The sequence below is a fragment of the Petromyzon marinus genome, chromosome 69 (assembly GCF_048934315.1).
Source record: "Petromyzon marinus isolate PM22_M1 ecotype Great Lakes invasive population chromosome 69, UKy_Petmar_22M1.pri1.0, whole genome shotgun sequence".
NCBI lineage: Eukaryota > Metazoa > Chordata > Hyperoartia > Petromyzontiformes > Petromyzontidae > Petromyzon > Petromyzon marinus.
The window spans coordinates 5,527,545-5,671,723 of record NC_133735.1 but is presented as its reverse complement, the minus strand read 5'-3'; the positions used below and the strand labels follow the sequence as shown (position 1 = coordinate 5,671,723).

The 144,179-nt window shown below is 50.1% G+C and overlaps 1 protein-coding gene across 1 annotated transcript; it reads right to left on the bottom strand.

Annotated features, from left to right (window-relative positions):
- Positions 1-70,761: 70,761 nt before the first annotated feature.
- Positions 70,762-138,229, bottom strand: LOC142906728 (uncharacterized). Its single transcript, XM_076055116.1, has 8 exons — positions 138,009-138,229; positions 136,179-136,934; positions 134,979-135,238; positions 130,483-130,762; positions 78,316-78,393; positions 76,516-77,017; positions 74,615-74,844; positions 70,762-70,785 (listed from the first exon to the last, which is right to left on the bottom strand). Exons 1-8 carry the CDS (start codon positions 138,222-138,224, stop codon positions 70,762-70,764), a joined length of 2,346 nt encoding a protein of 781 aa, XP_075911231.1. The 5' UTR covers positions 138,225-138,229.
- Positions 138,230-144,179: the final 5,950 nt, after the last annotated feature.

The window sequence follows — 144,179 nt, the reverse complement described above, 5'->3', positions numbered from 1 at the left end:
CGGATGGCCAGCACTACGCCCGGCCGCCTTTGTCTCCCTAGTGGCGATGTTTACTACACACCGCACCAGGTACTCATTTTGAGGCTGAGTCGACCTAGGTGAGGCCCGGGACCGGTTAAGATAATCGTCACTGGTGTTGTCCACAGGCACACACACACACACAGATACACACACAGACACACACAGATACATACACACACACACATACAGACACACACAGACACACACACAACAACAACCGCCATTCGCCACTAAGTGGCGGTGACGTCACCACGACGCTTGTGCCAGGCTATGTGCACCCTGAGGCCACGTGAAGTGTCGAACGCCCGCTGGCAAGAGGTCACGGGGCAGACCCAGGTGCCACGGGTCGACTGACTGAGATGACTGGCTGATGTACCACCTGTGCCCCCTACTGTGCCAACCTGCTGTGCTTTAGCCACACGGCGCTCCGCTCGTTGTTGTGAGCGTCGCTCCTCCGCCCTCCGTTGTTGTTGGAGGGCGACTACCTCCAACTGCCCAGTAGCATCCTTCACGAGCCTCCTCCACAGAGGCCGATCTTGACACCGCTGGTACCAGTCATCGGCAAGTCCACTCAGCTCCACGTCTTCCTGTACCACATCACTCCATCTCTTCTCTAGCCCGTGCCGCGCCCGCTTAGCCCCCTCAATCTGGCCAAACAAAAGCTGTTACGGCATGCGGTGGCTGGGCATGCGGGCTACATGACCCAGCCATCGCAACCTTGCCTGCTGGAGGAGCTCACCGATGGGACCCTGCCCAGATCTTTCAAGGATTTGTGAGCTCCTCACACAATCCAGTCTGGTTAAACCCAGGATGCATCGTAGGCAGGCCAGCCTAAATGTTTCCAACCGGCGAAGATGTTCCATTAGGGGGGTCCACGTTTCGCAAGCGTAGAGAAGGGAGGGAATGACCGTGGCCGAGAAGACCTGAAGCTTAGTGCGGAGCGACAGACCAGGTAGCTTCCACACAGCGTCACGCAACCGATGAAAAGATATTGCCGCTCGACTGATTCGGAGTGAGACCTCTGCTGTTAAACTGGAGTCGGTCATAAGCACACTGCCCAGGTTTGGGAAACTCTCCACTCTCTCCACAACTGACCCATCACCGATTGGGAGTTGTGAGGGTGGAGTGTCCGATGGTACAAAATACCCAGGCAGGTGCTTAGTTTTGGTGGGGTTGATGGTAAGGCCCCATCTCTTAGTAGCACGCTCCAGTCTCAACAGCAGCGTCTCCAACTCCTCCTCTGAATGAGTAGCTATTACCAAATCATCGGCATACATAACGTGGTTGAGCTATAGGGAGCCATCCCTTGACCGCACCCGGGCATCGATCAGCCTCCCATTATATCTGTACCATATGGAGATTCCCCCAGTACAGCTATTGAAGGCTTCACGAACTACGTGGTCAAAATAGATGTTAAATAATGTGGGAGCCAGAGGATATCCCTGTCGCACCCCAAGGTGTACAGGGAATGGCTCTGACTCCTGGCCACGTAGTTTTACCCGGGCCCGCTCACCATCATGAAGGTCCATAATGATCGTGAGCAGAGGGTAAGGTACTCCAAAAGCACGAAGAACAACCCAGAGCCCAGGCCTACTGATGGTATCATAGGCCTTGACCAGGTCAATAAAGCAGAGATGTAGGTCTTGTTGAAATTCCCTACACCTCTGCTGTAGCAGACGGACAGAAAATATGGCATCCGTGCAGGACCGCCCTTTCCTGAAACCGCATTGGGGCTCCGCAAGCCTCTCCTCTGCGTGCCTGGCAAGGCGATGTTGAATAATCCTTGCCAGGACCTTTCCCGCCACATTGAGGAGTGAGATGCCCCTTTAGTTGTTACAGTCTTTGCGGTCCCCCTTCTTAAAGAGGGGGACCACCAGGGACATCCTTCCAATCCTGCGGAACCCGTCCAGTGGTCCAGACTGTTGTTTTGATGTCATATAGGGCAGTCTGTGCACAAACGCCACCCTCCCTCAGCATTTCACTTGGGAGATCATCTCTGCCCGCTGCCTTTCCTGGTCTCGCCTTCAGTACTTCCTCAACAGATGGCACCTCAGCCAGCCACTCACAAGGGGTGACTTCTTCCAATATTTGAGGCACCGCAGCATCAGCAGGGTCATCCCCACTTTGTGCCACGATGTTTTCCTGGCTGAGGGATTTTCCCTCCCACAGGACCTCACAGAAATGCTAAGCAAATCTGCAAACCTGTTCCTGGGGGTCGGAGATTGGATCACAGTTCTTTCCCCTAATGATTGTAATAGGTGTGATGCTGCAGGTTAAATTTTTTGATGGAGTTAAATAGAGATTTGTGATCACGGGCCACTGAGGCAGACTCCATCTCCTCAGCAACCCGCGACCACCACACATCCTTGCAGCGCCTCACGGCTCTCCGAACCTCCGTGCGAAGGCTGCTGTAAGCCTCCTCTTTCTCTGACATGGGATTGTGTAGTCGATGACAGTGGGCCTGTCGCTTTTTCTCAACCATCCTGAACACCTCCTCTGTCAGCCAGGGTCTCTGGGGAGGTCTGGACCACGTGCCCAAAGCAGCCATTGCAGCTGCATGAGTCACAGTCCTAAACCTCGCCCATTTACCCTCGACATCAGGAGGAGTGGGGGACGATGCCAACCCCAGCCGCAAGCGATGATGAAATTCTCGCTTGCAACTTTCTTCAGACAACTGAGACCAGGCCACTTTAGTTTGGAATGGGGTCCTGGGTGTACACCCACCGCCGGAGTGGAAGAATGGCAGGCGCATCTTACAGATGACTAGTTAATGGTCAGAGGGCAGATCAGCTCCACGGTACGTCCTGGTGTCAAGGACATGGGCTCGCATCCGCTGGTCCCTCACTTTGTCATCCAGCAGATGTTCTTGCTTGGACCCGGCATGCATCCATGATGTTGTGTGGATGCGCCGATGCCGGAACAGCGTGTTGGTAATTACAAGCCCATGGGCTGCACAAAACTCTTGCAGCCTCCTACCGTTGTTATTGAGCTGATCTGGCCCATGCCCTCCAATCACTCCAGACCAGGTGCCAGCATCATGACCAACTCGGGCATTGAAGTCACCCAACAAGATGACTCTATCCCGAGGGGCCACTTTAGCCAGCACCTGTGACAGGAGGTCGTAGAAGGCATCTGACTCATCGGCTTTGCCTGCATCCCTCCACGGATGTTCGTCTTCTGTGGAGGCATAAGTAACCACGACCACCACTCCTCGCCTCCGGTTGATGGGAAGGCGAGCCCAAAGTAGCCTGGGGCTTACAGCTTCCCACAACTCACCGCCACGCTCCCACGCCCCCTTCATTATTTTGTTCAAAAGAAGAGCCACACCCTGTTGTTTGGCAGTCTGCTGCCCCGCGTAGAGGACTGTCCACCCCTTATGGTGGCAGGAGCCAGAACCGGTCCACCGGACCTCCTGAATGCCACAGAGATCCAGGCGATACCAGTCCAGCTCCCGACAGAGGAGTGCCAGCCTCTCCTCCGCAGTGAGCCTTCGAACATTCCACGTGGCCATCCGTAATGGCTTTTCGTTATTTCTCGAGGAGCCCCGAGGGTAGAGATTCAATCTCCTGGCTCTGCCATTTGGGGTTTGGCTAGGAGACATCATAGACGCCTGGCCCCCCGGGGCCTCCGGCACAAGCTTATTAGTTATATACTTTATTCGCGGTTTAGTGGTAATTATTTGAAGGTGGAGGGGTTACCAGCCCCTCGCACCCGTCCAGAGCCCCCCGTTTAGCCCTTGTGGTGGTCACAGACGCCGTGAGGGGAGGAGCCAATCGAAATTGGCCCTCCCCCCACAGCACTGTCCACGACAGAGTTGCCCGTCCGGCACCAGGAGGAGGTAGGGGGTTGTTTTGCCAGACCAGTGTCACACAGTGACACTGACACACACAGTGACACACACACACACACACAGTGCCACACACACAGTGACAACAACAACAACCGCCATTCGCCACTAAGTGGCGGTGACGTCACCACGACGCTTGTGCAAGGCTATGTGCACCCGGAGGCCACGTGAAGTGTCGAACGCCCGCTGGCAGGAGGTCACGGGGCAGACCCAGGTGCCACGGGTCGATTGACTGAGATGACTGGCTGATGCACCACCTGTGCCCCCTACTGTGCCAACCTGCTGTGCTTTAGCCACCCGGCGCTCCGCTCGTTGTTCTGAGCGTCGCTCCTCCGCCCTCCGTTGTTGTTGGAGGGCGACTACCTCCAACTGCCCAGTAGCATCCTTCACGAGCCTCCTCCACAGAGGCCGATCTTGACACTGCTGGTACCAGTCATCGGCAAGTCCACTCAGCTCCACGTCCTCCTGTACCACATCACTCCATCTCTTCTCTAGCCCGTGCCGCGCCCGCTTAGCCCCCTCAATCCGGCCGATCAAAAGCTGTTTCGGCATGCGGTGGCTGGGCATGCGGGCTACCTGACCCAGCCATCGCAGCCTTCCCTGCCGGAGGAGCTCACCAATGGGACCTTGCCCAGATCTTTCAAGGATTTTTGAGATCCTCACACAATCCAGTCTGGTTAAACCCAAGATGGATCGTAGGCAGGCCAGCCTAAATGTTTCTAACCGGCGAAGATGTTCCATTAGGGGGCTCCACGTTTCGCAAGCGTAGAGAAGGGAGGGAATGACCGTGGCCGAGAAGACCTGAAGCTTAGTGCGGAACGACAGACCAGGTAGCTTCCACACAGCGTTACGCAACCGATGAAAATATATTGCCGCTCGACTGATTCGGAGTGAGACCTCTGCTGTTAAACTGGAGCCAGTCACAAGCACACTGCCCAGGTATGGGAAACTCTCCACTCTCTCCACAACTGCCCCATCACCGATTGGGAGTTGTGGGGGTGGAGTGTCCGATGGTACAAAATGCCCAGGCAGGTGCTTAGCTTTGGTGGGGCTGATGGTAAGGCCCCACCTCTTAGTGGCACGCTCCAGTCTCAGCAGCAGCGTCTCCAACTCCTCCTCTGAATGAGCAGCAATTACCAAATCATCGCGCACAACACGAAAGAAGAGTCACGTGGTGGTGGTTGTGGTGGTTGTGGTGGTGGTGGTTGTGGTGGTGGTGGTGGGAGTGGTGAGTGGTGGTGGTGGCGGTCGTGAGTGGTGGTGGTGAGTTGTGGTGGTGGTGATGGTGGTGGTTGTGGTGGTTGTGGTGGTTGTGGTGATGATGGTGGTTGTGGTGGTGGTTGTGGTGGTGGTTGTGGTGGTGGTTGTTGTGGTGGTGGTTGTTGTGGTGGTGGTTGTGGTTGTGGTTGTGGTGATGGTGGTGGTTCTGGTTGTGGTTGTGGTGGTGGTGGTTCTGGTGGTGGTTGTGGTGGTGGTGGTTGTGGTGGTGGTCGTGGTGGTGGGGGTGGTGAGTGGTGTTGGTGGGGGTGGTGAGTGGTGGTGGTGATGGTGGTGGTTGTGGTGGTGGTTGTGGTGGTTGTGGTGATGATGGTGGTTGTGGTGGTTGTGGTGGTGGTTGTGGTGGTGGTTGTGGTGGTTGTTGTGGTGGTGGTTGTTGTGGTGGTGGTTCTGGTTGTGGTTGTGGTGGTGGTGGTTGTGGTGGTGGTGGTTATGGTGGTGGTTGTGGTGGTTGTGGTCGTGGTGGTTGTAGTTGTGGTGGTAGTGGTGATTGTGGTGGTGGTGGTGGTGGCGGTTGTGGTGGTTGTTGTGGTAGTGTTGGTTGTGGTTGTGGTGGTGCTTGTGGTGATTGTGGTGGTGGTGGTTCTGGTGGTGGTTGTGGTGGTTGTGGTGGTGGTTGTGGTGGTGGTGGTTGTGGTGGTGGTGTTGGTTGTGGCTGTGGTGGTGCTTGTGGTGGTTTTGGTGGTGGTTGTGGTGGTGGTTGTGGTTGTGGTGGTGGTTGTGGTGGTTGTTGTGGTGGTGGTGATGGTGGTAGTTGTGGTGGTGGTTGTGGTGGTTGTGATGGTGGTGGTTGTGGTGGTTGTTGTGTTGGTGGTGGTTGTGGTGGTGGTTGTGGTGGTGGTGGTTCTGGTGGTTGTGGTGGTTGTGGTGGTGGTGGTGGTTGTGGTGGTAATGGTGGTAGTGGTGGTTGTGTGGTGGTGTGGTGGTGGTGTTGGTGGTTGTGGTGGTGGTGGTGGTAATGGTGGTAGTGGTGGTTGTTGTGGTGGTTGTGGTGGTGGTGATGGTGGTGGTTGTGGTGGTGGTGGTGGTAGTGATGGTTGTGGTGGTGGTGGTGGCGATTTCAGAACGTGAACACGAGGAAGGTGCCGTCCACGCTGGTACAGAGAGGGGCTCTTTATTTGTGTCGCTGGTGACTTTGTGGATTTCACGTCGAAATCACCTCCAGTGCTGTTGCTGCTGGCGGCAATAAAAGTTGTTTAGAAAGTCAAAAGTCTCTCTCTCCATCTCTCTCCCCATCTCTCTCTCCATCTCTCTCTCTCCTCATCTCTCTCTCCATCTCTCTCCCCATCTCTCTCTCCATCTCTCTCCATCTCTCTCTCTCTCCATCTCTCCCTCCATCTTTCTCCCCATCTCTCCCCATCTCTCTCCCCATCTCTCTCCATCTCTCTCTCTCTCCATCTCTCTCACCATCTCTCTCACATCTCTCTCCCCATCTCTCTCTCTCCCCATCTCTCTCCCCATTTCTCTCCCCATCTCTCCCCAGCTCTCTCCCCATCTCTCTCCCCATCTCTCTCCCCATCTCCCCATCTCTCTCCCCATCTCCCCATCTCTCTCCCCATCTCTCCATCTCTCTCCCCATCTCTCTCTCCATTTCTCTCCCCATCTCTCTCCCCATCTCCCCCATCTCTCTCCATCTCTCTCCCCATCTCTCTCCATCTCTCTCTCCATCTCTCTATCTCTCTCCATCTCTCTCCATCTCTCTCCCCATCTCTCTTTCTCCATCTCCCCATCTCTCTCCCCATCTCTCCCCATCTCTCTCCCCATCTCTCTCTCCATCTCTCTCCCCCATCTCTCTCCCCATCTCTCTCCCCATCTCTCCCCATCTCTCTCCCCATCTCTCTCCCATCTCTCTCCATCTCTCTCCATCTCTCCCCATCTCTCTCTCCATCTCTCTCTCCATCTCTCCCCATCTCTCTCTCTCCATCTCTCTCCCCATCTCTCCCCATCTCTCTCCCCATCTCTCACCCCATCTCTCCCATCGCTCTCCATCTCTCTCTCCATCTCTCTTCCATCTCTCCCCATCTCTCTCCATCTCTCTCCCCATCTCTCCCCATCTCTCTCCCCATCTCTCCCCATCTCTCCCCATCTCTCTCCCCATCTCTCTCCCCATCTCTCCCCATCTCTCTCCCCATCTCTCTCCCCATCTCTCCCCATCTCTCTCCATCTCTCTCCCCATCTCTCCCTCCCCATCTCTCTCCCCATCTCTCCCCCATCTCTCTCCCCATCTCTCTCCCTCTCTCCCCATCTCTCCCCATCTCTCCCATCTCTCTCCCCATCTCTCTCCCCATCTCTCTCCCCATCTCTCTCCCCATCTCTCTCCCCATCTCTCTCCCCATCTCTCTCCCCATCTCTCTCCATCTCTCCAGCTCTCTCCATCTCTCCCCATCTCTCTCCCCATCTCTCCCCATCTCTCCCCATCTCTCTCCCCATCTCTCTCCCCATCTCTCCCCATCTCTCTCCCCATCTCTCTCCCCATCTCTCTCCCCATCTCTCTCCATCTCTCCCCATCTCTCTCCATCTCTCTCCCCATCTCTCTCCCCATCTCTCTCCATCTCTCTCTCCATCTCTCCCCATCTCTCCCCATCTCTCTCCATCTCTCCCCATCTCTCTCCATCTCTCTCCCCATCTCTCTCCCCATCTCTCTCCCCATCTCTCTCCATCTCTCTCCCCATCTCTCTCCATCTCTCTCCATCTCCCTCCATCTCTCCCCATCTCTCTCCATCTCTCTCCCCATCTCTCTCCCCATCTCTCTCTCCATCTCTCTCCATCTCTCTCCCCATCTCTCTCCATCTCTCTCCCCATCTCTCCCCATCTCTCCCCATCTCTCTCCATCTCTCCCCATCTCTCTCCCAATCTCTCTCCCCATCTCTCTCCCCATCTCTCTCCATCTCTCTCCCCATCTCTCTCTCCATCTCTCTCCATCTCTCTCCATCTCTCTCTCCATCTCTCTCCCCATCTCTCTCCCCATCTCTCTCCCCATCTCTCCCCATCTCTCTCCATCTCTCCCCATCTCTCTCCATCTCTCCACATCTCTCTCCATCTCTCTCCCCATCTCTCTCCCCATCTCTCTCCCCATCTCTCTCCCCATCTCTCTCCCCATCTCTCTCCATCTCTCTCTCCATCTCTCCATCTCTCTCCATCTCTCTCTCCATCTCTCTCTCCATCTCTCTCTCCATCTCTCTCTCCATCTCTCTCTCCATCTCTCTCTCCATCTCTCTCCCCATCTCTCTCCCCATCTCTCTCCCCATCTCTCTCCATCTCTCTCTCCATCTCTCCATCTCTCTCCCCATCTCTCTCCCCATCTCTCTCCATCTCTCTCTCCATCTCTCTCCCCATCTCTCTCCATCTCTCTCTCCATCTCTCCATCTCTCTCCATCTCTCTCCATCTCTCTCTCCATCTCTCTCTCCATCTCTCTCTCCATCTCTCTGCCCATCTCTCCCCATCTCTCTCCCCATCTCTCTCTCCATCTCTCTCCCCATCTCTCCCCATCTCTCTCCCCATGTCTCTCCCCATCTCTCTCCATCTCTCTCTCCATCTCTCCATCTCTCTCCATCTCTCTCCATCTCTCTCTCCATCTCTCTCTCCATCTCTCTCTCCATCTCTCTCTCCATCTCTCTGCCCATCTCTCCCCATCTCTCTCCCCATCTCTCTCTCCATCTCTCTCCCCATCTCTCTCCATCTCTCTCTCCATCTCTCTCCCCATCTCTCTCTCCATCTCTCTCTCCATCTCTCCATCTCTCTCCCCATCTCTCTCCATCTCTCTCCCCATCTCTCTCTCCAGGGGAGCGGTGGCGCAACGGTTAGCGCGTCGCTGCTACGCCAATTTCGCGCTCACGAACCACTGCCGTAGAGTCCCGGCGATTCACCGAAGCGGTGCCCCCCCTAGGTAGACTCAGCCTCTGATGGGGAACCCGGTGTGTAAACATCGCCACTGGGGAGACAAAGGCGGCCGGGTTTGGGGTGCATTGCCCGGGTGCTGGCCAGCTACGTCACGCCTTCATAGGCAGCGCTAGGACGAAGAGCCCCTTGCCCCTCTGGCATCGTGTGGGCTACCTGGGGGAGCTTTGTCTGTGTGTGTGTGTGTGTAAGTGGGTGCACGGATGGGTGGGTGTGAGTGAGTGTCTGAGTGTCTGAGTAGGTTAGCGAGTGAGTGTATGAGTGAGTGAGTGTCTGAGTGGGTGAGTGTGTAAGTAGGTGAGTGTGTGTGTGATTGAGCGTGTGAGTGAGTGGGTGAATGAGTGAGTGAGTGTATGAGTGGGTGAGTAAGTAGGTGAGTGAGTCTGAGTGGGTGAGTGAGTGAGTAGGTGAATGAGTGAGTGTCTGAGTGGGTGAGTGGGATAGCGAGTGAGTGTATGAGTGGGTAAGTGAATAGGTGAGTGAGTGAGTCTCAGTGGGTGAGTGTGTGAGTGGGTGAGTGGGTTAGTGAGTGAGTGTATGAGTAGGTGAGTGAGTAGGTGAATGGGTGAGTGTGAGTGAGTCTGAGTGGGTGAGTGTGTGAGTTGGCGAGTGGGTGAGTGGGTGAGTTTATGAGTAGGTGAGTGAGTGAGTGAATGAGTGAGTGAGTGTCTGAGTGGGTGAGTGGGTAAGCGAGTGAGTGTATGAGTGGGTGAGTGAATAGGTGAGTAAGTGAGTCTGAGTGGGTGAGTGTGTGAGTGGGTGAGTTTATGAGTAGGTGAGTGACTGAGTAGGTGAATGAGTGAGTAGGTGAATGAGTGAGTGTGAGTGAGTCTGAGTGGGTGAGTGTGTGAGTAGGCGAGTGGGTGAGTCGGTGAGTTTATGAGTAGGTGAGTGAGTAGGTGAATGAGTGAGTGTGAGTGAGTCTGAGTGGGTGAGTGACTGAGTAGGTGAATGAGTGAGTGAGTGCCTGAGTGGGTGAGTGGGTTTGCAAGTGAGTGTATGAGTAGGTGAGTGAGTGAGTAGGTGAATGAGTGAGTGTGAGTGAGTCTGAGTGGGTGAGTGTGTGAGTAGGCGAGTGGGTGATTTTATGAGTAGGTGAGTGAGTGAGTGTCTGAGTGGGTGAGTGGGTTAGCGAGTGAGTGTATGAGTGGGTGAGTGAGTGAGTGTATGAGTGGGTGAGTGTGTGTGTGATTGAGCGTGTGAGTGAGTGGGTGAATGAGTGAGTGTATGAGTGGGTGAGTGAGTAGGTGAGTGAGTGAGTCTGAGTGGGTGAGTGTGTAAGTAGGTGAGTAGGTGAGTGTATGCGTGGGTGAGTGTGTGTGTGATTGAGCGTGTGAGTGAGTGGGTGAATGAGTGAGTGTATGAGTGGGTGAGTGAGTAGGTGAGTGAGTCTGAGTGGGCGGGTGAGTGTGTGAGTGGGTGAGTGTGTGTGTGATTGAGCGTGTGAGTGAGTGGGTGAGTGGGTGAGTGGGTTAGTTAGTGTTGTGTATGAGTGGGTGAGTGAGTGGGTGAGTGTGTGTGTGTGAGTGAGTGGGTGAGTGAGTGCGTGGGTGAATGAGTGAGTTAGTGTATGAGTGGGTTAGTGAGTGAGTAGGTGAATAGGTGAGTGGGTGAGTGTGTTATTGAGTGAGTAGGTGAGCGGGTGAGTGGGTGAGTAAGTATCTCATTGGGTGAGTGTATGAATGGGTGAGTGAGTAGATGAGTGAGTGGGTGAGTGGGTGAGTGAGTGAGTAGGTGAGTAGGTGAGTGTGTTGGTGAGTGTGTTGGTGAGTGAGTGTATGAGTGGGTGAGTGAGTGGGTGAGTGTGTGAGTGAGTAGGTGAGTGGGTGAGTGGGTGAGTGTGTTAGTGAGTGAGTAAGTGAGTGGGTGAGTAAGTGTCTCATTGGGTGAGTGTATGAATGGGTGAGTGAGTAGATGAGTGATTGGGTGAGTGGGTGAGTATGCGAGTAGGTGAGTAGGTGAGTGTGTTGGTGAGTGAGTAGGTGAGTGAGTGTATGAGTAGGTGAGTGAGTGGGTGAGTGGGTGAGTGAGTAGGTGAGTGAGTAGGTGAGTGAGTGTATGAGTGGGTGAGTGAGTGGGTGAGTAGGTGACTGAGTAGGTGAGTGAGTGAGTGAGTGGGTGAGTGCGTGGGTGAGTGAGTGGGTGAGTGGGTGAGTGAGTAGGTGAGTGAGTGAGTGGGTGAGTGATTGGGTGAGTGAGTGGGTGAGTAGGTGAGTGAGTAGGTGAGTGAATGTATGAGTGTGTGTGGTACAAAACGAAAACCCTGCGATCTACCCACTCACCCCACACTCTTCCCACCCACCACATAGTAAACCCAGCTTATTTCACTGTGGGCTCATAGTAAACACAGTTAGATCTTAAACCAGGCTCATCTTAAACCCAGCTAAATTCTAAACCAGAATCATTTTAAACCCAGCTACATCTTAAAACCGGGCTCATTTGAAAACTAAATTCATCTTAAAACAGAGTCATCTTAAACCCATATGTATTTCAAATCAGGCTCATCTTAAACTGGGCTCATATTACGACCAGCTACATATTGAACCAGAATTATTTCAAAAACCAGTTAGATTCTAAACCGCAATCATCTTAAACCCAGCTAGAATTTAAACCACAATCATCTTAAACCAGCTACATCTTAAACCAGCTACATCTTAAACCACAATCATCTTAAACAAGCTACATCTTAAACCAGCTACATCTTAAACCAGCTATATCTTAAGCGAAAATCATCTTAAACAAGCTACATCTTGAACCAAAATCATCTTAAACCAGCTACATCTTAAACCAGAATCATTTTAAAACCAACTACATCTTAAACCAGCTACATCTTAAACCAGACTCATCTTAAACCAGCTACATCTTAAACCAGCTACATCTTAAACCACCTACATCTTAAACCACAATCATCTTAAACCAGCTACATTTTAAACCAGCTACATCTAAACCACAATCATCTTAAACCAGCTACATCTTAAACCACAATCATCTTAAACCAGCTACATCTTAAACCAGCTACATCTTAAACCTGCTACATCTTAAACCAGCTACATCTTAAACCACAATCATCTTAAACCAGCTACATCTTAAACCACAATCATCTTAAACCAGCTACATCTTAAACCAGCTACATCTTAAACCACAATCATCTTAAACCACAATCATCTTAATCCAGCTACATCTTAAACCAGCTGCATCTTAAACCAGCTACATCTTAAACCAGCTACATCTTAAACCAGCTACATCTTAAACCAGCTACATCTTAAACCACAATCATCTTAAACCAGTTACATCTTAAACCAGACTCATCTTAAACCAGCTACATCTTAAACCAGCTACATCTTAAACCACAATCATCTTAAACAACAATCATCTTAAACCAGCTACATCTTAAACAACAATCATCTTAAACCAGACTCATCTTAAACCAGCTACATCTTAATCCAGCTACATCTTAAACCACAATCATCTTAAATCAGCTACATCTTAAACCAGCTACATCTTAAACCACAATCATCTTAAACCAGCTACATCTTAAACCAGCTACATCTTAAACCACAATCATCTTAAACCAGCTACATCTTAAACCAGACTCATCTTAAACCAGCTACATCTTAAACCACAATCATCTTAAACCAGCTACATGTTAAACCAGCTACATGTTAAACCAGCTACATCTTAAACCACAATCATCTTAAACCAGCTACATCTTAAACCAGACTCATCTTAAACCAGACTCATCTTAAACCAGCTACATCTTAAACCAGCTACATCTTAAACCAGCTACATCTTAAACCAGCTACATCTTAAACCACAATCATCTTAAACCAGCTACATCATAAACCACAATCATCTTAAACCAGCTACATCTTAAACCACAATCATCTTCAACCACAATCATCTTAAACCAGCTACATCTTAAACAACATTCATCTTAAACCACAATGATCTTAAACCAGCTACATCTTAAACCACAATCATCTTAAACCAGCTACATCTTAAACCAGCTACATCTTAAACCACACTCATCTTAAACCAGCTACATCTTAAACCAGCTACATCTTAAACCAGCTGCATCTTAAACCAGCTACATCTTAAACCACAATCATCTTAAACCACAATCATCTTAAACCAGCTACATCTTAAACCAGCTACATCTTGAACCAGCTACATCTTAAACCAGCTACATCTTAAACCAGCTACATCTTAAACCACAATCATCTTAAACCAGCTACATCTTAAACCACAATCATCTTAAACCAGCTACATCTTAAACCAGCTACATCTTAAACCAGCTATATCTTAAACCACAATCATCTTAAACCACAATCATCTTAAACCAGCTACATCTTAAACCACAATCATCTTAAACCAGCTCATCTTAAACCAGCTACATCTTAAACCAGCTACATCTTAAACCAGCTACATCTTAAACCACTATCATCTTAAACCAGCTCATCTTAAACCAGCTACATCTTAAACCAGCTACATCTTAAACCAGCTACATCTTAAACCAGCTACATCTTAAACCAAAATCATCTTAAACCAGCTACATCTTAAACCACAATCATCTTAAACCAGCTACATCTTAAACCAGACTCATCTTAAACCAGCTACATCTTAAACCACAATCATCTTAAACCAGCTACATCTTAAACCACAATCATCTTAAACCAGCTCATCTTAAACCAGCTACATCTTAAACCACAATCATCTTAAACCAGCTCATCTTAAACCAGTTACATCTTAAACAACAATCATCTTAAAACCACCATCATCTTCAGACCAGCAACATTTTAAAATCAGATGTGTGCCCGTGTCTCTGTGTCCACCGTGTCTCTCTGTTTCCCTGTCCTCGTGAGAATTACTTTGTGTATTGATCTCATCAGAACCCTCATCATCATACGCATCATCATCAGAATCATAGGCATCATTAGCATCATCAGCATAGCCATCATCAGCATCATCAACATCATCATACGCATCATCATCAGAATCATAGGCATCATCAGCATCATCATCATAGCCATCATCAGCATCATCAACATCATCATACGCATCATAATCAGAATCATAGCCATCATCAGCATCATCATCATAGCCATCATCAGCATCATCAACATCATCATACGCATCATAATCAGAATCATAGCCATCATCAGCATCATCATCATAGCCATTATCAGCATCATCAACATCATCATACGCATCATAATCAGAATCATAGCCATCATCAGCATCATCATCATTACCATCATCAGCATCATTATGGCCATCATCATCACCATCATCAACATCATCATTATCACCATCATCATCACCATCAACATCATCATCACCATCAACATCATCATAGCCATCATCAGCATCATCATCATGACCTTCATCAGCATCATAGTTAACATCAGCATCACCATCATCATCACCATCATCATCACCATCATCATCACCATCATCACCATTATCATCACCACATCAGCATCATAGTTAACATCAGCATCTCGCTTGACAGCTCCTGATTGTTTTCCTCCGCTAACTCCATCACCCATCAGCCAAATCCTGTGAAGACACAGACACACATACACACTTACACACGTGTACACACTAACACATGTGTACACACACACACACACGTGTACACACACAACAACAACAACCGCCATTCGCCACTAAGTGGCGGTGACGTCACCACGACGCTTGTGCCAGGCCATGTGCACCTTGAGGCCACGTGAAGTGTCGAACGCCCGCTGGCAGGAGGTCACAGGGCAGACCCAGCAGGTGCCACGGGTCGACTGACTGAGATGACTGGCTGATGCACCACCTGTGCCCCTACTGTGCCAACCTGCTGTGCTTTAGCCACCCGGCGCTCCACTCGTTGTTGTGAGCGTCGCTCCTCCGCCCTCCGTTGTTGTTGGAGGGCGACCGCCTCCAACTGCCCAGTAGTGTCCTTCACGAGCCTCCTCCACAGAGGCCGATCTTGACACCGCTGGTACCAGTCATCGGCAAGTCCACTCAGCTCCACGTCCTCCTGCACCACATCACTCCATCTCTTCTCTAGCCCGTGCCGCGCCCGTTTAGCTCCCTCGATCCGGCCGAACAAAAGCTGTTTCGGCATGCGGTGGCTGGGCATGTGGGCTACATGACCCAGCCAACGCAGCCTTGCCTGCCGGAGGAGCTCACCAATGGGACCTTGCCCAGATTTTTCAAGGATTTGTGAGCTCCTCACACAATCCAGCCTGGTTAAACCCAGGATGGATCGTACGCAGGCCAGCCTAAACGTTTCCATCCGGCGAAGATGCTCCATTAAGGGGGTCCATGTTTCGCAAGCGTAGAGAAGGAAGGGAATGACCGTGGCCGAGAAGACCTGAAGATTAGTGCCGAGTGACAGACCAGGTAGCTTCCACACAACGTTATGCAACTAATGAAAAGATATTGCCGCTCGGCTGATTCGGAGTGAGACCTCTGCTGTTAAACTGGAGCCGGTCATGAGCACACTGCCCAGGTTTGGAAAACTCTCCACTCTCTCCACAACTGCCCCAACATGAATTTGGAGTTGTGGAGTGGAGTGTCTGATGGTACAAAATACCCAGGCAGGTGCTTAGTTTTGGTGGGGCTGATGGTAAGGCCCCACCTCTTAGTGGCAAGCTCCAGGTTCAACAGCAGTGCCTCCAACTCCTCGTTCGAGTGAGCGGCAATTACCAGATCATCGGCATACATAACGTGGTTGAGCAATAGGGAGCCATCCCTTGACCGCACCCGGGCATCGATCAGCCTCCCATTATATCTGTACCATATGGAGATTCCCCCGGCACAGCTATTGAAGGCTTCACGAACTACGTGGTCGAAATAGATGTTAAATTATGTGAGAGACAGAGGACATCCCTATCGCACCCCAAGGTGAACAGGGAATGTCTCCGACTCCCGGCCACGTAGTTTTATCCGGGCCAGCTCACCATCATGAAGGTCCTTAATGATCGTGAGCAGAGGGTCAGGCACTCCGAAAGCACAAAGAACAACCCAGGGCCCAGGCCTACTGATGGTATCATAGGCCTTGACCAGGTCAATAAAGCAGAGATGTAGGTCTTGTTGGAATTCCCTACATCTCTGCTGTACCAGACAGACGGAAATATGGCATCTGTGCAGGACCGCCCTCTCCTGAAACCGTATTGAGGCTCCGCAAGCCTCTCCTCAGCGTGCCTGGCAAGGCGATGTTGAATAATCCTTGCCAGGACCTTTCCCTGCATAATGAGGAGTGAGATGCCCCTGTAGTTGTTACAGTCTGTGCGGTCCCCCTTCTTAAAGAGGGGGACCACCAGGGCATCCTTCCAATCCTGCGGAACCCGTCCAGTGGTCCAGACCGTTGTTATGATGTCATATAGGGCAGTCTGTGCACAAACGCCACCCTCCCTCAGCATTTCGCTTGGGAGATCATCTCTGCCCGGTGCCTTTCTGGTCTCAGACTCTGGATCGCCTTCAGTACTTCCTCAACAGATGGCACTTCAGCCAGCCACTCACAGGGGGTGACTTCGTCCAATATTTGAGGCACCGCAGCCTCAGCACGGTCATCCCCACTTTGCCCCACGTTCTTTTCCAGGCAGAGGGATTTCCCCTCTCCCCAGACCTCACATAAATCTGCAAACCTGTTCCTGGGGGTCGGATATCAGATCAACTTTCTTTCGCATAATGATGGTGATTGGTGTGCCACTGCCAGTTACTTTTTTTGACAAAGTTAGCGAGTTATTTGTGATTGTGGGCCACTGAGGCAGACTCCATCTCCTCAGCAACCCGCGACCACCACCCATCCTTGCAGCGCCTCACAGCTCTCCGACCCTCCGAGCGAAGGCTGCGGTAAGCCTCCTCATTCTCTGACGTGGGATGCTTCTAGACGATTAGAGTGGGCCTGTTGCATTTTCTTTGCCAGCTTGAACACCTCCTCTGTCAGCCAGGGTCTCTGGGGAGGTCTGGGCCACGTACCCCAAGCAGACATTGCAGCCGCATGAGTCACAGTCCTAAACCTCGCCCATTTACCCTCGACATCAGGAGCAGTCGGGAACGATGCCAATCCCAGCCGCAGGCGATGATGAAATTCTCGCTTGCAACTTTCATCAGATAACTGAGACCAGGCCACTATGGGTTTTAATGGGGTCCTGGGTGTACACCCATCACTGGAGTGGAAGAATGGCAGGCGCATCTTACAGGTGACAAGTCGATGGTCAGTGGGCAGATCAGCTCTACGGTAGGTCCTGGTGTCAGGGACATGGGCCCGCATCCGCTGGTCCGTCACTACGTAGTCCAGCAGATGTTCTTGCTTGGACCCGGTATGCATCCATGATGTTGTGTGGATGCGCCGATGCCAGAGAAGCGTGTTCGTAATTACAAGCCCATGGGCTGCACAAAAATCTAGCAGCCTCCTACCGTTGTTATTGAGCTGATCTGGCCCATGCCTTCCAATCACTCCAGACCAGGTGCCAGCATCATGACAAATTCGGGCATTGAAGTCACCCAACAAGATGACTCTATCCCGAGGTGCCACTTTAGCCAGCACCTGTGACAGGAGGTCATAGAAGGCAGTCTGACTCATCGGCCTTGCCAACATCCGTCCACTGATGTTCATCTTCGGTGGGGGCATAAGTAACCACGACCACCACTACTCGCCTCCGGTTGATGGGAAGGCGAGCCCAAAGTAGCCTGGGGCTTACAGCTTCCCACAACTCACTGCCACGCTCCCACGCCCCCTTCATTCTTTGTTTGGCAGTCTCCTGCCCCGAGTAGAGGACTGTCCACCCCTCATGGTGGCAGCAGCCAGAACCAGTCCACCGGACCCTCCTATATACCACAGAAGTTCTGGCAGTACCGGTCTAGCTGCCGACAGAGCAGTGGCAGCCTCTCCATTGAACACACTCACACCATAAACAGTCCACCGGACCCTCCGTCACACCACAGAGGTGCAGGCAGTACCGGTTTAGCTGCCGACAGAGGAGTGGCAGCCTCTCCGTCTGAACACACTCACACCGGAACTAGTCCACCAGACCCTCTGTCACACCAAAGAGGGGCAGGCGGTACCGGTCTAGCTGCCGACAGAGGAGTGCAGCCTCTCCATCTAAATACACTCACACCGGAACCAGTCCACCAGACCCTCCGTCACAACACAGAGGTGCTGGCGGTACCGGTCTAGCTGCCGACAGAGGAGTGGCAGCCTCTCCGTCTGAACACACTCACACCAGAACCAGTCCACCGGACCCTCCGTCACAACACAGAGGGGCAGGCGGTACCAGTCTAGCTGCCGACAGAGGAGTGGCAGCCTCTCCATCTGAACACACTCACACCGGAACCAGTCCACCAGACCCTCTGTCACACCACAGAGGGGCAGGCGGTACCGGTCTAGCTGCCGACAGAGGAGTGGCAGCCTCTCCGTCTGAACACACTCACACAAGAACCAGTCCACCGGACCCTCCGTTAGACCACAGAGGTTCCGGCGGTACCAGTCTAGCTGCCGACAGAGGAGTGGCAGCCTCTCCGTCTGAACACACTCACACCGGAACCAGTCCACCGGACCCTCCGTCACACCACAGAGGTGCAGGCAGTACCGGTCTAGCTGCCGACAGGGGAGTGGCAGCCTCTCCATCTGAACACACTCACACCAGAAACAGTCCACCAGACCCTCCGTTAGACCACAGAGGTGCAGGCGGTACCAGTCTAGCTGCCGACAGAGCAGTGGCAGCCTCTCCGTCTAAAACACACTCACACCAGAACCAGTCCACCGGACCCTCCGTCACAACACAGAGGTGCAGGCGGTACCGGTCTAGCTGCCGACAGAGGAGTGGCAGCCTCTCTGTCTGAACACATTCACACCAGAAACAGTCCACCAGACCATCCGTCACAACACAGAGGTGCAGGCGGTACCGGTCTAGCTGCCGACGGAGGAGTGGCAGCCTCTCTGTCTGAACACATTCACACCAGAAACAGTCCACCGGACCCTCCGTCACAACACAGAGGTGCAGGCGGTACCGGTCTAGCTGCCGACGGAGGAGTGGCAGCCTCTCTGTCTGAACACATTCACACCAGAAACAGTCCACCAGACCATCCGTCACAACACAGAGGTGCAGGCGGTACCGGTCTAGCTGCTGACAGAGGAGTGGCAGCCTCTCATATAAACACACTCACACCAGAAACAGTCCACCGGACCCTCCGTCACACCACAGAGGTGCAGGCGGTACCGGTCTAGCTGCCGACGGAGGAGTGGCAGCCTCTCCGTCTAAAACACACTCACACCAGAAACAGTCCACCAGACCCTCCGCGAACACCACAGAGGTCCCGGCGGTACCGGTCTAGCTGCCGACGGAGGAGTGGCAGCCTCTCCGTCTGAACACACTCACACCAGAACCAGTCCACCGGACCCTCCGTCACACCACAGAGGTGCAGGCGGTACCGGTCTAGCTGCCGACAGAGGAGTGGCAGCCTCTCCGTCTGAACACACTCACACCGGAACCAGTCCACCGGACCCTCCGTCACACCACAGAGGTCCCGGCGGTACCGGTCTAGCTGCCGACAGAGGAGTGGCAGCCTCTCCATCTGAACACACTCACACCAGAAACAGTCCACCGGACCCTCTGTCAAAACACAGAGGTCCCGGCGGTACCGGTCTAGCTGCCGACAGAGGAGTGGCAGCCTCTCCGTCTAAGCTCCGGAACCAGTCCACCGGACCCTCCGTCACACCACAGAGGTGCAGGCGGTACCGGTCTAGCTGCCGACGGAGGAGTGGCAGCCTCTCCGTCTAAGCTCCGGAACCAGTCCACGGGACCCTCCGTCACACCACAGAGGTCCAGCTCCCGACAGAGTTGTGGGATTCTCACCAGGTGAGGTGAACGCGTGGGTGGGGGGTGTTGAGGGTTGCTCACACCCACGAGTCTCCGCCCCCCGCTGGGCGGGTGCGGCCTAGGCGCAGGGAAGGGGCGGAGCCAGCCGGAGCTCCTCCCCTCTGGGCGGTCCCAGTCTGAGTGGGCACAGAGAGGGCAGGGCAGAAGGGAGCGAGATGTTGACTACCTCGCCTGGTACGCAGGAGGTCGTGGGTTCGATCCCGGACCCTGACCCACGCCTGCTGCTGTATGTGGAGTCTGCGTCTCTATCCGTAGAGATGTTGACTACCTCGCCTGGTACACAGGAGGGCATGGGTTCGATCCCAGACCCTGACCCACGCCTGCTGCTGTATATGTGGAGTCTGCGTCTCTCTCTCTCCGTAGAGATGTTGACTACTTCGCCTGGTACACAGGAGGTCGTGGGTTCGATCCCGGACCCTGACCCACGCCTGCTCCTTGGAGTCTGCGTCTCTCTCTCTCCATAGAGATGTTGACTACCTCGCGTGGTATGCAGGGGGTCGTGGGTTCGATCCCAGACCCTGACCCACGCCTGCTGCTGTATATGTGGAGTCTGAGTCTCTCTCTCTCCGTAGAGATGTTGACTACCTCGCCTGGTATGCAGGGGGTCGTGGGTTCGATCCCAGACCCTGACCTACACCTGCTGCTATATATTTGGAATCTGCGTCTCTCTCTCTCTGTAGAGATGTTGACTACCTCGCCTGGTACACAGGAGGTCGTGGGTTCGATCCCGGACCCTGACCCACGCCTGCTGCTTGGAGTCTGCGTCTCTCTCTCTCTCTCCGTAGAGATGTTGACTACCTCGCCTGGTACACAGGAGGTCGTGGGTTCAATCCGAGACCCTAACCCACGCCTGCTGATGTTTATTTGGAGTATGTGTCTCTCTCTCGGGAGAGATGTCAACGACCTCGCATGGTACACAGAAAGTCGTGAGTTCGATCCTGGACCCTGGCCGATGCCTGCTGCTGTATATTTTGAGTCTGCGTCTCTCTATGTAGAGATGTTGACTACCTCGCAAGGTACACAGGAGGTCGTGAGTTTGATCCCGGACCCTGACCTACGCCTGCTGCTGTATATTTGGAGTCTGCGTCTCTCTCTCTCTATGTAGAGATGTTGACTACCTCGCCTGGTACGCAGGAGGTCGTGGGTTCGATCCCAGACCCTGACCCACGCCTGCTGCTGTATATGTGGAGTCTGCGTCTCTCTCTCGGGAGAGATGTTGACTACCTCGCCTGGTATACAGGAGGTCGTGGGTTCGATCCCAGACCCTGACCTACGCCTGCTGATGTTTACATGGAGTCTGCGTCTCTCTCTCTCCCTAGAGATGTTGACTACCTCGCCTGGTACACAGGAGGTCGTGGGTTCGATCCCAGACCCTGACCTACGCCTGCTGCTGTATATTTGGAGTCTGCATCCTTCTCCAAGTGGTGAGATGTTGACTACCTCGCTTGGTATGCACGAGTGAGTGAGTGGGTGAGGAGCAGTGGGTGTAGCGGTTAGCGCTACGCTGCGCTATGAACCTGGCGACCCGGGTTCGATTCCCGCTCACGGCCAACACCAGTGACGATTATCTGAACCGGTCATGGGCCATCCCCTAGGTTGACTCAGCCTGAAACGATGAACTGGTGCAGTGTGTAAACATCGCCACTGGGGAGACAAAGGCGGTCGGGCGTCGTGCTGGCTACCCACCCCCTCGTGTGCCATGCCGGCCTTCATAGGTGCTCGCCAACAGCACTTGCCCCTACAGTCTGTTAAGGCTATATGGGGGATCTTTGTCTTTTTTTTGGCGTGAGTGAGTCTGTCTGTGTCTGTGTGTGTCTGTGTGTGTGTGTCTGTGTATGTGTGTCTGTGTGTGTGTCTGTGTGTCTGTCTGTGTGTCTGTCTGTGTGTGAGTGAGTCTGTGTGTGAGTGTGTGTGTATTTGTGTGTGTGTGTCTGTGTGTATGTATCTGTGCGTGTATGTGTGTCTGTGAGTGAGTCTGTGAGTGAGTGTGTCTGTGTGGGTGTGTGGTTGTATGTGTATGTGAGTGTGCATGTATGTCTGTCTGTCTGTGTCTGTGTGCCTGTGTGCTCGCTAACAGCACTTGCCCCAACAGTCTGTTACAGGCTACACGGGGGATCTTTGTCTTTGTGGTAGTGGTGGTTGGTTTTGTGGTGGCGATGGTTGTTGTTGTTGTTGTTGTGCGGGTGGTGGTGGTGGTGGTGGTTACCCTGCCAGCCGGCGCGAGGATTCTCCTCTCCCTCTCGGTGTTGTCCAGGGTGGAGTAAGCGTCGGGGCCCAACTCGTCCATGGGGATCGGCTCCCGGAGACTTCCGTCTCTCCCTGCAAGGACGAAGACTCAACAACACCGCCACCCATAGACTCAACAACACCGCCACCCATAGACTCAACAACACCGCCACCCATAGACTCAACAACACCGCCACCCATAGACTCAACAACACTGCCACCCAAAGACTCAACAACACCGCCACCCAAAGACTCAACAACACCGCCACCCATAGACTTCAACAACACTGCCACCCATAGACTCAACAACACCGCCACCCATAGACTCAACAACACCGCCACCCATAGACTCAACAACACCGCCACCCATAGACACAACAACACCACCACCCATAGACTCAACAAAACCGCCACCCATAGACTCAACAACACCGCCACCCATAGGCTTCAACAACACCGCCACCCATAGACTCAACAACACCGCCACCCATAGACTCAACAACACCGCCACCCATAGGCTTCAACAACACCACCACCCATAGACTCAACAACACCGCCACCCATAGACTCAACAACACCGCCACCCATAGACTCAACAACACCGCAACCCATAGACTGAACAACACCGCCACCCATAGACTCAACAACACCGCCACCCATAGACTCAACAACACCGCCACCCATAGACTCAACAAGACAACCACTCATAGACACAACAACACCACCACCCATAGACTCAACAACACTGCCACCCATAGACTGAACAACACCGCCACCCATAGACTCAACAACACCACCAACCATAGACACAACAACACCGCCACCCATAGACTGAACAACACCGCCACCCATAGACTCAACAACACCGCCACCCATAGACTGAACAACACCGCCACCCATAGACTCAACAACACCGCCACCCATAGACTCAACAACACCGCCACCCATAGACACAGCAACACCGCAACCCATAGACTGAACAACACCGCCACCCATAGACTCAACAACACCGCCACCCATAGACTCAACAACACCGCCACCCATAGACTCAACAACACCGCCACCCATAGACTCAACAACACCGCCACCCATAGACACAACAACACCGCCACCCATAGACTCAACAACACTGCCACCCATAGACACAACAACACCGCCACCCATAGACTCGATAACACCGCCACCCATAGACTCAACAACACCGCCACGCATAGACTCAACAACACCGCCACCCATAGACTCAGAAACACCGCCACCCATAGACACAACAACACCGCCACCGATAGACTCAACAACACCGCCACCCATAGAATCAACAACACCGCCACCCATAGACTGAACAACACCGCCACCCATAGACTCAACAACACCGCCACCCATAGACTTCAACAACACTGCCACCCATAGACTCAAGAACACCGCCACCCATAGACTCAACAACACCGCCACCCATAGACTCAACAACACCGCCACCCATAGACTCAACAACACCGCCACCCATAGACTCGACAACACCGCCACCCATAGACTCAACAAGACAACCACTCATAGACTCAACAACACCGCCACCCATAGACTCAACAACACCGCCACCCATAGACTCAACAACACCGCCACCCATAGACTCAACAACACCGCCACCCATAGACTCAACAACACCGCCACCCATAGACTCAACAACACCGCCACCCATAGACTCAACAACACCGCCACGCATAGACTCAACAACACCGCCACCCAAAGACTCGACAACACCGCCACCGATAGACTCAACAACACCGCCACCCATAGACTCAACAACACCGCCACCCATAGACTCGACAACACCGCCACCCATAGACTCAACAACACCGCCACCCATAGACTCAACAACACTGCCACCCATAGACTCAACAACACCGCCACCCATAGACTCAACAACACCGCCACCCATAGACACAACAAAACCGCCACCCATAGACTCAACAACACCGCCACCCATAGACTCAACAACACCGCCACCCATAGACACAACAACACCACCAACCATAGACTCAACAACACCGCCACCCAACGACTCAACAACACCGCCACCCATAGACTCAACAACACCGCCACTCATAAACACAACAACACCGCCACCCATAGACTTCAACAACACCACCACCCATAGACTCAACAACACCGCCACCCATAGACTCAACAACACCGCCACTCATAGACTTCAACAACACCGCCACCCATAGACGCAACAACACCGCCACACATAGACTTCAACAACACTGCCACCCATAGACTCAACAACACCGCCACCCATAGACTCAACAACACCGCCATCCATAGACTCAACAACACCGCCACCCATAGACTCAACAACACCGCCACCCATAGACTCAACAACACCGCCACCCATAGACTCAACAACACCGCCACATATAGACTGAACAACACTGCCACCCATAGACTCAACAACACCGCCACCCATAGACTCAACAACACTGCCACCCATAGACTCAACAACACCGCCACATATAGACTGAACAACACTGCCACCCATAGACTCAACAACACCGCCACCCATAGACTCAACAACACTGCCACCCATAGACTCAACAACACTGCCACCCATAGACTCAACAACACCGCCACCCATAGACTCAACAACACCGCCACCCATAGACTCAACAACACCGCCACCCATAGACTCAACAATACCGCCACCCATAGACACAACAACACCACCACACATAGACTGAACAACACTGCCACCCATAGGCTCAGCAACACCACCACCCATAGACTCAACAACACCGCCACCCATAGACTCAACAACACCGCCACATATAGACTGAACAACACTGCCACCCATAGACTCAACAACACCGCCACCCATAGACTCAACAACACTGCCACCCATAGACTCAACAACACTGCCACCCATAGACTCAACAACACCGCCACCCATAGACTCAACAACACCGCCACCCATAGACTCAACAACACCGCCACCTATAGACTCAACAATACCGCCACCCATAGACACAACAACACCGCCACACATAGACTGAACAACACTGCCACCCATAGACTCAGCAACACCACCACCCATAGACTCAACAACACCGCCACCCATAGACTCAGCAACACCACCACCCATAGACTCAACAACACCGCCACCCATAGACTCAACAACACCGCCACCCATAGACTCAACAACACTGCCACCCATAGACACAATAACACCACCACCAATAGACTCAACAACACTGCCACCCATAGACACAACAACACTGCCACCCATAGACTCAGAAACACCACCACCAATAGACTCAACAACACCACCACCCATAGACTCAGCAACACCACCACCCATAGACTCAACAACACCGCCACCCATAGACTGAACAACACCGCCACCCATAGACTCAACAACACCACCACCCATAGACTCAGCAACACCACCACCCATAGACTCAACAACACCGCCACCCATAGACACAACAACACCACAACCCATAGACTTCAACAACACCGCCACCCATAGACTCAACAACACCGCCACCCATAGACTCAACAACACCCCACCCATAGAATCAACAACACCACCACCCATAGACTCAACAACACTGCCACCCATAGACTCAACAACACCGCCACCCATAGACTCAACAACACGGCCAACCATAGACTCAACAACACAACCACTCATAGACTCAACAACACTGCCACCCATAGACTCAACAACACCGCCACCCATAGATTCAACAACACCACCACCCATAGAATCAACAACACTGCCATCCATATATTCAACAACACCGCCACCCATAGACACAACAACACCACCACCCATAGACTCAACAACACCACCACCCATAGAATCAACAACACCGCCACCCATAGACTCAACAACACCGCCACCCATAGACTCAACAACACCGCCACCCATAGACTCAACAACACCGCCACCCATAGACTCAACAACACCGCCACCCATAGACTCATCAACACCGCCACCCATAGATTCAACAAGACCGCCACTCATAGACTCAACAACACCGCCACCCATAGACTCAACAACACCACCACCCATAGACTCAACAGCACCACCACCCAGAGACTCAACAACACCGCCACCCATAGATTCAACAACACTGCCACCCATAGACTCAACAACACTGCCACCCATAGACTCAACAACACCGCCACCCATAGACTCAACAACACCGCCACCCATAGACTTAACAACACCGCCACCCATAGACTCAACAACACCGCCGCCCATACACTCAACAACACCGCCACCCATAGACTCAACAACACCGCCGCCAATAGACTCAACAACACCGCCACCCATAGACTCAACAACACCGCCGCCAATAGACTCAACAACACCGCCACCCATAGACTCAACAACACCGCCACCCATAGACTCAACAACACCGCCACACACAGACTCAGCAACACCGCCACCCATAGACTCAACAACATCGCCACCCAATCAACAACACCGCCACCCATAGACTCAACAACACCGCCACCCATAGACTCAACAACACCGCCACCCATAGACTCAACAACACCGCCACCCATAGACTCAACAACACCGCCACCCATAGACTCAACAACACCGCCACCAATAGACACAACAACACCGCCACCCATAGACTCAACAACACGCCACCCATAGACTCAACAACACCGCCACCCATAGACTCAACAACACCGCCACCCATAGACTCAACAACACCGCCACCCATAGACTCAACAACACCGCCACCCATAGACTCAACAACACCGCCACCAATAGACACAACAACACCGCCACCCATAGACTCAACAACACGCCACCCATAGACTCAACAACACCGCCACCCATAGAAACAACAACACCGCCACCCATAGACTCAACAACACCGCCACCCATAGACTCAACAACACCGCCACCCATAGACTCAACAACACCGCCACCCATAGACTTCAACAACACCACCACCCATAGAGTCAACAACACCGCCACCCAAAGAGTCAACAACACCGCCACCCATAGACACAACAACACCGCCACCCACTCAACAACACCGCCACCCTTAGACTCAACAACACCCCCATCCATAGACTCAACAATACCGCCACCCATTGACTCAACAACACCGCCACCCATTGACTCAACAACACCGCCACCCATAGACTCAACAACACCGCCACCCATAGACTCAACAACACCGCCACCCATAGACTCAACAACACTGCCACCCACTCAACAACACCGCCACCCATAGACACAACAACACCCCACCCACAGAGTGTATATATATGAGAGTGTGTGTATATAAGCGACGTGAGGTACCCTTGTGAGGTCCCAGGCTCGCTCCCCACGAGTCCTTGAGCAGTGGGGCGTCAGCAGGGAGGTGACCCCCACGGGGACCCCCACGGGGACCCCCACGGGGACCCCCCTTAGCCCCACGGGCACCCCCATCGTACCCCCTCACCAGGGTCGCCTGCACCCACACAAAGACACACACAAAGACACACACACAGACACACACACAGACACACAACAACAACCGCCATTCGCCACTAAGTGGCGGTGACGTCACCACGACGCTTGTGCCAGGCTATGTGCACCCTGAGGCCACGTGAAGTGTCGAACGCCCGCTGGCAGGAGGTCACGGGGCAGACCCAGGTGCCACGGGTCGACTGACTGAGATGACTGGCTGATGCACCACCTGTGCCCCCTACTGTGCCAACCTGCTGTGCTTTAGCCACCCGGCGCTCCGCTCGTTGTTATGAGCGTCGCTCCTCCGCCCTCCGTTGTTGTTGGAGGGCGACTGCCTCCAACTGCCCAGTAGCATCCTTCACGAGCCTCCTCCACAGAGGCCGATCTTGACACCGCTGGTACCGGTCATCGGCAAGTCCACTCAGCTCCACGTCCTCCTGTACCACATCACTCCATCTCCTCTCTAGCCCGTGCCGCGCCCATTTAGCCCCGGCGATCCGGCCGAACAAAAGCTGTTTCGGCATGTGGTGGCTGGGCATGCGGGCTACATGACCCAGCCATCGCAGCCTTGCCTGCCGGAGGATCTCACCGATGGGACATTGTCCACTTCTTTCGAGGATTTGTGAGCTCCTCACGCAATCCAGCCTGGTTAAACCCAGGATGGATCGTAGGCAGGCCAGCCTAAATGTTTCTAACCGGCGAAGATGTTCCATTAAGGGGTTCCACGTTTCGCAAGCGTAGAGAAGGGAGGGAATGACCGTGGCCGAGAAGACCTGAAGCTTAGACCAGTTAGCTTCCACACAGCGTTACGTAACCGATGAAAAGATATTGCCGCTCGACTGATTCGGAGTGAGACCTCTGCTGTTAAACTGGAGCCGGTCACACAGACACACACACAAACACACTCACAGACACACACACAGACACACACACAGACACACAGACACACACACAGACACACACACAGACAGACACACACACACAGACACACACACAGACACACACACACAGTCACACACACACAAAGACACACACACAGACACACTCACAGACACACACACAGACACACACAGAGGGTGGTGAGTGGAGGGTCGTGAGTGGTGAGTGGGGGGTGGTGAGTGGTGAGTGGTGACTGGAGGGTGGTGAGTGGTGAGTGGGGGGTGGTGAGTGATGAGTGGAGGGTGGTGAGTGGTGAGTGGGGGGTGGTGAGTGGAGGGTGGTGAGTGGGGGGTGATGAGTGGTGAGTGGAGGGTGGTGAGTGGAGGGTAGTGAGTGGTGAGTGGAGGGTGGTGAGTGGTGAGTGGAGGGTGGTGAGTGGTGAGTGGTGAGTGGAGGGTGGTGAGTGGTGAGTGGAGGGTGGGGGGTGGTGATTGGTGAGTGGGGGTGGTGAGTGGTGAGTGGAGGGTGGTGAGTGGTGAGTGGTGGGTGGTGAGTGGTGAGTGGAGGGTGGTGAGTGGTGAGTGGAGGGTGGGGGGTGGTGAGTGGTGAGTGGTGGGTGGTGAGTGGTGAGTGGAGGGTGGGGGGTGGTGAGTGGAGGGTGGTGAGTGGTGAGTGGAGGGTGGGGGGTGGTGATTGGTGAGTGGGAGTGGTGAGTGGTGAGTGGAGGGTGGTGAGTGGTGAGTGGTGGGTGGTGAGTGGTGAGTGGAGGGTGGTGAGTGGTGAGTGGAGGGTGGGGGGTAGTGAGTGGTGAGTGGTGAGTGGAGGGTGGTGAGTGGTGAGTGGGGGGTGGTGAGTGGAGGGTGGTGAGTGGTGAGTGGAGGGTGATGAGTGGTGAGTGGTGAGTGGAGGGTGGTGAGTGGTGAGTGGTGTATGGAGGGTGGTGAGTGGTGAGTGGGGGGTGGTGAGTGGAGGGTGGTGAGTGGTGAGTGGGGGGTGGTGACTGGAGAGTGGTGAGTGGAGGGTGGTGAGTGGTGAGTGGGGGGTGGTGAGTGGAGGGTGGTGAGTGGTGAGTGGGGGGTGGTGAGTGGAGGGTGGTGAGTGGTGAGTGGTGAGTGGAGGGTGGTGAGTGGTGAGTGGGGGGTGGTGAGTGGTGAGTGGTGAGTGGTGAGTGGAGGGTGGTGAGTGGTGAGTGGTGAGTGGGGGGTGGTGAGTGGTGAGTGGGGGGTGGTGAGTGGTGAGTGGGGGGTGAAGGGTGGTGAGTGGTGAGTGGGGGGTGGGGGGTGGTGAGTGGTGAGTGGTGAGTGGGGGGTGGTGAGTGGTGAGTGGTGAGTCGGGGGTGGAGGGTGGTGAGTGGAGGGTGGGGGGTGGTGAGTGGTGAGTGGAGGGTGGTGAGTGGTGAGTACCTGAAAGTCTCCCTTCCTCCAGCCGTCCCTGGTGAGCTTCTTCCTCACCACGGGGTGAGACCACAGGCGACGCAGAACGGCAGTAGCAGCACGAACCTCACGGGCAGAGAAACTCCCGTCCCTGTACACACACAGACACACACACACATACACACACAGAGACACACACAGTCACACAGAGACACACACAGACACACACAGACACACACACACAGACACACACACAGACACACACAGTCACACAGAGACACACACAGACACACACAGACACACACACACAGACACACACACAGACACACACAGAGACACACACAGTCACACAGAGACACACACAGACACACACACAGACACACACACAGACACAGTCACACACAGACACAGACACACACAGTGACACACACACAGACACACATACACACAGACACACACGCAGACACACGCAGACACACACACAGACACACACACACACAGACACACACACAGTCACACACAGACACAGTCACACACAATCACACACAGACACAGACACACACACACAGACACACACACACAGTCACACACAGGCACAGACACACACAGTGACACACACACAGACACACATACACACAGACACACACGCAGACACACACAGACACACACACAGACACACACAGAGACACACACAGACACACAGACACACACACAGACACACACACACAGACACACACACAGACACACACACACAGACACACACACACAGACACACACACACGCACACATTCACACACACACTCACACCCACACACAGACACACACACAGACACACACACACACAGACACACACACAGACACACACACAGACACACACACACAGTTACCCCACTCACTCACTTTCAGACAAACACTCACTCATACACACACACACTCACTCACACACTCACTAACTCACACATACACTCACTCATACACTCACTCACTCATACACTCACTCACTCATACACTCATACACTCACTCATACACTCACTCACTCATACACACACTCATACACTCACTCATACACTCACTCACTCAGGCACTCACTCACTGATACACTCACTCACTCATACACTCACTCATACACTCACTCACTCATACACTCACTCACTCATACACTCATGGCCACGTGGAATGTTCGAACGATCACTGCGGAGGAGAGGCTGCCACTCCTCTGTCGGGAGCTGGACCAATACCGCCTGGATCTCTGTGGTATTCAGGAGGTCCGGTGGACCGGCTCTGGCTCCTGCCACATTGAGGGGTGGACAGTCCTCTACTTGGGGCAGCAGACTGCCAAACAACAGGGAGTGGCTCTACTCCTGAACAAAAGAATGAAGGGGGGGCGTGGGAGCATGGCGGTGAGGTGTGGGAAGCTGTAAGCCCCAGGCTACTTTGGGCTCGCCTTCCAATCAACCGGGGGCGCGGAGTGGTGGTCGTGGTTACTGAAGACGAACATCCGTGGAGGAATGCAGGTAAAGCCGATGAGTCAGATGCCTTCTGTGACCTCCTGTCACAGGTGCTGGCTAAAGTGTCACCTCGGGATAGAGTCATCTTGCTGGGTGACTTCAATGCCCGAGTTGGTCATGATGCTGGCACCTGGTCTGGAGTGATTGGAGGGCATGGGCCAGATCAGCTCAATAACAACGGTAGGAGGCTGCTAGATTTTTGCGCAGCCCATGGGCTTGTAATTACCAACACGCTGTTCCGGCATCGGCGCATCCACACAACATCATGGATGCATGCCGGGTCCAAGCAAGAACATCTGCTGGACTACATAGTGACGGACCGGTGGATGCGAGCCGATGTCCTTGACACCAGGACCTACCGTGGAGCTGATCTGCCCTCTGACCATCGATTAGTAATCTGTAAGATGCGCCTGCCATTCTTCCACTCCTGTGGTGGGTGTACACCCAGGACCACATTCCAACCTAAAGTGGCCTGGTCTCAGCTGATGAAAGTTGTAAGCGAGAATTTCATCATCACTTGCGGCTGGGGTTGGCATCGTCCCCCACTCCTCCTGATGTCGAGGGTAAATGGGCGAGGTTTAAGACTGTGGCTCATGCAGCTGCAATGGCTGCTTTGGGTACGCAGTCCAGACCTCCCCAGAGACCCTGGCTGACAGAGGAGGTGTTCAGGATAGTTGAGAAAAAGCGACAGGCCCACTGTCATTGGCTACAGCATCCCACGTCAGAGAATGAGGAGGCTTACCGCAGCCTTCACTCGGAGGTTTGGAGAGCCGTGAGGCGCTGCAAGCATGGGTGCTGAGGAGATGGAGTCTGCCTCACTGGCCCGCGATCACAAATCCCTATTTAACTCCATCAAAAAAGTAACCTGCAGCGCCACACCATTTACCATCATTAGGGGAAAAAACGGTGATCCAATCTCCGACTCCAGGAACAGGTTCGCAGATTTGCTGAGCATTTCTGTGAGGTCCTGGGGGAGGGAAAATCCCTCAGCCAGAAAAACATCGTGGCACAAAGTGGGGATGACCCTGCTTAGGCTGCGGTGCCTCAAATATTGGAAGAAGTCACCCCCTGTGAGTGGCTGGCTGAGGTGCCATCTGTTGAGGAAGTACTGAAGGCGATCCAAAGTCTGAGACCAGGAAAGGCACCGGGCAGAGATGATCTCCCAAGCGAAATGCTGAGGGAGGGTGGCATTTGTGCACAGACTGCCCTATATGACATCATAACAACAGTCTGGACCACTGGACGGGTTCCGCAGGTTTGGAAGGATGCCCTGGTGGTCCCCCTCTTTAAGAAGGGGGACCGCACAGACTGTAACAACTACAGGGGCATCTCACTCCTCAGTGTGCCGGGAAAGGTCCTGGCAAGGATTATTCAACATCGCCTTGCCAGGCACGCTGAGGAGAGGCTTGCGGAGCCCCAATGCGGTTTCAGGAAAGGGTGGTCCTGCACAGATTCCATATTTTTTGTCCATCTGCTACAGCAGTCGTGTAGGGAATTCCAACAAGAACTACATCTCTGCTTAATTGACCCGGTCAAGGCCTATGATACCATCACTAGGCCTGGGCTCTGGGTTGTTCTTTGTGCTTTTGGAGTCCCTGACCCCCTGCTCACGATCATTATGGACCTTCATGATGGTGAGCGGGCCCGGGTAAAACTACGTGGCCGGGAGTCAGAGCCATTACCTGTACACCTTGGGGTGCGACAGGGATGTCCTCTGGCTCCCACATTATTTAACATCTATATTGACCACGTAGTTCGTGAAGCCTTCAATAGCTGTACCAGGGGAATCTCCATTTGGTACAGATAAAACTAAGCACCTGCCTGGGTATTTTGTAGCATCGGACACTTCATCTCCACAACTCCCAATCGGTGATGGGGCAGTTGTGGAGAAAGTGGAGAGTGTCCCATACCTGGGCAGTGTGCTTATGACTGACTTCAGTTTAACAGCAGAGGTCTCACTCCGAATCAGTCGAGTGGCAATATCTTTTCATTGGTTGCATAACGCTGTGTGGAAGCTACCTGGTCTGTCGCTCCGCACTAAGCTTCAGGTATTCTCGGCCACGGTCATTCCCTCCCTTCTCTACGCTTGCGAAAGTGGACCCCCCTAATGCAACATCTTCGCCGTTTAGAAACATTTAGGCTGGCCTGCCTACGATCCATCCTGGGTTTAACCAGACTGGATTGTGTGAGGAGCTCACAAATCCTTGAAAGATCTGGGCAAGGTCCCATCGGTGAGCTCCTCCGGCGGGGAAGGCTGTGATGGCTGGGTCATGTAGCCCGCATGCCCAGCCACCGCATGCCGAAACAGCTTTTGTTCGGCCGGATCTAGGGGGCTAAGCGGGCGCGGCACGGGCTAGAGAAGAGATGGAGTGATGTGGTACAGGAGGACGTGGAGCTGAGTGGACTTGCCGATGACTGGTACCAGCAGTGTCAAGATCGGCCTCTGTGGAGGAGGCTCGTGACGGACGCTACTGGGCAGTTGGAGGCAGTCGCCCTCCAACAACAACGGAGGGCGGAGGAGCGACGCTCAGTACAACGAGGGGAGCTCCGGGTGGCTAAAGCACAGCAGGTTGGCACAGTAGGGGGCACAGGTGGTGCATCAGCCAGTCATCTCAGTCAGTCGACCCGTGGCACCTGGGTCTGCCCCGTGACCTCCTGCCAGCGGGCGTTCGACACTTCACGTGGCTTCAGGGTGCACATGGCCTGGCACAAGCGTCGTGGTGACGTCACCGCCACTTAGTGGCGAATGGCGGTTGTTGTTGTTGTTGTTGTATGTGTGTCTGTGTGTGTCTGTGTGTGTGTTTGTGTGTGTGTCTGTGTGTGTCTGTGTGTGTATGTGTGTCTGTGTGTGTCTGTGTGTGTGTTTGTCTGTGTGTGTGTCACTGTGTGCCTGTGTGTGTCTGTGTGTGGCTCACGTGGTCCGCGCGATGCTGCCCAGCCTCTCCACGCCCCCCGCATCCATCAGGGCCTTGGCGTTGTGGCCACCACCGCCACCACCACCGCCACCACCACCACCACCGCTACCGCCACCACCACCACAATCACTGACGATCTCCAGCAGGGCATGGAGTATCGCCAACACCATCTCCTCTGAGTGCTCCACCATCACCACACGAACGCCACCACCACCGCCACCACCACCACCACCACCTCCAGTGTGTGGCAACTTGTCCAGAAGGTCACACATCGCGTACTTGCCTGCAACAGGGAGAGAGGGTGAGTGGGTGAGTGAGTGAGTGGGTGAGTGGGTGAGTGAGTGAGTGGGTGGGTGGGTGAGTGAGTGGGTGAGTGAGTGAGTGGGTGGGTGAGTGGGTGAGTGGGTGAGTGGGTGAGTGAGTGGGTGGGTGAGTGAGTGAGTGGGTGAGTGAGTGAGTGAGTGGGTGAGTGAGTGAGTGAGTGGGTGAGTGAGTGAGTGGGTGAGTGGGTGAGTGAGTGGGTGAGTGGGTGAGTGGGTGAGTGAGTGGGTGAGTGAGTGAGTGGGTGTGTGAGTGAGTGGGTGAGTGAGTGGGTGAGTGGGTGAGTGAGTGGGTGAGTGGGTGAGTGGGTGAGTGAGTGGGTGAGTGGGTGAGTGAGTGGGTGAGTGGGTGAGTGGGTGAGTGAGTGAGTGGGTGAGTGGGTGAGTGAGTGAGTGAGTGGGTGAGTGAGTGGGTGAGTGGGTAAGTGAGTGGGTGAGTGGGTGAGTGGGTGGGTGAGTGGGTGAGTGGGTGAGTGAGTGGGTGAGTGAGTGAGTGAGTGGGTGAGTGAGTGAGTGGGTGAGTGGGTGAGTGGGTGAGTGAGTGGGTGAGTGAGTGAGTGGGTGAGTGAGTGAGTGGGTGAGTGAGTGAGTGGGTGAGTGAGTGAGTGGGTGGGTGAGTGGGTGAGTGGGTGAGTGGGTGAGTGAGTGGGTGAGTGAGTGAGTGGGTAAGTGAGTGGGTGAGTGGGTGAGTGAGTGAGTGAGTGGGTGAGTGAGTGAGTGAGTGAGTGGGTGAGTGAGTGAGTGGGTGAGTGAGTGAGTGAGTGGGTGAGTGGGTGAGTGAGTGGGTGAGTGGGTGAGTGGGTGAGTGGGTGAGTGAGTGGGTGAGTGAGTGAGTGAGTGGGTGTGTGAGTGAGTGGGTGAGTGAGTGGGTGAGTGGGTGAGTGGGTGAGTGAGTGGGTGAGTGGGTGAGTGGGTGTTGGAGTGGGTGAGTGGGTGAGTGGGTGGTGAGTGGGTGAGTGGGTGAGTGAGTGAGTGAGTGGGTGAGTGGGTGAGTGAGTGAGTGAGTGGGTGAGTGAGTGGGTGAGTGGGTGAGTGAGTGGGTGAGTGGGTGAGTGGGTGGGTGAGTGGGTGAGTGGGTGAGTGAGTGAGTAAGTGGGTGAGTGAGTGAGTGGGTGAGTGAGTGAGTGAGTGGGTGAGTGGGTGAGTGGGTGGGTGAGTGCCTGAGTGAGTGAGTGGGTGAGTGGCTGAGTGAGTGAGTGAGTGGGTGAGTGAGTGGGTGTGGTGAGTGAGTGAGTGGGTGAGTGGGTGAGTGGGTGAGTGGGTGAGTGAGTGAGTGAGTGGGTGAGTGAGTGAGTGGGTGGGTGAGTGGGTGAGTGAGTGAGTGGGTAAGTGAGGGGTGAGTGGGTGAGTGAGTGAGTGAGTGGGTGAGTGAGTGAGTGAGTGAGTGGGTGAGGAGTGAGTGGGTGAGTGAGTGAGTGAGTGGGTGAGTGGGTGAGTGAGTGGGTGAGTGGGTGAGTGGGTGAGTGGGTGAGTGAGTGGGTGAGTGAGTGAGTGAGTGGGTGTGTGAGTGAGTGGGTGAGTGAGTGGTGAGTGGGTGAGTGGGTGAGTGAGTGGGTGAGTGGGTGAGTGGGTGTTGGAGTGGGTGAGTGGGTGAGTGAGTGGGTGAGTGGGTGAGTGGGTGAGTGAGTGAGTGAGTGGGTGAGTGGGTGAGTGAGTGAGTGAGTGGGTGAGTGAGTGGGTGAGTGGGTGAGTGAGTGGGTGAGTGGGTGAGTGGGTGGGTGAGTGGGTGAGTGGGTGAGTGAGTGAGTAAGTGGGTGAGTGAGTGAGTGAGTGGGTGAGTGAGTGAGTGAGTGGGTGAGTGGGTGAGTGAGTGAGTGGGTGGGTGGGTGAGTGAGTGGGTGAGTGAGTGAGTGGGTGGGTGAGTGGGTGAGTGGGTGAGTGGGTGAGTGAGTGGGTGGGTGAGTGAGTGAGTGGGTGAGTGAGTGAGTGAGTGGGTGAGTGAGTGAGTGAGTGGGTGAGTGAGTGAGTGGGTGAGTGGGTGAGTGAGTGGGTGAGTGGGTGAGTGGGTGAGTGAGTGGGTGAGTGAGTGAGTGGGTGTGTGAGTGAGTGGGTGAGTGAGTGGGTGGTGGGTGAGTGAGTGGTGAGTGGGTGAGTGGGTGGTGGGTGAGTGGGTGAGTGGGTGAGTGAGTGGGTGAGTGGGTGAGTGGGTGAGTGAGTGAGTGGGTGAGTGGGTGAGTGAGTGAGTGAGTGGGTGAGTGAGTGGGTGAGTGGGTAAGTGAGTGGGTGAGTGGGTGAGTGGGTGGGTGAGTGGGTGAGTGGGTGAGTGAGTGGGTGAGTGAGTGAGTGAGTGGGTGAGTGAGTGAGTGGGTGAGTGGGTGAGTGGGTGAGTGAGTGGGTGAGTGAGTGAGTGGGTGAGTGAGTGAGTGGGTGAGTGAGTGAGTGGGTGAGTGAGTGAGTGGGTGGGTGAGTGGGTGAGTGGGTGAGTGGGTGAGTGAGTGGGTGAGTGAGTGAGTGGGTAAGTGAGTGGGTGAGTGGGTGAGTGAGTGAGTGAGTGGGTGAGTGAGTGAGTGAGTGGGTGAGTGAGTGAGTGGGTGAGTGAGTGAGTGAGTGGGTGAGTGGGTGAGTGAGTGGGTGAGTGGGTGAGTGGGTGAGTGGGTGAGTGAGTGGGTGAGTGAGTGAGTGAGTGGGTGTGTGAGTGAGTGGGTGAGTGAGTGGGTGAGTGGGTGAGTGGGTGAGTGAGTGGGTGAGTGGGTGAGTGGGTGTTGGAGTGGGTGAGTGGGTGAGTGAGTGGGTGAGTGGGTGAGTGGGTGAGTGAGTGAGTGAGTGGGTGAGTGGGTGAGTGAGTGAGTGAGTGGGTGAGTGAGTGGGTGAGTGGGTGAGTGGTGGGTGAGTGGGTGAGTGGGTGGTGAGTGGGGTGTGGGTGAGTGAGTGAGTAAGTGGGTAGTGAGTGAGTGAGTGGGTGAGTGAGTGAGTGAGTGGGTGAGTGGGTGAGTGGGTGGGTGAGTGTGCAGTGAGTGAGTGGGTGAGTGCTGGTGAGTGAGTGTGTGGGTGAGTGAGTGGTGAGTGAGTGAGTGAGTGAGTGGGTGGTGGTGGTGAGTGGGTGAGTGGGTGAGTGAGTGAGTGAGTGGGTGAGTGAGTGAGTGGGTGGGTGAGTGGGTGAGTGAGTGAGTGGGTAAGTGAGTGGGTGAGTGAGTGAGTGAGTGAGTGAGTGGGTGAGTGAGTGAGTGAGTGAGTGGGGAGTGAGTGAGTGGGTGAGTGAGTGAGTGAGTGGGTGAGTGGGTGAGTGAGTGGGTGAGTGGGTGAGTGGGTGAGTGGGTGAGTGAGTGGGTGAGTGAGTGAGTGAGTGGGTGTGTGAGTGAGTGGGTGAGTGAGTGGGTGAGTGGGTGAGTGGGTGAGTGAGTGGGTGAGTGGGTGAGTGGGTGTTGGAGTGGGTGAGTGGGTGAGTGAGTGGGTGAGTGGGTGAGTGGGTGAGTGAGTGAGTGAGTGGGTGAGTGGGTGAGTGAGTGAGTGAGTGGGTGAGTGAGTGGGTGAGTGGGTGAGTGAGTGGGTGAGTGGGTGAGTGGGTGGGTGAGTGGGTGAGTGGGTGAGTGAGTGAGTAAGTGGGTGAGTGAGTGAGTGAGTGGGTGAGTGAGTGAGTGAGTGGGTGAGTGGGTGAGTGGGTGGGTGAGTGCCTGAGTGAGTGAGTGGGTGAGTGGCTGAGTGAGTGAGTGAGTGGGTGGTGAGTGGGTGAGTGAGTGAGTGAGTGGGTGAGTGGGTGAGTGGGTGAGTGGGTGAGTGAGTGAGTGAGTGGGTGAGTGAGTGAGTGGGTGGGTGAGTGGGTGAGTGAGTGAGTGAGTGGGTGAGTGGGTGAGTGAGTGAGTGAGTGGGTGAGTGAGTGGGTGAGTGGGTGAGTGAGTGAGTGGGTGAGTGGGTGAGTGGGTGAGTGAGTGGGTGAGTGGGTGAGTGAGTGAGTGAGTGGGTGAGTGGGTGAGTGAGTGACTGAGTGAGTGAGTGAGTGGGTGAGTGAGTGGGTGAGTGGGTGAGTGAGTGAGTGAGTGGGTGAGTGAGTGAGTGGGTGAGTGAGTGAGTGGGTGAGTGGGTGAGTGAGTGGGGTGGGTGGGTGAGTGGGTGAGTGGGTGAGGTGGGTGAGTGAGGTGAGTGAGTGGGTGAGTGAGTGACTGAGTGAGTGAGTGAGTGGGTGAGTGGGTGAGTGGGTGAGTGAGTGGGTGAGTGAGTGGGTGAGTGAGTGAGTGGGTGAGTGAGTGAGTGGGTGAGTGAGTGAGTGAGTGGGTGAGTGGGTGAGTGAGTGTGGAGTGGGTGAGTGGGTGGATGAGTGGGTGAGTGGGTGAGTGAGTGAGTGAGTGGGTGAGTGAGTGAGTGGGTGAGTGGGTGAGTGAGTGGGTGAGTGGGTGAGTGAGTGGGTGAGTGAGTGAGTGGGTGGGTGAGTGGGTGAGTGAGTGAGTGAGTGGGTGAGTGGGTGAGTGAGTGGGTGAGTGGGTGAGTGAGTGAGTTGGTGAGTGAGTGGCTGAGTGAGTGGGTGAGAGAGTGAGTGGGTGAGTGAGTGGGTGAGTGAGTGAGTGGTGAGTGGGTGAGTGAGTGGGTGAGTGGGTGAGTGAGTGGGTGAGTGAGTGAGTGGGTGGGTGAGTGGGTGAGTGAGTGGGTGGTGGGTGAGTGAGTGGGTGAGTGAGTGAGTGGGTGAGTGAGTGAGTGGGTGAGTGAGTGGGTGAGTGGGTGAGTGAGTGGGTGAGTGGGTGAGTGAGTGGGTGAGTGAGTGAGTGGGTGAGTGAGTGAGTGGGTGAGTGAGTGGGTGAGTGAGTGAGTGAGTGTATGAATGAGTGAGTGAGTGTATGAGTGGTGAGCGTACCGATAAGCTCCCGGTTGCGTGTGTCCATGGCCAGGTTGCGGAGGGCGGTTGCTGCGGCGATCACCACTCGCTCGCCGCTCACCGCTCGCTCACCGCTCACCACTCGCTCACCGCTCACCACTCGCTCACCGCTCACCACTCGCTCACTCTCGCAGCGCAGAAGCTCCACGAGAACCGGGAGGCCGCGTTGGCTCCTCACCAGGGTCCTCACCCGCTGGGCGCACTGCACTCACCAACGTCAACATCGTCATCATCATCAACATCGTCATCATCATCGACATCGTCATCATCGTCATCATCATCGTCAACATCATCACCACCGTCAATGTCACCATCGTCAGCGTCACCACCGTCACCACCGTCACCACCTTCACCACCGTCACCACCTTCACCACCTTCACCACCTTCACCACCTTCAACACCGTCACCACCGTCACCACCGTCACCGTCACCACCGTCACCACCGTCATCACCGTCAATGTCACCACCATCAACATCACCACCGTCACCACAGTCACCGTCACCACCGTCACCACTGTCACCATCAACACCACCGTCACCACCTTCACCGCCTTCACCACCTTCACCACCTTCACCACAGTCACCGTCACCACCGTCACCACCGTCACCACCTTCACCGCCTTCACCACCTTCACCACCTTCACCACCGTCACCACCGTCACCACCGTCACCACCTTCACCGCCTTCACCGCCTTCACCACCTTCACCACCTTCACCACCTTCACCACAGTCACCGTCACCACCTTCACCGCCTTCTCACCACCTTCACCACCTTCACCACCTTCACCACAGTCACCGTCACCACCTTCACCGCCTTCACCACCTTCACCGCCTTCACCACCTTTACCGCCTTCACCACCTTCACCACCTTCACCACCGTCAACGTCACCACCGTCAAGATCACCGTCAACGTCACCACCGTCCACGTCTCCACGGTCACCGTCACCGTCAACGTCACCACCGTCAACGTCACCACCGTCACCGTCAACGTCACCACCGTCAACGTCACCGCTGTCAACGTCACCATCAACGTCATGACCGTCAACGTCTTCAACATCGTCAACACCATCAACATCGTCGTCATCATCGTCAGCATCGTCAGCATGATCACCACCGTCACCATCGTCACCACCGTCAGCACCTTCACCACCGTCACCATCACCGTCACCGTCACCATCGTCACCACCTTCACCACCGTCACCATCACGGTCACCGTCACCGTCAACGTCACCACCATCACCGTCACCACCGTCAACGTCACCACCGTCAACGTCACCACCATCACCACCGTCAACGTCACCACCATCACCGTCACCACCGTCAACGTCACCACCGTCAACGTCACCACCGTCAACGTCACCACAGTCACCGTCACCGTCACCGTCAACGTCACCACCATCACCACCGTCACCGTCACCACCATCACCACCGTCACCATCGTCACCATCAACACCACCGTCACCACCTTCACCACCTTCACCACCGTCAACGTCACCACCGTCACCGTCACTGTCACCGTCACCGTCAACGTCACCACCGTCACCGTCACCGTCAACGTCACCACCGTCACCGTCACCACCGTCACCGTCACCGTCAACGTCACAACCGTCAACGTCACCATCTACGTCGTCACCGTCAACGTCTTCAACATCGTCAACACCGTCAACATCGTCATCATCATCGTCAGCATCATCACCAACGTCAACGTAACCACCGTCAGCATCATCACCGTCACCACCGTGAACATCTTCATCATCGTCAACACCGTCATCGTCAACATCGTCAACATCGTCACCACCGTAAACGTTACCACCGTCAACGTCACCGTCACCACCGTCACCGTCGTCACCGTCACCGTGAATGTCACCATGGGTAACGTCGTCACCACCTTCACCACCGTCACCACCGTCACCACCGTCACCACCGTCACCACCGTCACCGTCACCGTCATCACCGTCACCACCTTCACCACCGTCACCAACGTCACCACCTTCACCACCTTCACCACCTTCACCACCGTCACCACCGTCACCACCTTCACCACCTTCACCACCGTCACCACTGTCACCACCTTCATCACCGTCACCACCTTCACCACCGTCACCACCGTCACCACCTTTACCGTCACCACAGTCACCACCGTCACCACCGTCACCACCATCACCACCTTCACCACCATCATCACTGTCATCACCGTCACCACCGTCACGAACCGTCAACCTCACCATCATCACCATCATCACCATCAACACCACCGTCACCACCTTCACGCCTTCACCACCGTCAACGTCACCACCGTCACCACCGTGACCGTCACCACCGTCACCACCGTCACCACCGTCACCACCATCAACATCACCACCGTCACCGTCACCACAGTCACCGTCACCACCGTCACCACCGTCACCATCAACACCACCGTCACCATCTTCACCACCTTCACCACCTTCACCACCGTCAACGTTACCACCGTCACCATCGTCACCGTCACCACCGTCAAGATCACCGTCAACGTCACCACCGTCCACGTCTCCACGGTCACCGTCACCGTCAACGTCACCACCGTCAACGTCACCACCATCACCGTCACCATCAACGTCGTCAACGTCATCACCGTCACCGTCACCAACACCACCGTCCCACCATCACAACCGTCACCGTCACCGTCAACGTCACCACCGTCAACGTCACCGCTGTCAACGTCACCATCAACGTCATGACCGTCAACGTCTTCAACATCGTCAACACCATCAACATCGTCGTCATCATCGTCAGCATCGTCAGCATCATCACCACCGTCAACGTAACCACCGTCAGCATCATCACCACCGTCACCACCGTCACCACCTTCACCACCGTCACCATCACCGTCACCGTCACCATCGTCACCACCTTCACCACCTTCACCACCTTCACCACCGTCACCACCACCGTCACCACCGTCAACGTCACCACCGTCAACGTCACCACAGTTAACGTCACCGTCACCGTCAACGTCACCACCGTCACCACCGTCACCGTCACCACCATCACCACCGTCACCATCGTCACCATCAACACCACCATCACCACCTTCACCACCTTCACCACCGTCAACGTCACCACCGTCACCGTCACTGTCAACGTCACCACCGTCACCACCGTCACCACCGTCACCGTCACTACCGTCACCGTCACCATCAACATCACCACCGTCACCGTCACTGTCAACGTCACCACCGTCAACGTCACCACCGTCACCGTCACCGTCACCGTCAACGTCACCACCGTCACCGTCACCACCGTCACCGTCACCGTCAACGTCACCACCGTCAACGTCACCATCTACGTCGTCACCGTCAACGTCTTCAACACCGTCAACATCGTCATCATCATCGTCAGCATCATCACCACCGTCAACGTAACCACCGTCAGCATCATCACCATCACCACCGTGAACATCTTCATCATCGTCAACACCGTCATCGTCAACATCGTCAACATCGTCACCACCGTCAACGTTACCACCATCAACGTCACCGTCACCACCGTCACCGTCGTCACCATCACCGTGAATGTCACCACGGGTAACGTCGTCACCACCTTCACCACCGTCACCACCGTCACCACCGTCACCGTCACTGTCATCACCGTCACCACCTTCACCACCGTCACCAACGTCACCACCTTCACCACCGTCGTCACCTTCACCACCGTCACCACCTACACCCACCATCACCATCACCACCTACACCACCGTCACCATCTTCACCACCGTCACCACCGTCATCACCGTCACCACCTTCACCACCGTCACCAACGTCACCACCGTCACCACAGTCACCACCGTCACCACCGTCACCACCTTCACCACCGTCACCACCTTCACCACCGTCACCATCTTCACCATCGTCACCACCATCACCACCGTCACCACCGTCAACACCATCACCACCGTCACCACCTTCACCACCTTCACCGTCACCACCGTCACCAACGTCACCACCGTCACCACCTTCACCACCATCATCACTGTCATCACCGTCACCACCGTCACCACCGTCACCACCATCAACGTCACCACCATCACCACCTTCACCACCGTCAACGTCACCACCATCACCACCTTCACCACCTTCACCACCGTCAACGTCACCACCGTCACCACCATCACCACCGTCACCATCTTCACCATCATCACCATCAACACCACCGTCACCACCTTCACCGCCTTCACCACCGTCAACGTCACCACCGTCACCATCGTCTGCATGGTCACCGTCACCGTCAACGTCACCAACGTCAACGTCACCACCATCACCGTCACCATCAACGTCGTCAACGTCATCACCGTCACAGTCACCACCGTCACCACCGTCACCACCGTCACCACCGTCACCATCACAACCGTCACCGTCACCGTCAACGTCACCACCGTCACCGTCAACGTCACCGCTGTCAACGTCACCATCAACGTCATCACCGTCAACGTCTTCAACATCGTCAACACCATCATCGTCAACACCATCAACATCGTCGTCATCATCGTCAGCATCGTCAGCATCATCACCACCGTCAACGTAACCACCGTCAGCATCATCACCACCGTCACCACCGTCACCACCGTCACCACCTTCACCACCTTCACCACCGTCACCACCTTCACCACCTTCAACACCGTCACCATCACCATCACCGTCACCATCGTCACCACCGTCACCACCTTCACCACCTTCACCACCGTCACCATCACCGTCAACGTCACCACCGTCCACGTCTCCACGGTCACCGTCACCGTCAACGTCACCACCGTCACCGTCAACGTCACCACCATCACCACCGTCACCGTCACCACCATCACCACCGTCACCACCTTCACCGCCTTCACCACCTTCACCACCTTCACCACCGTCACCGTCACTACCGTCACCGTCACCGTCACCACCGTAACCGTCAACGTCACCATCTACGTCGTCACCGTGAACGTCTTCAACATCGTCAACACCGTCAACATCGTCATCATCATCGTCAGCATCATCACCACCGTCAACGTAACCACCGTCAGCATCATCACCGTCACCACCGTGAACATCTTCATCATCGTCAACACCGTCATCGTCAACATCGTCAACATCGTCACCACCGTCAACGTTACCACCGTCAACGTCACCGTCACCACCGTCACCGTCGTCACCGTCACCGTGAATGTCACCACGGGTAACGTCGTCACCACCTTCACCACCGTCACCACCGTCACCACCGTCACCACCTTCACCGTCACCGTCATCACCGTCACCACCTTCACCACCGTCACCAACGTCACCACCTTCACCACCGTCACCACCGTCACCACCGTCACCGTCACTGTCATCACCGTCACCGTCACCGTCATCACCGTCACCACCTTCACCACCGTCACCAACGTCACCACCTTCACCACCGTCATCACCTTCACCACCGTCACCACCTACACCACCATCACCACCTACACCACCGTCACCATCTTCACCACCATCACCACCGTCACCACCGTCACCACCATCACCACCTTCAACACCGTCACCACATTCACCGTCACCACCGTCACCACCGTCACCACCGTCACCGCCTTCACCTCCTTCACCACCTTCACCACCGTCACCACCGTCACCACCTTCACCACCGTCACCACCTTCACCACCTTCACCACCGTCACCACCTTCACCACCTTCACCGCCTTCACCATCGTCAACACCTTCACCACCGTCACCACCATCACCACCGTCACCACCTTCACCACCGTCAACGTCACCACCTTCACCACCTTCACCACCGTCACCACCGTCAACGTCACCACCGTCACCACCATCACCACCGTCACCACCTTCACCATCATCACCATCAACACCACCGTCACCACCGTCACCGTCACCATCGTCACCACCGTCACCATCACCGTCAACGTCACCACCGTCCACGTCTCTACGGTCACCGTCACCGTCAACGTCACCACCGTCAACGTCACCACCATCACCGTCACCATCAACGTCGTCAACGTCATCACCGTCACCGTCACCACCGTCACCACCGTCACCATAACAACCGTCACCGTCACCGTCAACGTCACCACCGTCACCGTCACCGTCAACGTCACCACCGTCACCGTCAACGTCACCACTGTCAACGTCACCATCAACGTCATCACCGTCAACGTCTTGAACATCGTCAACACCATCATCGTCAACACCATCAACATCGTCGTCATCATCATCAGCATCGTCAGCATCATCACCACCGTCAACGTAACCACCGTCAGCATCATCACCGTCACCACCGTGAACATCTTCATCATCGTCACCACCGTCATCGTCAACATCGTCAACATCGTCACCACCGTCAACGTTACCACCGTCAACATCACCGTCACCACCGTCACCGTCGTCACCGTCACCGTGAATGTCACCACGGGTAACGTCGTCACCACCTTCACCACCGTCACCACCGTCACCACCGTCACCGTCACCGTCATCACCGTCACCACCTTCACCACCGTCACCAACGTCACCACCTTCACCACCGTCGTCACCTTCACCACCGTCCCCACCTACACCACCATCACCATCACCACCTACACCACCGTCACCATCTTCACCACCGTCACCACCGTCACCACCGTCACCACCATCACCACCTTCAACACCGTCACCACCTTCACCACCATCACCATCGTCACCACCTTCACCACCGTCACCACCGTGACCACCGTCACCACCATCACCACCTTCAACACCGTCACCACATTCACTGTCACCACCGTCACCACCGTCACCACCGTCACCACCGTCAGCGCCTTCACCACCGTCACCACCTTCACCACCGTCACCACCGTCACCGTCACCTTCACCGTCACCACCGTCACCACCGTCCCCACTGTCACCACCGTCACCACCGTCACAACCTTCGCCACCGTCACCATCGTCACCACCTTCACCACCGTCACCACCGTCAGCGCCTTCACCACCTTCACCACCGTCACCACCTTCACCACCGTCACCACCGTCACCGTCACCACCGTCACCACCGTCACCACCTTCACCACCGTCACCACCTTCACCACCGTCACCATCTTCACCATCGTCACCACCATCACCACCGTCACCACCGTCAACACCATCACCACCGTCACCACCTTCACCACCTTCACCGTCACCACCGTCACCAACGTCACCACCGTCACCACCTTCACCACCATCATCACTGTCATCACCGTCACCACCGTCACCACCGTCACCACCATCAACGTCACCACCGTCACCACCTTCACCACCGTCAACGTCACCACCATCACCACCTTCACCACCTTCACCACCGTCAACGTCACCACCGTCACCACCATCACCACCGTCACCATCTTCACCATCATCACCATCAACACCACCGTCACCACCTTCACCGCCTTCACCACCGTCAACGTCACCACCGTCACCATCGTCTGCACGGTCACCGTCACCGTCAACGTCACCAACGTCAACGTCACCACCATCACCGTCACCATCAACGTCGTCAACGTCATCACCGTCACAGTCACCACCGTCACCACCGTCACCACCGTCACCACCGTCACCACCGTCACCATCACAACCGTCACCGTCACCGTCAACGTCACCACCGTCACCGTCAACGTCACCGCTGTCAACGTCACCATCAACGTCATCACCGTCAACGTCTTCAACATCGTCAACACCATCATCGTCAACACCATCAACATCGTCGTCATCATCGTCAGCATCGTCAGCATCATCACCACCGTCAACGTAACCACCGTCAGCATCATCACCACCGTCACCACCGTCACCACCGTCACCACCTTCACCACCTTCACCTCCGTCACCACCTTCACCACCTTCAACACCGTCACCATCACCATCACCGTCACCATCGTCACCACCGTCACCACCTTCACCACCTTCACCACCGTCACCATCACCGTCAACGTCACCACCGTCCACGTCTCCACGGTCACCGTCACCGTCAACGTCACCACCGTCACCGTCAACGTCACCACCATCACCACCGTCACCGTCACCACCATCACCACCGTCACCACCTTCACCACCTTCACCACCTTCACCACCGTCACCGTCACTACCGTCACGGTCACCGTCACCACCGTAACCGTCAACGTCACCATCTACGTCGTCACCGTGAACGTCTTCAACATCGTCAACACCGTCAACATCGTCATAATCATCGTCAGCATCATCACCACCGTCAACGTAACCACCGTCAGCATCATCACCGTCACCACCGTGAACATCTTCATCATCGTCAACACCGTCATCGTCAACATCGTCAACATCGTCACCACCGTCAACGTTACCACCATCAACGTCACCGTCACCACCGTCACCGTCGTCACCGTCACCGTGAATGTCACCACGGGTAACGTCGTCACCACCTTCACCACCGTCACCACCGTCACCACCGTCACCACCTTCACCGTCACCGTCATCACCGTCACCACCTTCACCACCGTCACCAACGTCACCACCTTCACCACCGTCACCACCGTCACCACCGTCACCGTCACTGTCATCACCGTCACCGTCACCGTCATCACCGTCACCACCTTCACCACCGTCACCAACGTCACCACCTTCACCACCGTCATCACCTTCACCACCGTCACCACCTACACCACCATCACCACCTACACCACCGTCACCATCTTCACCACCGTCACCATCTTCACCACCATCACCACCGTCACCACCGTCACCACCATCACCACCTTCAACACCGTCACCACATTCACCGTCACCACCGTCACCACCGTCACCACCGTCACCGCCTTCACCTCCTTCACCACCTTCACCACCGTCACCACCGTCACCACCTTCACCACCGTCACCACCTTCACCACCTTCACCACCGTCACCACCTTCACCACCTTCACCGCCTTCACCATCGTCAACACCTTCACCACCGTCACCACCATCACCACCGTCACCACCTTCACCACCGTCAACGTCGCCACCTTCACCACCTTCACCACCGTCACCACCGTCAACGTCACCACCGTCACCACCATCACCACCGTCACCACCTTCACCATCATCACCATCAACACCACCGTCACCACCGTCACCGTCACCATCGTCACCACCGTCACCATCACCGTCAACGTCACCACCGTCCACGTCTCTACGGTCACCGTCACCGTCAACGTCACCACCGTCAACGTCACCACCATCACCGTCACCATCAACGTCGTCAACGTCATCACCGTCACCGTCACCACCGTCACCACCGTCACCATAACAACCGTCACCGTCACCGTCAACGTCACCACCGTCACCGTCACCGTCAACGTCACCACCGTCACCACTGTCAACGTCACCACTGTCAACGTCACCATCAACGTCATCACCGTCAACGTCTTGAACATCGTCAACACCATCATCGTCAACACCATCAACATCGTCGTCATCATCGTCAGCATCGTCAGCATCATCACCACCGTCAACGTAACCACCGTCAGCATCATCACCGTCACCACCGTGAACATCTTCATCATCGTCACCACCGTCATCGTCAACATCGTCAACATCGTCACCACCGTCAACGTTACCACCGTCAACATCACCGTCACCACCGTCACCGTCGTCACCGTCACCGTGAATGTCACCACGGGTAACGTCGTCACCACCTTCACCACCGTCACCACCGTCACCACCGTCACCGTCACCGTCATCACCGTCACCACCTTCACCACCGTCACCAACGTCACCACCTTCACCACCGTCGTCACCTTCACCACCGTCACCACCTACACCACCATCACCATCACCACCTACACCACCGTCACCATCTTCACCACCGTCACCACCGTCACCACCGTCACCACCATCACCACCTTCAACACCGTCACCACCTTCACCACCATCACCATCGTCACCACCTTCACCACCGTCACCACCGTGACCACCGTCACCACCATCACCACCTTCAACACCGTCACCACATTCACTGTCACCACCGTCACCACCGTCACCACCGTCACCACCGTCAGCGCCTTCACCACCGTCACCACCTTCACCACCGTCACCACCGTCACCGTCACCTTCACCGTCACCACAGTCACCACCGTCACCACCGTCACAACCTTCGCCACCGTCACCATCGTCACCACCTTCACCACCGTCACCACCGTCAGCGCCTTCACCACCTTCACCACCGTCACCACCTTCACCACCGTCACCACCGTCACCGTCACCACCATGACCACCGTCACCACCGTCAACACCATCACCACCGTCACCACCTTCACCACCTTCACCGTCACCACCGTCACCAACGTCACCACCGTCACCACCTTCACCACCATCATCACTGTCATCACCGTCACCACCGTCACCACCGTCACCACCATCAACGTCACCACCGTCACCACCTTCACCACCGTCAACGTCACCACCATCACCACCTTCACCACCTTCACCACCGTCAACGTCACCACCGTCACCACCATCACCACCGTCACCATCTTCACCATCATCACCATCAACACCACCGTCACCACCTTCACCGCCTTCACCACCGTCAACGTCACCACCGTCACCATCGTCTGCATGGTCACCGTCACCGTCAACGTCACCAACGTCAACGTCACCACCATCACCGTCACCATCAACGTCGTCAACGTCATCACCGTCACAGTCACCACCGTCACCACCGTCACCACCGTCACCACCGTCACCATCACAACCGTCACCGTCACCGTCAACGTCACCACCGTCACCGTCAACGTCACCGCTGTCAACGTCACCATCAACGTCATCACCGTCAACGTCTTCAACATCGTCAACACCATCATCGTCAACACCATCAACATCGTCGTCATCATCGTCAGCATCGTCAGCATCATCACCACCGTCAACGTAACCACCGTCAGCATCATCACCACCGTCACCACCGTCACCACCGTCACCACCTTCACCACCTTCACCACCGTCACCACCTTCACCACCTTCAACACCGTCACCATCACCATCACCGTCACCATCGTCACCACCGTCACCACCTTCACCACCTTCACCACCGTCACCATCACCGTCAACGTCACCACCGTCCACGTCTCCACGGTCACCGTCACCGTCAACGTCACCACCGTCACCGTCAACGTCACCACCATCACCACCGTCACCGTCACCACCATCACCACCGTCACCACCTTCACCGCCTTCACCACCTTCACCACCTTCACCACCGTCACCGTCACTACCGTCACCGTCACCACCGTAACCGTCAACGTCACCATCTACGTCGTCACCGTGAACGTCTTCAACATCGTCAACACCGTCAACATCGTCATCATCATCGTCAGCATCATCACCACCGTCAACGTAACCACCGTCAGCATCATCACCGTCACCACCGTGAACATCTTCATCATCGTCAACACCGTCATCGTCAACATCGTCAACATCGTCACCACCGTCAACGTTACCACCGTCAACGTCACCGTCACCACCGTCACCGTCGTCACCGTCACTGTGAATGTCACCACGGGTAACGTCGTCACCACCTTCACCACCGTCACCACCGTCACCATCGTCACCACCTTCACCGTCACCGTCATCACCGTCACCACCTTCACCATCGTCACCAACGTCACCACCTTCACCACCGTCACCACCGTCACCACCGTCACCGTCACTCATCACCGTCACCGTCACCGTCATCACCGTCACCACCTTCACCACCGTCACCAACGTCACCACCTTCACCACCGTCATCACCTTCACCACCGTCACCACCTACACCACCATCACCACCTACACCACCGTCACCATCTTCACCACCGTCACCATCTTCACCACCATCACCACCGTCACCACCGTCACCACCATCACCACCTTCAACACCGTCACCACATTCACCGTCACCACCGTCACCACCGTCACCACCGTCACCGCCTTCACCTCCTTCACCACCTTCACCACCGTCACCACCGTCACCACCTTCACCACCGTCACCACCTTCACCACCTTCACCACCGTCACCACCTTCACCACCTTCACCGCCTTCACCATCGTCAACACCTTCACCACCGTCACCACCATCACCACCGTCACCACCTTCACCACCGTCAACGTCACCACCTTCACCACCTTCACCACCGTCAACGTCACCACCGTCACCACCATCACCACCGTCACCACCAACACCATCATCACCATCAACACCACCGTCACCACCGTCACCGTCACCATCGTCACCACCGTCACCATCACCGTCGACGTCACCACCGTCCACGTCTCTACGGTCACCGTCACCGTCAACGTCACCACCGTCAACGTCACCACCATCACCGTCACCATCAACGTCGTCAACGTCATCACCGTCACCGTCACCACCGTCACCACCGTCACCATAACAACCGTCACCGTCACCGTCAACGTCACCACCGTCACCGTCACCGTCAACGTCACCACCGTCACCGTCAACGTCACCACTGTCAACGTCACCATCAACGTCATCACCGTCAACGTCTTGAACATCGTCAACACCATCATCGTCAACACCATCAACATCGTCGTCATCATCGTCAGCATCGTCAGCATCATCACCACCGTCAACGTAACCACCGTCAGCATCATCACCGTCACCACCGTGAACATCTTCATCATCGTCACCACCGTCATCGTCAACATCGTCAACATCGTCACCACCGTCAACGTTACCACCGTCAACATCACCGTCACCACCGTCACCGTCGTCACCGTCACCGTGAATGTCACCACGGGTAACGTCGTCACCACCTTCACCACCGTCACCACCGTCACCACCGTCACCGTCACCGTCATCACCGTCACCACCTTCACCACCGTCACCAACGTCACCACCTTCACCACCGTCGTCACCTTCACCACCGTCACCACCTACACCACCATCACCATCACCACCTACACCACCGTCACCATCTTCACCACCGTCACCACCGTCACCACCGTCACCACCATCACCACCTTCAACACCATCACCATCGTCACCACCTTCACCACCGTCACCACCGTGACCACCGTCACCACCATCACCACCTTCAACACCGTCACCACATTCACTGTCACCACCGTCACCACCGTCACCACCGTCACCACCGTCAGCGCCTTCACCACCGTCACCACCTTCACCACCGTCACCACCGTCACCGTCACCTTCACCGTCACCACCGTCACCACCGTCACCACCGTCACCATCGTCACCACCTTCACCACCGTCACCACCTTCACCACCGTCACCACCGTCACCGTCACTACCGTCACCACCGTCACCACCATCATCACTGTCATCACCGTCACCACCGTCACCACCGTCACCACCGTCACCACCATCAACGTCACCACCGTCAACGTCACAACCGTCACCACCGTCACCACCTTCACCACCGTCAACGTCACCACCTTCACCACCTTCACCACCGTCACCACCTTCACCATCATCACCATCAACACCACCGTCACCACCTTCACCGCCTTCACCACCGTCAACGTCACCACCATCACCGTCACCATCAACGTCGCAACGTCATCACCGTCACCGTCACCACCATCACCACCGTCACCATCACAACCGTCACCGTCAACGTCACCACCGTCACCGTCAACGTCACCGCTGTCAACGTCACCATCAACGTCATCACCGTCAACGTCTTCAACATCGTCAACACCATCATCGTCAACACCATCAACATCGTCGTCATCATCGTCAGCATCATCAGCATCATCACCACCGTCAACGTAACCACCGTCAGCATCATCACCACCGTCACCACCGTCACCACCGTCACCACCTTCACCACGTTCACCACCGTCACCACCATCACCACCTTCAACACCGTCACCATCACCATCACCGTCACCATCGTCACCACCGTCACCACCTTCACCACCTTCACCACCGTCACCATCACCGTCAACGTCACCACCGTCCACGTCTCCACGGTCACCGTCACCGTCAACGTCACCACCGTCACCGTCACCACCTTCACCACCGTCACCGTCAACGTCACCACCGTCACCGTCACCACCTTCACCACCGTCACCGTCAACGTCACCACCGTCACCGTCACCACCTTCACCACCGTCACCGTCAACGTCACCACCGTCACCGTCAACGTCACCACCGTCACCGTCACTACCGTCACCGTCACCGTCACCACCGTCAACGTCACCATCAACGTCGTCACCGTCACCGTGAACGTCACCACGGGTAACGTCGTCACCACCTTCATCACCGTCACCACCGTCACCGTCACCACCTTCATCACCGTCACCACCGTCACCGTCACCACCTTCACCACCGTCACCACCGTCACCACCGTCACCACCTTCACCACCATCAACGTCACCACCTTCACCACCGTCACCACCGCCACCACCGTCACCACCGTCACCACCGTCACCACCATCAACGTCACCACCGTCAACCCCCAATGCTCCACCCGCTCGCCCCCCCCACCACTCCCCCCACCACTCCCCCCACCACTCCCCCCACCACTCCCCCCACCACTAGCCCCACCACCACTCCCCCCACCACTCCCACTACCCCCACCACCACTCCCCCCCCACCACCACCCACCCACCACCACTCCCCCACCACAACTCCCCCCCCACCACTCCCCCCACCACTCCCCCCACCACTCCCCCCCACCACTCCCCCTACCCCCCCCCCACCACCACCCCCCCAACACTCCCCCCCACCACTCCCCCCACCAACCCCCCACCACCACCCACCCACCACCCCCCCCCACCACCCCCCCCACCACTCCCCCCACCACCACCACCCCCCCACCTCCCAGTGCGATGAGGCCGTGAGATTCTGCAGAGTCCCGGCTGAGGCTTCGAGCGTGGCGGAGTTGGTGCAGCCGGACAGCAGCGCAACGTGGAGTCCCACCACGTCCTCGGCTGGGTGGATCAGCAGCATCATACCTGTAACATCATCACCATCATCACCTGCATCATCATCATCATCACCATCATACCTGTACCATCATCACCATCATCATCACCATCATACCTGTACCATCATCACCATCATCATCACCACCATCTACACAGCGCAACGTGGAGTCCCACCACGTCCTCGGCTGGGTGGATCAGCAGCATCATACCTGTAACATCATCACCATCATCACCTGCATCATCATCATCATCATCACCATCATACCTGTACCATCATCACCATCATCATCACCATCATACCTGTACCATCATCACCATCATCATCACCACCATCTACACAGCGCAACGTGGAGTCCCACCACGTCCTCGGCTGGGTGGATCAGCAGCATCATACCTGTAACATCATCACCATCATCACCTGCATCATCATCATCACCATCATACCTGTACCATCATCACCATCATCATCATCATACCTGTACCATCATCACCATCATCACCACCATCTACACAGCGCAACGTGGAGTCCCACCACGTCCTCGGCTGGGTGGATCAGCAGCATCATACCTGTAACATCATCACCATCATCACCTGCATCATCATCATCACCATCATACCTGTACCATCATCACCATCATCATCATCATACCTGTACCATCATCACCATCATCACCACCATCTACACAGCGCAACGTGGAGTCCCACCACGTCCTCGGCTGGGTGGATCAGCAGCATCATACCTGTAACATCATCACCATCATAATCACCACCTGCATCATCATCATCATACCTGTACCATCATCACCACCATCTACACAGCGCAACGTGGAGTCCCACCACGTCCTCGGCTGGGTGGTACAGCAGCATCATACCTGTACCATCATCATCATCATCATACCTGTAACATCATCACCATCACCATTATCATACCTGTACCATCATCATCATCACCATCATCATCATCACCATCATACCTGTACCATCATCACCATAATCACCACCTGCATCATCATCATCATACCTGTACCATCATCATCATCATCTACACAGCGCAACGTGGAGTCAAACCACGTCCTCGGCTGGGTGGATCAGCAGCATCATACCTGTACCATCATCACCATCATCATACCTGTACCATCATCACCATCATCATACCTGTACCATCATCACCATCATCATCATCATCACCATCATACCTGTACCATCATCACCATCATCATCACCATCTACACAGCGCAACGTGGAGTCCCACCACGTCCTCGGCTGGGTGGATCAGCAGCATCATACCTGTAACATCATCACCATCATCACCTGCATCATCATCATCACCATCATACCTGTACCATCATCACCATCATCATCATCACCATCTACACAGCGCAACGTGGAGTCCCACCACGTCCTCGGCTGGGTGGTACAGCAGCATCATACCTGTAACATCATCATCATCATACCTGTACCATCATCATCACCATCACCATCATCATACCTGTACCATAATCATCATCACCATCATCATCATCATCATACCTGTACCATCATCACCATCATCATCATCATCATACCTGTAACATCATCACCATCATAATCACCTGTACCATCATCATCATCTACACAGAGCAACGTGGAGTCCCACCACGTCCTCGGCTGGATGGATCAGCAGCATCATACCTGTAACATCATCACCATCATCATACCTGTAACATCATCACCATCATCACCTGCATCATCATCATAACTGTACCATCACCATCATCACCACCATCTACACAGCGCAACGTGGAGTCCCACCACGTCCTCGGCTGGGTGGTACAGCAGCATCATACCTGTAACATCATCATCACCATCATACCTGTACCATCATTACCATCACCATCATACCTGTACCATCATTACCATCACCATCACCTGTACCATCATCATCATCACCATCATACCTGTACCATCATCACCATCATCACCATCATCACCACCATCTACACAGCGCAACGTGGAGTCCCACCACGTCCTCGGCTGGGTGAATCAGCAGCATCATACCTGTAACATCATCACCATCATCATACCTGTACCATCATCACCATCATCACCTGCATCATCATCATACCTGTACCATCATCATCATCACCATCATACCTGTACCATCATCACCATTACCTGCATCATCATCATACCTGTACCATCATCATCATCATCATACCTGTACCATCATCATCACCATGATACCTGTACCATCATCACCATCATCATCATCATCATCATACCTGTACCATCATCATCATCATAACCATCATCATACCTGTACCATCATCATCACCATCATCATCATCACCATCATGTACACAGCGCAACGTGGAGTCCCACCACGTCCTCGGCTGGGTGGTACAGCAGCATCATACCTGTAACATCATCATCATCATACCTGTACCATCATCATCACTATCATACCTGTACCATCATCACCATCATACCTGTACCATCATCATCACCATCATCATCATACCTGTACCATCATCATCACCATCATACCTGTACCATCATCACCATCATACCTGTACCATCATCATCATCACCATCATACCTATACCATCATCATTATCACCTGCATCATCATCATCACCATCTACACAGCGCAACGTGGAGTCCCACCACGTCCTCGGCTGGGTGGTACAGCAGCATCATACCTGTACCATCATCACCATCATCATCATCATCATACCTGTACCATCATCACCATCATACCTGTACCATCATTACCATCATACCTGTAGCATCATCACCATCATCACCATCATCTACACAGCGCAACGTGGAGTCCCACCACTTCCTCGGATGGGTGGTACAGCAGCATCATATCTGTACCATCATCATCATCACCATCATCACCATGATACCTGTACCATGATCATCACCATCATCATACCTGTACCATCATCACCATCATCACCATCATCACTATCATCTACACAGCGCAACGTGGAGTCCCACCACGTCCTCGGCTGGGTGGTACAGCAGCATCATACCTGTACCATCATCATCATCATCATACCTGTACCATCATCATCATCATACCTGTACCATCATCACCATCATCACCATCATACCGGTACCATCATCATCATCACCATCATACCTGTACCATCATCACCATCATACCTGTACCATCATCATCATCATCACCATCATACCTGTACCATCATCATCATCACCATCATACCTGTACCATCATCATCATCATCACCATCACCATCATACCTGTACCATCATCATCACCATCACCATCATACCTGTACCATCATCATCACCATCACCATCATACCTGTACCATCATCACCATCATCACCATCATACCTGTACCATCATCATCATCACCATCATACCTGTACCATCATCATCATCATCACCATCATACCTGTACCATCATCACCATCATACCTGTACCATCATCATAACCATCATACCTGTACTATCATCATCATCATCACCTGCATCATCATCATGATAATCGTACCATCATCATAACCATCATAACTGTACCATCATCATCATAACCATTATCATCATCACCATCATCATCAGACCTGTACCATCATCATACCTGTACCATCATCATCATCATCATACCTGTACCATCATCATCATACCTGTACCATCATCATCATCACCTGCATCATCATCATAATTAGACCATCATCATAACCATCATACCTGTACCATCATCATCATAACCATCATCATCATCACCATCATCATCATACCTGTACCATCATCATACCTGTACCATCATCATCATCATACCTGTACCATCATCATCATCATACCTGACCATCATCATCATCATCATCATACCTGTACCATCATCATCATCATCATACCTGTACCATCATCATCATCATCATACCTGACCATCATCATCATCATACCTGTACCATCATCATCATCATCATACCTGTACCATCATCATCACCATCATCATACGTGTACCATCATCATCTGTACCACCATCATCACCACCATTAACACAGTGCAACGTGGAGTCCCACCACGTCCTCGGCTGGGTGGTACAGCAGCATCATACCTGTACCATCATCATCATCACCTGTACCATCATCATCACCATCATACCTGTACCATCATCATCACCATCATCACCATCATCACCATCATCATCATCATCATCATACCTATACCATCATCATCACCATCATCACCATCACCATCATCACCATCATCACCATCATCACCATCAACATCATCATCACCACCATCATCATCACCATCACCATCATCACCAACATCACCATCATCATCATCAGCATCATCACCATCATCACCCTCATCATCATCACCATCACCACCAACATCACCACCATCATCACTATCATCATCATCACTATCACCATCATCACCATCACCATCATCATCACCACCATCATCACCATCATCATCACGATCATCACCATCATCATCACCATCATCACCATCACCATCATCACCATCATCATCACCATCATCACCACCATCACCATCATCACCATCACCACCATCATCATCATCATCACCACCACCATCACCACCACCATCATCATCATCACCACCATCATCACCATCATCACCATCATCATCACCATCACCACCACCACGATCATCGTCATCATCACCACCATCATCATCACAATCATCATCATCATCACCACCACCATCATCATCATCACCATCACCATCATCACCAACATCACCATCATCATCATCACCATCATCACCCTCATCATTATCATCACCATCACCACCACCATCACCATCATCACCATCATCATCGCCATCACCATCATCATCACCACCACCACCATCACCATCATCACCATCACCACCATCGTCACCATCATCATCACCACCATCACCACCACCATCATCACCATCACAACCACCATCACCATCATCACCATCACCACCATCAACACCACCATCATCACCATCACCACCACCATCACCACCATCATCACCATCATCATCACCATCATCACCATCACCACCATCATCATCATCACCATCACCACCACCATCACCATCATCACCATCACCACCATCATCATCATCACCACCACCACCATTATCATCACCATCACCACCACCATCACCATCATCACCATCATCATCACCATCACCATCATCATCACCACCACCACCATCACCATCATCACCATCACCACCATCGTCACCATCATCATCACCACCATCACCACCACCATCATCACCATCACAACCACCATCACCATCATCACCATCACCACCATCAACACCACCATCATCACCATCACCACCACCATCACCACCATCATCACCATCATCATCACCATCATCACCATCACCACCATCATCATCATCACCATCACCACCACCATCACCATCATCACCATCACCACCATCATCATCATCACCACCACCACCATCATCATCATCATCACCACCATCATCATCACCATCATCACCAGCATCATCATCACCATCACCACCACCACGATCATCGTCATCATCACCACCATCATCATCATCACCATCATCATCATCATCACCACTACCATCATCATCATCACCATCATCACCAACATCACCATCATCATCATCAGCATCATCACCATCATCACCCTCATCATTATCATCACCATCACCACCACCATCACCATCATCACCATCATCATCACCACCACCATCACCATCATCACCATCATCACCATCATCATCACCACCACCATCACCATCATCACCATCATCATTATCATCACCACCACCATCACCATCATCACCATCATCACCATCACCATCAGAATCATCAGCGGCAGCAGCAGAAGCAGCAACATCACTTGTCTCAATGTGAATGAAAGCAGCAGGCAGGTGATGGTGGTGGTGATGGTGGTGGTGATGGTGGTGGTGATGGTGGTGATGGTGGTGGTGGTGATGGTGGTGGTGGTGATGGTGGTGGTGGTGATGGTGATGGTGGTGGTGATGGTGATGTTGGTGATGGTGGTGGTGATGGTGGTGATGGTGATGTTGGTGGTGGTGGTGGTGATGGTGGTGGTGATGGTGATGGTGTTGATGGTGGTGATGGTGGTGATGGTGGTGGTGGTGATGGTGGTGATGGTGGTGATGGTGATGGTGGTGGTGATGGTGGTGGTGGTGATGGTGGTGATGGTGGTGATGGTGATGTTGGTGATGGTGGTGATGGTGGTGGTGGTGGTGGTGATGGTGGTGGTGATGGTGATGGTGGTGATGGTGATGGTGGTGATGGTGGTGATGGTGATGGTGGTGGTGATGGTGATGGTGGTGATGGTGGTGGTGGTGGTGCTGATGGTGGTGGTGGTGGTGGTGATGGTGATGGTGGTGGTGATGGTGGTGATGGTGGTGATGGTGGTGGTGATGGTGATGGTGGTGGTGATGGTGATGGTGGTGATGGTGGTGGTGATGGTGGTGGTGATGATGGTGGTGATGGTGATGGTGGTGATGGTGGTGATGATGGTGGTGATGGTGGTGATGGTGATGGTGCTGGTGGTGATGGTGATGGTGGTGGTGATGGTGATGGTGGTGATGGTGGTGATGGTGGTGGTGATGGTGATGATGGTGGTGATGGTGATGATGGTGATGGTGGTGATAGTGATGTTGGTGATGGTGGTGGTGGTGATGTTGGTGATGGTGGTGGTGATGGTGGTGGTGGTGATGGTGGTGGTGATGTTGGTGATGGTGTTGGTGGTGGTGATGTTGGTGATGGTGGTGGTGGTGGTGATGGTGGTGGTGGTGATGGTGGTGGTGATGTTAGTGATGGTGGTGGTGCTGGTGATGTTGGTGATGGTGGTGGTGATGGTGATGATGGTGATGGTGATGTTGGTGATGGTGGTGGTGATGATGGTGGTGGTGATGGTGGTGATGGTGGTGATGGTGATGGTGGTGGTGATGTTGGTGATGGTGGTGATGGTGATGGTGGTGGTGATGTTGGTGATGGTGGTGGTGATGTTGGTGGTAACACGCTGTTCCGGCATCGGCGCATCCACACAACATCATGGATGCATGCCGGGTCCAAGCAAGAACATCTGCTGGACTACATAGTGACGGACCAGCGAATGCGAGCCCATGTCCTTGACACCAGGACCTACCGTGGAGCTGATCTGCCCTCTGACCATCGACTAGTCATCTGTAAGATGCGCCTGCCATTCTTCCACTCCGGTGGTGGGTGTACACCCAGGACCCCATTCCAACCTAAAGTGGCCTGGTCTCAGTTATCTGATGAAAGTTGCAAGCGAGAATTTCATCATCGCTTGCGGCTGGGATTGGCATCGTCCCCGACTCCTCCTGATGTCGAGGGTAAATGGGCGAGGTTTAGGACTGTGACTCATGCAGCTGCAATGGCTGCTTTGGGTACGCGGTCCAGACCTCCCCAGACACCCTGGCTGACAGAGGAGTTGTTCAGGATGGTTGAGAAAAAGCGACAGGCCCACTGTCATCGGCTACAGAATCCCACGTTAGAGAATGAGGAGGCTTACCGCAGCCTTCGCTCGGAGGTTCGGACAGCCGTGAGGCGTTGCAAGGATGGGTGATGGTCGCGGGTTGCTGAGGAGATGGAGTCTGCCTCAGTGGCCCGTGATCACAAATCTCTATTTAACTCCATCAAAAAAGTAACCTGCAGCGCCACACCTATTACCATCATTAGGGGAAAAAACGGTGATCCAATTTCCGACCCCCAGGAACAGGTTCGCAGATTTGCTGAGCATTTCTGTGAGGTCCTGGGGGAGGGAAAATCCCTCAGCCAGGAAAACATCGTGGCACAAAGTGAGGATGACCTTGCTGAGTCTGCGGTGCCTCAAATATTGGATGAAGTCACCCCCTGTGAGTGGCTGGCTGAGGTGCCATCTGCTGAGGAAGTATTGAAGGCGATCCGGAGTCTGAGACCAGGAAAGGCAGCGGGCAGAGATGATCTCCCAAGCGAAATGCTGAGGGAGGGTGGCGTTTGTGCACAGACTGCCCTATATGACATCATAACAACAGTCTGGACCACTGGACGGGTTCCGCAGGATTGGAAGGATGCCCTGGTGGTCCCCCTTTTTAAGAAGGGGGACCGCACAGACTGTAACAACTACAGGGGCATCTCACTCCTCAGTGTGCCGGGAAAGGTCCTGGCAAGGATTATTCAGCATTGCCTTGCCAGGCACGCTGAGGAGAGGCTTGCGGAGCCCCAATGCGGTTTCAGGAAAGGGCGGTCCTGCACAGATGCCATATTTTTCTGTCCGTCTGCTACAGCAGAGGTGTAGGGAATTCCAACAAGACCTACATCTCTGCTTTATTGACCTGGTCAAGGCCTATGATACCATCAGTAGGCCTGGGCTCTGGGTCGTTCTTCGTGCTTTTGGAGTACCTGACCCTCTGCTCACGATCTTTAAGGACCTTCATGATGGTGAGCGGGCCCGGGTAAAACTACGTGGCCGGGAGTCAGAGCCATTCCCTGTACACCTTGGGGTGCGACAGGGATGTCCTCTGGCTCCCACATTATTTAACATCTATTTTGACCACGTAGTTCGTGAAGCCTTCAATAGCTGTACCGGGGGAATCTCCATATGGTACAGATATAATGGGAGGCTAATCGATGCCCGGGTGCGGTCAAGGGATGGCTCCCTATTGCTCAACGACGTTATGTATGCTGATGATTTGGTAATAGCTGCTCAGTCAGAGGAGGAGTTGGAGACGCTGCTGCTGAGACTGGAGCGTGCCACTAAGCGGTGGGGCCTTACCATCAGCCCCACCAAAACTAAGCACCTGCCTGGGTATTTTGTACCATCGGACACTCCACCCCCACAACTCCCAATCGGTGATGGGGCAGTTGTGGAGAGAGGGGAGAGTTTCCCATACCTGGGTAGTGTGCTTATGACTGGCTCCAGTTTAACAGCAGAGGTCTCACTCCGAATCAGTCGAGCGGCAATATCTTTTCATCGGTTGCGTAATGCTGTGTGGAAGCTACCTGGTCTGTCGCTCCGCACTAAGCTTCAGGTCTTCTCGGCCACGGTCATTCCCTCCCTTCTCTACGCTTGCGAAACGTGGACCCCCCTAATGGAACATCTACGCCGGTTAGAAACATTTAGGCTGGCCTGCCTACGATCCATCCTGGGTTTAACCAGACTGGATTGTGTGAGGAGCTCACAAATCCTTGAAAGATCTGGGCAGGGTCCCATCGGTGAGCTCCTCCGGCAGGCAAGGCTGCGATGGCTGGGTCATGTAGCCCGCATGCCCAGCCACCGCATGCCGAAACAGCTTTTGTTTGGCCGGATTGAGGGGGCTAAGCGGGCGCGGCACGGGCTAGAGAAGAGATGGAGTGATGTGGTACAGGAGGACGTGGAGCTGAGTGGACTTGCCGATGACTGGTACCAGCGGTGTCAAGATCGGCCTCTGTGGAGGAGGCTCGTGAAGGATGCTACTGGGCAGTTGGAGGCAGTCGCCCTCCAACAACAACGGAGGGCGGAGGAGCGACGCTCACAACAGCGAGCGGAGCGCCGGGTGGCTAAAGCACAGCAGGTTGGCACAGTAGGGGGCACAGGTGGTGCATCAGCCAGTCATCTCAGTCAGTCGACCCGTGGCACCTGGGTCTGCCCCGTGACCTCCTGCCAGCGGGCGTTCGACACTACACGTGGCCTCAGGGTGCACATAGCCTGGCACAAGCGTCGTGGTGACGTCACCACCACTTAGTGGCGAATGGCGGTTGTTGTTGTTGTTGTTGATGTTGGTGGTGATGGTGATGATGGTGATGGTGATGTTGGTGATGGTGGTGGTGATGATGGTGGTGGTGATGGTGGTGATGGTGGTGATGGTGGTGATGATGTTGATGATGGTGATGATGATGGTGATGGTGGTGAAGGTGGGTGTGGTGATGGTGGTGATGGTGGGTGTGGTGATGGTGGTGATGATGATGTTGGTGATGATGTTGGTGATGGTGATGATGGTGATGATGATGATGTTGGTGATGATGATGTTGGTGATGGTGATGATGGTGATGGTGATGATGTTGGTGATGATGATGGTGATGATGATGTTGGTGATGATGATGATGGTGATGATGATGTTGGTGATGATGATGATGATGGTGGTGATGTTGCTGATGTTGGTGATGAAGATGATGATGATGATGTTTGTGATGATGATGATGATGTTGGTGATGATGATGTTGATGATGTTGATGATGGTGGTGATGATGATGATGATGATGTTGGTAATGATGGTGATGATGGTGATGATGATGTTGGTGATGGTGATGATGATGTTGGTGATGTTGGTGATGTTGATGATGATGGTGATGATGATGATGATGTTGGTAATGATTGTGATGGTGATGATGATGTTGGTGATGATGATGATGATGGTGATGATGGTGATGATGATGTTGATGGTGTTGTTGATGATGTTGGTGAGTGATGGTGATGATGTTGGTGATGAAGATGATGATGTTGGTAATGATGGTGATGGTGATGATGATGTTGGTGATGTTGGTGATATTGATGATGATGGTGATGTTTTTAATGATGGTGATGATGGTGATAATGATGATGGTGATGTCGTACCGGTGGCTGTGACGTCACGCCGCATGAGGCTGCTGCCACCGCTCTGCGCCTCCATCACCCGCTGGGCAGTCTTCTTACCTACACCACGTGACCATGATGACAGTCATGATGATAGTGATAGTCATGATGATAGTGATGATAGTGATAGTGATGATACTGATAGTGATGATGATAGTGATCGTGATGATGATGATAGTGATGATGATAGTGATGATGATGATAGTGATGATGATGATAGTGATGATGATGATGATGGTGATGATGATTTCGATAGTGATGATGATAGTGATGATGATGATAGTGATAGTGATGATGATGATAGTGATGATGATGATGATAGTGATGATGATGATAGTGATGATGATAGTGATGATGATAGTGATGATGATGATAGTGAAGATGATGATGATGGTGATGATGATGATGATGATAGTGATGATGATAGTGATGATGATAGTGATGATGATGATAGTGATGATGATAGTGATGATGATGGTGATGATGATATTAGTGATGATGATGATAGTGATGATGATGATAATGATGATGATAGTGATGATGATAGTGATGATGATAGTGATGATGATGATGATGATAGTGATGATGATGATGATAGTGATGATGATAGTGATGATGATAGTGATGATGATGATAGTGATGATGATAGTGAAGATGATGATGATGATGATAGTGATGATAGTGATGATGATGATAGTGATGATGATGATAGTGATGATGATAATTATGATGATGATGGTGATGATGATATTAGTGATGATGATGATAGTGATGATAATGATGATGATAGTGATGATGATGATGATAGTGATGATGATAGTGATGATGATGATAGTGATGATGATAGTGATGATGATGATAGTGATGATGATAGTGATGATGATGATGATAGTGATGATGATGATGATAGTGATGATGGTGGTAGTGATGGTCATGATGGTGGTGATGGTGGTGATGGTGATGGTGGTGATAGTGGTGATGGAGATGGTGGTGATGGTGGTGAGGATGGTGGTGATGGTGGCGATGATGGTGGTGGTGATGGTGGTGATGGTGGTGATGGTGATGGTGGTGATGGTGATGGTGGTGATGATGATGGTGATGATGGTGGTGATGGTGGTGATGGTGATGATGGTGGTGATGGTGATGACGATGGTGGTGGTGGTGGTGATGGTGGTGATGGTGGTGATGGTGATGGTGGTGATGATGGTGGTGATGGTGATGATGGTGATGGTGATGATGGTGATGTTGGTGATGATGGTGGTGATGGTGGTGATGGTGATGATGATGGTGGTGGTGATGGTGATGATGATGACGGTGGTGGTGGTGATGGTGATGATGATGGTGGTGGTGATGGTGATGATGATGACGGTGGTGGTGATGATGGTGGTGGTGGTGATGGTGATGATGATGGTGGTGGTGATGGTGATGGATGTGGTGGTGATGATGGTGATGGTGATGATGAACTTTTGCCCCAACAATCGCTGCGTGGGAAGCGAAGCAGCACAAACTACGCACGGATGGATTCATACACTCACTCATACACTCACTCACCACTCACCACTCACTCACCCACCCACACTCCACTCACTCACCCACTCACCCACTCACTCACTCACCACTCACCCACTCACTCACCCACCCACTCACTCACCCACTCACTCACCCACCCACTCACCCACCCACCCACTCACCCATTCACCCACCCACCAACTCACTCACTCACTCACCCACTCACCTACTCACTCACCCACTCACCCACTCACTCATCCACTCACTCACTCAGCCCCCCACTCATTCACTCACTCACCCCCCCACTCACCCCCCACTCACCCCCCCCCCCCCCCACTCACCCCCCCACTCACCCTTCTTGCCGAAGCACTCCATGCGGGAGTTGTTTGCGGTGGTCGCCGTGGTGGGGGGGGCCCCCGTAGTAGTGGGTGGATGAGGCAGCCCCCCACTAGTGGGGGGAAGTTCCCCAGGTAACTCCTTGTTCAGGCGGTAGGAGATGTTCCGGAGTACGCAAACACAATTCTCCACCGTCTACAAAGTCCCACCAGTGGCATGCCAACAGTGAGTAGCGTCACAACACCACCAGTGGGTGAGTGAGTGTATGAGTGAGTGAGTGTATGAGTGAGTGAGTGAGTGTATGAGTGAGTGAGTGAGTGTATGAGTGAGTGTATGAGTGAGTGAGTGAGTGTATGAGTGAGTGTATGAGTGAGTGAGTGTATGAGTGAGTGAGTGAGTGTAACAGTGAGTGTATGAGTGAGTGTATGAGTGAGTGTATGAGTGTATGAGTGAGTGAGTGAGTGTATGAGTGAGTGTATGAGTGAGTGAGTGAGTGTATGAGTGAGTGTATGAGTGAGTGAGTGTATGAGTGAGTGAGTGAGTGTAACAGTGAGTGTATGAGTGAGTGTATGAGTGAGTGAGTGTATGAGTGAGTGAGTGTATGAGTGAGTGAGTGAGTGTAACAGTGAGTGTATGAGTGAGTGAGTGAGTGTATGAGTGAGTGTATGAGTGAGTGAGTGTATGAGTGAGTGAGTGAGTGTAACAGTGAGTGTATGAGTGAGTGTATGAGTGAGTGAGTGTATGAGTGAGTGAGTGTATGAGTGAGTGAGTGAGTGTAACAGTGAGTGTATGAGTGAGTGAGTGTAACAGTGAGTGTATGAGTGAGTGTATGAGTGAGTGTATGAGTGAGTGAGTGTATGAGTGAGTGTATGAGTGAGTGTATGAGTGAGTGTATGAGTGTATGAGTGAGTGAGTGTATGAGTGAGTGAGTGTAACAGTGAGTGTAACAGTGAGTGTAACAGTGAGTGAGTGTAACAGTGAGTGTAACAGTGAGTGTAACAGTGAGTGAGTGTAACAGTGAGTGAGTGTAACAGTGAGTGTAACAGTGAGTGAGTGTAACAGTGAGTGTAACAGTGAGTGTAACAGTGAGTGAGTGTAACAGTGAGTGAGTGAGTGTAACAGTGAGTGTAACAGTGAGTGAGTGTAACAGTGAGTGTAACAGTGAGTGTAACAGTGAGTGAGTGTAACAGTGAGTGAGTGTAACAGTGAGTGTAACAGTGAGTGTAACAGTGAGTGAGTGTAACAGTGAGTGTAACAGTGAGTGTAACAGTGAGTGAGTGTAACAGTGAGTGAGTGAGTGTAACAGTGAGTGTAACAGTGAGTGAGTGTAACAGTGAGTGTAACAGTGAGTGTAACAGTGAGTGAGTGTAACAGTGAGTGTAACAGTGAGTGTAACAGTGAGTGAGTGTAACAGTGAGTGTAACAGTGAGTGTAACAGTGAGTGAGTGTAACAGTGAGTGTAACAGTGAGTGTAACAGTGAGTGAGTGTAACAGTGAGTGAGTGAGTGTAACAGTGAGTGTAACAGTGAGTGAGTGTAACAGTGAGTGTAACAGTGAGTGTAACAGTGAGTGAGTGTAACAGTGAGTGTAACAGTGAGTGTAACAGTGAGTGAGTGTAACAGTGAGTGTAACAGTGAGTGAGTGTAACAGTGAGTGTAACAGTGAGTGTAACAGTGAGTGAGTGTAACAGTGAGTGTAACAGTGAGTGTAACAGTGAGTGTAACAGTGAGTGAGTGTAACAGTGAGTGTAACAGTGAGTGTAACAGTGAGTGAGTGTAACAGTGAGTGTAACAGTGAGTGTAACAGTGAGTGAGTGTAACAGTGAGTGTAACAGTGAGTGTAACAGTGAGTGTAACAGTGAGTGAGTGTAACAGTGAGTGTAACAGTGAGTGTAACAGTGAGTGAGTGTAACAGTGAGTGAGTGTAACAGTGAGTGAGTGTAACAGTGAGTGTAACAGTGAGTGTAACAGTGTATCAGTGAGTGTAACAGTGTAACAGTGAGTGTAACAGTGTAACAGTGAGTGAGTGAGTGTAACAGTGAGTGTAACAGTGAGTGTAACAGTGAGTGAGTGTAACAGTGAGTGTAACAGTGAGTGTAACAGTGAGTGAGTGTAACAGTGAGTGTAACAGTGAGTGTAACAGTGAGTGAGTGTAACAGTGAGTGAGTGAGTGTAACAGTGAGTGTAACAGTGAGTGAGTGTAACAGTGAGTGTAACAGTGAGTGTAACAGTGAGTGTAACAGTGAGTGAGTGTAACAGTGAGTGTAACAGTGAGTGTAACAGTGAGTGAGTGTAACAGTGAGTGTAACAGTGAGTGAGTGTAACAGTGAGTGTAACAGTGAGTGTAACAGTGAGTGAGTGTAACAGTGAGTGTAACAGTGAGTGTAACAGTGAGTGAGTGTAACAGTGAGTGTAACAGTGAGTGTAACAGTGAGTGAGTGTAACAGTGAGTGTAACAGTGAGTGTAACAGTGAGTGAGTGTAACAGTGAGTGTAACAGTGAGTGTAACAGTGAGTGTAACAGTGAGTGAGTGTAACAGTGAGTGTAACAGTGAGTGTAACAGTGAGTGAGTGTAACAGTGAGTGAGTGTAACAGTGAGTGAGTGTAACAGTGAGTGTAACAGTGAGTGTAACAGTGTATCAGTGAGTGTAACAGTGTAACAGTGAGTGTAACAGTGTAACAGTGAGTGAGTGAGTGTAACAGTGAGTGTAACAGTGAGTGTAACAGTGAGTGAGTGTAACAGTGAGTGTAACAGTGAGTGTAACAGTGAGTGAGTGTAACAGTGAGTGTAACAATGAGTGTAACAGTGAGTGAGTGTAACAGTGAGTGAGTGAGTGTAACAGTGAGTGTAACAGTGAGTGAGTGTAACAGTGAGTGTAACAGTGAGTGTAACAGTGAGTGTAACAGTGAGTGAGTGTAACAGTGAGTGTAACAGTGAGTGTAACAGTGAGTGAGTGTAACAGTGAGTGTAACAGTGAGTGAGTGTAACAGTGAGTGTAACAGTGAGTGTAACAGTGAGTGAGTGTAACAGTGAGTGTAACAGTGAGTGTAACAGTGAGTGTAACAGTGAGTGAGTGTAACAGTGAGTGTAACAGTGAGTGTAACAGTGAGTGAGTGTAACAGTGAGTGTAACAGTGAGTGTAACAGTGAGTGAGTGTAACAGTGAGTGTAACAGTGAGTGTAACAGTGAGTGAGTGTAACAGTGAGTGTAACAGTGAGTGTAACAGTGAGTGAGTGTAACAGTGAGTGAGTGTAACAGTGAGTGAGTGTAACAGTGAGTGTAACAGTGAGTGTAACAGTGTATCAGTGAGTGTAACAGTGTAACAGTGAGTGTAACAGTGTAACAGTGAGTGAGTGAGTGTAACAGTGAGTGTAACAGTGAGTGTAACAGTGAGTGAGTGTAACAGTGAGTGTAACAGTGAGTGTAACAGTGAGTGAGTGAGTGTAACAGTGAGTGTAACAGTGAGTGAGTGTATGAGTGTATGAGTGAGTGAGTGAGTGTAACAGTGAGTGTAACAGTGAGTGTAACAGTGAGTGAGTGTAACAGTGAGTGAGTGTAACAGTGAGTGTAACAGTGAGTGAGTGAGTGTAACAGTGAGTGTAACAGTGAGTGAGTGTATGAGTGTATGAGTGAGTGAGTGAGTGTAACAGTGAGTGTAACAGTGAGTGAGTGTAACAGTGAGTGTAACAGTGAGTGAGTGTAACAGTGAGTGTAACAGTGAGTGTAACAGTGAGTGAGTGTAACAGTGAGTGTAACAGTGAGTGAGTGTAACAGTGAGTGTAACAGTGAGTGAGTGTAACAGTGAGTGTAACAGTGAGTGTAACAGTGAGTGTAACAGTGAGTGTAACAGTGAGTGAGTGTGAACCTTGGCGTCCATGTGAGGCGTTCCCAGTGAGCTCCGGACCGTGTGGATCAGCGACTCCACGAGCCCCTCGCTGGCCCGGAGCCTCCTCCTCGCCTCAGCCCCCCCAGAGCTCAGATTCCTGTGAGACAGGGGGTGAGACAGGGGGTGAGACACGGGGTGACACAGGGGGTGAGACACGGGGTGAGACAGGGGGTGAGACACGGGGTGAGACACGGGGTGACACAGGGGGTGAGACAGGGGGTGAGACAGTGAGACACGGGGTGACACAGGGGGTGACACAGGGGGTGAGAAACGGGGTGAGACACGGGGTGAGACATGGGGTGAGACAGGGGGTGAGACACGGGGTGAGACAGGGGGTGAGACACGGGGTGAGACAGGGGGTGACACAGGGGGTGAGACAGGGGGTGACACAGGGGGTGAGACAGGGGGTGACACAGGGGGTGAGACACGGGGTGAGACACGGGGTGAGACACGGGGTGAGACAGGGGGTGAGACAGGGGGTGAGACACGGGGTGAGACAGGGGGTGAGACACGGGGTGAGACACGGGGTGAGACATGGGGTGAGACAGGGGGTGAGACAGGGGGTGACACAGGGGGTGAGACACGGGGTGAGACAGGGGGTGAGACACGGGGTGAGACAGGGGGTGAGACATGGGGTGAGACACGGGGTGAGACAGGGGGTGAGACATGGGGTGAGACACGGGGTGAGACAGGGGGTGACACAGGGGGTGACACAGGGGGTGAGACACGGGGTGAGACACGGGGTGAGACACGGGGTGAGACAGGGGGTGAGACACGGGGTGAGACACGGGGTGAGACACGGGGTGAGACAGGGGGTGACACAGGGGGTGACACAGGGGGTGACACAGGGGGTGAGACAGGGGGTGAGACAGTGAGACACGGGGTGACACAGGGGGTGACACAGGGGGTGAGACACGGGGTGAGACAGTGAGACACGGGGTGACACAGGGGGTGACACAGGGGGTGAGACAGTGAGACACGGGGTGAGACACGGGGTGAGACAGGGGGTGAGACACGGGGTGACACAGGGGGTGACACAGGGGGTGAGACAGGGGGTGAGACACGGGGTGACACAGGGGGTGACACAGGGAGTGAGACACGGGGTGACACAGGGGGTGAGACACGGGGTGAGACAGGGGGTGAGACACGGGGTGACACAGGGGGTGAGACAGGGGGTGACACAGGGGGTGACACAGGGGGTGAGACAGGGGGTGACACAGGGGGTGACACAGGGGGTGAGACAGGGGGTGACACAGGGGGTGAGACACGGGGTGACCCAGGGGGTGAGACAGGGGGTGAGACAGGGGGTGACACAGGGGGTGAGACAGGGGGTGAGACAGGGGGTGAGACAGGGAGTGAGACAGGGGGTGAGACAGTGAGACAGGGGGTGAGACACGGGGTGAGACACGGGGTGACCCAGGGAGTGAGACACGGGGTGACACAGGGGGTGAGACAGGGGGTGAGACAGGGGGTGAGACACGGGGTGACACAGGGGGTGACACAGGGGGTGAGACAGGGGGTGACACAGAGGGTGAGACACGGGGTGACCCAGGGGGTGACACAGGGGGTGAGACAGGGGGTGACCCAGGGGGTGAGACACGGGGTGACACAGGGGGTGAGACAGGGGGTGAGACAGGGGGTGACACAGGGGGTGAGACAGGGAGTGAGACAGGGGGTGAGACAGTGAGACAGGGGGTGAGACACGGGGTGAGACACGGGGTGACCCAGGGAGTGACCCAGGGAGTGAGACCGGGAGTGAGACAGGGGGTGAGACACGGGGTGAGACACGGGGTGACACAGGGGGTGAGACACGGGGTGAGACAGGGAGTGAGAAACGGGGTGAGACACGGGGTGACACAGGGGGTGACACAGGGGGTGAGACAGGGGGTGAGACACGGGGTGAGACAGTGAGACACGGGGTGACACAGGGGGTGACACAGGGGGTGAGACAGGGAGACACGGGGTGACCCAGGGGGTGAGACACGGGGTGACACAGGGGGTGAGACACGGGGTGAGACACGGGGTGACACAGGGGGTGAGACACGGGGTGAGACACGGGGTGAGACACGGGGTGACACAGGGGGTGAGACACGGGGTGACCCAGGGGGTGAGACACGGGGTGAGACAGGGGGTGAGACACGGGGTGACACAGGGGGTGAGACAGGGGGTGAGACACGGGGTGACACAGGGGGTGACACAGGGGGTGAGACAGGGGGTGAGACAGGGAGACAGGGAGTGAGACAGGGAGTGAGACATTGAGACAGGGAGTGAGACAGGGAGTGAGACAGTGAGACAGGGGGTGAGACAGTGAGACAGGGAGTGAGACAGGGAGTGATACAGGGAGTGAGACAGGGAGTGAGACAGAGAGTGAGACAGGGGGTGAGACAGGGAGTGAGACAGGGAGTGAGACAGGGAGTGAGACAGTGAGACAGTGAGACAGGGAGTGAGACAGAGAGTGACACAGTGAGACAGTGAGACAGGGAGTGAGACAGAGAGTGAGACAGGGAGTGAGACAGTGAGACAGTGAGACAGGGGGTGAGACAGGGAGTGAGACAGGGAGTGAGACAGTGAGACAGTTAGACAGGGAGTGAGACAGGGAGTGACACAGTAACACAGTGAGACAGGGAGTGACACAGTGAGACAGGGAGTGAGACAGTGAGACAGGGAGTGAGACAGGGAGTGAGACAGGGAGTGAGACAGGGAGTGAGACAGGGAGTGAGACAGTGAGACAGGGAGTGAGACAGGGGGTGAGACAGGGAGTGAGACAGGGAGTGAGACAGGGGTGAGACAGGGAGTGAGACAGGGAGACAGGGAGTGAGACAGTGAGACAGGGAGTGAGACAGGGAGTGAGACAGGGGGTGAGACAGGGAGTGAGACAGGGGTGAGACAGGGAGTGACACAGTGAGACAGTGAGACAGGGAGTGAGACAGGGAGTGAGACAGTGAGACAGTGAGACAGGCGGTGAGACAGGGAGTGAGACAGGGAGTGAGACAGGGAGTGAGACAGTGAGACAGTGAGACAGGGAGTGAGACAGGGAGTGAGACAGTGAGACAGTGAGACAGGCGGCGAGACAGGGAGTGAGACAGGGAGTGAGACAGGGAGTGAGACAGTGAGACAGTGAGACAGGGAGTGAGACAGGGAGTGACACAGTGACACAGTGAGACAGGGAGTGACACAGTGAGACAGGGAGTGACACAGTGAGACAGGGAGTGACACAGGGAGTGAGACAGTGAGACAGTGAGACAGGGAGTGAGACAGGGAGTGACACAGTGACACAGTGAGACAGGGAGTGACACAGTGAGACAGGGAGTGAGACAGTGAGACAGGGAGTAAGACAGGGAGTGAGACAGGGAGTGAGACAGGGAGTGAGACAGGGAGTGAGACAGGGAGTGAGACAGTGAGACAGGGAGTGAGACAGTGAGACAGGGAGTAAGACAGGGAGTGAGACAGGGAGTGAGACAGGGAGTGAGACAGGGAGTGACACAGTGAGACAGGGAGTGACACAGTGAGACAGGGAGTGAGACAGGGAGTGAGACAGGGAGTGAGACAGGGAGTGACACAGTGAGACAGGGAGTGACACAGTGAGACAGGGAGTAAGACAGGGAGTGAGACAGGGAGTGAGACAGGGGGTGAGACAGGGAGTGAGACAGGGGGTGAGACAGGGAGTGACACAGTGAGACAGGGAGTGACACAGTGAGACAGGGAGTGAGACAGGGAGTGAGACAGGGAGTGAGACAGGGAGTGACACAGTGAGACAGGGAGTGACACAGTGAGACAGGGAGTAAGACAGGGAGTGAGACAGGGAGTGAGACAGGGAGTGAGACAGGGGGTGTTCCATGCTCCTCTCCCCACTACCCCCCCCACCACCACTCCCACCCCCCCACCCACTACCCCCCACTACCCCCCCACTACCCCCCCACCACTACCTGAGACAGCCGGTAGCGTTGCGGAAGGCTGCGGAGCCCCAGAGCGGAGTTCTCGGTTTGGCGTCGGCCCCCCCGCGTCCCCCCCCCGTGGCCCCCCCCTCGGCCCCCCACTCCGTGGCCCCCCCCCACCCCCGAGGCGGGCACCACGACGGCCGTGACGAGCGGCCCCAGGGCCTCGCTCAGGACGAGCGCCTTTGAGGCGTCGTCGCTGGACAGGTTCCACAGCGCTCCTGCCGTGGTGGGGGGAAGGTGGGGGGGGGGTGGGGGGGTGGTGGGGGTGGTGGGGGGTGGGGGGGTGGGGGGGTGGTGGGGGGGGTGGGGGGTGGGGGGGTGGGGGGGGTGGGGGGTGGGGAGTCATCGTCATCACCGTCGTCATCACCGTCGTCATCGGCGTCGTCATCACCGTCGTCATCACGGTCGTCATAAGCGTCGTCATCAGCGTCGTCATCAGCGTCGTCATCACCGTCGTCATCACCGTCGTCATCGGCGTCGTCATCGGCGTTGTCATCGGCGTCGTCATCGGCGTCGTCATCACCGTCGTCATCACCGTCGTCATCACCGTCGTCATCACCGTCGTCATCGGCGTCGTCATCACCGTCGTCATCACCGTCGTCATAAGCGTCGTCATCAGCGTCGTCATCAGCGTCGTCATCAGCGTCGTCATCGGCGTCGTCATCAATGTCGTCATCACCGTCGTCATCAATGTCGTCATCAGCGTCGTCATCGGCGTCATCATCAGCGTCGTCATCGGCGTCGTCATCACCGTCGTCATCACCGTCGTCATCACCGTCGTCATCACCGTCGTCATCGGCGTCGTCATCGGCGTTGTCATCGGCGTCGTCATCGGCGTCGTCATCACCGTCGTCATCAGCGTCGTCATCGGCGTCGTCATCGGCGTCGTCATCGGCGTCGTCATCGGCGTCGTCATCACCGTCGTCATCAGCGTCATCATCACCGTCGTCATCACCGTCGTCATCACCGTCGTCATCACCGTCGTCATCACCGTCGTCATCACCGTCGTCATCGGCGTCGTCATCGGCGTCGTCATCGGCGTCGTCATCACCGTCGTCATCACCGTCGTCATCGGCGTCGTCATCGGCGTCGTCATCGGCGTCGTCATCGGCGTCGTCATCACCGTCGTCATCAGCGTCATCATCAGCGTCGTCGTCATCACCGTCGTCATCACCGTCGTCATCACCGTCGTCATCACCGTCGTCATCACCGTCGTCATCACCGTCGTCATCGGCGTCGTCATCGGCGTCGTCATCGGCGTCGTCATCGGCGTCGTCATCGGCGTCGTCATCGGCGTCGTCATCGGCGTCGTCATCGGCGTCGTCATCGGCGTCGTCATCACCGTCGTCATCAGCGTCATCATCAGCGTCGTCGTCATCGGCGTCGTCATCAGCGTCGTCATCGGCGTCGTCATCGGCGTCGTCATCACCGTCGTCATCAATGTCGTCATCGGCGTCGTCATCACCGTCGTCATCAGCGTCGTCATCTGCGTCGTCGTCATCGGCGTCGTCATCGGCGTCGTCATCGGCGTCGTCATCGGCGTCGTCATCGGCGTCGTCATCGGCGTCGTCATCACCGTCGTCATCAGCGTCATCATCAGCGTCGTCGTCATCGGCGTCGTCATCAGCGTCGTCATCGGCGTCGTCATCGGCGTCGTCATCACCATCGTCATCAATGTCGTCATCGGCGTCGTCATCACCGTCGTCATCAGCGTCGTCATCTGCGTCGTCATCACCATCTCTCCCACCCCCCCACCACCCTCCCATCCCCTCCCCACCACTCCCCCCACCACCCCCCCACCCCCCCCACCACCCCCCCACCACCACCCCCCCACCACCACCCCACCACCACCCCCCCCCACCACCCCCCCCACCACCCCCCCCACCCACCAGTGGCCCCCTCCATCGTCTGCGGCTCTCCCCTCCTGCTACTCAGCAGCCGCCCCAGGGCGCCGGCACCACCGGCAGCAGCCACAGCCCCCTTGGCAGTGTCAGCGGCACCACCGGAACCACCGCCACCACCACCATCACCACCACCGTCACAGCCGTCACCACCACCACCACCGCCACCATCAACACCACCAACACCACGACCACCGCCTTCACCACCATCACTGTCACAGCCGTCACCACCACCACCACCACCATTAACACCACCACCACCACCACCATTAACACCACCACCACCACCACCACCATTAACACCACCACCGCCACCACCACCGCCACCACCACCACCACCACCACCGCCACCGCCGCCACCACCGCCGTAGGCGACGTTGCGGAGGGCGCGGCAGGCGGCCAACTCCAGCTGGGCTCGGCCGGAGCCCAGCAGGGCCACGAGAGGAGGAACCCCGCCCAGACGCACCAAGTCGGCCTTGACTCTCTCGTCCTGCAGGGAGAGTGGTGGGGGGGTGAGATAGTGGGGGGGTGAGATAGTGGGGGGGTGAGATAGTGGGGGGGTGAGTGGGTAGGGAGACCAGCAGGGCCACGAGAGGAGGAACCCCGCCCAGACGCACCAAGTCGGCCTTGACTCTCTCATCCTGCAGGGAGAGTGGTGGGGGGGGTGAGATAGTGGGGGGGGTGAGATAGTGGGGGGGTGAGTGGGTAGGGAGACCAGCAGGGCCACGAGAGGAGGAACCCCGCCCAGACGCACCAAGTCGGCCTTGACTCTCTCGTCCTGCAGGGAGAGTGGTGGGGGGGTGAGATAGTGGGGGGGTGAGATAGTGGGGGGGTGAGATAGTGGGGGGGTGAGATAGTGGGGGGGGTGAGATAGTGGGGGGTGAGTGGTTAGGGAGACCAGCAGGTCCACCAGAGGAGTAACCCGCACAGACGCACCAAGTCGGCCTTGACTCTCTCATCCTGCAGGGGGAGTGGTGGGGGGGTGAGATAGTGGGGGGGGGTGAGATAGTGGGGGGTGAGATAGTGGGGGGTGAGTGGGTAGGGAGACCAGCAGGTCCACCAGAGGAGTAACCCGCACAGACGCACCAACTCGGCCTTGACTCTCTCATCCTGCAGGGAGAGTGGTGGGGGGGTGAGATAGTGGGGGGGGGGGGGTGAGATAGTGGGGGGGTGAGATAGTGGGGGGGTGAGATAGTGGGGGGGGGGGTGGTGATGGGGGTAGTTGCTGTGGTAGTAGTGGTGGTAGTGATGGTGGTGGTTGTGGTGGTGGTGGTTGTGGTAGTGGTGGTTGTGGTGGTTGTTGTTGTGGTGGTTGTGCTACCTTGTAACAGAGGTGCTGGATGTAGTGGTAGTGGTTGTGGTGGGGGTGGTGGTAGTGGTGGTTATAGTGGTGGTTGTTGTTGTGGTAGTTGTGGTAGTTGTTGTGGTAGTGGTAGTGGTTGTTGTTGTGGTGGTCGTAGTTGTTGTGGTTGTTGTAGTGGTTGTTGTTGTGGTGGTGGTAGTGGTTGTAGTGGCGGTTGTAGTGGTGGTTGTAGTTGTTGTAGTTGTTGTGGTAGTTGTTCTGGTTCCTATAGTTGTTGTTGTAGTTGTTATAGTTGTTGTGGTAGTGGTTGTGGTGGTTGTTGTGGTGGTTGTGCTACCTTGTAACAGAGGTGCTGGATGTAGTGGTGGTTGTAGTAGTAGTAGTGGTGGTAGTGGTGGTAGTCGTGGTGGTGGTTGTGGTAGTTGTTGTTGTGGTTGTTGTGGTTGTTGTAGTTGTTGTTGTAGTTGTTGTTGTGGTTGTGCTACCTTGTAACAGAGGTGCTGGATGTAGGCAGCTGCATTCGCCTTGACAGAGTCCAGGGAGTGAGTAAGCATGGCGATCACCTGCACACAGACACAGACAAAGGTGCCCCAGGTAGCCTCACGCAGTGCTGTCAGGGCAAGTGTGGCACACACAGAGTGGGTGGTGAGTTGGTGGGTCAGCACCACCACCCACCCACTCAATCACTCACCCACTCACTCAACCACTCACCCAATCACTCACTCACTCACCCACTCACGAAAAATCCTCCAAAATTCCAAAGAACCCCACCAAAAAACCCCCAAAACCGCCCCAAAAAAGCCCCAAAACCGCAAAAAATCCCCCCAAAAATCCCAAAAGTTGCAAAAAATCCCTCAAAATTCCAAACAACGCCACCAAAAAACCCGAAAACCGCCCCAAAAAAAACCCCAAAACCGAAACAATCCCAAAAAATCAAAAAGTCGCAAAAAAACCCAAAATTCCAAAGAACCCCACCAAAAAAACGCCAAATCCGCCCCAAAAAAGTCCAAAAACCCATAAAATCCCCAAAATTCCCAAAAGTCGATAAAACCCCCCAAAATTCCAAAGAACCCACCAAAAAAAACCCCAAAACAAGCTAAAAAAGACCCAAACCCCCAATAATTCACAAAAATCCCAAAAGTCGCAAAAAATCCCTCAAAATTCCAAATAACCCCATCAAAAAACCCCAAAACCACCCAAAAAAAGCCCCAAAACCCAAACAATCCCAAAAAAATCCCAAAACTCGCAAAAAATCCCCACAAAATTCCAAAGAACCCCACCAAAAAAACCCCAAAATCGCCCAAAAAACCCCAAAACCCCAACAATCCCAAAAAATCCCAAAAGTCGCAAAAAATCCCCCAAATTTCCAAAGAACCCCACCAAAAAACCCCCAAAACCGCCCCAAAAAGCCCCAAAACCCCAACAATCCCCCAAAAATCCCAAAAGTCGCAAAAAAATCCCTCATAATTCCAAAAAACCCACCACAAAACCCCTAAAACCGCCCAAAAAAGCCCCAAACCCCAAACAATTCCCCAAAAAATCCCAAAATTCGCAAAAATCCCCCAAAATTCCAAAGAGCCCCACCAAAAAACACCAAAACCGCCCCAAAATGCCCGAAAACCCAAACAATTCCCCAAAAAGTTGCAAAAAATCCCGCAAAATTCCAAAGAACCTCACGAAAAAACCCCCAAAAACTGCCCCAAAAAAGCCGCAAAACCCATAAGATCGCAAAAAATCCCAAAAGTCGCAAAAAATCCCTCAAAAATTCAAAGAACCCCACCAAAAAACCCACAAAACCGCCCAAAAAAAGCCCCAAAACCCAAACAATCCCAATAAAATCCGAAAAGTCGCAAAAAATCCCCCAAAATTCCAAAGAACCCCACCAAAAAAAAACCCAAAACCACCCAAAAAAGAACCCCACCAAAAAAACCCCCCAAACCGCCCAAAAAAGCCCCAAAACCCAAACAATCCCCAAAAAATCCCAAAATTCGCAAAAAAATCCCCCCAAATTCCAAAGAACCCCACCAAAAAAATCCAAAACCGCCCAAGAAAAAGCCCCATAACCCCAACAATCCCAAAAAATCCCAAAAGTCGCAAAAATTCCCCCAAATTTCCAAAGATCCCCACCAAAAAACCCCAAAAACCGCCCCAAAAAAGCCCCAAAACCCATAAAATCCCAAAATAATCCCAAAAGTCGCGAAAAATCCCCCAAAATTCCAAAGAACCCTACCAAAAAAACCCCAAAACCGCCCAAAAAAGCCCCAAAACCCATACAACCCCCCAAAAATCCCAAAAGTCGCAAATAATCCCTCATAATTCAAAAGAACCCCACCACAAAACCCCCAAAACCGCCCAAAAAAGCCCCAAAACCCCAATAATCCCCAAGAATCCCAAAAGTGGCAAAAATAACCCAAACATTCCAAAGAACCCCACCACAAAACCCCCAAAACCGCCCAAAAACCCCAAAACCCAAAAAATCCCAAAAGTCGCAAAAAATCCCCAAAATTCCAAAGAACCCCACCAAAAAAACTCTAAAACCGCCCCCAAAAAAGCCCCAAAACCGCAACAACCCCAAAAAAATCCCAAAAGTCGCAAAAAAACCCAAATTTCCATAGAACCCCACCAAAAAACCCCCAAAACCGCCCCAAAAAGCACCAAAACCCATAAAATCCCAAAAAAATCCAAAAAGTCGCAAGAAAATCACCCAAAATTCCAAAGAACCCCACCACAAAACCCCCAAAACCGCCCATTTAAGCCCCAAAACCCAAACAATTCCCCAAAAAATCCCAAAATTTGCAAAAAATCCCCCAAAATTCCAAAGTGCCCCACCAAAAAAATCCAAAACCGCCCAAGAAAAAGCCCCATAACCCCAACAATCCCAAAAAATCCCAAAAGTCGCAAAAATTCCCCCAAATTTCCAAAGAACCCCACCAAAAAACCCCCAAAACCGCCCCAAAAAAGCCCCAAAACCCATAAAATCCCAAAATAATCCCAAAAGTCGCGAAAAATCCCCCAAAATTCCAAAGAACCCCACCAAAAAAACCCGAAAACCGCCCAAAAAAGCCCCAAAACCCATACAACCCCCAAAAAATCCCAAAAGTCGCAAATAATCCCTCATAATTCAAAAGAACCCCACCACAAAACCCCCAAAACCGCCCAAAAAAGCCCCAAAACCCCAGTAATCCCCAAGAATCCCAAAAGTGGCAAAAATAACCCCAAAATTCCAAAGAACCCCACCACAAAACCCCCAAAACCGCCCAAAAACCCCAAAACCCAAAAAATCCCAAAAGTCGCAAAAAATCCCCAAAATTCCAAAGAACCCCACCAAAAAACTCTAAAACCGCCCCCAAAAAAGCCCCAAAACCCCAACAACCCCAAAAAATCCCAAAAGTCGCAAAAAAACCCAAATTTCCATAGAACCCCACCAAAAAACCCCCAAAACCGCCCCAAAAAGCACCAAAACCCATAAAATCCCAAAAAAATCCAAAAAGTCGCAAGAAAATCACCCAAAATTCCAAAGAACCCCACCACAAAACCCCCAAAACCACCCATTTAAGCCCCAAAACCCAAACAATTCCCCCAAAAAATCCCAAAATTTGCAAAAAATCCCCCAAAATTCCAAAGTGCCCCACCAAAAAACACGAAAACCGCCCAAAATGCCCCAAAACCCAAACAATTCCCCATAAAGTCGCAAAAAATCCCCCAAAATTCCAAAGAACCCCACCACAAAACCCCCAAAACCGCCCAAAAAAGCCCCAAAACCCCAATAATCCCCAAGAATCCCAAAAGTCACAAAAACCCCCCAAAAATCCAAAGAACCCCAACAAAAAACCCCAAAACCGCCCCCAAAAAACCCCCCAAAACCCAAACAATCCCAAAAAATCCCAAAAGTCGCAAAAAATCCCCCAAAATTCCAAAGAACCCCACCAAAAAACCACCAAAACCGCCCCAAAATAGACCCTAAACCCATTAAATCCCCAAAAAATCCCAAAAGTCGCAAAAAATCCCCCCAAAATTCCAAAGAACCCCACCACAAAACCCCCAAAACCGCCCAAAAAAGCCCCAAAACCCCAAAAATCCCCAAGAATCCCAAAAGTCAAAAAAAACCCCCAAAATTCCAAAGAACCCTACCAAAAAACCCACAAAACCGCCCAAAAAAGCCCCAAAACCTCAACATTGCCAAAAAAACCCAAAAGTCGCAAAAAATCCCCCAAAATTCCAAAGAACCCCGCCAAAAATTCACCAAAACCGCCCAAAAAAGCCACAAAACCCCAACAATCCCAATAAATCTCAAAAGTCGCAAATAATCCCCAAAAATTCCAAAGAACCTCACCAAAAAACCCATAAAAATCGCCCCAAAAAGCCCCAAAACCCATAAAATCCCCAAAAAATGCCAAAAGTCGCAAAAAATCCCACAAAATTTCAAAGAACTCCACCAAAAAACCCCAAAACCGCCCAAAAAAGCCCCAAAACCCAAACAATTCCCCAAAAAGTCGCAAAAATCTCCCAAAATTCCAAAGAACCCCACCAAAAAAACCCCAAAACCACCCCAAAAAAGTTGCAAAACCCATAAGATCGCAAAAAATCCCAAAAGTCGCAAAAAATCCTCGAAAATTCCAAAGAACCCCACCAAAAAACCCCCAAAACCGCCCAAAAAAAGAACCCCACCAAAAAAACCCCCAAACCACCCAAAAAAGCCCCAAAACCCAAACAATCCCAAAAAAATTCCCAAAAGTCGCAATAAATCCCCCAAAATTCCAAAGAACCCGACCAAAAAACTCCAAAACCGCCCTCAAAAAAGCCCCAAAACCCGAAAAATCCCCAAGAATCCCAAAAGTCGCAAAAAAACTGCCAAAATTCCAAAGAACCCCACCAAAAAACCCCCAAAACCGCCCAAAAAAGCCCCAAAACCTCAACATTGCCAAAAAAAACCAAAAGTCGCAAAAAATTCCAAAGAACCCAACCAAAAATTCACCAAAACCGCCCAAAAAAGCCACAAAACCCCAACAATGCCAAAAAATCTCAAAAGTCGCAAATAATCCCCAAAAATTCCAAAGAACCCCACCAAAAAAAAACCTAAAAATCGCCCCAAAAAGCCCCAAAACCCATAAAATCCCCCCAAAAATCCCAAAAGTCGCAAAAAATCACACAAAATTTCAAAGAACTCCACCAAAAAACCCCAAAACCGCCCAACAAAGCCCCAAAACCCAAACAATTCCCCAAAAAGTCGCAAAAATCTCCCAAAATTCCAAAGAACCCCACCAAAAAAACCCAAAACCACCCCAAAAAAGCTGCAAAACCCATAAGATCGCAAAAAATCCCAAAAGTCGCAAAAAATCCCCAAAAATTCCAAAGAACCCCACCAAAAAACCCCCAAAACCGCCCAAAAAAAGAACCCTACCAAAAAAACCCCCAAACCGCCCAAAAAAAGCCCCAAAACCCAAACAATCCCAAAAAAAATTCCCAAAAGTCGCAAAAAATCCCCCAAAATTCCAAAGAACCCCACCAAAAAACTCCAAAACCGCCCTCAAAAAAGCCCCAAAACCCCAACAACCCCAAAAAATCCCAAAAGTCGCAAAAAATCCCCCAAATTTCCAAAGAACCCCACCTATAAACCCCCAAAACCACCCCAAAAAGCCCCAAAACCCATAAAATCCCAAAAAAATCACAAAAGTCACAAGAAAATCACCCAAAATCCCAAAGCACCCCACCAAAAAACCTAAAACGGCCCAAAAAAGCATGAAAACCATACAATGCCAAAAAAATCCCAAAAGTCGCAAAAAAATCCCTCATAATTCCATAGAACCCCACCACAAAACCCCCAAAACTGCCCAAAAAAGCCCCAAAACCCAAACAATTCCCCAAAAAGTCGCAAAAAATCCCCCAAAATTCCAAGGAACCTCACCAAAAAGCCCCAAAAACTGCCCCAAAAAAGCCGCAAAACCCATGAGATTGCAAAAAAATCTCCCAAAAGCCACAAAAAATCCCCCAAAATTCCAAAGAACCCCACCGAAAAACCCCCCAAATCGCCCAAAAAAACCCCAAAACCCAAAAAATCCCAAAAAATCCCAAAAGTCGCAAAAAATCCCCCAAAATTCCAAAGAACTCCACGGAAAAAACTCCAAAACCGCCCCAAAAAACCCCCAAATCCCCAACAATCCCAAAAAATCCCAAAAGTCGCAAAAAATCCCCCAAATCTCCAAAGAACCCCACCAAAAAACCCCCAAAAACCACCCCAAAAAGCCCCAAAACCCATAAAATCCAAAAAAAATCCCAAAAGTCGCAAGAAAATCCCCCAAAATTCCAAAGCATCCCACCACAAAACCCCCAAAACCGCACAAAAAGCCCCAAAACCCAAACAATTCCCCCAAAAATCACAAAAGTCGCAAAAAATCCCCCAAAATTCCAAAGAACCCCACCAAAAAACCCCTAAAAACTGCCCCAAAAAGCCCCAAAACCCAAACAATTCCAAATAAATCCCAAAAGTCGCTAAAAATCCCTCAAAATTCCAAAGAACCCCACCAAAAAACCCCCAAAACCGCCCAAAAAAGCCCCAAAACCAGAACAATCCCAAAAAATCCCAAAAGTCGCAAAAAATCACCCAAAATTCCAAAGAACCCCACCAAAAAACCCCAAAACTGCCCAAAAAAGCCTGAAAACCATACAATCCCAAAAAAATCCCAAAAGTCGGAAAAAAATCCCTCATAATTCCAAAGAACCCCACCACAAAACCCCCAAAACCACCCAAAAAAGCCCCAAAACCCCAAAAATCCCCAAGAATCCCAAAAGTCAAAAAAAAACCCCAAAATTCCAAAGAACCCTACCAAAAAACCCACAAAACCGCCCAAAAAAGCCCCAAAACCTCAACATTGCCAAAAAAACCCAAAAGTCGCAAAAAATCCCCCAAAATTCCAAATAACCCCGCCAAAAATTCACCAAAACCGCCCAAAAAAGCCACAAAACCCCAACAATCCCAATAAATCTCAAAAGTCGCAAATAATCCCCAAAAATTCCAAAGAACCTCACCAAAAAACCCATAAAAATCGCCCCAAAAAGCCCCAAAACCCATAAAATCCCCAAAAATGCCAAAAGTCGCAAAAAATCCCACAAAATTTCAAAGAACTCCACCAAAAAACCCCAAAACCGCCCAAAAAAGCCCCAAAACCCAAACAATTCCCCAAAAAGTCGCAAAAATCTCCCAAAATTCCAAAGAACCCCACCAAAAAAACCCCAAAACCACCCCAAAAAAGTTGCAAAACCCATAAGATCGCAAAAAATCCCAAAAGTCGCAAAAAATCCTCGAAAATTCCAAAGAACCCCACCAAAAAACCCCCAAAACCGCCCAAAAAAAGAACCCCACCAAAAAAACCCCCAAACCACCCAAAAAAGCCCCAAAACCCAAACAATCCCAAAAAAATTCCCAAAAGTCGCAATAAATCCCCCAAAATTCCAAAGAACCCGACCAAAAAACTCCAAAACCGCCCTCAAAAAAGCCCCAAAACCCGTAAAAATCCCCAAGAATCCCAAAAGTCGCAAAAAAACTGCCAAAATTCCAAAGAACCCCACCAAAAAACCCCCAAAACCGCCCAAAAAAGCCCCAAAACCTCAACATTGCCAAAAAAACCCAAAAGTCGCAAAAAATTCCAAAGAACCCAACCAAAAATTCACCAAAACCGCCCAAAAAAGCCACAAAACCCCAACAATGCCAAAAAATCTCAAAAGTCGCAAATAATCCCCAAAAATTCCAAAGAACCCCACCAAAAAAAAACCTAAAAATCGCCCCAAAAAGCCCCAAAACCCATAAAATCCCCCAAAAAATCCCAAAAGTCGCAAAAAATCACACAAAATTTCAAAGAACTCCACCAAAAAACCCCAAAACCGCCCAACAAAGCCCCAAAACCCAAACAATTCCCCAAAAAGTCGCAAAAATCTCCCAAAATTCCAAAGAACCCCACCAAAAAAAACCCAAAACCACCCCCAAAAAGCTGCAAAACCCATAAGATCGCAAAAAATCCCAAAAGTCGCAAAAAATCCCCAAAAATTCCAAAGAACCCCACCAAAAAACCCCCAAAACCGCCCAAAAAAAGAACCCTACCAAAAAAACCCCCAAACCGCCCAAAAAAAGCCCCAAAACCCAAACAATCCCAAAAAAAATTCCCAAAAGTCGCAAAAAATCCCCCAAAATTCCAAAGAACCCCACCAAAAAACTCCAAAACCGCCCTCAAAAAAGCCCCAAAACCCCAACAACCCCAAAAAATCCCAAAAGTCGCAAAAAATCCCCCAAATTTCCAAAGAACCCCACCTATAAACCCCCAAAACCACCCCAAAAAGCCCCAAAACCCATAAAATCCCAAAAAAATCACAAAAGTCACAAGAAAATCACCCAAAATCCCAAAGCACCCCACCAAAAAACCTAAAACGACCCAAAAAAGCATGAAAACCATACAATGCCAAAAAAATCCCAAAAGTCGCAAAAAAATCCCTCATAATTCCATAGAACCCCACCACAAAACCCCCAAAACTGCCCAAAAAAGCCCCAAAACCCAAACAATTCCCCAAAAAGTCGCAAAAAATCCCCCAAAATTCCAAGGAACCTCACCAAAAAGCCCCCAAAACTGCCCCAAAAAAGCCGCAAAACCCATAAGATTGCAAAAAAATCTCCCAAAAGCCACAAAAAATCCCCCAAAATTCCAAAGAACCCCACCGAAAAACCCCCCAAATCGCCCAAAAAAACCCCAAAACCCAAAAAATCCCAAAAAATCCCAAAAGTCGCAAAAAATCCCCCAAAATTCCAAAGAACTCCACGGAAAAAACTCCAAAACCGCCCCAAAAAACCCCCAAATCCCCAACAATCCCAAAAAATCCCAAAAGTCGCAAAAAATCCCCCAAATCTCCAAAGAACCCCACCAAAAAACCCCCAAAAACCACCCCAAAAAGCCCCAAAACCCATAAAATCCAAAAAAAATCCAAAAAGTCGCAAGAAAATCCCCCAAAATTCCAAAGCATCCCACCACAAAACCCCCAAAACCGCACAAAAAGCCCCAAAACCCAAACAATTCCCCCAAAAATCACAAAAGTCGCAAAAAATCCCCCAAAATTCCAAAGAACCCCACCAAAAAACCCCTAAAAACTGCCCCAAAAAGCCCCAAAACCCAAACAATTCCAAATAAATCCCAAAAGTCGCTAAAAATCCCTCAAAATTCCAAAGAACCCCACCAAAAAACCCCCAAAACCGCCCAAAAAAGCCCCAAAACCAGAACAATCCCAAAAAATCCCAAAAGTCGCAAAAAATCACCCAAAATTCCAAAGAACCCCACCAAAAAACCCCAAAACTGCCCAAAAAAGCCTGAAAACCATACAATCCCAAAAAAATCCCAAAAGTCGGAAAAAAATCCCTCATAATTCCAAAGAACCCCACCACAAAACCCCCAAAACCACCCAAAAAAGCCCCAAAACCCAAACAATTCCCCAAAAAATCCCAAAATTTGCATAAAATCCCCCAAAATTCCAAAGAGCCCCACCAAAAAACACCAAAACCGCCCAAAAATGCCCCAAAACCCAAACAATTCCCCAAAAAGTCACAAAAAATCCCCCAAAATTCCATAGAACCCCACCACAAAACCCCCAAAACCGCCCAAAAAAGCCCCAAAACCCCAATAATCCCCAAGAATCCCAAAAGTCGCAAAAAACCCCCAAAATTCCAAAGAACCCCACCAAAAAAAACCCAAAACCGCTCAAAAAAGCCCCAAAACCCCAACAATCCCAAATAATCCCAAAAGTCGCAAAAAATCCCCCAAAATTCCAAAGAACCCCACCAAACAAACCCCAAAACGCCCCAAAAGAGCCGCAAAAACAATAAAATCCCCAAAAATCCCAAAAGTCGCAAAAAAATCCCCCAAAATTCCAAAGAACCCCACCACAAAACCCCCAAAACCGCCCAAAAAAGCCCCAAAACCCCAATAATCCCCAAGAATCCCAAAAGTCAAAAAAACCTCCCAAAAATCCAAAGAACCCCAACAAAAAACCCAAAAACTGCCCCAAAAAAAGCCGCAAAACCCAAACAATTCCTCAAAAAATCCCAAAATTTGCAAAAATCCCCCAAAATTCCAAAGAGCCCCACCAAAAAACACCAAAACCGCCCAAAAATGCCCCAAAACCCAAACAATTCCCCAAAAAGTCGCAAAAAATCCCCCAAAATTCCATAGAACCCCACCACAAAACCCCCAAAACCGCCCAAAAAAGCCCCAAAACCCCAATAATCCCCAAGAATCCCAAAAGTCGCAAAAAACCCCCAAAATTCTAAAGAACCCCACAAAAAAAAACCCAAAACCGCTCAAAAAAGCCCCAAAACCCCAACAATCCCAAAAAAATCCCAAAAGTCGCAAAAAATCCCGCAAAATTCCAAAGAACCCCACCAAACAAACCCCAAAACGCCCCAAAAGAGCCGCAAAAACAATAAAATCCCCAAAAATCCCAAAAGTCGCAAAAAAAAACCCCAAAATTCCAAAGAACCCCACCACAAAACCCCCAAAAGCGCCCAAAAAAGCCACAAAACCCCAATAATCCCCAAGAATCCCAAAAGTCACAAAAACCTCCCAAAAATCCAAAGAACCCCAACAAAAAACCGCCCCAAAAAAAGCCCCAAAACCCAAACAATCCCAAAAATTGCAAAAGTCACGAAAAATCCCCCAAAATTCCAAAGAACCCCACCAAAAAACCCCCCAAATCGCCCAAAAAACACCAAAAACCCAAACAATCCCAAAATATCCCAAAAGTCGCAAAAAAACCCCCAAAATTCCAAAGAACACCACCAAAAAACCACCAAAACTGCCCCAAAATAGACCCAAAACCCATTAAATCCCCCAAAAATCCCAAAAGTCGCAAAAATCCCCCAAAAATTCCAAAGAACCCCACCACAAAACCCCCAAAACAGCCCAAAAAAGCCCCAAAACCCCAAAAATCCCCAAGAATCCCAAAAGTCCCAAAAAAACCCCAAAATTTCAAAGAACCCCACCAAAACCTCCCAAAACCGCCCAAAAAAGCCCCAAAACCTCAACATTGCCAAAAAAATCCCAAAAGTCGCAAAAAATCCCCCAAAATTCCAAAGAACCCCACCAAAAATTCACCAAAAACGCCCAAAAAAGCCACAAAACCCCAAAAATCCCAAAAAATCTCAAAAGACGCAAAATAATCCCCAAAAATTCCAAAGAACCCCACCAAAAAAACCCTAAAAATCGCCCCAAAAAGCCCCAAAACCCATAAAATCCCCCAAAAAATCCCAAAAGTCGCAAAAAATCCCCCAAAATTCCAAAGAGCCCCACCAAACAAACCCCAAAATGCCCCAAAAGAGCCGCAAAAACAATAAAATCCCCAAAAATCCCAAAAGTCGCAAAAAAATCCCCCAGAATTCCAAAGAACCCCACCACAAAACCCCCAAAACCGCCCAAAAAAGCCCCAAAACCCCAATAATCCCCAAGAATCCCAAAAGTCACAAAAACCTCCCAAAAATCCAAAGAACCCCAACAAAAAACCCAAAAACCGCCCCAAAAAAAGCCCCAAAACCCAAACAATCCCAAAAATTGCAAAAGTCACGAAAAATCCCCCAAAATTCCAAAGAACCCCACCAAAAAACCCCCAAAATCGCCCAAAAAACACCAAAAACCCAAACAATCCCAAAATATCCCAAAAGTCGCAAAAAAACCCCCAAAATTCCAAAGAACACCACCAAAAAACCACCAAAACTGCCCCAAAATAGACCCAAAACCCATTAAATCCCCCAAAAATCCCAAAAGTCGCAAAAATCCCCCAAAAATTCCAAAGAACCCCACCACAAAACCCCCAAAACAGCCCAAAAAAGCCCCAAAACCCCAAAAATCCCCAAGAATCCCAAAAGTCCCAAAAAACCCCCAAAATTTCAAAGAACCCCACCAAAAAACCCCCAAAACCGCCCAAAAAAGCCCCAAAACCTCAACATTGCCAAAAAATCCCAAAAGTCGCAAAAAATCCCCCAAAATTCCAAAGAACCCCACCAAAAATTCACCAAAAACGCCCAAAAAAGCCACAAAACCCCAAAAATCCCAAAAAATCTCAAAAGACGCAAAATAATCCCCAAAAATTCCAAAGAACCCCACCAAAAAACCCCTAAAAATCGCCCCAAAAAGCCCCACAACCCATAAAATCCCCCAAAAAATCCCAAAAGTCGCAAAAAATCCCACAAAATTTCAAAGAACTCCACCAAAAAGCCCCAAAACCCAAACAATTCCCCAAAAAGTCGCAAAAATCTCCCAAAATTCCAAAGAACCCCACCAAAAAAACCCCAAAACCGCCCAAAAAAAGCTGCAAAACCCATAAGATCGCAAAAAATCCCAAAAGTCGCAAAAAATCCCCGAAAATTCCAAAGAACCCCACCAAAAAACCCCCAAAACCGCCCAAAAAAAGAACCCCACCAAAAAAACCCCCAAACCGCCCAAAAAAAGCCCCAAAACCCAAACAATCCGAAAAAAAATTCCCAAAAGTCGCAAAAAATCCCCCAAAATTCCAAAGAACCCCACCAAAAAACTCCAAAACCGCCCTCAAAAAAGCCCCAAAACCCCAACAACCCCAAAAGTCGCAAAAAATCCCCCAAATTTCCAAAGAACCCCACCTATAAACCTCCAAAACCGCCCCAAAAAGCCCCAAAACCCATAAAATCCCAAAAAAATCACAAAAGTCACAAGAAAATCACCCAAAATTCCAAAGCACCCCACCAAAAACCCCAAAACCGCCCAAAAAAGCACAAAAACCATACAATCCCAAAAAAATCCCAAAAGTCGCAAAAAAATCCCGCATAATTCCATAGAACCCCACCACAAAACCCCCAAAACCGCCCAAAAAAGCCCCAAAACCCAAACAATTCCCCAAAAAGTCGCAAAAAATCCCCCAAAATTCCAAAGAACCTCACCAAAAAACCCCAAAAAACGGCCCCAAAAAAGCCGCAAAACCCATAAGATTGCAAAAAAATCTCCCAAAAGTCACAAAAAATCCCCCAAAATTCCAAAGAACCCCTCTGAAAAACCCCCCAAATCGCCCAAAAAAAACCCAAAACCCAAAAAATCCCAAAAAATCCCAAAAGTCGCAAAAAATCCCCCAAAATTCCAAAGAACTCCACCGAAAAAACTCCAAAACCGCCCCAAAAAAACCCCAAATCCCCAACAATCCCAAAAAATCCCAAAAGTCGCAAAAAATCCCCCCAATTCCACCAAAAAACCCCCCAAAAAACTGCCCCCAAAAAGCCCCAAAACCCATAAAATAAAAAAAAAATCCCAAAAGTCGCAAGAAAATCCCCCCAAATTCCAAAGCATCCCACCACAAAACCCCCAAAACCGCCCAAAAAGCCCCAAAACCTAAACAATTCCCCAAAAAATCACAAAAGTCGCAAAAAATCCCCCAAAAATCCAAAGAACCCCACCAAAAAACCCCTAAACACTGCCCGAAAAAAGCCCCAAAACCCAAACAATTCCAAATAAATCCCAAAAGTCGCTGAAAATACCTAAAAATTCCAAAGAACCCCACCAAAAAAACCCCAAAACTGCCCAAAAAAGCCCCAAAACCCGAACAATCCCAAAAAATCCCAAAAGTCGCAAAAAATCACCCAACATTCCAAAGAACCCCACCACAAAACCCCCAAAACCACCCAAAAAAGCCCCAAAACCCAAACAATTCCCCAAAAAATCCCAAAATTTGCAAAAAATCCCCAAACATTCCAAAGAGTCCCACCAAAAAACACCAAAACCGCCCAAAAATGCCCCAAAACCCAAACAATTCCCCAAAAAGTCGCAAAAAATCCCCCAAAATTCCATAGAACCCCACCACAAAACCCCCAAAACCGCCCAAAAAAGCCCCAAAACCCCAATAATCCCCAAGAATCCCAAAAGTCACAAAAAAAACCCCCAAAATTCCAAAGAACCCCACCAAAAAAAACCCAAAACGCCCCAAAAGAGCCGCAAAAACAATAAAATCCCCAAAAATCCCAAAAGTCGCAAAAAAATCCCCCACAATTCCAAAGAACCCCACCAAAAAACCCCCAAAATCGCCCAAAAAACACCAAAAACCCAAACAATCCCAAAATATCCCAAAAGTCGCAAAAAAACCCCCAAAATTCCAAAGAACACCACCAAAAAACCACTAAAACCGCCCCAAAATAGACCCAAAACCCATTAAATCCCCCCAAAATCCCAAAAGTCGCAAAAAATCCCCCAAATTTCCAAAGAACCCCACCAAAAAACCCCCCAAAAAACTGCCCCAAAAAAGCCCCAAAACCCATAAAATCAAAAAAAATCCCAAAAGTCGCAAGAAAATCCCCCAAAATTCCAAAGCATCCCACCACAAAACCCCCAAAACCGCCCTAAAAGCCCCAAAACCCAAACAATTCCCCAAAAAAATCACAAAAGTCGCAAAAAATCCCCCAAAAATCCAAAGAACCCCACCAAAAAACCCCTAAACACTGCCCAAAAAAAGCCCCAAAACCCAAACAATTCCAAGTAAATCCCAAAAGTCGCTAAAAATACCTCAAAATTCTAAAGAACCCCACCAAAAAAACCCCAAAACCGCCCAAAAAAGCCCCAAAACCCGAACAATCCCAAAAAATCCCAAAAGTCGCAAAAAATCACCCAAAATTCCGAAGAACCCCACCAAAAAACCCCAAAACTGCCCAAAAAAGCCTGAAAACCATACAATCCCAAAGAAATCCCAAAAATTTGAAAAAAATCCCTCATTATTCCAAAGAACCCCACCACAAAACCCCCAAAACCACCCAAAAAAGCCCCAAAACCCAAACAATTCCCCAAAAAATCCCAAAATTTGCAAAAAATCCCCCAAAATTCCAAAGAGCCCCACCAAAAAACACCAAAATCGCCCAAAAATGCCCCAAAACCCAAACAATTCCCCAAAAAGTCGCAAAAAATCCCCCAAAATTCCATAGAACCCCACCACAAAACCCCTAAAACCGCCCAAAAAAGCCCCAAAACCCCAATAATCCCCAAGAATCCAAAAGTCGCAAAAAACCCCCAAAATTCCAAAGAACCCCACCAAAAAAAACCCAAAACCGCTCAAAAAAGCCCCAAAACCCCAACAATCCCAAAAAATCCCAAAAGTCGCAAAAAATCCCCCAAAATTCCAAAGAACCCCACCAAACAAACCCCAAAACGCCCCAAAAGAGCCGCAAAAACAATAAAATCCCCAAAAATCCCAAAAGTCGCAAAAAAATCCCACAAAATTCCAAAGAACCCCACCAAAAAACCCCCAAAATCGCCCAAAAAAACACCAAAAACCCAAACAATCCCAAAATATCCCAAAAGTCGCAAAAAAACCCCAAAATTCCAAAGAACACCACCAAAAAACCACCAAAACCGCCCCAGAATAGACCCAAAACCCATTAAATCCCCCAAAAATCCCAAAAGTCGCAAAAAATCCCCCAAAAATTCCAAAGAACCCCACCACAAAACCCCCAAAACAGCCCAAAAAAGCCCCAAAACCCCAAAAATCCCCAAGAATCCCAAAAGTCGCAAAAAAACCCCAACATTCCTAAGAACCCCACCAAAAAACCCCCAAAACCGCCCAAAAAAGCCCCAAAACCTCAACATTGCCAAAAAATCCCAAAAGTCGCAAAAAATCCCCCAAAATTCCAAAGAACCCCACCAAAAATTCACCAAAAACGCCCAAAAAAGCCACAAAACCCCAAAAATCCCAAAAAATCTCAAAAGACGCAAAATAATCCCCAAAAATTCCAAAGAACCCCACCAAAAAACCCCTAAAAATCGCCCCAAAAAGCCCCAAAACCCATAAAATCCCCAAAAAATCCCAAAAGTCGCAAAAAATCCCACAAAATTTCAAAGTACTCCACCAAAAAACCCCCAAACCGCCCAAAAAAGCCCCAAAACCCAAACAATTCCCCAAAAAGTCGCAAAAATCTCCCAAAATTCCAAAGAACCCCACCAAAAAAACCCCAAAACCGCCCCAAAAAAGCTGCAAAACCCATAAGATCGCAAAAAATCCCAAAAGTCGCAAAAAATCCCCGAAAATTCCAAAGAACCCCACCAAAAAACCCCCAAAACCGCCCAAAAAAAGAACCCCACCAAAAAAACCCCCAAACCGCCCAAAAAAAGCCCCAAAACCCAAACAATCCGAAAAAAAATTCCCAAAAGTCGCAAAAAATCCCCCAAAATTCCAAAGAACCCCACCAAAAAACTCCAAAACCGCCCTCAAAAAAGCCCCAAAACCCCAACAACCCCAAAAAATCCCAAAAGTCGCAAAAAATCCCCCAAATTTCCAAAGAAGCCCACCTATAAACCCCCAAAACCGCCCCAAAAAGCCCCAAAACCCATAAAATCCCCAAAAAAAATCACAAAAGTCACAAGAAAATCACCCAAAATTCCAAAGCACCCCACCAAAAACCCCAAAACTGCCCAAAAAAGCACGAAAACCATACAATCCCAAAAAAATCCCAAAGTCGCAAAAAATCCCGCATAATTCCATAGAACCCCACCACAAAACCCCCAAAACCGGCCAAAAAAGCCCCAAAACCCAAACAATTCCCCAAAAAGTCGCAAAAAATCCCCCAAAATTCCAAAGAACCTCACCAAAAAACCCCAAAAACTGCCCCAAAAAAGCCGCAAAACCCATAAGATTGCAAAAAAATCTCCCAAAAGTCACAAAAAAATCCCCCAAAATTCCAAAGAACCCCTCCGAAAAACCCCCCAAATCGCCCAAAAAACCCCCAAAACCCAAAAACTCCCAAAAAATCCCAAAAGTCGCAAAAATTCCCCCAAAATTCCAAAGAACTCCACCGAAAAAACTCCAAAACCGCCCCAAAAAAACCCCAAATCCCCAACAATCCCAAAAAATCCCAAAAGTCGCAAAAATCCCCCAAATTTCCAAAGAACCCCACCAAAAAACCCCCCAAAAAACTGCCCCAAAAAAGCCCCAAAACCCATAAAATCCAAAAAAATCCCAAAAGTCGCAAGAAAATCCCCGAAAATTCCAAAGAACCCCACCAAAAAACCCCCAAAACCGCCCAAAAAAAGAACCCCACCAAAAAAACCCCCAAACCGCCCAAAAAAAGCCCCAAAACCCAAACAATCTGAAAAAAAATTCCCAAAAGTCGCAAAAAATCCCCCAAAATTCCAAAGAACCCCACCAAAAAACTCCAAAACTGCCCTCAAAAAAGCCCCAAAACCCCAACAACCCCAAAAAATCCCAAAAGTCGCAAAAAATCCCCCAAATTTCCAAAGAAGCCCACCTATAAACCCCCAAAACCGCCCCAAAAAGCCCCACAACCCATAAAATCCCAAAAAAAAATCACAAAAGTCACAAGAAAATCACCCAAAATTCCAAAGCATGCCACCAAAAACCCCAAAACCGCCCAAAAAAGCACGAAAACCATACAATCCCAAAGAAATCCCAAAAGTCGCAAAAAAATCCCGCATAATTCCATAGAACCCCACCACAAAACCCCCAAAACCGCCCAAAAAAGCCCCAAAACCCAAACAATTCCCCAAAAAGTCACAAAAAAATCCCCCAAAATTCCAAAGAACCCCTCTGAAAAACCCCCCAAATCGCCCAAAAAACCCCCAAAACCCAAAAAATCCCAAAAAATCCCAAAAGTCGCAAAAAATCCCCCAAAATTCCAAAGAACTCCACTGAAAAAACTCCAAAACCGCCCCAAAAAAACCCCAAATACCCAACAATCCCAAAAAATCCCAAAAGTCGCAAAAAATCCACCACATTTCCAAAGAACCCCACCAAAAAACCCCCCAAAAAACTGCCCCAAAAAAGCCCCAAAACCCATAAAATCCAAAAAAATCCCAAAAGTCGCAAGAAAATCCCCCCAAATTCCAAAGCATCCCACCACAAAACCCCCAAAACCGCCCAAAAAGCCCCAAAACCCAAACAATTCCCCAAAAAATCACAAAAGTCGCAAAAAATCCCCCAAAAATCCAAAGAACCCCACCAAAAAACCCCTAAAAACTGCCCGAAAAAAGCCCCAAAAGCCAAACAATTCCAAATAAATCCCAAAAGTCGCTAAAAATACCTCAAAATTCCAAAGCATCCCACCACAAAACCCCCAAAACCGCCCAAAAAGCCCCAAAACCCAAACAATTCCCCAAAAAATCACAAAAGTCGCAAAAAATCCCCCAAAAATCCAAAGAACCCCACCAAAAAACCCCTAAAAACTGCCCGAAAAAAGCCCCAAAAGCCAAACAATTCCAAATAAATCCCAAAAGTCGCTAAAAATACCTCAAAATTCCAAAGAACCCCACCAAAAAACCCCCAAAACCGCCCAAAAAAGCCCCAAAACCCGAACAATCCCAAAAAATCCCAAAAGTCGCAAAAAATCACCCAAAATTCCAAAGAACCCCACCAAAAAACCCCAAAACTACCCAAAAAAGCATGAAAACCATACAATCCCAAAGAAATCCCAAAAATCGGAAAAAAATCCCTCATAATTCCAAAGAACCCCACCACAAAACCCCCAAAACCACCCAAAAAAGCCCCAAAACCCAAACAATTCCCCAAAAAATCCCAAAATTTGCAAAAAATCCCGCCAACATTCCAAAGAGCCCCACCAAAAAACACCAAAACCACCCAAAAATGCCCCAAAACCCAAACAATTCCCCAAAAAGTCGCAAAAAATCCCCCAAAATTCCATAGAACCCCACCACAAAACCCCCAAAACTGCCCAAAAAAGCCCCAAAACCCCAATAATCCCCAAGAATCCCAAAAGTCGCAAAAAAACCCCAAAATTCCAAAGAACCCCACCAAAAAAAACCCAAAACCGCTCAAAAAAGCCCCAAAACCCCAACAATCCCAAAAAAAACCCAAAAGTCGCAAAAAATCCCCCAAAATTCCAAAGAACCCCACCAAACAAACCCCAAAACGCCCCAAAAGAGCCGCAAAAACAATAAAATCCCCAAATATCCCAAAAGTCGCAAACAAATCCCCCAAAATTCCAAAGAACCCCACCACAAAACCCCCAAAACCGCCCAAAAAAGCCCCAAAACCCCAATAATCCCCAAGAATCCCAAAAGTCACAAAAACCTCCCAAAAATCCAAAGAACCCCAACAAAAAACCCAAAAACCGCCCCAAAAAAAGCCCCAAAAACCAAACAATCCCAAAAATTGCAAAAGTCACGAAAAATCCCCCAAAATTAGAAAAAAAGAACCCCACCAAAAAAACCCCAAAATCGCCCAAAAACCCCAAAAACCCAAACAATCCCAAAAAATCCCAAAAGTCGCAAAAAAATCCCACAAAATTCCAAAGAACCCCACCAAAAAACCCCCAAAATCGCCCAAAAAAACACCAAAAACCCAAACAATCCCAAAATATCCCAAAAGTCGCAAAAAAAACCCAAAATTCCAAAGAACACCACCAAAAAACCACCAAAACCGCCCCAGAATAGACCCAAACCCCATTAAATCCCCCAAAAATCCCAAAAGTCGCAAAAAATCCCCCAAAAATTCCAAAGAACCCCACCACAAAACCCCCAAAACAGCCCAAAAAAGCCCCAAAACCCCAAAAATCCCCAAGAATCCCAAAAGTCGCAAAAAAACCCCAACATTCCTAAGAACCCCACCAAAAAACCCCCAAAACCGCCCAAAAAAGCCCCAAAACCTCAACATTGCCAAAAAATCCCAAAAGTCGCAAAAAATCCCCCAAAATTCCAAAGAACTCCACCGAAAAAACTCCAAAACCGCCCCAAAAAAACCCCAAATCCCCAACAATCCCAAAAAATCCCAAAAGTCGCAAAAATCCCCCAAATTTCCAAAGAACCCCACCAAAAAACCCCCCAAAAAACTGCCCCAAAAAAGCCCCAAAACCCATAAAATCCAAAAAAATCCCAAAAGTCGCAAGAAAATCCCCGAAAATTCCAAAGAACCCCACCAAAAAACCCCCAAAACTGCCCAAAAAAAGAACCCCACCAAAAAAACCCCCAAACCGCCCAAAAAAAGCCCCAAAACCCAAACAATCTGAAAAAAAATTCCCAAAAGTCGCAAAAAATCCCCCAAAATTCCAAAGAACCCCACCAAAAAACTCCAAAACTGCCCTCAAAAAAGCCCCAAAACCCCAACAACCCCAAAAAATCCCAAAAGTCGCAAAAAATCCCCCAAATTTCCAAAGAAGCCCACCTATAAACCCCCAAAACCGCCCCAAAAAGCCCCACAACCCATAAAATCCCAAAAAAAAATCACAAAAGTCACAAGAAAATCACCCAAAATTCCAAAGCATGCCACCAAAAACCCCAAAACCGCCCAAAAAAGCACGAAAACCATACAATCCCAAAGAAATCCCAAAAGTCGCAAAAAAATCCCGCATAATTCCATAGAACCCCACCACAAAACCCCCAAAACCGCCCAAAAAAGCCCCAAAACCCAAACAATTCCCCAAAAAGTCACAAAAAAATCCCCCAAAATTCCAAAGAACCCCTCTGAAAAACCCCCCAAATCGCCCAAAAAAACCCCAAAACCCAAAAAATCCCAAAAAATCCCAAAAGTCACAAAAAAATCCCCCAAAATTCCAAAGAACTCCACTGAAAAAACTCCAAAACCGCCCCAAAAAAACCCCAAATACCCAACAATCCCAAAAAATCCCAAAAGTCGCAAAAATCCCCCAAATTTCCAAAGAACCCCACCAAAAAACCCCCCAAAAAACTGCCCCAAAAAAGCCCCAAAACCCATAAAATCCAAAAAAATCCCAAAAGTCGCAAGAAAATCCCCGAAAATTCCAAAGAACCCCACCAAAAAACCCCCAAAACTGCCCAAAAAAAGAACCCCACCAAAAAAACCCCCAAACCGCCCAAAAAAAGCCCCAAAACCCAAACAATCTGAAAAAAAATTCCCAAAAGTCGCAAAAAATCCCCCAAAATTCCAAAGAACCCCACCAAAAAACTCCAAAACTGCCCTCAAAAAAGCCCCAAAACCCCAACAACCCCAAAAAATCCCAAAAGTCGCAAAAAATCCCCCAAATTTCCAAAGAAGCCCACCTATAAACCCCCAAAACCGCCCCAAAAAGCCCCACAACCCATAAAATCCCAAAAAAAAATCACAAAAGTCACAAGAAAATCACCCAAAATTCCAAAGCATGCCACCAAAAACCCCAAAACCGCCCAAAAAAGCACGAAAACCATACAATCCCAAAGAAATCCCAAAAGTCGCAAAAAAATCCCGCATAATTCCATAGAACCCCACCACAAAACCCCCAAAACCGCCCAAAAAAGCCCCAAAACCCAAACAATTCCCCAAAAAGTCACAAAAAAATCCCCCAAAATTCCAAAGAACCCCTCTGAAAAACCCCCCAAATCGCCCAAAAAAACCCCAAAACCCAAAAAATCCCAAAAAATCCCAAAAGTCACAAAAAAATCCCCCAAAATTCCAAAGAACTCCACTGAAAAAACTCCAAAACCGCCCCAAAAAAACCCCAAATACCCAACAATCCCAAAAAATCCCAAAAGTCGCAAAAAATCCACCACATTTCCAAAGAACCCCACCAAAAACCCCCCCAAAAAACTGCCCCAAAAAAGCCCCAAAACCCATAAAATCAAAAAAAAATCCCAAAAGTCGCAAGAAAATCCCCCCAAATTCCAAAGCATCCCACCACAAAACCCCCAAAACCGCCCAAAAAGCCCCAAAACCCAAACAATTCCCCAAAAAATCACAAAAGTCGCAAAAAATCCCCCAAAAATCCAAAGAACCCCACCAAAAAACCCCTAAAAACTGCCCGAAAAAAGCCCCAAAAGCCAAACAATTCCAAATAAATCCCAAAAGTCGCTAAAAATACCTCAAAATTCCAAAGCATCCCACCACAAAACCCCCAAAACCGCCCAAAAAGCCCCAAAACCCAAACAATTCCCCAAAAAATCACAAAAGTCGCAAAAAATCCCCCAAAAATCCAAAGAACCCCACCAAAAAACCCCTAAAAACTGCCCGAAAAAAGCCCCAAAAGCCAAACAATTCCAAATAAATCCCAAAAGTCGCTAAAAATACCTCAAAATTCCAAAGAACCCCACCAAAAAACCCCCAAAACCGCCCAAAAAAGCCCCAAAACCCGAACAATCCCAAAAAATCCCAAAAGTCGCAAAAAATCACCCAAAATTCCAAAGAACCCCACCAAAAAACCCCAAAACTACCCAAAAAAGCATGAAAACCATACAATCCCAAAGAAATCCCAAAAATCGGAAAAAAATCCCTCATAATTCCAAAGAACCCCACCACAAAACCCCCAAAACCACCCAAAAAAGCCCCAAAACCCAAACAATTCCCCAAAAAATCCCAAAATTTGCAAAAAATCCCGCCAACATTCCAAAGAGCCCCACCAAAAAACACCAAAACCACCCAAAAATGCCCCAAAACCCAAACAATTCCCCAAAAAGTCGCAAAAATCTCCCAAAATTCCAAAGAACCCCACCAAAAAAACCCCAAAACCGCCCCAAAAAAGCTGCAAAACCCATAAGATCGCAAAAAATCCCAAAAGTCGCAAAAAATCCCCGAAAATTCCAAAGAACCCCACCAAAAAACCCCCAAAACCGCCCAAAAAAAGAACCCCACCAAAAAAACCCCCAAACCGCCCAAAAAAAGCCCCAAAACCCAAACAATCCGAAAAAAAATTCCCAAAAGTCGCAAAAAATCCCCCAAAATTCCAAAGAACCCCACCAAAAAACTCCAAAACCGCCCTCAAAAAAGCCCCAAAACCCCAACAACCCCAAAAAATCCCAAAAGTCGCAAAAAATCCCCCAAATTTCCAAAGAAGCCCACCTATAAACCCCCAAAACCGCCCCAAAAAGCCCCAAAACCCATAAAATCCCCAAAAAAAATCACAAAAGTCACAAGAAAATCACCCAAAATTCCAAAGCACCCCACCAAAAACCCCAAAACTGCCCAAAAAAGCACGAAAACCATACAATCCCAAAAAAATCCCAAAGTCGCAAAAAATCCCGCATAATTCCATAGAACCCCACCACAAAACCCCCAAAACCGGCCAAAAAAGCCCCAAAACCCAAACAATTCCCCAAAAAGTCGCAAAAAATCCCCCAAAATTCCAAAGAACCTCACCAAAAAACCCCAAAAACTGCCCCAAAAAAGCCGCAAAACCCATAAGATTGCAAAAAAATCTCCCAAAAGTCACAAAAAAATCCCCCAAAATTCCAAAGAACCCCTCCGAAAAACCCCCCAAATCGCCCAAAAAACCCCCAAAACCCAAAAACTCCCAAAAAATCCCAAAAGTCGCAAAAATTCCCCCAAAATTCCAAAGAACTCCACCGAAAAAACTCCAAAACCGCCCCAAAAAAACCCCAAATCCCCAACAATCCCAAAAAATCCCAAAAGTCGCAAAAATCCCCCAAATTTCCAAAGAACCCCACCAAAAAACCCCCCAAAAAACTGCCCCAAAAAAGCCCCAAAACCCATAAAATCCAAAAAAATCCCAAAAGTCGCAAGAAAATCCCCGAAAATTCCAAAGAACCCCACCAAAAAACCCCCAAAACCGCCCAAAAAAAGAACCCCACCAAAAAAACCCCCAAACCGCCCAAAAAAAGCCCCAAAACCCAAACAATCTGAAAAAAAATTCCCAAAAGTCGCAAAAAATCCCCCAAAATTCCAAAGAACCCCACCAAAAAACTCCAAAACTGCCCTCAAAAAAGCCCCAAAACCCCAACAACCCCAAAAAAAACCAAAAGTCGCAAAAAATCCCCCAAATTTCCAAAGAAGCCCACCTATAAACCCCCAAAACCGCCCCAAAAAGCCCCACAACCCATAAAATCCCAAAAAAAAATCACAAAAGTCACAAGAAAATCACCCAAAATTCCAAAGCATGCCACCAAAAACCCCAAAACCGCCCAAAAAAGCACGAAAACCATACAATCCCAAAGAAATCCCAAAAGTCGCAAAAAAATCCCGCATAATTCCATAGAACCCCACCACAAAACCCCCAAAACCGCCCAAAAAAGCCCCAAAACCCAAACAATTCCCCAAAAAGTCACAAAAAAATCCCCCAAAATTCCAAAGAACCCCTCTGAAAAACCCCCCAAATCGCCCAAAAAACCCCCAAAACCCAAAAAATCCCAAAAAATCCCAAAAGTCGCAAAAAATCCCCCAAAATTCCAAAGAACTCCACTGAAAAAACTCCAAAACCGCCCCAAAAAAACCCCAAATACCCAACAATCCCAAAAAATCCCAAAAGTCGCAAAAAATCCACCACATTTCCAAAGAACCCCACCAAAAAACCCCCCAAAAAACTGCCCCAAAAAAGCCCCAAAACCCATAAAATCCAAAAAAATCCCAAAAGTCGCAAGAAAATCCCCCCAAATTCCAAAGCATCCCACCACAAAACCCCCAAAACCGCCCAAAAAGCCCCAAAACCCAAACAATTCCCCAAAAAATCACAAAAGTCGCAAAAAATCCCCCAAAAATCCAAAGAACCCCACCAAAAAACCCCTAAAAACTGCCCGAAAAAAGCCCCAAAAGCCAAACAATTCCAAATAAATCCCAAAAGTCGCTAAAAATACCTCAAAATTCCAAAGCATCCCACCACAAAACCCCCAAAACCGCCCAAAAAGCCCCAAAACCCAAACAATTCCCCAAAAAATCACAAAAGTCGCAAAAAATCCCCCAAAAATCCAAAGAACCCCACCAAAAAACCCCTAAAAACTGCCCGAAAAAAGCCCCAAAAGCCAAACAATTCCAAATAAATCCCAAAAGTCGCTAAAAATACCTCAAAATTCCAAAGAACCCCACCAAAAAACCCCCAAAACCGCCCAAAAAAGCCCCAAAACCCGAACAATCCCAAAAAATCCCAAAAGTCGCAAAAAATCACCCAAAATTCCAAAGAACCCCACCAAAAAACCCCAAAACTACCCAAAAAAGCATGAAAACCATACAATCCCAAAGAAATCCCAAAAATCGGAAAAAAATCCCTCATAATTCCAAAGAACCCCACCACAAAACCCCCAAAACCACCCAAAAAAGCCCCAAAACCCAAACAATTCCCCAAAAAATCCCAAAATTTGCAAAAAATCCCGCCAACATTCCAAAGAGCCCCACCAAAAAACACCAAAACCACCCAAAAATGCCCCAAAACCCAAACAATTCCCCAAAAAGTCGCAAAAAATCCCCCAAAATTCCATAGAACCCCACCACAAAACCCCCAAAACTGCCCAAAAAAGCCCCAAAACCCCAATAATCCCCAAGAATCCCAAAAGTCGCAAAAAAACCCCAAAATTCCAAAGAACCCCACCAAAAAAAACCCAAAACCGCTCAAAAAAGCCCCAAAACCCCAACAATCCCAAAAAAAACCCAAAAGTCGCAAAAAATCCCCCAAAATTCCAAAGAACCCCACCAAACAAACCCCAAAACGCCCCAAAAGAGCCGCAAAAACAATAAAATCCCCAAATATCCCAAAAGTCGCAAACAAATCCCCCAAAATTCCAAAGAACCCCACCACAAAACCCCCAAAACCGCCCAAAAAAGCCCCAAAACCCCAATAATCCCCAAGAATCCCAAAAGTCACAAAAACCTCCCAAAAATCCAAAGAACCCCAACAAAAAACCCAAAAACCGCCCCAAAAAAAGCCCCAAAAACCAAACAATCCCAAAAATTGCAAAAGTCACGAAAAATCCCCCAAAATTAGAAAAAAAGAACCCCACCAAAAAAACCCCAAAATCGCCCAAAAACCCCAAAAACCCAAACAATCCCAAAAAATCCCAAAAGTCGCAAAAAAATCCCACAAAATTCCAAAGAACCCCACCAAAAAACCCCCAAAATCGCCCAAAAAAACACCAAAAACCCAAACAATCCCAAAATATCCCAAAAGTCGCAAAAAAAACCCAAAATTCCAAAGAACACCACCAAAAAACCACCAAAACCGCCCCAGAATAGACCCAAACCCCATTAAATCCCCCAAAAATCCCAAAAGTCGCAAAAAATCCCCCAAAAATTCCAAAGAACCCCACCACAAAACCCCCAAAACAGCCCAAAAAAGCCCCAAAACCCCAAAAATCCCCAAGAATCCCAAAAGTCGCAAAAAAACCCCAACATTCCTAAGAACCCCACCAAAAAACCCCCAAAACCGCCCAAAAAAGCCCCAAAACCTCAACATTGCCAAAAAATCCCAAAAGTCGCAAAAAATCCCCCAAAATTCCAAAGAACTCCACCGAAAAAACTCCAAAACCGCCCCAAAAAAACCCCAAATCCCCAACAATCCCAAAAAATCCCAAAAGTCGCAAAAATCCCCCAAATTTCCAAAGAACCCCACCAAAAAACCCCCCAAAAAACTGCCCCAAAAAAGCCCCAAAACCCATAAAATCCAAAAAAATCCCAAAAGTCGCAAGAAAATCCCCGAAAATTCCAAAGAACCCCACCAAAAAACCCCCAAAACTGCCCAAAAAAAGAACCCCACCAAAAAAACCCCCAAACCGCCCAAAAAAAGCCCCAAAACCCAAACAATCTGAAAAAAAATTCCCAAAAGTCGCAAAAAATCCCCCAAAATTCCAAAGAACCCCACCAAAAAACTCCAAAACTGCCCTCAAAAAAGCCCCAAAACCCCAACAACCCCAAAAAATCCCAAAAGTCGCAAAAAATCCCCCAAATTTCCAAAGAAGCCCACCTATAAACCCCCAAAACCGCCCCAAAAAGCCCCACAACCCATAAAATCCCAAAAAAAAATCACAAAAGTCACAAGAAAATCACCCAAAATTCCAAAGCATGCCACCAAAAACCCCAAAACCGCCCAAAAAAGCACGAAAACCATACAATCCCAAAGAAATCCCAAAAGTCGCAAAAAAATCCCGCATAATTCCATAGAACCCCACCACAAAACCCCCAAAACCGCCCAAAAAAGCCCCAAAACCCAAACAATTCCCCAAAAAGTCACAAAAAAATCCCCCAAAATTCCAAAGAACCCCTCTGAAAAACCCCCCAAATCGCCCAAAAAAACCCCAAAACCCAAAAAATCCCAAAAAATCCCAAAAGTCACAAAAAAATCCCCCAAAATTCCAAAGAACTCCACTGAAAAAACTCCAAAACCGCCCCAAAAAAACCCCAAATACCCAACAATCCCAAAAAATCCCAAAAGTCGCAAAAATCCCCCAAATTTCCAAAGAACCCCACCAAAAAACCCCCCAAAAAACTGCCCCAAAAAAGCCCCAAAACCCATAAAATCCAAAAAAATCCCAAAAGTCGCAAGAAAATCCCCGAAAATTCCAAAGAACCCCACCAAAAAACCCCCAAAACTGCCCAAAAAAAGAACCCCACCAAAAAAACCCCCAAACCGCCCAAAAAAAGCCCCAAAACCCAAACAATCTGAAAAAAAATTCCCAAAAGTCGCAAAAAATCCCCCAAAATTCCAAAGAACCCCACCAAAAAACTCCAAAACTGCCCTCAAAAAAGCCCCAAAACCCCAACAACCCCAAAAAATCCCAAAAGTCGCAAAAAATCCCCCAAATTTCCAAAGAAGCCCACCTATAAACCCCCAAAACCGCCCCAAAAAGCCCCACAACCCATAAAATCCCAAAAAAAAATCACAAAAGTCACAAGAAAATCACCCAAAATTCCAAAGCATGCCACCAAAAACCCCAAAACCGCCCAAAAAAGCACGAAAACCATACAATCCCAAAGAAATCCCAAAAGTCGCAAAAAAATCCCGCATAATTCCATAGAACCCCACCACAAAACCCCCAAAACCGCCCAAAAAAGCCCCAAAACCCAAACAATTCCCCAAAAAGTCACAAAAAAATCCCCCAAAATTCCAAAGAACCCCTCTGAAAAACCCCCCAAATCGCCCAAAAAAACCCCAAAACCCAAAAAATCCCAAAAAATCCCAAAAGTCACAAAAAAATCCCCCAAAATTCCAAAGAACTCCACTGAAAAAACTCCAAAACCGCCCCAAAAAAACCCCAAATACCCAACAATCCCAAAAAATCCCAAAAGTCGCAAAAAATCCACCACATTTCCAAAGAACCCCACCAAAAACCCCCCCAAAAAACTGCCCCAAAAAAGCCCCAAAACCCATAAAATCAAAAAAAAATCCCAAAAGTCGCAAGAAAATCCCCCCAAATTCCAAAGCATCCCACCACAAAACCCCCAAAACCGCCCAAAAAGCCCCAAAACCCAAACAATTCCCCAAAAAATCACAAAAGTCGCAAAAAATCCCCCAAAAATCCAAAGAACCCCACCAAAAAACCCCTAAAAACTGCCCGAAAAAAGCCCCAAAAGCCAAACAATTCCAAATAAATCCCAAAAGTCGCTAAAAATACCTCAAAATTCCAAAGCATCCCACCACAAAACCCCCAAAACCGCCCAAAAAGCCCCAAAACCCAAACAATTCCCCAAAAAATCACAAAAGTCGCAAAAAATCCCCCAAAAATCCAAAGAACCCCACCAAAAAACCCCTAAAAACTGCCCGAAAAAAGCCCCAAAAGCCAAACAATTCCAAATAAATCCCAAAAGTCGCTAAAAATACCTCAAAATTCCAAAGAACCCCACCAAAAAACCCCCAAAACCGCCCAAAAAAGCCCCAAAACCCGAACAATCCCAAAAAATCCCAAAAGTCGCAAAAAATCACCCAAAATTCCAAAGAACCCCACCAAAAAACCCCAAAACTACCCAAAAAAGCATGAAAACCATACAATCCCAAAGAAATCCCAAAAATCGGAAAAAAATCCCTCATAATTCCAAAGAACCCCACCACAAAACCCCCAAAACCACCCAAAAAAGCCCCAAAACCCAAACAATTCCCCAAAAAATCCCAAAATTTGCAAAAAATCCCGCCAACATTCCAAAGAGCCCCACCAAAAAACACCAAAACCACCCAAAAATGCCCCAAAACCCAAACAATTCCCCAAAAAGTCGCAAAAAATCCCCCAAAATTCCATAGAACCCCACCACAAAACCCCCAAAACTGCCCAAAAAAGCCCCAAAACCCCAATAATCCCCAAGAATCCCAAAAGTCGCAAAAAAACCCCAAAATTCCAAAGAACCCCACCAAAAAAAACCCAAAACCGCTCAAAAAAGCCCCAAAACCCCAACAATCCCAAAAAAAACCCAAAAGTCGCAAAAAATCCCCCAAAATTCCAAAGAACCCCACCAAACAAACCCCAAAACGCCCCAAAAGAGCCGCAAAAACAATAAAATCCCCAAATATCCCAAAAGTCGCAAACAAATCCCCCAAAATTCCAAAGAACCCCACCACAAAACCCCCAAAACCGCCCAAAAAAGCCCCAAAACCCCAATAATCCCCAAGAATCCCAAAAGTCACAAAAACCTCCCAAAAATCCAAAGAACCCCAACAAAAAACCCAAAAACCGCCCCCAAAAAAGCCCCAAAAACCAAACAATCCCAAAAATTGCAAAAGTCACGAAAAATCCCCCAAAATTAGAAAAAAGAACCCCACCAAAAAAACCCCAAAATCGCCCAAAAACCCCAAAAACCCAAACAATCCCAAAAAATCCCAAAAGTCGCAAAAAAATCCCACAAAATTCCAAAGAACCCCACCAAAAAACCCCCAAAATCGCCCAAAAAAACACCAAAAACCCAAACAATCCCAAAATATCCCAAAAGTCGCAAAAAAACCCCAAAATTCCAAAGAACACCACCAAAAAACCACCAAAACCGCCCCAGAATAGACCCAAAACCCATTAAATCCCCCAAAAATCCCAAAAGTCGCAAAAAATCCCCCAAAAATTCCAAAGAACCCCACCACAAAACCCCCAAAACAGCCCAAAAAAGCCCCAAAACCCCAAAAATCCCCAAGAATCCCAAAAGTCGCAAAAAAACCCCAACATTCCTAAGAACCCCACCAAAAAACCCCCAAAACCGCCCAAAAAAGCCCCAAAACCTCAACATTGCCAAAAAATCCCAAAAGTCGCAAAAAATCCCCCAAAATTCCAAAGAACTCCACCGAAAAAACTCCAAAACCGCCCCAAAAAAACCCCAAATCCCCAACAATCCCAAAAAATCCCAAAAGTCGCAAAAATCCCCCAAATTTCCAAAGAACCCCACCAAAAAACCCCCCAAAAAACTGCCCCAAAAAAGCCCCAAAACCCATAAAATCCAAAAAAATCCCAAAAGTCACAAAAACCTCCCAAAAATCCAAAGAACACCACAAAAAAACCCAAAAACCGCCCCCAAAAAAGCCCCAAAAACCAAACAATCCCAAAAATTGCAAAAGTCACGAAAAATCCCCCAAAATTAGAAAAAAGAACCCCACCAAAAAAACCCCAAAATCGCCCAAAAACCCCAAAAACCCAAACAATCCCAAAAAATCCCAAAAGTCGCAAAAAAATCCCACAAAATTCCAAAGAACCCCACCAAAAAACCCCCAAAATCGCCCAAAAAAACACCAAAAACCCAAACAATCCCAAAATATCCCAAAAGTCGCAAAAAAACCCCAAAATTCCAAAGAACACCACCAAAAAACCACCAAAACCGCCCCAGAATAGACCCAAAACCCATTAAATCCCCCAAAAATCCCAAAAGTCGCAAAAAATCCCCCAAAAATTCCAAAGAACCCCACCACAAAACCCCCAAAACAGCCCAAAAAAGCCCCAAAACCCCAAAAATCCCCAAGAATCCCAAAAGTCGCAAAAAAACCCCAACATTCCTAAGAACCCCACCAAAAAACCCCCAAAACCGCCCAAAAAAGCCCCAAAACCTCAACATTGCCAAAAAATCCCAAAAGTCGCAAAAAATCCCCCAAAATTCCAAAGAACTCCACCGAAAAAACTCCAAAACCGCCCCAAAAAAACCCCAAATCCCCAACAATCCCAAAAAATCCCAAAAGTCGCAAAAATCCCCCAAATTTCCAAAGAACCCCACCAAAAAACCCCCCAAAAAACTGCCCCAAAAAAGCCCCAAAACCCATAAAATCCAAAAAAATCCCAAAAGTCGCAAGAAAATCCCCGAAAATTCCAAAGAACACCACAAAAAAACCCCCAAAACCGCCCAAAAAAAGAACCCCACCAAAAAAACCCCCAAACCGCCCAAAAAAAGCCCCAAAACCCAAACAATCTGAAAAAAAATTCCCAAAAGTCGCAAAAAATCCCCCCAAATTCCAAAGAACCCCACCAAAAAACTCCAAAACTGCCCTCAAAAAAGCCCCAAAACCCCAACAACCCCAAAAATCCCAAAAGTCGCAAAAAATCCCCCAAATTTCCAAAGAAGCCCACCTATAAACCCCCAAAACCGCCCCAAAAAGCCCCACAACCCATAAAATCCCAAAAAAAAATCACAAAAGTCACAAGAAAATCACCCAAAATTCCAAAGCATGCCACCAAAAACCCCAAAACCGCCCAAAAAAGCACGAAAACCATACAATCCCAAAGAAATCCCAAAAGTCGCAAAAAAATCCCGCATAATTCCATAGAACCCCACCACAAAACCCCCAAAACCGCCCAAAAAAGCCCCAAAACCCAAACAATTCCCCAAAAAGTCACAAAAAAATCCCCCAAAATTCCAAAGAACCCCTCTGAAAAACCCCCCAAATCGCCCAAAAAACCCCCAAAACCCAAAAAATCCCAAAAAATCCCAAAAGTCGCAAAAAATCCCCCAAAATTCCAAAGAACTCCACTGAAAAAACTCCAAAACCGCCCCAAAAAAACCCCAAATACCCAACAATCCCAAAAAATCCCAAAAGTCGCAAAAAATCCACCACATTTCCAAAGAACCCCACCAAAAAACCCCCCAAAAAACTGCCCCAAAAAAGCCCCAAAACCCATAAAATCCAAAAAAATCCCAAAAGTCGCAAGAAAATCCCCCCAAATTCCAAAGCATCCCACCACAAAACCCCCAAAACCGCCCAAAAAGCCCCAAAACCCAAACAATTCCCCAAAAAATCACAAAAGTCGCAAAAAATCCCCCAAAAATCCAAAGAACCCCACCAAAAAACCCCTAAAAACTGCCCGAAAAAATCCCCAAAAGCCAAACAATTCCAAATAAATCCCAAAAGTCGCTAAAAATACCTCAAAATTCCAAAGCATCCCACCACAAAACCCCCAAAACCGCCCAAAAAGCCCCAAAACCCAAACAATTCCCCAAAAAATCACAAAAGTCGCAAAAAATCCCCCAAAAATCCAAAGAACCCCACCAAAAAACCCCTAAAAACTGCCCGAAAAAAGCCCCAAAAGCCAAACAATTCCAAATAAATCCCAAAAGTCGCTAAAAATACCTCAAAATTCCAAAGAACCCCACCAAAAAACCCCCAAAACCGCCCAAAAAAGCCCCAAAACCCGAACAATCCCAAAAAATCCCAAAAGTCGCAAAAAATCACCCAAAATTCCAAAGAACCCCACCAAAAAACCCCAAAACTACCCAAAAAAGCATGAAAACCATACAATCCCAAAGAAATCCCAAAAATCGGAAAAAAATCCCTCATAATTCCAAAGAACCCCACCACAAAACCCCCAAAACCACCCAAAAAAGCCCCAAAACCCAAACAATTCCCCAAAAAATCCCAAAATTTGCAAAAAATCCCGCCAACATTCCAAAGAGCCCCACCAAAAAACACCAAAACCACCCAAAAATGCCCCAAAACCCAAACAATTCCCCAAAAAGTCACAAAAAATCCCCCAAAATTCCATAGAACCCCACCACAAAACCCCCAAAACCGCCCAAAAAAGCCCCAAAACCCCAATAATCCCCAAGAATCCCAAAAGTCGCAAAAAAACCCCAAAATTCCAAAGAACCCCACCAAAAAAAACCCAAAACCGCTCAAAAAAGCCCCAAAACCCCAACAATCCCAAAAAAAATCCCAAAAGTCGCAAAAAATCCCCCAAAATTCCAAAGAACCCCACCAAACAAACCCCAAAACGCCCCAAAAGAGCCGCAAAAACAATAAAATCCCCAAATATCCCAAAAGTCGCAAAAAAATCCCCCAAAATTCCAAAGAACCCCACCACAAAACCCCCAAAACCGCCCAAAAAAGCCCCAAAACCCCAATAATCCCCAAGAATCCCAAAAGTCACAAAAACCTCCCAAAAATCCAAAGAACCCCAACAAAAAACCCAAAAACCGCCCCAAAAAAAGCCCCAAAAACCAAACAATCCCAAAAATTGCAAAAGTCACGAAAAATCCCCCAAAATTAGAAAAAAGAACCCCACCAAAAAAACCCCAAAATCGCCCAAAAACCCCAAAAACCCAAACAATCCCAAAAAATCCCAAAAGTCGCAAAAAAATCCCACAAAATTCCAAAGAACCCCACCAAAAAACCCCCAAAATCGCCCAAAAAAACACCAAAAACCCAAACAATCCCAAAATATCCCAAAAGTCGCAAAAAAACCCAAAATTCCAAAGAACACCACCAAAAAACCACCAAAACCGCCCCAGAATAGACCCAAAACCCATTAAATCCCCCAAAAATCCCAAAAGTCGCAAAAAATCCCCCAAAAATTCCAAAGAACCCCACCACAAAACCCCCAAAACAGCCCAAAAAAGCCCCAAAACCCCAAAAATCCCCAAGAATCCCAAAAGTCGCAAAAAAACCCCAACATTCCTAAGAACCCCACCAAAAAAACCCCCAAAACCGCCCAAAAAAGCCCCAAAACCTCAACATTGCCAAAAAATCCCAAAAGTCGCAAAAAATCCCCCAAAATTCCAAAGAACCCCACCAAAAATTCACCAAAAACGCCCAAAAAAGCCACAAAACCCCAAAAATCCCAAAAAATCTCAAAAGACGCAAAATAATCCCCAAAAATTCCAAAGAACCCCACCAAAAAACCCCTAAAAATCGCCCCAAAAAGCCCCAAAACCCATAAAATCCCCAAAAAATCCCAAAAGTCGCAAAAAATCCCACAAAATTTCAAAGAACTCCACCAAAAAACCCCCAAACCGCCCAAAAAAGCCCCAAAACCCAAACAATTCCCCAAAAAGTCGCAAAAATCTCCCAAAATTCCAAAGAACCCCACCAAAAAAAACCCAAAACCGCCCCAAAATAGCTGCAAAACCCATAAGATCGCAAAAAATCCCAAAAGTCGCAAAAAATCCCCGAAAATTCCAAAGAACCCCACCAAAAAACCCCCAAAACCGCCCAAAAAAAGAACCCCACCAAAAAAACCCCCAAACCGCCCAAAAAAAGCCCCAAAACCCAAACAATCCGAAAAAAAATTCCCAAAAGTCGCAAAAAATCCCCCAAAATTCCAAAGAACCCCACCAAAAAACTCCAAAACCGCCCTCAAAAAAGCCCCAAAACCCCAACAACCCCAAAAAATCCCAAAAGTCGCAAAAAATCCCCCAAATTTCCAAAGAAGCCCACCTATAAACCCCCAAAACCACCCCAAAAAGCCCCAAAACCCATAAAATCCCCAAAAAAATATCACAAAAGTCACAAGAAAATCACCCAAAATTCCAAAGCACCCCACCAAAAACCCCAAAACCGCCCAAAAAAGCACGAAAACCATACAATTCCAAAAAAATCCCAAAGTCGCAAAAAAATCCCGCATAATTCCATAGAACCCCACCACAAAACCCCCAAAACCGCCCAAAAAAGCCCCAAAACCCAAACAATTCCCCAAAAAGTCGCAAAAAATCCCCCAAAATTCCAAAGAACCTCACCAAAAAACCCCAAAAACTGCCCCAAAAAAGTCGCAAAACCCATAAGATTGCAAAAAAATCTCCCAAAAGTCACAAAAAAATCCTCCAAAATTCCAAAGAACCCCTCCGAAAAACCCCCCAAATCGCCCAAAAAACCCCCAAAACCCAAAAAATCCCAAAAAATCCCAAAAGTCGCAAAAAATCCCCCAAAATTCCAAAGAACTCCACCGAAAAAACTCCAAAACCGCCCCAAAAAAACCCCAAATCCCCAACAATCCCAAAAAATCCCAAAAGTCGCAAAAATCCCCCAAATTTCCAAAGAACCCCACCAAAAAAACCCCCAAAAAACTGCCCCAAAAAAGCCCCAAAACCCATAAAATCCAAAAAAATCCCAAAAGTCGCAAGAAAATCCCCGAAAATTCCAAAGAACCCCACCAAAAAACCCCCAAAACCGCCCAAAAAAAGAACCCCACCAAAAAAACCCCCAAACCGCCCAAAAAAAGCCCCAAAACCCAAACAATCTGAAAAAAAATTCCCAAAAGTCGCAAAAAATCCCCCAAAATTCCAAAGAACCCCACCAAAAAACTCCAAAACTGCCCTCAAAAAAGCCCCAAAACCCCAACAACCCCAAAAAATCCCAAAAGTCGCAAAAAATCCCCCAAATTTCCAAAGAAGCCCACCTATAAACCCCCAAAACCGCCCCAAAAAGCCCCACAACCCATAAAATCCCAAAAAAAATCACAAAAGTCACAAGAAAATCACCCAAAATTCCAAAGCATGCCACCAAAAACCCCAAAACCGCCCAAAAAAGCACGAAAACCATACAATCCCAAAGAAATCCCAAAAGTCGCAAAAAAATCCCGCATAATTCCATAGAACCCCACCACAAAACCCCCAAAACCGCCCAAAAAAGCCCCAAAACCCAAACAATTCCCCAAAAAGTCACAAAAAAATCCCCCAAAATTCCAAAGAACCCCTCTGAAAAACCCCCCAAATCGCCCAAAAAACCCCCAAAACCCAAAAAATCCCAAAAAATCCCAAAAGTCGCAAAAAATCCCCCAAAATTCCAAAGAACTCCACTGAAAAAACTCCAAAAACCGCCCCAAAAAAACCCCAAATACCCAACAATCCCAATAAATCCCAAAAGTCGCAAAAAATCCACCACATTTCCAAAGAACCCCACCAAAAAACCCCCCAAAAAACTGCCCCAAAAAAGCCCCAAAACCCATAAAATCCCAAAAAATCCCAAAAGTCGCAAGAAAATCCCCCCAAATTCCAAAGCATCCCACCACAAAACCCCCAAAACCGCCCAAAAAGCCCCAAAACCCAAACAATTCCCCAAAAAATCACAAAAGTCGCAAAAAATCCCCCAAAAATCCAAAGAACCCCACCAAAAAACCCCTAAAAACTGCCCGAAAAAAGCCCCAAAAGCCAAACAATTCCAAATAAATCCCAAAAGTCGCTAAAAATACCTCAAAATTCCAAAGCATCCCACCACAAAACCCCCAAAACCGCCCAAAAAGCCCCAAAACCCAAACAATTCCCCAAAAAATCACAAAAGTCGCAAAAAATCCCCCAAAAATCCAAAGAACCCCACCAAAAAACCCCTAAAAACTGCCCGAAAAAAGCCCCAAAAGCCAAACAATTCCAAATAAATCCCAAAAGTCGCTAAAAATACCTCAAAATTCCAAAAAAACCCCACCAAAAAACCCCCAAAACCGCCCAAAAAAGCCCCAAAACCCGAACAATCCCAAAAAATCCCAAAAATCGCAAAAAATCACCCAAAATTCCAAAGAACCCCACCAAAAAACCCCAAAACTACCCAAAAAAGCATGAAAACCATACAATCCCAAAGAAATCCCAAAAATCGGAAAAAAATCCCTCATAATTCCAAAGAACCCCACCACAAAACCCCCAAAACCACCCAAAAAAGCCCCAAAACCCAAACAATTCCCCAAAAAATCCCAAAATTTGCAAAAAATCCCGCCAACATTCCAAAGAGCCCCACCAAAAAACACCAAAACCACCCAAAAATGCCCCAAAACCCAAACAATTCCCCAAAAAGTCGCAAAAAATCCCCCCAAATTCCATAGAACCCCACCACAAAACCCCCCAAACCGCCCAAAAAAGCCCCAAAACCCCAATAATCCCCAAGAATCCCAAAAGTCGTAAAAAAACCCCCAAAATTCCAAAGAACCCCACCAAAAAAAACCCAAAACCGCTCAAAAAAGCCCCAAAACCCCAACAATCCCAAAAAAATCCCAAAAGTCGCAAAAAATCCCCCAAAATTCCAAAGAACCCCACCAAACAAACCCCAAAACGCCCCAAAAGAGCCGCAAAAACAATAAAATCCCCAAATATCCCAAAAGTCGCAAAAAAATCCCCCAAAATTCCAAAGAACCCCACCACAAAACCCCCAAAACCGCCCAAAAAAGCCCCAAAACCCCAATAATCCCCAAGAATCCCAAAAGTCACAAAAACCTCCCAAAAATCCAAAGAACCCCAACAAAAAACCCAAAAACCGCCCCAAAAAAAGCCCCAAAAACCAAACAATCCCAAAAATTGCAAAAGTCACGAAAAATCCCCCAAAATTAGAAAAAAGAACCCCACCAAAAAAACCCCAAAATCGCCCAAAAACCCCAAAAACCCAAACAATCCCAAAAAATCCCAAAAATCGCAAAAAATCCCCCAAAATTCCAAAGAACACCACCAAAAAAACCACCAAAACCGCCCCAAAATAGACCCAAAACCCATTAAATCCCCCAAAAATCCCAAAAGTCGCAAAAAATCCCCCAAAAATTCCAAAGAACCCCACCACAAAACCCCCAAAACCGCACAAAAAAGCCCCAAAACCCCAAAAATCCCCAAGATTCCCAAAAGTCGCAAAAAAACCCCAAAATTCCAAAGAACCCCACCAAAAAAGCCCCAAAACCGCCCAAAAAAGCCCCAAAACCCCAACAATCCCAAAAAATCCCAAAAGTCGCAAAAAATCCCCCAAAATTCCAAAGAACCCCACCAAAAAACCCCCCAAAACGCCCCAAAAAAGCCGCAAAACCCATAAAATCCCAAAAAAATCCCAAAATTAGCAAAAAAATCCCCCCAAATTCCAAAGAACCCCACCAAAAATTCACCAAAACCGCCCAAAAAAGACACAACACCCCAACAATCCCAAAAAATCTCAAAAGTCGCAAATAATCCCCCCAAAATTCCAAAGAACCCCACCAAAAAACTCCAAAACCGCCCTCAAAAAAGCCCCAAAACCCCAAAAATCCCAAAAGTCGCAAAAAATCCCCCAAATTTCCAAAGAACCCCACCAAAAAACCCCAAAACCGCCCAAAAAAGCCCCAAAACCCAAACAATTCCCCAAAAAGTCGCAAAAATCCCCCAAAATTCCAAAGAACCCCACCAAAAAAACCCCAAAACCGCCCCAAAAAAGCTGTAAAACCCATAAGATCGCAAAAAATCCCAAAAGTCGCAAAAAATTCCCGAAAATTCTAAAGAAACCCACCAAAAAACCCCCAAAACCGCCCTAAAAAAGAACCCCACCAAAAAAACCCCCAAACCACCCAAAAAAGCCCCAAAACCCAAACAATCCCAAAAAATCCGAAAAGTCGCAAAAAATCCCCCAAAATTCCAAAGAACCCCACCAAAAAACTCCAAAACCTCCCTCAAAAAAGCCCCAAAACCCCAACAACCCCAAAAAATCCCAAAAGTCGCAAAAAATCCCCCAAATTTCCAAAGAACCCCACCTAAAAACCCCCAAAACCGCCCCAAAAAAGCCCCAAACCCATAAAATCCCCAAAAAATCACAAAAGTCACGAGAAAATCACCCAAAATTCCAAAGAACCCCACCAAAAACCCCCAAACCGCCAATAAAAGCACCAAAACCCAAACAATTCCCCAAAAAGTCGCAAAAAATCCCCCAAAATTCCAAAGAACCTCACCAAAAAACCCCCAAAACTGCCCCAAAATGCCGCAAAACCCATAAGATTGCAAAAAAATATCAAAAGTCGCAAAAAAATACCCCAAAATTCCATAGAACCCCACCAAAAAAAACCCCAAATCGCCCAAAAAACCCCAAAACCCAAAAAATCCCAAAAGTCGCAAAAAATCCAACAAAATTCCAAAGAACCCCACCGAAAAAACTCCAAAACTGCCCCAAAAAACCCCCAAAACCCCAACAATCCCAAAAAATCCCAAGAGTCGCAAAAAATCCCCCATATTTCCAAAGAACCCCACCAAAAAAACCCCAAAAAACCGCCCCAAAAAAGCCCCAAAACCCATAAAATCCAAAAAATCCCAAAAGTCGCAAGAAAATCCCACAAAATTCAAAAGCATCCCACCACAAAACCCCCAAAACCGCCCAAAAAAGCCCCAAAACCCAAACAATTCCCCAAAAAAATCACAAAAGTCGAAAAAATCCCCCAAAATTCCAAAGAACCCCACCAAAAAATCCCCAAAACCGCCCAAAAAACCCCCCAAAACCCAAACAATCCCAAAAAATCCCAAAAGTCGCAAAAAATCCACCAAAATTCCAAAGAACCCCACCAAAAATCCCCCCAAAACGCCCCAAAAAAGCCACAAAACCCATAAAATCCCAAAGAAATCCCAAATGTCGCAAGAAAATCCCCCAAAATTCCAAAGAACCCTACCAAAAAAACCACAAAACCGCCCAAGAAAGCCCAAAAACCCATACAATCCCAAAAATTGCAAAAGTCACGAAAAATCCCCCAAAATTCCAAAGAACCCCACCAATAACCCCCCAAAACACCCCAATAAAGCTGCAAAACCCATAAAATCCCAAAAAAATCCCAAAAGCCGCGAAAAAAATCCCCCAAAATTCCAAAGAACCCCACCAAAAACCCGCCAAAACCGCCCAATAAAAGAACCCCACAAAAAAACCCAAACTGCCCAAAAAAAGCTCCAAAACCTAAACAATCCCAATAAAATCCCAAAAGTCTCAAAATATCCCCCAAAATTCCAAAGAAACCCACGAATAATCCCCCAACACCATCCCAAAAAAGCCCCAAAACCCCAAAAATCACAAAAAAATTCCAAAAGTCGCAAAAAATCCCCCAAAATTCCAAAGAACCCCACCAAAAAAACCCCAATACCGCCCATAAAAGCCCCAAAACCCAAACAATCCCAAAAAATCCCAAAAGTCGCAAAAAAATCCACCAAAATTCCAAAGAACCCCACCAAAAATCCCCCCTAAATGCCCCAAAAAGCCACAAAACCCATAAAATCCCAAAGAAATCCCAAATGTCGCAAGAAAATCCCCCAAAATTCCAAAGAACCCTACCAAAAAAACCCCAAAACCACCCAAGAAAGCCCAAAAACCCATACAATCCCAAAAATTGCAAAAGTCACGAAAAATCCCCCAAAATTCCAAAGAACCCCACCAATAACCCCCCAAAACACCCCAATAAAGCTGCAAAACCCATAAAATCTCCAAAAATCCCAAAAGCCACGAAAAAAATCCCCCAAAATTCCAAAGAACCCCACCAAAAACCCGCCAAAACCGCCCAATAAAAGAACCCCACAAAAAAACCCAAACTGCCCAAAAAAAGCTCCAAAACCTAAACAATCCCAATAAAATCCCAATGTCTCAAAATATCCCCCAAAATTCCAAAGAACCCCACGAATAATCCCCCAACACCGTCCCAAAAAAGCCCCAAAACCCCAAAAATCACAAAAAAATTCCAAAAGTCGCAAAAAATCCCCCAAAATTCCAAAGAACCCCACCAAAAAAACCCCAATACCGCCCATAAAAGCCCCAAAACCCAAACAATCCCAAAAAAACCCAAAAGTCGCAAAAAATCCCCCAAAATTCCAAAGAGCCCCACCAAGAAACCCCTAAACTGCTAAAAAAATAATCCCCAAAACCCCAACAATCCCCAAAAAATCCCAAAAGTCGCAAGAAATCCCCCCAAATTCCAAAGAACCCCACCAAAAAACCCCAAAGCCGCCCCAAAAAAGCACCAAAACCCATAAAATCCCAAAAAATCTCAAAAGTCGTAAAAAAATCCCCCTAAATTCCAAAGAGCCCCACCAATAAACCCCTAAACTGCTAAAAAAATAATCCCCAAAACCCCAACAATCCCCAAAAAATCCCAAAAGTCGCAAGAAATCCCCCCAAATTCCAAAGAACCCCACCAAAAAACCCCAAAGCCGCCCCAAAAAAGCACCAAACCCCATAAAATCCCAAAAAATCTCAAAAGTCGTAAAAAAATCCCCAAAAATCCCAAAGAACCCCACCAAAAAACCCCCAAAACCACCCAAAAAATGCTCCAAAACCCAAACAATCCCAATATAATCCGAAAAGTCGCAAAAATTCCCCCAAAATTCCAAAGAACCCCACCAAAAAACCCCAAAACCGCCCAAAAAAATCCCCAAAACCCAAACAATCCCAAAAAATCCCAAAAATTCACAAAAAATCCCCCAAAATTCCAAAAAAACACTAAAAAAACCCAAAACCACCCTAAAAAGCCCCAATACCCCAAACAATCTTATAAAATCCCAAAAGTCTCAAAATATCCCTCAAAATACCAAAGAACCCCACTAAAAAACCCAAAACCGCCCAAAAAAAGCCCCAAAACCCCAACAATCCTTAAAAAATCCAAAAAGTCGTAAAAAATCCCCCAAAATTCCAAAGAGCCCCTCCAAAAAACCACCCAAAAATGCCACAAAACCCAAAAAATTCCCCAAAAAAATCCCAAAAGTCGCAAAAAATCCCCCAAAATTCCAAAGAACCCCAACAAAAAACCCCCAAAACCGCCCCAAAAAAGCCGCAAAACACATAAGATCCCAAAAAACCCAAAAGTCGCAAAAAATCCCCCAAAATTCCAAAGAACCCCACCACAAAAACCCCAAAACCGTCCACAAAAACCCCCAAAACCCCAAACAATCCCAAAAAAATCCCAAAAGTCGCAAAAAATCCCCCAAAATTCCAAAGAACCCCAGGAAAAAGCCACCAAAACCACCCCAAAAACCCCCAAAACCCCCATACAATCCCCAAAAAAATCCCAATAGTCACAAAAAATCCACCAAAATTCCAAAGATCCCCACCAAAAAAACCCAAAAAATGCCCCAAAAAAGCCCCAAAACTGCAAAAATCCCCCCAAAATCCCAAAAATCGCTAAAAATCCCCCAAAATTAAAAAACCCAACAAAAAACCCTAAAACCGCCCCAAAAAGCCCAAAAACCCAAACAATCCCAAAAAATCCCAAAAGTCACAAAAATCCCCCAAAATTCCAAAGAACCCACCAAAAAAATCCCCAAAAACAGCCCAAAAAAGCCCCAAAACCCAAACAATCCCAAAAAAATCTCAAAAGTCACTAATAATCCCCCAAAATTCCAAAGAACCCCACCAAAAACCCACAAAACCGCCCAAGAAATGCCAAAAACCCCAACAATCCCCAAAAAAAATCCCAAAAGTTGCAAAAAAATCCCAAAAGTTGCAACTTTTGGGATTCTTGGGATTATTGGAGTTTTGGGGCTTTTTTCGGCGGTTTTGTTGGTTTTTTGGTGGGGTCCTTTGGAATTTGGGGGGATTTTTTGCGACTTTCAGGAATTTTTTATGGGATTGTTGGGGTTTTGGGGCTTTTTTGGGCGATTTGGGCGGGTTTTTGGTGGGGGTCTTTGGAATTTTGGGGGATTTTTTGCGACTTTTGGAATTTTTTTGGGATTGTTGGGGTTTTGGGGCTTTTTTTTGGGCGGTTTTGGTGGGTTTTTTGGTTGGGTTTTTTGGGATTTTGGGGGATTTTTCGCGACTTTTGGTATTTTATTGGGATTGTTTGGGGTTTTGGGACTTTTTTGGGGCGGTTTAGGGGTTTTTTTGGTGTGGTTCTTTGGATTTTTGGGTGATTTTCTGCGACTTTTGGGATTCTTGGAGTTTTGGGGCTTTTTTGGGCGGTTTTGTTGGTTTTTTGGTGGGGTTCTTTGGAATTTGGGGGGATTTTTTGCGACTTTCGGGATTTTTTGGGGATTGTTGGGGTTTTGGGGATTTTTTTAGCAGTTTTGGGGGTTTCTTGGTGGGGCTCTTTGGAATTTTGGGGGATTTTATGCGACTTTTGGGATATTTTTTGGATTGTTGGGGTTTTGGGGCTTTTTTGGGGCAGTTTTGGGGGTTTTCGATGGGTTTTTTTGGAATTTGGGGGATTTTTCGCGACAGATGATATTTTGTTGGGATTGTTTGGGGTTTTGGGGCTTTTTTGGGTGGTTTTGGGGGGTTTTTGGTGTGGTTCTTTGGAATTTTGTGTGATTTTTTGCGACTTTTGGGATTTTTTGGATTGTTGGGGTTTTGGGGCTTTTTTGAGCGGTTTTGCGGGTGTTTTGGTGGGGCTCTTTTGAATTTTGGGGGATTTTATGCCACTTTTGGGATTTTTTTGGGGATTGTTGGGGTTTTGTGGCTTTTTTGGGCAGTTTTGGTGGGTTTTTTGTTGGGGTTTTTAGTGATTTTCGGGGCTTTTTCGCGACTTTTGGTATTTTTTAGGCGATTGTTTGGGGTTTTGGGGCTTTTTTTGGGCGATTTAGGGGGTTTTTGCTGTGGTTCTTTGGAATTTTGGGTGATTTTTTGCGACTTTTGGAATTGTTGGGGTTTTGGGGCTTTTTTGGGTGGTTTTATTGGTTTTTTGGTGTGGTTCTTTGGAATTTTGGGTGATTTTTTGCGACTTTGGGGATTTTTTTGGGATTGGTGGGGTTTTGGGGCTTTTTTTGGGTGGTTTTGGTGGTTTTTTTGGTGGGGTTTTTTGGGATTTTGGGGGAATTTTCGCGACTTTTGGTATTTTATAGGGATTGTTTAGGGTTTTGGGGGTTTTTTTGGGCGGTTTAGGGGGTTTTTTGGTGTGGTTCTTTGGAATTTTTGGTGATTTTTTGCGACTTTTGGGATTCTTGGGATTGTTGGAGTTTTGGGGCTTTTTTGGGCGGTTTTGTTGGTTTTGGTGGGGTCCAATGGAATTTGGAAGGATTTTTTGCGACTTTCAGGATTTTTTATGCGATTGTTGGGGTTTTGGGGCTTTTTTTGGCGATTTTGGGGGTTTTTTGGTGGGGGTCTTTTGAATTTTGGGGGATTTTTTGCGACTTTCGGGATTTTTTGGGGATTGTTGGGGTTTTGGGGCTTTTTTGGAACAGTTTTGGGGGTTTCTTGGTGGGGCTCTTTGGAATTTTGGGGGATTTTATGCGACTTTTGCGATTTTTTTGGGATTGTTGGGGTTTTGTGGCTTTTTTGGGCGGTTTTGGTGGGTTTTTTGTCTGGGTTTTTGGGGATTTTCGGGGATTTTTCGCGACTTTTGGTATTTTTTGGGGATTGTTTGGGGTTTTGGGGCTTTTTTTGGGCGGTTTAGGGGGTTTTTTGGTGTGGTTCTTTGGAATTTTGGGTGATTTTTTGCGACTTTTGGGATTTTTGGGATTGTTGGGGTTTTGGGGCTATTTTGGGCGGTTTTGTTGGTTTTTTGGTGTGGTCCTTTGGAATTTGGGGGGATTTTTTGCGACTTTCAGGATTTTTTATGGGATTGTTGGGGTTTTGGGGCTTTTTTGGGCGATTTTGGGGGTTTTTTAGTGGGGGTCTTTGGAATTTTGGGGGATTTTTTGCGACTTTTGGGATTTTTTTGGATTGTTGGGGTTTTGGGGTTTTTTTGGGGCAGTTTGGGGGGTTTTTTGGTGGGTTTATTTGGAATTTTGGGGAATTTTTTCCGACTTTTGGGATTTTTTTGCGATTGGTGGGGTTTTGGGGTTTTTTTGGGCGGTTTGGGTGGGGTTTTTTTCGTGGGGTAATTGGGGATTTTGGGGGATTTTTCGCGACTTTTGGTATTTTATTGGGATTGTTTGGGGTTCTGGGGCTTTTTGGGGGCGGTTTAGGGGGTTTATTGGTGTGGTTCTTTGGAATTTTGGGTGATTTTTTGCGATGTTTGGGATTCTTGGGATTGTTGGGGATTTGAGGCTTTTTGGACGGTTTTGTTGGTTTTTTGGTGGGGTCCTTTGGAATTTGGGGGGATTTTTTGCGACTTTCAGGATTTTTTATGGGATTGTTGGGGTTTTGGGGCTTTTTTTGGGCGATTTTGGGAGGTTTTGGTGGGGGTCTTTGGAATTTTGGGGGAATTTTTGCGGCTTTCGGGATTTTTTTGGGATTGTTGGGGTTTGGGGGCTTTTTTTTGCAGTTTTGGGGGTTTCTTGGTGGGGCTCTTTGGAATTTTGGGGGATTTTTTGCGACTTTTGGGATTTTGGGGGTTTTTTGGGTGGTTTTGCCCAAAGCCCCAAAACCCCAACAATCCCCAAAAAATCCCAAAAGTCGCAAGAAATCCCCCCAAATTCCAAAGAACCCCACCAAAAAACCCCAAAGCCGCCCCAAAAAAGCACCAAAACCCATAAAATCCCAAAAAATCTCAAAAGTCGTAAAACAATTCCCAAAAATCCCAAAGAACCCCACCAAAAAACCCCCAAAACCACCCAAAAAATGCTCCAAAACCCAAACAATCCCAATATAATCCGAAAAGTCGCAAAAATTCCCCCAAAATTCCAAAGAACCCCACCAAAAAACCCCAAAACCGCCCAAAAAAATCCCCAAAACCCAAACAATCCCAAAAAATCCCAAAAATTCACAAAAAATCCCCCAAAATTCCAAAAAAAACACTAAAAAAACCCCAAAACCACCCTAAAAAGCCCCAATACCCCAAACAATCTTATAAAATCCCAAAAGTCTCAAAATATCCCTCAAAATACCAAAGAACCCCACTAAAAAAAACCCAAAACCGCCCAAAAAAAGCCCCAAAACCCCAACAATCCTTAAAAAATCCAAAAAGTCGTTAAAAAATCCCCCAAAATTCCAAAGAGCCCCTCCAAAAAACCACCCAAAAATGCCACAAAACCCAAAAAATTCCCCCAAAAAATCCCAAAAGTCGCAAAAAATCCCCCAAAATTCCAAAGAACCCCAACAAAAAACCCCCAAAACAGCCCAAAAAAAGCCGCAAAACACATAAGATCCCAAAAAACCCAAAAGTCGCAAAAAATCCCCCAAAATTTCAAAGAACCCCACCACAAAAACCCCAAAACCGTCCACAAAAACCCCCAAAACCCCAAACAATCCCAAAAAATCCCAAAAGTCGCAAAAAATCCCCCAAAATTCCAAAGAACCCCAGGAAAAAGCCACCAAAACCGCCCCCAAAACCCCCAAAACCCCCAATATCACAAAAAAATCCCAATAGTCACGAAAAATCCACCAAAATTCCAAAGATCCCCACCAAAAAAACCCAAAAATGCCCCAAAAAAGCCCCAAAACTGCAAAAATCCCCAAAAAATCCCCAAAGTCGCAAAAAATCCCCCCACAAAACCCAAAAACCGCCCCAAAAAAGCCCAAAACCCCATACAATCCCAAAAAAAGTCCCAAAAGTCGCAGAAAATCTCCCCAAAATTCCAAAGAACCCCACCAAAAAACCCCAAAAACGCCCCCAAAAAGCCCCATAACCCCAAAAATTCCCAAAAAATCCCAAAAATCGCTAAAAATCCCCCAAAATAAAAAACCCAACAAAAAACCCTAAAACCGCCCCAAAAAGCCCAAAAACCCAAACAATCCCAAAAAATCCCAAAAGTCACAAAAAATCCCCCAAAATTCCAAAGAACCCACCAAAAAAATCCCCAAAAACTGCCCAAAAAAGCCCCAAAACCCAAACAATCCCAAAAAAATCTCAAAAGTCGCTAATAATCCCCCAAAATTCCAAAGAACCCCACCAAAAACCCACAAAACCGCCCAAGAAATGCCAAAAACCCCAACAATCCCCAAAAAAAATCCCAAAAGTTGCAAAAAAATCCCAAAAGTTGCAACTTTTGGGATTCTTGGGATTATTGGAGTTTTGGGGCTTTTTTCGGCGGTTTTGTTGGTTTTTTGGTGGGGTCCTTTGGAATTTGGGGGGATTTTTTGCGACTTTCAGGAATTTTTTATGGGATTGTTGGGGTTTTGGGGCTTTTTGGGCGATTTGGGCGGGTTTTTGGTGGGGGTCTTTGGAATTTTGGGGGATTTTTTGCGACTTTCGGAATTGTTTTGGGATTGTTGGGGTTTTGGGGCTTTTTTTTGGGCGGTTTTGGTGGGTTTTTTGGTTGGGTTTTTTGGGATTTTGGGGGATTTTTCGCGACTTTTGGTATTTTATTGGGATTGTTTGGGGTTTTGGGGCTATTTTGGGGCGGTTTAGGGGTTTTTTGGTGTGGTTCTTTGGATTTTTGGGTGATTTTCTGCGACTTTTGGGATTCTTGGGATTGTTGGAGTTTTGGGGCTTTTTTGGGCGGTTTTGTTGGTTTTTTGGTGGGGTTCTTTGGAATTTTGGGGGATTTTTTGCGACTTTTGGGATTTTTTTGGATTGTTGGGGTTTTGGGGTTTTTTGGGGCAGTTTGGGGGGTTTTTTGGTGGGTTTATTTGGAATTTTGGGGAATTTTTTCCGACTTTTGGGATTTTTTTGCGATTGGTGGGGTTTTGGGGTTTTTTTGGGCAGTTTGGGTGGGGTTTTTTTGGTGGGGTAATTGGGGATTTTGGGGGATTTTTCGCGACTTTTGGTATTTTATTGGGATTGTTTGGGGTTCTGGGGCTTTTTTGGGGCGGTTTAGGGGGTTTATTGGTGTGGTTCTTTGGAATTTTGGGTGATTTTTTGCGACGTTTGGGATTCTTGGGATTGTTGGGGATTTGAGGCTTTTTGGACGGTTTTGTTGGTTTTTTGGTGGGGTCCTTTGGAATTTGGGGGGATTTTTTGCGACTTTCAGGATTTTTTATGGGATTGTTGGGGTTTTGGGGCTTTTTTGGGCGATTTTGGGGGGTTTTGGTGGGGGTCTTTGGAATTTTGGGGGAATTTTTGCGGCTTTCGGGATTTTTTTGGGATTGTTGGGGTTTGGGGGCTTTTTTTTTGCAGTTTTGGGGGTTTCTTGGTGGGGCTCTTTGGAATTTTGGGGGATTTTTTGCGACTTTTGGGATTTTGGGGGTTTTTTGGGTGGTTTTGCCCAAAGCCCCAAAACCCCAACAATCCCCAAAAAATCCCAAAAGTCGCAAGAAATCCCCCCAAATTCCAAAGAACCCCACCAAAAAACCCCAAAGCCGCCCCAAAAAAGCACCAAAACCCATAAAATCCCAAAAAATCTCAAAAGTCGTAAAAAAATCCCCAAAAATCCCAAAGAACCCCACCAAAAAAACCCCAAAACCACCCAAAAAATGCTCCAAAACCCAAACAATCCCAATATAATCCGAAAAGTCGCAAAAATTCCCCCAAAATTCCAAAGAACCCCACCAAAAAACCCCAAAACCGCCCAAAAAAATCCCCAAAACCCAAACAATCCCAAAAAATCCCAAAAATTCACAAAAAATCCCCCAAAATTCCAAAAAACACTAAAAAAACCCAAAACCACCCTAAAAAGCCCCAATACCCCAAACAATCTTATAAAATCCCAAAAGTCTCAAAATATCCCTCAAAATACCAAAGAACCCCACTAAAAAAAACCCAAAACCGCCCAAAAAAAGCCCCAAAACCCCAACAATCCTTAAAAAATCCAAAAAGTCGTAAAAAATCCCCCAAAATTCCAAAGAGCCCCTCCAAAAAACCACCCAAAAATGCCACAAAACCCAAAAAATTCCCCAAAAAAATCCCAAAAGTCGCAAAAAATCCCCCAAAATTCCAAAGAACCCCAACAAAAAAACCCCAAAACCGCCCCAAAAAAGCCGCAAAACACATAAGATCCCAAAAAACCCAAAAGTCGCAAAAAATCCCCCAAAATTCCAAAGAACCCCACCACAAAAACCCCAAAACCGTCCACAAAAACCCCCAAAACCCCAAACAATCCCCAAAAAATACCAAAAGTCGCAAAAAATCCCCCAAAATTCCAAAGAACCCCAGGAAAAAGCCACCAAAACCGCCCCAAAAACCCCCAAAACCCCCAATATCACAAAAAAAATCCCAATAGTCACAAAAAATCCACCAAAATTCCAAAGATCCCCACCAAAAAAACCCAAAAAATGCCCCAAAAAAGCCCCAAAACTGCAAAAATCCCCAAAAAATCCCAAAAGTCGCAAAAAATCCCCCCACAAAACCCAAAAACCGCCCCAAAAAAGCCCAAAACCCCATACAATCCCAAAAAAAGTCCCAAAAGTCGCAGAAAATCTCCCCAAAATTCCAAAGAACCCCACCAAAAAACCCCAAAAACGCCCCCAAAAAGCCCCAAAACCCCAAAAATTCCCAAAAAATCCCAAAAATCGCTAAAAATCCCCCAAAATTAAAAAAAACCCAACGAAAAACCCTAAAACCGCCCCAAAAAGCCCAAAAACCCAAACAATCCCAAAAAATCCCAAAAGTCACAAAAAATCCCCCAAAATTCCAAAGAACCCACCAAAAAATCCCCAAAAACAGCCCAAAAAAGCCCCAAAACCCAAACAATCCCAAAAAAATCTCAAAAGTCGCTAATAATCCCCCAAAATTCCAAAGAACCCCACCAAAAACCCACAAAACCGCCCAAGAAATGCCAAAAACCCCAACAATCCCCCAAAAAAATCCCAAAAGTTGCAAAAAAATCCCAAAAGTTGCAACTTTTGGGATTCTTGGGATTATTGGAGTTTTGGGGCTTTTTTCGGCGGTTTTGTTGGTTTTTTGGTGGGGTCCTTTGGAATTTGGGGGGATTTTTTGCGACTTTCAGGAATTTTTTATGGGATTGTTGGGGTTTTGGGGCTTTTTTGGGCGATTTGGGCGGGTTTTTGGTGGGGGTCTTTGGAATTTTGGGGGATTTTTTGCGACTTTCGGAATTTTTTTGGGATTGTTGGGGTTTTGGGGCTTTTTTTGGGCGGTTTACGTGGGTTTTTTGGTTGGGTTTTTTGGGATTTTGGGGGATTTTTCGCGACTTTTGGTATTTTATTGGGATTGTTTGGGGTTTTGGGGCTTTTTTGGGGCGGTTTAGGGGTTTTTTTGGTGTGGTTCTTTGGATTTTTGGGTGATTTTCTGCGACTTTTGGGATTCTTGGGATTGTTGGAGTTTTGGGGCTTTTTTGGGCGGTTTTGTTGGTTTTTTGGTGGGGTTCTTTGGAATTTGGGGGGATTTTTTGCGACTTTCGGGATTTTTTGGGGATTGTTGGGGTTTTGGGGATTTTTTTTAGCAGTTTTGGGGGTTTCTTGGTGGAGCTCTTTGGAATTTTGGGGGATTTTATGCGACTTTTGGGATATTTTTTGGATTGTTGGGGTTTTGGGGCTTTTTTGGGGCAGTTTTGGGGGTTTTCGATGGGGTTTTTTGGAATTTGGGGGATTTTTCGCGACAGATGGTATTTTGTTGGGATTGTTTGGGGTTTTGGGGCTTTTTTGGGTGGTTTTGGGGGGTTTTTGGTGTGGTTCTTTGGAATTTTGTGTGATTTTTTGCGACTTTTGGGATTTTTTGGATTGTTGGGGTTTTGGGGTTTTTTTGAGCGGTTTTGTTGGTTTTTTTGTGGGGTTCTTTGGAAGTTTGGGGGATTTTTTGCGACTTTTGGGATTTTTTGGGGATTGTTGGGGTTTTGGGGCTTTTTTTGAGCGGTTTTGCGGGTGTTTTGGTGGGGCTCTTTTGAATTTTGGGGGATTTTATGCCACTTTTGGGATTTTTTTGGGGATTGTTGGGGTTTTGTGGCTTTTTTGGGCAGTTTTGGTGGGTTTTTTGTTGGGGTTTTAGGGATTTTCGGGGATTTTTCGCGACTTTTGGTATTTTTTAGGCGATTGTTTGGGGTTTTGGGGCTTTTTTTGGGCGATTTAGGGGGTTTTTGCTGTGGTTCTTTGGAATTTTGGGTGTTTTTTTGCGACTTTTGGAATTGTTGGGGTTTTGGGGCTTTTTTGGGTGGTTTTATTGGTTTTTTGGTGTGGTTCTTTGGAATTTTGGGTGATTTTTTGCGACTTTGGGGATTTTTTTGGGATTGGTGGGGTTTTGGGGCTTTTTTTGGGTGGTTTTGGTGGTTTTTTTGGTGGGGTTTTTTGGGATTTTGGGGGAATTTTCGCGACTTTTGGTATTTTATAGGGATTGTTTAGGGTTTTGGGGGGTTTTTTGGGCGGTTTAGGGGGTTTTTTGGTGTGGTTCTTTGGAATTTTTGGTGATTTTTTGCGACTTTTGGGATTCTTGGGATTGTTGGAGTTTTGGGGCTTTTTTGGGCGGTTTTGTTGGTTTTTTGGTGGGGTCCTATGGAATTTGGAAGGATTTTTTGCGACTTTCAGGATTTTTTATGGGATTGTTGGGGTTTTGGGGCTTTTTTTGGCGATTTTGGGGGTTTTTTTGGTGGGGGTCTTTTGAATTTTGGGGGATTTTTTGCGACTTTCGGGATTTTTTGGGGATTGTTGGGGTTTTGGGGCTTTTTTGGAACAGTTTTGGGGGTTTCTTGGTGGGGCTCTTTGGAATTTTGGGGGATTTTATGCGACTTTTGGGATTTTTTGGGATTGTTGGGGTTTTGTGGCTTTTTTGGGCAGTTTTGGTGGGTTTTTTGTCTGGGTTTTTGGGGATTTTCGGGGATTTTTCGCGACTTTTGGTATTTTTTGGGGATTGTTTGGGGTTTTGGGGCTTTTTATGGGCGGTTTAGGGGGTTTTTTGGTGTGGTTCTTTGGAATTTTGGGTGATTTTTTTGCGACTTTTGGGATTTTTGCGATTGTTGGGGTTTTGGGGCTATTTTGGGCGGTTTTGTTGGTTTTTTGGTGTGGTCCTTTGGAATTTGGGGGGATTTTTTGCGACTTTCAGGATTTTTATGGGATTGTTGGGGTTTTGGGGCTTTTTTGGGCGATTTTGGGGGTTTTTTAGTGGGGGTCTTTGGAATTTTGGGGGATTTTTTGCGACTTTTGGGATTTTTTTGGATTGTTGGGGTTTTGGGGGTTTTTTGGGGCAGTTTGGGGGGTTTTTTGGTGGGTTTATTTGGAATTTTGGGGAATTTTTTCCGACTTTTGGGATTTTTTTGCGATTGGTGGGGTTTTGGGGTTTTTTTGGGCGGTTTGGGTGGGGTTTTTTTGGTGGGGTAATTGGGGATTTTGGGGGATTTTTCGCGACTTTTGGTATTTTATTGGGATTGTTTGGGGTTCTGGGGCTTTTTTGGGGCGGTTTAGGGGGTTTATTGGTGTGGTTCTTTGGAATTTTGGGTGATTTTTTGCGACGTTTGGGATTCTTGGGATTGTTGGGGATTTGAGGCTTTTTGGACGGTTTTGTTGGTTTTTTGGTGGGGTCCTTTGGAATTTGGGGGGATTTTTTGCGACTTTCAGGATTTTTTATGGGATTGTTGGGGTTTTGGGGCTTTTTTTGGGCGATTTTGGGGGGTTTTGGTGGGGGTCTTTGGAATTTTGGGGGAATTTTTGCGGCTTTCGGGATTTTTTGGGGATTGTTGGGGTTTGGGGGCTTTTTTTTGCAGTTTTGGGGGTTTCTTGGTGGGGCTCTTTGGAATTTTGGGGGATTTTTTGCGACTTTTGGGATTTTGGGGGTTTTTTGGGTGGTTTTGCCCAAAGCCCCAAAACCCCATAAAATTCCAAAAAATCTCAAAAGTCGCAAAAAATCCCCCAAAATTCCAAAGAACCCCACCAAAAACAAACCAAAACCGCCCAAAAAAGCCCCAAAACCCCAAAAAATCTCAAAAGTCGCTAATAATCCCCCAAAATTCCAAAGAACCCCACCAAAAAACCACCAAAACCGCCCAAAAAAGCCTCAAAACCCCAAAAATCTCAAAAGTCGCAAAAAATCCCCCAAAATTCCAAAGAACCCCACCAAAAAACCACCAAAACCGCCCAAAAAAGCCTCAAAACCCTAAAAAATCTCAAGAGTCGCAAAAAATCCCCCAAAATTCCAAAGAACCCCACCAAAAAAATCCAAAACCGCCCCAAAAAAGTCCCAAAACCCCAACACTGCCCAAAAAATCCCAAAAGTCGCAAAAAATCCCCCAAAATTCCAAAGACCCCCACCAACAAACCCCCAAAACCACCCCAAAAAAGCCCCAAAACCCCACCAAACCCAAAAAAATCCCAAAAGTCGCCAAAAATCCCCCAAAATTCCAAAAAAACCCACTAAAAAACCCCCAAAACCGCCCCAAAAATCACCCCCCCCCCGCCTCCCTCCCCCCTCCCTCCCCCCCCCCCACCACCACCACCACCACCACCCAACCAGTACCTCGGGCAGCTCGGGATCCCTCCACTGTGGATCCTTTCTCAGCGACTCCTCGGAGTGGGTCCTGCGTCGAGCTCGCTCCCGGGGTCCCGCGCCCCCCGGCGGGGGTCCCGCGCCCCCCGGCGGGGGCCGGCCGCTCCCCAGGGGTCCGCCGGGGGCCCCCACGCGGTCGAGCGATTGAAGGCTGCCCCGCTCGGGCTCAGCGAGGGGGGCGAGCGAGGGTCGCGCGATGCGCTCGCACAGCAACTCCTCCTCTATGGGGTCATCATAGCGCCTGCTGCTGCTGGTGGCGGCGGTGGTGGCGGTGGTGGCGGTGGTGGTGGTGGCACGTGACGCGCACACACACACGTGACGTGCACACACACACGTGACGCACACACACACACGTGACGCACACACACACGTGACGCACACACACACGTGACGCGCACACACGTGACGCACACACACACACGTGACGCACACACGCGTGACGCACACACACACGTGACGCGCACACACACACGTGACGCGCACACACACACGTGACGCACACACACACACGTGACGCGCACACACACACGTGACGCACACACACACGTGATGCGCACACACACACGTGACGCGCACACACACACGTGACGCGCACACACACACGTGACGCACACACACGTGACGCACACACACACACGTGACGCGCACACACGTGGGGGTATGGTGGTGGTGGGGGGGGGGGGTTGGTGCCAGGCTAGGTGCACGTTGAGGCCGCCACGTGAAGTGTCGAACGCCCGCTGGCAGGAGGTCACGGGGCAGACCCAGGTGCCACGGGTCGACTGATTGAGATGACTGAGATGACTGGCTGATGCACCACCTGTGCCCCTTATACTGTGCCAACCTGCTGTGCTTTAGCCACCCGGCGCTCCGCTCGTTGTTGTGAGCGTCGCTCCTCCGTCCTCCGTTGTTGTTGGAGGGCGACTGCCTCCAACTGCCCAGTAGCGTCCTTCACGAGCCTCCTCCACAGAGGCCGATCTTGACGCCGCTGGTACCGGTCATCGGCAAGTCCACTCAGCTCCACGTCCTCCTGTACCACATCACTCCATCTCTCCTCTAGCCCGTGCTGCACCCGTTTAGCTTCCTCTATCCGGATGAACGGAAGCTGTTTAGGCATGCGGTGGCTGGGCATGCGGGCTACATGACCCAGCCATCGCAGCCTTGCCTGCCGGAGGGGCTCACCGATGGGACCTTGCCCAGATCTTTCAAGGATTTGTGAGCTCCGCACACAATCCAGTCTGGTTAAACTCAGGATGGATCGTAGGCAGGCCAGCTTAAATGTTTCTAACCGGCGAAGATGTTCCATTAGGGGGGTCCACGTTTCGCAAGCGTAGAGAAGGGAGCGAATGACCGTGGCCGAGAAGACCTGAAGCTTAGTGCGGAGCAACAGACCAGGTAGCTTCCACACAGCGTTACGCAACCGACGAAAAGATATTGCCGCTAGACTGATTCGGAGTGAGACCTCTGCTGTTAAACTGGAGACAGTCATAAGCACACTGCCCAGGTATGGGAAATTCTCCACTCTCTCCACAACTGCCCCATCACCGATTGGGAGTTGTGCGGGTGGAGTGTCCGATGATACAAAATACCCAGGCAGGTGATTAGTTTTGGTGGGGCTGATGGTAAGGCCCTATCTCTTAGTGACACGCTCCAGTCTCAGCAGCAGCGTCTCCAACTCCTCTGAGTGAGCAGCAATTTCCAGATCATCGGCATACATAACGTGGTTGAGCAATAGGGAGTCATCCGTTGACCGCACCCGGGCATCGATCAGCCTCCCATTATATCTGTACCATATGGAGATTCCCCCGGTACAACTATTGAAGGTTTCACGAACTACGTGGTCGAAGTAGATGTTAAATAATGTGGGAGCCAGAGGACATCCCTGTCGCATCCCAAGGTGTACAGGGAATGGCTCTGACTCCCGGCCACGTAGTTTTACCCAGGCCCGCTCACCATCATGCAGGTCCTTAATGATCGTGAGCAGAGGGTCAGGGACTCCAAAAGCACGAAGAACAACCCAGAGCCCAGGCCTACTGATGGTTATCATAGGCCTTGACCAGGTCAATAAAGCAGAGATGTAGGTCTTGTGGGAATTCCCTACACCTCTGCTGTAGCAGATGGACAGAAAATATGGCATCTGTGCAGGACTGCCCTTTCCTGAAACCGCATTGGGGTTCCGCAAGCCCCTCCTCAGCGTGCCTAGCAAGGCGATGTTGAATAATCCTTGCCAGGACCTTTCCCGGCAGACTGAGGAGTGAGATGCCCCTGTAGTTGTTACAGTCTGTGCGGTCCCCCTTCTTAAAGAAGGAGACCACCTGGGCATCATTCCAATCCTGTGGAACCCGTCCAATGGTCCAGACTGTTGTTATGATGTCATGTAGGGTAGTCTGTGCACAAGCGCCACCCTACCTAACCATTTTTCTTGGTAGATCATCTCTGCCCAGTGCCTTTTCTGTTCTCAGACTCCGGATCGTCTTCAGTACTTCCTCAGCAGATGGCACCTTAGCCAGCCACTCACAGGGGGTGACTTCGTTTTCACAGAAATGCTCAGCAAATCTGCAAACCTCTTCCTGGGGGTCGGAGATTGGATAACCGTTTTTTTCCCCTAATGATGGTAATAGGTGTGGCACTGCAGGTTAGTTTTTTGATGCAGTTAAAAAGCTATTTGTCATCGCGGGCCATTGGGGCAGACTCCATCTCCTCAGCAACCCGCGACCACCACCCATCCTTGCAGCGCCTCATGGCTCTCCGAACCTCCGAGCGAAGGCTGCGGTAAGTCTCCTCATTATCCAACGTGGGATTCTGTAGCCGATGACAGTGGGCCTGTCGCTTTTTCTCTGCCAGCCTGAACACCTCCTCTGTCAGCCAGGGCCTCTAGGGAGGTCTGGACTGTGTATCCAAAGTAGCCATTGCAGCTGCATGAGCGACAGTCCTAAACCTCGCCCATTTACCCTCGACATCAGGAGGAGGGGGGACGATTGCCAACCCCAGCCATAAGCGATGATGAAATTCTTGCTTGCAACTTTCATTTGATAACTGAGACCAGGCCAGTTTAGGTTGGAATGGGGTCCTGGGTGTACACCCACCACCGGAGTGTAAGAATGGCAGGTGCATCTTACAGATGACAAGTCGATGGTCAGTCGACAAATCAGCTCCACGGCAGGTCCTGGTGTCAAGGACGTGGGCCCGCATCCACTGGTCCGTCACTATGTAGTCCAGCAGATGTTCTTGCTTGAACCCGGCATGCATTCATGATGTTGTGTGGATGCGCCGATGCCGGAATAGCGTGTTGGTAATTACAAGCCCATGGGCTGCACAAAAATCTAGCAGCCTCCTGCCGTTGTTAATGAGCTGATCTGGCCCATGCCTTCCAATGACTCCAGACCAGGTTCCAGCATCATGACCAACTCGGTCATTGAAGTCACCTAACAAGATGACTCTACCCCGAGGGGCCCCTTTAGTTAGCACCTGTGACAGGAGGTCATAGAAGGCATCTGACTCATCGGCCTTGCCTGCATCCCTCCACAGATGTTCATCTTCGGAGGGGGCATAAGTAACCACGACCACCACTCCTCGCCTCCGGTTGATGGGAAGGCGAGCCCAAAGTAGCCTGGGGCTTACAGCTTCCCACACCTCAACGCCACGTTCCCACGCCCCCTTCATTATTTTGTTCAGAAGAAGAGCCACTCCCTGTTGTTTGACACTCTGCTGCCCCGAGTAGAGGACTGTCCACCACTCATGGTGGCAGGAGATCCAGGCGGTACCGGTCCAGCTCCCGACAGAGGAGTGGCAGCCTCTCCTCCCCAGTGAGCGTTTGAACATTCCACGTGGCCACACGAACTGGCTTTTTGTTGTTTCTGGAGTAGCCCCGAGGGTAGAGATTCAATCTCCTGGCTTTGCCAATTGGGGTTTGGCCATGAGACGTCATAGACGCCTGTCCCCCCGGGGCCTCCGGCACAAGCTTGTTAAGTTATTTATATCGTAGTTTTGTGGTAATTAATTTAAAGGTGGAGGGGTTACCAGCTACTCGTACCCGGCCGCTGTGGTGGTCACAGATGCCATGAGGGGAATGGTCAATCTAAGTTGACCCTCCCCCCCACGGCACTGCCCACCACAGCATTGCCATACACACGTGTACACACACACATACACACAACGCACGTGTACACGTGTACACACGTATACACACACACGTATACACACACACACGCGTGTACACACACACACGCGTGTACACACACACGCGTGTACACACACACATACACACACACGTGTACACACACACGTACACACACACGCGTGCACACACATACACACACACACACACACGTGTACACACACACATACACACACACACACGTGTACACACACACATACACACACACACACGTGTACACACACACGTACACACACACACACGCGTGTACATACACACACACATACACACACACACACACGCGCGCACTCACCTCCCCCCGGCCATCCGATTGGCTCCCCGGTGAGGCGCCGCGCAGCCCCGGTGCCGCGTGGGCCCCGTGACGTCACGGCCGTCGACGTCGCCGTGACGACTGCCGCCGACGTCACAGCAGTCGTCGCCGACGTCACAGCCGACGTCACAGTCGTCGTCGCAGTCGTCGTCGCTACGGCGATCGTCCTCGAGGCCGTAGGGCTCGGCCTGGAAGCGCTCGGGCTGGGAGCAGCGGTGGCCTGGCGCGTGGGCGGGGCGCCGCTGATGGGGGTGGGGGGGTGTGGGGGGTAGTGGGGGGTAGTGGGGGGGGTGGGGGGTGGGGGTAGTGGGGGGGGTGGGGGGTGGGGGTAGTGGTGGGGGTGGGGGGGACAGTAACCACATTTTCAGACCTCTAGCCATTGTTGAACATCGTTAGAATTCGCGACGCTCACCGCTCCCATTTCAGCTACTCACCAAACGCTCGCTCACCCCACTCACTCACCCACTCACCCCACTCACTCACCCACTCACCCCACTCACTCCCCCACTCACCCACTCACCCACTCACTCACTCACCCCCTCACCCACCCACCCACTCACCCACTCACTCACTCACCCACCAACGCATTCACTCACCCACCCATTCACTCACCCACCCACTCACCCACTCACTCACCCACTCACCCACTCACTCACTCACCCCCTCACCCACCCACTCACCCACTCACTCACTCACTCACCCACCAACGCATTCACTCACCCACCCATTCACTCACCCACCTACTCACTCACCCACTCAACCAGTCACCCACCCACTCATCCACTCACCCACTCACCCACCCACCCACTCACTCACTCACCCACCCATTCACTCACCCACTCACTCACCCACCCACTCACTCACCCACCCACCCACCCACTCACTCATTCACCCACTCACTCACTCACTCACCAACCCACCCACTCACTCACTCACCAACCCACCCACTCATCCACTCACCCACTCACCCACCCACCCACCCACTCACTCACTCACCCACCCATTCACTCACCCACTCACTCACTCACTCACCAACCCACCCACTCACCCACTCAACCACTCACCCACCCACCCACACACCCACTCACCCACCCACCCACTCACCCACTCACTCACCCACTCAACCACTCACTCACCCACCCACCCACTCACCCACCCACCCACCCATCCACCACTACTCACCACTTCCCACTCTGCCTCCTCCTCTTCCTCCGTTCCTCGTCGCTTAGTGGGTGGACCTCCGGGGATGCCCATGGGTGGTTGTGGTTGTTGTTGTGGTTGTTGTTGTGGTTGTTGTTGTGGTTGTTGTTGTTGTTGTAGTTGTTGTGGGGAGAGGCTCCGGTACCTCTCAGCCGCGTGGAGCCCCCTGGCCAAACTGCCATAGGAGCCACCCACCACCTCACCATAGGAGCCACCACCAACACCACCACCAACACCACCAACACCACCACCACCACCTTTCCAGCTTCCACCACCACCACCACCACCACCACCTCCTCTCCAGGTTCCACTACCAAACCCACCACCACCACCACCATTCCAGCTACCACCACCACCACGAGGCCGCTCTAGCGAGTAGGAGGTGGTGGAGTAGGGGGTGGAGGTGGAGTAGGGGTCCATGGTGGAGTAGGGGGTGGTGGAGTAGGGGGTGGTGGAGTAGGGGGTGGTGGAGTAGGAGGTGGTGGAGTAGGGGGTGGTGGAGTAGGGGGTGGTGGAGTAGGAGGTGGTGGTGGAGTAGGGGGAGGTGTTGGTGGAGTAGGAGGTGGTGGAGGTGGTGGAGGTGGTGGAGGTGGTGGTGGAGGTGGAAGGTTCCACGATGGGGTTCGCTCCACCAGAGTTGGGCCCCGGTGGCCAGCCCAGGGGCAGCCCCTGCGGGCCCAGCGCCACGGGCACCTGGCGAACCGTGCGGGTGGTCACCGTCTTGATCACCCTCCTCACCTGGTGAGGGTGAGGAGGGAGAGAGGGGGGGGGGAGGGTGGGGTGAGCGTGAGAGAGGCGAGGTCGGGGTTGAGAGTTCGCGGGGTCAGGGTGGAGAGTTTGCGGGGTCAGGGTTGAGAGTTCGTGGGATCAGGGTGGAGAGTTCACGGGGTCAGGGTTGAGACTTCGTGGGGTCAGGGTTGAGAGTTCACAGGGTAAGGGTGGAGAGTTCGTGGGGTCAGGATTGAGAGTTCACAGGGTCAGGGTTGAGAGTTCGTGGGATCAGGGTTGAGAGTTTTTGGGGTCAGGGTTGAGAGTTCTTGGGTCAGGGTTGAGAGTTTTTGGGTTCAGGGTTGAGAGTTCACAGGGTCAGGGTTGAGAGTTTCACGGGTTCAGAGTGGAGAGTTTGTGGGCTCAGGGTTGAGAGTTCACGGGGTAAGGGTTGAGAGTTTTTGGGGTCAGGGTGGAGAGTTCGCGGGGCCAGGGTGGAGAGTTCACGGGGTCAGGATTGACAGTTCACGGGGTCAGGGTTGAGAGTTCGCGGGGTCAGAATGGAGAGTTTGTGGGGTCAGGGTTGAGAGTTCACGGGGTCAGGGTTGAGAGTTTTTGGGGTCACGGTTGAGAGTTCACGGGGTCAGCGTTGAGAGTTTTTGGGTTCAGGGTTGAGAGTTCACAGGGTCAGGGTTGAGAGTTTGCGGGGTCAGAGTGGAGAGTTTGTGGGGTCAGGGTTGAGAGTTCACGGGGTCAGGGTTGAGAGTTTTTGGGGTCAGGGTTGAGAGTTCACGGGGTCAGGGTTGAGAGTTTTTGCGGTCAGGGTTGAGAGTTTTTGTGGTCAGGGTGGCGAGTTCGCAGGGTCAGAGTGGAGAGTTTGTGGGGTCAGGGTTGAGAGTTCACGGGGTCAGGGTTGAGAGTTTTTGCGGTCAGGGTTGAGAGTTTTTGTGGTCAGGGTGGCGAGTTCGCAGGGTCACAGTGGAGAGTTTGTGGGGTCACGGTTGAGAGTTCACGGGGTCAGCGTTGAGAGTTTTTGCTGGTCAGGGTTGAGAGTTCACGGGGTCAGCGTGTGCGTGCGCAGCGTGATGGTGGATCGGGCGGTGCCTTGGTCTCGGTGCGCCGGGTGGTCCCGTCGGGCGAGGTGACCACGGAGACCGAGGAGAGGGTCGGAGAGCCACCATCACCATCACCACCACCATCACCACCATCACCATCACCACCATCATCACCATCATCACCACCACCACCACCACCACGCTGCTCCACTGTCACGGTCCGTTCCTCCATCAGCCCGGCCAGCGGATCTTCCACCACCATCATGGTGCTGCCCTGGGCGGTCACGTGGGAGGGGGGGGGGGGGGGGGGGGAGGAGGTCACGTGGGGGTCACGTGGGGGGGGGGGGAGAGGTCACGTGGGGGTCACGTGGGGGGTTAACGTGGGGGTCACGTAGAGGTAACGTGATGGTAACGTAGGGTAGTGATAGGGGTAGTGATAGGGGGTAGTGATAGGGGGTAGTGATAGGGGGTAGTGATAGTGGTAGTGACAGGGGTAGTGATAGTGATAGGGGGTAGTGATAGGGGGTAGTGATAGGGGGTAGAAATAGAGGGTAGTGATAGGGGGTAGTGATAGGGGGTAGTGATAGGGGATAGTAATAGGGGGTAGTGGTAGGGGTAGTGGTAGGGGGTAGTGGTAGGGGTAGTAAAAGGAGGTAGTGGTAGGGGTAGTGGTAGGGGGTAGTGATAGGGGGTAGTGATAGGGGGTAGTGATAGGAGTAGTGATAGGGGTAGTGGTAGGGAGTAGTGATAGGGGTAGTGATAGGGGGTAGTGATAGGGGGTAGTGATAGGGGGTAGTAATAGGGGGTAGTGGTAGGGGTAGTGGTAGGGGGTAGTGGTAGGGGTAGTAAAAGGGGGTAGTGGTAGTGGTAGGGGGTAGTGATAGGGGGTAGTGATAGGGGGTAGTGATAGGAGTAGTGATAGGGGTAGTGGTAGGGGGTAGTGATAGGGGTAGTGATAGGGGGTAGTGATAGGGGGTAGTGATAGGGGGTAGTGATAGGGGTAGTGATAGGGGGTAGTGATAGGGGTAGTGGTAGGGGTAGTGATAGTGATAGGGGGTAGTGATAGGGGTAGTGATAGGGGGTAGTGATAGGGGTAGTGATAGGGGGTAGTGATGGGGGTAGTGATAAGGGGTAGTGACAGGGGTAGTGATAGGGGGTAGTGATAGGGGTAGTGATAGGGGTAGTGATAGGGGTAGTGATAGGGGGTAGTGATAGGGGGTAGTGATAGGGGTAGTGATAGGGGGTAGTGATGGGGGTAGTGATAGGCGTAGTGATAGTGATAGGGGTAGTGATAGGGGGTAGTGATAGGGGTAGTGATAGGGGTAGTGATAGGGGGTAGTGATAGGGGTAGTGATAGGGGTAGTGATAGGGGTAGTGATAGGGGGTAGTGATAGGGGTAGTGATAGGGGTAGTGATAGGGGTAGTGATAGGGGTAGTGATAGGGGTAGTGATAGGGGCAGTGATAGGGGGTAGTGATGGGGGAAGTGATAGGGGTAGTGATAGGGGCAGTGATAGGGGGTAGTGATAGGGGTAGTGATAGGGGGTAGTTATAGGGGTAGTGATAGGGGGTAGTGATAGGGGTAGTAATAAGGGGTAGTGACAGGGGTAGTGATAGGGGGTAGTGATAGGGGTAGTGATAGGGGTAGTGATAGGGGTAGTGATAGGGGGTAGTGATAGGGGATAGTGATAGGGGTAGTGATAGGGGGTAGTGATGGGGGTAGTGATAGGGGTAGTGATAGTGATAGGGGTAGTGATAGGGGGTAGTGATAGGGGTAGTGATAGGGGTAGTGATAGGGGGTAGTGATAGGGGTAGTGATAGGGTAGTGATAGGGGTAGTGATAGGGGGTAGTGATAGGGGTAGTGATAGGGGTAGTGATAGGGGTAGTGATAGGGGTAGTGATAGGGGTAGTGATAGGGGTAGTGATAGGGGCAGTGATGGGGGTAGTGATGGGGGTAGTGATAGGGGTAGTGATAGGGGCAGTGATAGGGGGTAGTGATAGGGGTAGTGATAGGGGGTAGTTATAGGGGTAGTGATAGGGGGTAGTGATAGGGGTAGTGATAGGGGTAGTGATAGGGGGTAGTGATAGGGGTAGTGATAGGGGTAGTGATAGGGGGTAGTGACAGAGGTAGTGATAGGGGGTAGTGATAGGGGGTAGTGATAGGGGGTAGTGATAGGGGTAGTGATAGGGGGTAGTGATGGGGGTAGTGATAGGGGGTAGTGATAGGGGGTAGTGATAGGGGTAGTGATAGTGATAGGGGTAGTGATAGGGGGTAGTGATAGGGGGTAGTGATAGGGGTAGTGAAAGGGGGTAGTGATAGGGGTAGTAATAGGGGGTAGTGATAGGGGTAGTGATAGGGGTAGTGATAGGGGGTAGTGATAGGGGTAGTGATAGGGGTAGTGATAGGGGTGGTGATAGGGGCAGTGATATGGGGTAGTGATAGGGGGTAGTGATAGGGGTAGTGATAGGGGAAGTGATAGGGGGTAGTGATAGGGGGTAGTTATAGGGGTAGTGATAGGGGGTAGTGATAGGGGTAGTGATAGGGGTAGTGATAGGGGGTAGTGATAGGGGTAGTGATAGGGGTAGTGATAGGAGGTAGTGACAGGGGTAGTGATAGGGGGTAGTGATAGGGGGTAGTGTGATAGGGGTAGTGATAGGGGGTAGTGATAGGGGTAGTGATAGGGGTAGTGATAGGGGTAGTGATAGGGGTAGTGATAGGGGTAGTGATAGGGGCAGTGATAGGGGGTAGTGATGGGGGTAGTGATAGGGGTAGTGATAGGGGCAGTGATAGGGGGTAGTGATAGGGGTAGTGATAGGGGGTAGTTATAGGGGTAGTGATAGGGGGTAGTGATAGGGGTAGTGATAGGGGTAGTGATAGGGGGTAGTCATAGGGGTAGTGATAGGGGTAGTGATAGGGGGTAGTGACAGAGGTAGTGATAGGGGGTAGTGATAGGGGGTAGTGATAGGGGGTAGTGATAGGGGTAGTGATAGGGGGTAGTGGTGGGGGTAGTGATAGGGTGTAGTGATAGGGGGTAGTGATAGGGGTAGTGATAGGGGTAGTGATAGGGGGTAGTGATAGGGGGTAGTGATAGGGATAGTGAAAGGGGGTAGTGATAGGGGTAGTAATAGGGGGTAGTGATAGGGGTAGTGATAGTGATAGGGGTAGTGATAGGGGGTAGTGATAGGGGTAGTGATAGGGGTAGTGATAGGGGTGGTGATAGGGGCAGTGATATGGGGTAGTGATAGGGGGTAGTGATAGGGGTAGTGATAGGGGTAGTGATAGGGGGTAGTGATAGGGGGTAGTTATAGGGGTAGTGATAGGGGGTAGTGATAGGGGTAGTGATAGGGGTAGTGATAGGGGGTAGTGATAGGGGTAGTGATAGGGGTAGTGATAGGGGGTAGTGACAGGGGTAGTGATAGGGGGTAGTGATAGGGGGTAGTGATAGGGGGTAGTGATAGGGGTAGTGATAGGGGGTAGTGATGGGGGTAGTGATAGGGGGTAGTGATACGGGGTAGTGATAGGGGTAGTGATAGTGATAGGGGTAGTGATAGGGGGTAGTGATAGGGGGTAGTGATAGGGGTAGTGAAAGGGGGTAGTGATAGGGGTAGTAATAGGGGGTAGTGATAGGGGTAGTGATAGTGATAGGGGTAGTGATAGGGGTAGTGATAGGGGTAGTGATAGGGGTAGTGATAGGGGTGGTGATAGGGGCAGTGATATGGGGTAGTGATAGGGGGTAGTGATAGGGGTAGTGATAGGGGTAGTGATAGGGGGTAGTGATAGGGGTAGTGATAGGGGGTAGTGATAGGGGTAGTGATAGGGGTAGTGATAGGGGGTAGTGATGGGGGTAGTGATAGGGGTAGTGATAGGGGGTAGTGATAGGGGTAGTGATAGGGGTAGTGATAGGGGGTAGTGATAGGGGTAGTAATAGGGGTAGTGATAGGGGTAGTGATAGGGGGTAGTGATAGGGGTAGTGATAGGGGTAGTAATAGGGGTAGTGACAGGGGTAGTGGTAGGGGTAGTGATAGTGATAGGGGGTAATGATACGTAGTGATAGGGGGTAGTGATAGGGGTAGTGATAGGGGTAGTGATAGGGGTGGTGATAGGGGTAGTGATAGTGGTAGTAATAGGGGTAGTGACAGGGGTAGTGGTAGGGGTAGTGATAGTGATAGGGGGTAGTGATAGGGGTAGTGATAGGGGGTAGTGATAGGGGGTAGTGATAGGGGGTAGTGATAGGGGTAGTTTTAGGGGGTAGTGATAGGGGTAGTGATAGGGGTAGTAATAGAGCTAGTGATTGTTAGAGTGATAGGTGGTAGTGATAGGGGTAGTGATAGGGGTAGTGATAGGGGTAGTGATAGGGGTAGTTTTAGGGCTAGTGATAGGGGTAGTGATAGGGGGTAGTGATAGGGGTAGTTTTAGGGGGTAGTGATAGGGGTAGTGATAGGGGGTAGTGATAGGGGTAGTGATAGGGGGTAGTGATAGGGGTAGTGATAGGGGTAGTGATAGGGGTAGTGATAGGGGTAGTGATAGGGGTAGTGATAGGGGTAGTGATAGGGGTAGTGATAGGGGTAGTGATAGGGTAGTAATAGGGCTAGTGATAGGGGGTAGTGATAGGGGTAGTGATAGGGGGTAGTGATAGGGGTAGTAATAGGGCTAGTGATAGGGGTAGTGATAGGGGGTAGTAATAGGGGTAGTGATAGGGGGTAGTGATAGGGGTAGTGATAGGGGGTAGTGATAGGTGTAGTTTTAGGGGGTAGTGATAGGGGTAGTGATAGGGGTAGTGATAGGGGTAGTGATAGGGGTAGTTTTAGGGCTAGTGATTGTTAGAGTGATAGGGGTAGTGATAGGATCATGGCAGCTGGTGTTATTAGACTAAACACTGCACCCCGAGGGACCCCTAAATGGATTAGGGGGTTAGGGGTGATGGGTGGACATTAGTGTAAGTTGTCACACAGACAAAGCTCCCCCAGGTAGACCACACTGTGCTGTAGGGACAAGTGCTGTTTGGAGCGAGTAGCAGCAGCAGCGTCTATGAAGACCGCATACTGTGACACACACACTCACTCATACACTCACTCACTCATACACTCACTCAGACACTCATACATTCTCATACTCACTCACTCATACACTCACTGATACACTCACTCACTCTTACACTCACTCACTCATACACTCACTCATACACTCACTAATACACTCACTCAGTCATACACTGACTCATACACTCACTCGTACACTCACTCATTCGCTCATACACTCTCTCATACACTCACTCACTCATACACTCACTCATACACTCACTCATACACTCACTCACTCATACACTTACTCATACACACACTCACTCATACACTCACTCACTCATACGCTCATACACTCACTAACTCATACACTCACTCACTCATACACTCACTCATACACTCACTCATACACCCACTCACCCACCCACCCACTCAACCACCCACCCACTCACTCATACACTCACTCACTCATACACTCACTCACCCACTCACTCTCCCACCCACTCACCCACTCACTCACTCACCCACCCACTCACTCACTCACCCACTCACTCACTCACCCACTCACCCACCCACTCACTCACCCACCCACCCACACATTCACTCACTCACCCACTCACTCTCTCACCCACTCACTCACCCACTCACTCATTCACTCTCTCACCCACTCACTCACTCATCCACTCACTCCGTCTCTCACGCACTCACTCACCCACTCACTCGCTCACCCACCCACTCACCCACAGAGGGGGTGGATGGCCACCACCACCACCACACACCACACACACACCACACACACTACACACACACCACACACACCACACACACACCACACACACCACACACACACCACACACACACCACACACACCACACACACCACACACACACCACACACCACACACACACCACACACACCACACACACACCACACACACCACACACACACACACACACCACACACCCCACACACACACCACACACACCACACACACACCACACACCACACACACCACACACACCACACACACACACCACACACACCACACACACCCCCACACACCACACATACCACACACACATCCCCACACACCACACACACCACATACACACCACACACACCACACACACACCACACACCACACACACACGTGTACACACACACACCACACACACAACACACACACACACCACACACAC

Coding starts and splice junctions, on each gene's coding strand:
- LOC142906728 (XM_076055116.1), bottom strand. CDS start 138,224: ATGATGGTGGTGGAAGATCCGCTGGCCGGGCTGATGGAGGAACGGACC. Junction 136,935..138,008: donor CCCGGCGCACCGAGACCAAG/GCACCGCCCGAT, acceptor CACCCTCACCAG/GTGAGGAGGGTGATCAAGAC. Junction 130,763..134,978: donor AATCGGATGGCCGGGGGGAG/GTGAGTGCGCGC, acceptor CGCCGCCACCAG/CAGCAGCAGGCGCTATGATG.